This window comes from Odontesthes bonariensis, chromosome 11 (genome assembly GCF_027942865.1).
Source record: "Odontesthes bonariensis isolate fOdoBon6 chromosome 11, fOdoBon6.hap1, whole genome shotgun sequence".
NCBI lineage: Eukaryota > Metazoa > Chordata > Actinopteri > Atheriniformes > Atherinopsidae > Odontesthes > Odontesthes bonariensis.
The window spans coordinates 1,771,545-1,890,908 of NC_134516.1; the positions used below are offsets into that span (position 1 = coordinate 1,771,545).

Below are 119,364 nucleotides of genomic sequence, written 5' to 3' on the forward strand. Positions count from 1 at the left end.
ATTCTAGGCCTTAAGCCATCTTCCTCCTAACCCTAACCTTAATAATAATTTACAAATTCGACTCTATATTTAATAACCCAACCATTGTTCTGTCCTAACCCTAACATTACAGAGAGTGGCGGCCCTAACCTTGGCCCTAGCCCCAACCTAATCCTAACTCTAGCCCTAACCTAATCCTAGCCCTGACCCTAACCTAATCCTAGCCCTAGCCCTAACCCTAACCTAACCCTAATCCTAACCCTAACCTAATCCTAACCCTAGCCCTAACCCTAACCTAATCCTAGCCCTAACCCTAACCTAATCCTAATCCTAGCCCTAACCCTAACCTAATCCTAATCCTAGCCCTAACCCTAACCTACTCCTAGCCCCAACCTAATCCTAACTCTAGCCCTAACCTAATCCTAGCCCTAACCCTAACCTAATCCTGGCCCTAGCCCTAACCCTAACCTAATCTTAATCCTAGCCCTAACCCTAACCTAATCCTAACCCTAACCTAATCCTAACCCTAACCTAATCCTAACCCTAACCTAGCCCCAACCATATCCTAACCTTATACCTGGACCTGGCACTAACCCTAAACCTAACCCCACAGAGAGTAGCGGCCTTAACCCTAATTGGGACTATTATTAATGATTTAATAATTTAAAAAATTAAAAAACATTTAAAAATTTAAAAATTTAAAACTTAATAATTATGACATTAATCAAAACAGTGCTAAAACCAATTCAATTGAATAAAAACAATATTTGATGGGTTAAACCTCATTTATTAAAAATTAATGGATTAAAAACAATTAATGGGTTATAAATAGGAATTAAATTACATTACAAATTAAAGGAGGGTTGACTTAGTACATATTTAATTTAAAAACATTTTTTCTAAAAATTATAAATGGTGCAAAACAGGGGTTTAAAATTCATATTATTCGTCCCCTTGGTATACTGGAAGCCTTTTCCCGCCCAATAAGTAGGGGCGGAGTATAAAAGGAGGAGAGCAGGACATCTCCTTCATTCCAGCTCTGGCTTTCGAAGGGGAAACATCCCACAGCCACAGCGGAACCAACGTAACTTTCGTGCCCAGCCTGAGGAAGACCTATCAGAGGTCGAAACGTTGCGACGGGCACATTTTTATTTTATTTTATTTCAGTTTTAAAAAAATAAAAAGACCAAAAACATAATAAAAATTAAAAATACAAAAAAAACAAAAACTTGAAAAAGTAAAAAAACAAGTACGTTGAAAAACAACAAAACACTTTTTTTTGGGGGAAAACCTTTTATTGTTTCAGTTGGAAACCCTCCCTTGGTTATTTGTTTATTTTTAAATTTTACTGTTTCCCAGTTTTGGAAACCCTCCCTTGGTTGTTTGTTTTGTTTAATTTAAATCCCAATTTTGATTAAATTATCCCAAAAAAACAAAAAAAAGAATAAAAAAACAAAAAAGAATAAAAATAACAAACATGTATGATTGGACACCGGTCCACTACGGCAGGAGACGCAGGCGTCCCTGCCAACCATCATGGGACCAGGGTTGCGGGAGGTTCGAAGGGTCGCAGGACCGCGCACCTTCTTCCTCCCACGGGAGGATAGCTCCAGACCCACGCCCTAACCCTGACCCTAACCCTAACCCTAACCCTTACCCTAACCCTAACCCTAACCCTTACCCTAACCCTAACCCTAACCCCTCAACCTAACCCTAACCTCACCCTAACCCTAACCACAGACCAACCCCCTCATTAATATAGATCGTTTTTCTTTTACAACTCCACCCCTCACCAGTCAGAGGGGAGTGGTGATCCCGTCAGGGTCCACCCCTGACCTGTTTGCCAGGGGCGGGGACTCTCCTCGGAGAGTCGGACCCACTTAGGGATCAATCGGATCCTTAATATGATCCGAAATCACAGCATGCTTAACAATGCGGCTGGGAGATCTTATGCGTCACAGCGGTTAAGTTCTATCATGGTGCATGATAAATTTTCACAAAGTGTGTTAAAATTACACATGTGATATCATGCTTCGATCGTCGGACGTTCTAGTTCATGAATCTCTACTTTGTTCAGAAGAAATCACGTTCTGAACAATTTAAAATCTAAAAAGAGAAAACGAGACCATGATGCAATGCAAATTACTTCCGGGTTCGGTTAAAACGGACCAGTAATGCTTTGCATGATATATGGAAATGTTAATTTCCATTTTTCTCGGTCAATTTTGATCGCATCGACACATATAGCCACTTAAAACGATCGGACGAACGCCACGATTATTAATGTGGAACTTGTCAACTTGTAGAACCGAGAGATTAATTTTGACACTCGGAACCGTGACTAAGATCACGATCTCCGAACATGAGGTTCTGATGCTGAACCGTTGCTCGTCGGATCTTGACGGCCGGTCAGCATTCCCAAATAAGATCCAACATTTCCTGGGGTCGTGCGGTGTATGGGGCACAGGAAATGGATTCTTTTTAGCTGCATTTCCTGTAGTCGTGCGGTGTATGGGGCACAGGATATTGCTTTTTGGGTTGGGACGGGAGTCTCGGGGGTTCCAGGAGGCAATGCTTGCATGGCTGGCCTGGTTCCTTCCTTCTCCTGGGGTGACTGGGAAGGCAACGCATGGTCGTGGCTGGTCCTGGTCATTCCTGGGGGGGACTCTCTTTGGCACGTGCTGGTCGAGGTGTCCTGGGGAGCCTGGGGAGGCAGCGCTCTGTCGCGGCTGGCCCCGGGCTTCCCTCTGACCCCTTGGGAGGTCAGGAAGGCAACGCTCTGTCGGGGCTGGTCCTGTCTCTCCCTGGTGGGGATGCCTTTGACTCAGCGCGTGGATCCGGGGGGTTCTGGGGGCCTACGCTTAACGTGGCTTACCTGGTTTCCCCCTTTTCCTTGGGTTTTGGGAGAGGATCTCGGCTCTTCAGCCCCAATCGGCTGGACCAGGGTAACCATGCGGTGTTAACAAATGGTCCAGGCGGGTTGGGGGGTAAGTATGCGGCCCCCCTGGGTTCCGACTCTAGGAACAGCACGCAGGGTGTGGTGGTCTTGAGCGGCATGACCTTAATCGTGGCTCAGTTTTCTATGGGGATTAGCCCCGCCCACGCAGCAGCACATGCCGCACCACACACGCCTTATCTGACCTCTGGGACACTTTGGTTGTCTTGGGTCGTTTAAAGCTAACTCTAATGCTTAATTTAGTCCAATTACTTACCTTACAATTACTTACCTCAGTCTCCGTTTTTCATCTCGCGCCGTCTCAATTCCTTTATTTCCTACTTTGCACACAATTTCCGACTATCGACCACTTACCGCTCTTCAATTGACTTCCAATAGGGATTTACCTAATTGGGCGAGGGACACACAGCGGGACATGATCACTCCCGTCTGGGCCTCCCTCGGGGGAGGGTGTCTGGTGGTAATGGCCGAAACACCTGATGACCCTGAGGTCCACCACTGATGATGTGTCTCAAATTTAGCTAACTGACTAGGATCTCAAGTTGGACAACAGATCTGCTGACCTGTCTCCAATTTGAGAACAACTCTCTGACACCTGACTGACACCGACCTTGACTTATATGGTCAACTCTAATTCTCGTCTCAATATACACCGTCTAGGCGTATTAGCGTGACCCCTTAGACACCATGGAATATCCAGCCGTGATTAGCTTGGCTACCGCGAAGAGTTGAACTCTGTTGCTTTCCAGGTTCTCGGGGAGTCTCAACAAAACATTAGTATTGTTATTATTCTTAAAAACATATGCGTTCCGTATTGATGTAACAAATCGGATAACTGTTTCGACCCAAAAGAGTAATGCTAAGCGTGGAGGGGTCATCTAGTTGACAAGCGCCGGCCCGTGCCTTACCTTTAGTTCTCTATACCAAACCGTGAGTATCGTTGGATGCCTCGGGGGGAACTATCGAGACAGATTATTTACACCTAACCCTAACCCTAACCCTGAAACACCGCGAAATGTCCTGCCGTGGTCAGCTTGGCTGCCACGAAGAGTTGATCTCTGTTGCTCCGGTGGTTTCAGGTAAGTGGTCTTCACGAAGAGCACATTAGAATTTAGACTGCACGGCTAACCCCTGAAACACCGCGATATGTCCCGCCGTGGTCAGCTTGGCTGCTGCGAAGATTTGATCTCTGTTGCTCCGGTGTTTTCAGGTGAGTGGTCTTCACGAAGAGCAGATTAGAATTTAGATTATTTACACTTAGCTTTAGCCCTAGTCCTCCCCCCCTCCCTGCTTCCCTGTTGGGATTGTTGGGGAGGGGGGCGAGGTCGAGGTTATGCCTAACCAGGCAGGGTGCGAGTTGACGATGCAGTCCCATCTCCTTGCACTCACAGCCTCCCTCAAACCCCAAACCCTAACCCTAACCCTTACCCTTACCCTTACCCTAACCCTAACCCTAACCCCACCCTAACCCTAACCCTTCCCCCTCTCCCCCTCCCTGCTTCCCTGATGGGACTGTTGGGGAGGGGGAGAGGTAGAGGTTCTGCCTAATCAGGCAGAGTACGAGTCGAAAATGTAGTCACATTTCCTTGTACTTACAACCTTCCTCAAACCCTAAACCCTGGCCCCAACCCTTACCCTAACCCTAACCCTTTAATTCCACCCCTTAAAATCAATATAGGATTAAGAAAACGGGACCGAGAAGCGGTGAAAACTACTTCCGGGTTTCGAGAAATGGACCAGAATATATTGCAGAATATAAAGTAATTTAATTCTGTGATTAGACATTCAATTTTTATCGTAGAGTGACATATCATATATCGGAGCGATCGGCTGACCGCCACGGTTCCGAATATGTCACTCGATTTTACATCTGAACAAGTTGATGGTTTGTCATTCTCAAACCGCGACCGAGAAGGGTATGTTCGACGCATAAGGCGTTGAGGCTGAGCTGTTAATTTTCGGATCTTGACGGCCGGTCAGCGTTCAATGATAAGATCCTGCTGGAACTTTCAGCAACCTTTCCTGGGGTCGTGCGGTGTATGGGGCACAGGAAATGGAAAATTTTGTTTGCCTTTCCTGGGGTTGTGCGGTGTATGGAACACAGGAAAAGGCTTTGTGGTTGGCATGGGAGTCTTGGGGGCTCCAGGAGGCACTGCTTGCAGGGCTGGCCTGGTTCCTTCCTGCTCCTGGGGTGACTGGGAAGGCAACGCTCTGGCGGGGCTGGTCCTGGTCATTCCTGGGAGAGACTCTTGTTGGCACCCTAACCCCTGGAGTGGGTTAGCATGGGAGTCTTGAGGGTTCCGGGAGGCAATGCTTGCAGGGCTGGCCTGGTTCCTTCCTTCTCCTGGGGTGACTGGGAAGGCAACGCTCTGTCGGGGCTGGTCCTGGTCGCTCCTGGGGGGGACTCTTGTGGGTGCCCCTGCCCCCGCCCCCCTTGGAAGGGGAAACATCCCCCGGTCGGAACAACACATAAGGTAAGTTTAATTTATTTAAAGAACCTTTACAAAAACCTTAAACTTAGTCTCATTTAATATCAAACTTAATACTTAAACTTAATACTTACCTTAGGTTTGCTTACCTCGTGCTCTTCAAACAAACTTCCAATAGGGATAAATCCAATTGGGCGAGTGACACACAGCGGGACATGATCAATCCCGTCTGGGCTTCCCTCGGGTAGGGTGTCTGGTGGTAATGGCCGAAACACCCGAAGACCCAGGGGTCCACCACTGATGATGTGTCTCAAATTTTAGATTTAAACCACCCAACTAGGCTTTCAAATTAGACTTTAAATAGGTTGATCTGTCTCTGGTTTTAGAAGATTCTCGGAAAACCAGACTGACATGGTCGTCTTTAAAAACTTAGGCTTATTCAGGAGTGTTCTTCTTGGAAGTGTGATGCACAGCGAGGAGGGGTTCTAGTTGACAAGCGCCGGCCCGTGCCTTGCCTTTAGTTCTCTACACCAAACCGTGGTTATCGTCGGATGCCACGGGGGGAACTATCGAGATAGATTACTTACACCTAACCCTAACCCCAACCCTAGTTGGGATTAAAAATCATTAAGAAATTAATAATTTAAAAATTAATAATTTTAACATTAATTTAAACAGTGCTAAAAACAATTCAATTGATTAAAAACAATAATTGATGGGTCAAACCTCATTTATTAAGAATTAATGGGTTAAAAAACAATTAATGGGTTATAAATAGGAATTAAAATACATTATAAATTAAAGGACGGTCGACTGAATACAAATGTATTTAAAATACATTTTTTCTAAAATTCATAAATGGTGCAAAACAGGGGTTTAAAATTAATTTTATTCGTCCCTTTGTAATGGGTTAATAAACAATTAATGGATTAAAAATTGGAATAAAAATACATTATAAATTAGAGGACAGACTACTGAATACAAATGTAATAAAAAAAAAATTTTTTCTAAAAACCATAAATGGTGCAAAACAGGGGTTTAAAATTCACTTTATTCATCCCTTTGTGTATTGGAAGCCTTTTCCCGCCCAAAAAAAGGGGCAGGGTATAAAAGGAGGAGAACAGGACATCTCCTTCATTATGCGCTGGTCTTCGAAGGGGAAACATCTCCCAGCCACAACAGAACAAAAAACTTTTTTTCGTGCCTTGCCTAAAGAAGATCAAAAAAAAGATCGAAACGTCGCGACAGGCACATTTTTTATTTTACTTTTCAAAAAATTAAAAAACAAAAACATAATAAAAATTTAAAAGTTAAAAAAAATAAAAAAAAATTGAAAATACAAAAAACAAGAACGTTAAAAAAACAACACATTTTGGTTGAAAATTTGTTTATTGTTTCCCATTTGGAAACCCTCCCTTGTTTGTAAAAAATCATTTTATTTTCATTTAAAAATAATTCATTGTTTCCCAGTTTGGAAACCCTCCCTTAGTTGTTTGCTTAATTTAACTTAAAAACAAAATATCCATCCATCCATCCATCATCTTCCGCTGGTCCGGGGATCGGGTCGCGGGGGCAGCAGCTTGAGCAAAGAGACCCAGACGTCCCTGTCCCCGGCCACTTCCTCCAGCTCTTATGGGGGGACCCCGAGGCGTTACCAGGCCAGCCGAGAGACATAGGCTGTGTTCGAAACCTGCTACTTCTCCTACTATTCCTACTAGTCATACTTTTTTAAGTTCCCTGATGTACAGTAGATGCATACTAGATTCGCTGAAATGTTGAGTATTCATCATGAGGTTACTTGTCACACTCAAACTACCCAAGATGCAATGTAACGTGACGTTGCCCATCGCCATTTGAACGGTCAAATTCCGTTAACGGGACGAGAGCAGTCAAAACGGCATAACCGGAAGTGCGTTGCTCACTGCGGCTAGCTTTACTAGCGCCGAATTCGTGGGAACAAACTTGTAAATAGCCGGTATTTTGTCAGATTTTCAACACATTGGGGGTCTAAATAACTACTTTCTCGCCTGAAAATGTTTCAAATGTTGCTAAAGTTATATTTTTACAGAGTTTATAGCTTAAGCGAAATCAGTTTTTCAGGCCGGCTGATTTCATCTCGGGCAGGAGTGAAGTGCACTGTGCGTAAATGCTGTGCATGCTGTCCGATCAATGAGTATGCCGTTTTCAAGTATGTGGTATGTAGTAGGCGGTTTCGAACACAGCCATAGTCTCTCCAACGTGTCCTGGGTCTTCCCCAGGGCCTCCTCTCAGTGGGACGGGCCCGGAACACCTCACCGGGGAGGCGTCCAGGAGGCATTCTCACTAGATGCCCGAGCCACCTCATCTGACTCCTCTCGATGCGGAGGAGCAGCGGTTCTACTCCGAGCCCCTCCCGGATGACCGAGCTTCTCACCCTATCTCTAAGGGAGAGCCCAGACACCCTGCGGAGGAAACTCATTTCGGCCACTTGTATTCGCGATCTCGTTCTTTAGGTCACTACCCACAGCTCGTGGCCATAGGTGAGGGTAGGAACATAGATTGACCGGTAAATCGAGAGCTTCGCCTTCTGGCTCAGCTCCTTCTTCACCACGAGCCCGCATCACTGCAGACGCCGCACTGATCCGTCTGTCAATCTCCTGCTCCATTCGTCCCCCACTCGTGAACAAGACCCCGAGATACTTGAACTCCTCCACTTGGGGAAGGATCTCATTCCCGACCCGGAGAGGGCATTCCACCCTTTGGCAATGCGGACCAAACTCTGACACCGGTCATACAGAGACCGAACAGCCCATATCAAGGAGTCCGGCACTCCATACTCCCGGAGCACCCACAACAAGAGTCCCCGAGGGACACGGTCGAACGCCTTCTCCAAGTCCACAAAACACATGTAGAACGGTTGGGCGAACTCCCATGCTCCCTCCAGGATCCTGCCGAGGGTATAGAGCTGGTCCACTGTTCCACGGCCAGGACGAAAACCACACTGCACCTCCTGAATCCGAGATTCAACTATCCGGCGGATCATCCTCTCCAGTACCCCCGAATAGACCTTGCCAGGGAGGCTGAGGAGTGTGATCCCCCTATAGTTGGAACACACCCTCCGATCCCCCTTTTTAAAGAGGGGGACCACCACCCCGCCCCCGATATTCACGCGATGCTGCAGAGGCGTGTCAACTAAGACAGCCCCACAACATCCAGAGCCTTGAGGAACTCAGGACGGACCTCATCCACCCCCGGGGCCACCAGATGGTGGACCAGAATCTCCTCGAGGCCGTCCGGAAGTCATTCTCCATGGCCTTCCCGAACTCCTCCCAGAGCAATCAATGTTATCAAAACAATGAAATCCAAAGAAATGCTTTGGTGCAGGAACAGGAGGGGCTAAATTTAGGCAGACACTAACACAGGAGAGCATTCAATGTTATCAAAACAATGAAATTCAAAAGATGCCACGTGAAGTAAAGAAAAAGAGGGGCCACAAGTAATCGTGGAACTAAATATTGAACTGGAACGCACAATTGCATTTATTGAATGCCTTCACCCAAAACCGCTAACACAAGAAGACATCAGTAACACGTCTTACCTGTATTCGCCGCACTGTCACATGGAGTGGGCGTCTCAGACCGACCAGATGCGTCTGTGAAATGATAATTGCTTCACGTCAGTACTAGAACTAGTAAAATAATCAGAATATGAACTGACTGAACTAGCATGTGCGGGAAAAGGAACATGCATCAGCATTCAAAACAAACTGATGAACTTTAGCTCAACTCACCTGTTGTATATCGTCCTGATGCACGAGTGGATCTTCTTCTGGAGGTAGAAGGCTGAGGGGAAGTAGACCTGCTGCTAGCAGCAGATGACGGTAACCAATCATTGGTTGAATCTGGGTCAGCTTCGCTGAAATCCGATCCATCAGGGGAGGGACTCCGACGGGTGCTAGTGCTGGGAGGCGCACTGCCCAAACTTCTTGCCATGCTCTGCTCCAGCGGAAGCTGTTTGAAGTAGCTTGATGGCCGACCCTTACTGGCCGACCCTTACTGGCCGACCCTTACTGCACCGTCTTGCCATGGTGTCGGAGACGTTTCTCTGTTTATCGTTTCTTTATATAGACAACGCGTCTTATTCGCACACTTTCTCCAAACACGAAAACACAAAAACAAAAAAAGAAAACATACTGCCCCCTAGATTGTTGCAGATATCCTTGTGATTATAAGTAATTTTTTTTTACACAAAAAAGCCTTTTGTGTAACCATAAAAAAACGCAATTGACACAATAACGCGCCTTTGGCACTGTGCGTTACTATTGGAAAAAACGCGTTTGCACGTTCATGGCACTGAATGAGTTAATTTGGTGGTAGGAAGAGGGATGAGTAGAGCTTAATAAACCTTTTTTTCGGTTATTTATGCATCTTTACCCTGAGGGAAGGATGTAGAGCAGGCAAATAATTAACTACAAGTTCACTTACTTAAGTATTTTTGACTCAAGTGTTTTTCCATTTTTGCTAACCACTGTAAGGGGGGTGTTTGGGGCTCAGAGGAAGAGGACTCAAGATGCCACTTTTCTGTATTTATTTTCTGCAGAAGACATGAACAGAGATTATTAATCTTCTGTCTCTTCCAGCACCTCCACTCCTAAATATGCACATTTAGTGTTAACACTGCCAGGAGTTAGCAACCTGCAGTTAGCAAGCAGCTAGCAACCTCATGCTACATGCTACACGGCTGCATTTTCATTTCATTTCATTTAGTAGTTTATTTGACAGGGACAATACAATCGGACATAGCTACAAATCAAAGCTTGTAGCTGATGTGATGCATACAGAGTATACACAGCAAAAATGGCAGTGTGAAATTAACACCCAGGGTGTTAAATTTAACACCACTTTGGATTATATATGTGACCACCCTTTCCAGTGTTAAATTAACACTTTTGAAAGTGTTAATGTGTTAACACTCAGTTTTAGTTGATTTTACACTGGTTGTTGTTAAAAAGAGCCACCAAATAACACTTCAAAGTGTGCAATCCACACTACACCAGTGTTGATGTTAAATTACAGTGTTAAAAGTAACACTTTTCCCCTAACACCAACACCAGTGTAGTGTGGATTCCACACTTTGAAGTGTTATGTGATTCCTCTTTTTAACAACAAAGGGTGTCAAACCAACTAAAAGTTGGTGTTATTTTTTAACAATTAAGAGTGTTGAACCAACTAAAAGTCAGTGTTATTTTTAACAACAAAGAGTGCTGATCCAACTAAAAGTTGGTGTTATGAAGAAATGTGTGGTGCCACACCCTTCCACCCAGCCCAAATGAAAACACAACAAGCACAAAAATGTATATGCCAACCTTTGTATTGAATATATCATTTCTAAGCACAATTCATACAAAACAGCAGTATGGCACAATATAAATCATATCGTCCTTGGCAGATGAAAACTGACGATCATAGGGGCGAAAATAAGTCAGGTCAGACAAGCAAATAACAGCAAACTTATCCTCTACCTCCTCAATTCTAAACGCATGGAGGTGATCATCAAAATACACAGTATCAACATCTGTGGTGAGTAGAAATGCTTCATCATCCTTGATGATTATGTTGCCAATCTTTTTGAACACAGGCATTTCATTTTCTGTACTAGCACAGACAAACATTCCAGTATGGTACTCGGTTCCATAGTTTCTAACCCAGGAGGTAGTACAGACACTAGGTACATTCAGTGCTTGACAGGACAACAAGGCTTCATTGCCCTCCATATCACAACTTAACACATGCTTAATGGGGCCAAACTGAAATCTTTTAAAATAAAAACGTCCCCAATTAAAAGCTAACTGATGTTGGTGCTTATTTACAAGAGATTTTGTAATGTTTTTGAAGTTCTTCTCACACTTTTTAAAAAAATTGTGTTTACCTTCATATCTCATACACCAAGTATGTATCAGTGGCCCTATCTTCCGAATACATTTGGGTTAATGAATCATCAGATGATGCTTGGGGATCAGTCTCTTGTTTGCAAACACAGATGTAAAAAGTTTGTGATGGTCAGAAATCAATTTTTTCAAGTAATACGTCATACCTTCTGTAATAATTGGTGAGAATACAATATTCACTATCTGAATCAACAGCAGAATTACTTGCCAGTAACTGTTACCCTCCTCAACTATATCTCCAAAAATCAAAGGTGCATTACGCAGGAGGCACCATGATTGAATGGCACTGAGGCCAAGGTCATTACCACCACCATCCACTTTAACTGTACTGGGTCTGTTCTTTCGCTCACTGAATCCATAGTTAAAGCTGTGAATATGTTCTGAAAGTGTGAGCAACGATATAGAATCCCTGACTAAGAATTGGAAAAGAAGTTTTAACTCGTATTGTACAACGCCTTCTAAAAGATCATGCATGATATCAACAGCATAATTTTCAGAAGAATTGAAAAACTGTAGTTCATTTAGAGGACAGGGTCTTTTAACACCAAATGAATGGACCATAGAAGAATTCTGAGCCACAGCATTAGAGTGTTCCAAATTAAGCTCCCTGGTGCGTAAAACGATGCCGGGGTCGTCCTCAGAAAACACAGACTGCAAATTAGCCTTATCAGTTAAACAAAATCTGCAACAGTGGGTTGCACTGAACGACTCCACCATTCCAAAAAGGCCATGTATGGCTAAATTATCACCAGTAAACTGAATGACTGTCCCCCTAAGAGGATTGTCTGAAAAGGGCACTTTGATTCCCTCTGTCTCCAGAAACTTTAAGTCATTAAGAAGAGGTTGTAAAATTGGACCAAAACCATATTTCTTTAAATCCTCAGAATGAAACAGTGCAATAAGATGGATATTCATCAATACGGAATTGAGCTTGGGTGGCAAATTTCTCAACGTAAAGTAAATACAGCCAAGCTTGTGTATTCCTTTCTTAGCTCCCAAAGGATTAGCCGTTTCGAAATCATCGTAATAAAGTTGAATTTGAAGGGCATGTTCTTGTTGTGAGAATAATGGATGATTCCTAAAGGATGAACCATCAGTAATGTCTTTGTAAATTCCATCTTGACGAACTTTCACCTGCAGAAAACAGTTGCAGAGTTTCTGATTGGTGAACATAGACTCAAGAGTTCCTAAAATTGGCACATAAGTGAATTTATCATTGACTGGAATCTCACTGTATGTGCCTGTGGTTCTATCTCTACGTACATCGAATCGCACACCAAGAACATGCTCCACTGGTTTAACTATTTTCCATTTTTCTTGAAAATATCTTTCCATATTTTTTGTTTCCGTATTGAGTTGTGAGAACGGATTGTCGACATTTTGAAAACAGTCCTTTATTTTACTTATGGTTCCTTCATTAACCTCTGATGAAACAGATGCAAGAACAGCATTCTCTGCTTCACTATAGGCACCACTGACAATTTCTTCCATTGAGGAAACGAGAGACTGTACACTAGATTCAGGCAATCCAGATGCTTGTGCTTCAGCAATAAGAGAGCTACACATATCAACCAATAGCTTTCCTTTAGGGGGTGCCACAATATTGACTGCTGAACTACAACTAGGCAGTTCGTCAAAGCTACTCATGTTACTAGTGACATTAACAAAATCACCACAATGGACATACGGTGACATACGTTGCCCCCATGAGTTTTCAAAAAATGTCTTTTGTACCCACTGTATGAGTAAAAAACCGATGAACAGTCATGCTCTCCACATTTCAAACGTAAAGAACGACTTGGATAAAGAGCATGAGTAAACTTTAAATGCTTGAAAAGCGCAGAACAATCTTTGTGGGGTGTCTTGCAAATGTAACAGGTGAACATTCTAAATGCTGTCAATTCTGGCTCTAATTTCTTTTACCCTTGGGTTCTCCTTTGCGGTGGCGACATCAATGCCATAGACGGTAGTTTGGAGGAAGGTGTAGAAGTTGAACAATGCATCATCGTAGGCTACGGCAAAAACGAAGTGCGCCTTGAACAGTTCATCGAAGGCAGCCACAGCAGTGTGTACCATGCATGGCAATGCCTTCTGGTCCAGTACGATGTAATACTTCTGGATTTTGGACTTGTTTTCTCCAACGCAGAGCAGGAAGGGCTGGGTAGATGCAACATCCCGAAGGTAGGTCACCATGCTTGTCCCCACCTAAGATCGAGGGATGAAACATAATCTAGTCATTTTACTGGCTCAACAAGCGCCCATATTCTTGCTCAGATTACTACTACTTTTTTGTTGTTTGCAGTTGTTAATCGTCAAAACCTATTTTGCCAGTCAAACACACACTGACAGCTTTGCTAGGGACCAGGGACAAAGTCATTTGAAAGCCCCCCCTCCCAATACATACTATGCAATGAGAGACCAATTCTGGGGGCCCCCTCTCCCTGCGCCTGGGACAACTTACCCCTTTGTATCCCCCTTCCGGCTTCCCTGCGCGCGCGAACACACACACACACACACACACACACACAGTACACTTTGCTTTGACTCGGAGTAATAAGAAAAGCATACCTTCATGAACTTGATGACATGGGCAGCAGCGTTTATGGCACTGATTCTACCATGCCCTTTTCCTTTCGCGGTCGGAGGCAAGAGATGAAGCAGCAGGAGGATGGCTGCCAGGTCACTATCCCACCCTAGTATATACAACAACACAGAACATAAGTCATAAACACCTGCTTTAAAGGTGCACTGTGCAAGATGGTGGCCAGAGTAAGTAGTGCAACTATGCTGCTCATTGAAACTGTGCTGTCTACTGCCAAATTTGATCTTTTCATGAATATTTACTAAATAATGAACTAATATTTACTAGTATGACCAACGTATAGTAAGTTTTGCAGCTAAAAATGTCTATTTCTGGAAATTCAAAATGGCAGACAATGGAGAAGATGCCCCTTTTCATGTATGAAAAGTGCAATTTTCCGTCATAATGATTGCTTAGAATTTGATGGTGGTGGTGAGTATTCATGAAAAAGGTAACATTTGTGAATGGGCAGGATTCATTCTGGAAATAAACTACTAAAAATATTACACAGTGCACCATTAAAAAAAAAAAAAAGAAAGCTAATACAACCATCCAAGTTCACTTACCATCGTTAGAGGCCTCCTGAGCAGAAAGAAGGTCATCCAGATGAGGACCAGGGCGAAGGCCTTTGCAGATAGTGATGATCCGGGGCTTGTAGAATGTTGGCCATTGTTCCCCAAACAGCATTGTGAAGTCTTGGTCAACTTTAAAAACAAAGAAACATTTTATCAGGAACATGATATACCTACTTGTATACAACACTGTACATGGCAGTTCAGGTTGGTCGCAATTTATTACCAAGCCTGGTGTATCTAAGAAGCGTGGAAAGTGATCTAGGATCAGTGAGGATTGATCTGGATCATGCAGCAATTCTTGTCGACGATTGAATGTTGCCTTCATTTTCCCCTTAACAGTTGCTTGGTCTGTTGTATGCTTCATCATGGACATTGCTTCATTACATTCCTCCCCCAACAGCTGTTCAGATGATGAAGTCTCGCGTAGGCTCTTCGGGCCTCCTTGGTGACCAGACTTGGACCTCCTCTTGAAGTCACTTGAAGTAGTGCGTTGAACAGTTTTCAATCTGTAGGCCAGGTAACCCTGTCCACTGTTAAGATCGTAATAATGCTCCTAGCAGACAAGAAAAGTGAAAAGGAATATAGTGCACATCGATAATGAGTACATCTCTTCTGAAAAGTAACATTTTGAACAATATTTCAATAAACACATTATTTCTATTGAGCTTACAAAAGAAAGGTTAATAGTATAACTTAAATAACATACTGACTTATGGTCATGCAAAAGGGAATATAACCCATATGTTAAAATTCCATTGAGAGGATCATCTGCTTCAGTAGTCACAGTACATGCTGACATGCATGTTTCTTTTGGTGAAATTCAGCTTCCCAATGTTGACGGCATTCATGCAACCCCAAACCTACTTGGAGGTAACCAAGTAAGTAGTACAAAGAAAAAAGTGTCCCATGCTTACAATCAAGCATGGTAGTGGGACTGACATGGTTTTGGGCTGCATGAATGCAGTCAACATTGGAAAGCTAAATTTCACCAAAAGAAACATGCATGTGAACATGTACCATGACTACTGAAGCAGATCATAATCCGCTCTATGGGATTTTAAAATAGGGGTGTACTAATTTTGATTTCACAAAATACACATGTATTACAAACAGCCTAAAAACATAGAATCCAAACCTGTAACAAATAGGACATTCCGGCTACTCACATAGCCAGTTGGTGAAGCTTTATCTTTCAGATTGGGGAAAAGGGTGACAATTCCAAGAGCGTAAGTGATGCGGACATTAACTGGTGGTACTCTCCTATTTCATTTCAAGTCACATGGGGAGAAAAAAAGAGACAAAGGAAATGACATTTATTTGACATGTAGCTCAGAAAGGATTTATATGAACAGTGACTGAGGAAAGAGGATGTTTGAACTTCTCATTTCTTACTTACCCGTGACTCTCGATCATGTCTGCCACCAAGATATTGACAAGTTTTCTTCTTGATTGATCAGACAAGCCATTAGTCCGGTTATACTCCTTGATGACCTCTTCACCCCCAGGTTTCTGATGCAAAGCTACATACACCAACTGCAAGAGATCAAAACAGACATACAGTAAAAAGGTTACATGTCAAACTGTTGCATTTAGAAAACAGACTGACGTTGTATCTATAACCTAAAATAGCTCACGTCTTTTGCCACTTTGCTGTCGGGTGGTCCCTCAATCAGTTGCCTTCTCTGTGCTTTGGTGCTCTCTGTAATCATGGTGGAGGCTGTACTTATCGAGGAGCTTCCAGACCCAATTGATGACGTAGACTCAGGTGAAAACGATGTCCCCTCATCAGAGCAGAACGAGGCTTCAAACACCTCATTATCAGCTGAAGGTATGAGTGAAGGTGAAAGGCATTAAACAAAGCTGACATCTATACAAAACTGTAGTAAATCAGGCATTTCACGTTATCTTCACACGCCTCCTCACTGCCCCCTCTGCTCTCTACCATGGGGAGCAGAACTTTCAGTTGCTCTGCTCCCCAACTCTGACACTCTCTTCCCCCTGAACATCCTTAACATCAACTCTCTTCCCCTCTTTAAATCAAGACAGAAAACCCATCTGTTCCACTTAGCCTATTCTCTTTGATTGCAATGTTAATTCATTTTTTCCCCTCCTCTTTATTTACTTTTCTGTGCTTTTTCTTTTTTATGGGCTATTGTGTCTGCTTTTACTGATGATTTAATGTTAAGTGACCTTCAGTGTTTAGAAACGCTCTTCCAAATAAAATGTATCATTATTATGACGACGTACAAATGAAAACCTGCAAATGCCCTTGACAATGTATATGTTAAGATTTTTTTTTACCAGAGTTCTTCACGAATGCCTTGAAAGACACCGTAGCTGATCTCAGTAGCTCATCAAAGATATCATCCTCCACATCCACTCCGGAGGAGTCTTTCAGGTCCACATCAGACCCAAATGGCACGTTGAATTTAGCTGAAACTAAGGACCAAAAGACAAAAGTAAATTCCCCTGTAAATAGTTTGATGATAGAATTTATACAACAGATTTCCAATATTCCAAGTATGTAGTAATTGCATGAGACATACTACTTGAACCAAAAGTAATCATCAATCTTCTTAACCACGTTTTTGTTTTACCTCATAGCTTCGTACATAGTTGAAATAAGCATAATAATAGGCCAATGACATTTCTTCAACACAGGAAAATATAGCTGAAAAGCAAGGTCAATAATACTTAAATTTCTTTTTTGTGAAAAAAAAAAAAGTGAGCACACCCCTATGTTAAAATCCAATAGAGAAGATCATGATCTGCTAAAGTAGTCATGGTACATGTTGACATGTATGTTTCTTTTAGTGAAATTCAGCTTCCCAATGTTGACAGACTTTATGCAGCCCAAAACCATGTCAGTCCCAGTACCATGCTTAACTGTAATGTGTGGTGGTAACCAAGTGAGCAGTACAAAGACAAGTGTTTGGGGTTGCATTAATGCCGTCAACATTAGGAAGCTGAATTTCACCAGTAAAGGTAAAAGTAAAAAAAAAAAAAAAAAAACATTACCTTCTAACACAAGTAACTTATCTTGAGTACTTAACATAAGTATTAACCAGTAGAGTTGGGTTTTTACTTCCACCATGAATTTAACGTTTACTTTTCAATTCAATTCATTTTTATTTATATAGCGCCAAATACAACAAATGTAATCTCAAGGCACTTAGATAATAAAGTCCAATTCAAGCCAATTGGAATTCAATTAATTAATAATAATCATAATTCATAAAATAATCCAATTCGTTCATATAGAGCCAATTCAAAAACAATTTCCTAGCTAAGAAAACCAACAGATTGCACTGAAAACTTTTTGTTTTTCGGTCCAATCTCCCGGCCTGAGCGGCGTGCCTGAGGCGACTGTGGAGAGAAACGACTCCCTTTTAACAGGAAGAAACCTCTGGCAGAACCAGACTCAGGAAGGGTGGCCATCCGCCTCCACCAGCTGGGGTTTGAGAAGACAGAAAAAGGGGGGGGGGGGGGGGGGGATGGGGAGGGGGGCAGGGGGCCACCGCGACGGCGGCACTGTAACACCATTCAAAGGATATCTGTTGGAACAGGGAAACACGAGTTAATGACCACAATAATATCACATATACATAAAGAGAGTAAAGTGAGGAAAGGTGTGTCAGATGAGGCCCCCCAGCAGTCTAGGCCTATAGCAGCTTAACTATGGGATGTTTCAGGATCACATGAGCCATCCCTATTCAAGGTAAACACAAGAAACTTGTGCTAACGAAAAAATAAATAATAAAATAAAGGACCAGACTCAGTGAGTAATTCCCTATACTCCCTATATAGATCTGCTCCTCACACCACAACAACCATCTTTTTACAGCCACAAGCTACCTCAGCCTCTCACCAACTGCACACCAGTCACAGCGGGGTGGGGATGCAAACCCTGGTTCGGGTAGGGGGAGAAATAAAAGAGGTAAGAGAAGCGGGAATGGGATTCAAACCCTGGTTCGGGTAGGGGGTAATGAAAGTATAGAGGGTGCCAGAGGTGGAGGCAGAACAAGACACACTAGCAGACACACTATCAGATTCAACAGACCTAACTATAAGCTTTATAAAAAAGGAAAGTTTTAAGCCTGGTCTTAAAAGTGGAAAGGGTGTCTGCTTCCCGGACATTTACTGGCAGCTTATTCCACAATTGAGGGGCCTGATAACTGAAGGCTCTGCCTCCCATTCTACTTTTAGAAACTCTGGGAACCTCAAGTAAACCTGCAGTTTGGGAACGAAGTGCTCTGTTAGGAAAATATCTTACAATGAGATCTTTAAGATATGATGGAGCTCGGTCATTAAGAGCTTTATATGTAAGGAGAAGAATCTTAAATTCTATTCTGAATTTAACAGGGAGCCAATGAAGAGAAGCTAAAACTGGAGAAATATGATCTCTGCTGTTAGTTCTCATCAGAACTCTGGCTGCAGCATTTTGGATCAGCTGGAGGCTTTTCAGAGAATATGTGGGACAGCCCAATAATAAAGAATTACAGTAGTCCAATCTTGAAGTAACAAATGCATGAATTAGTTTTTCTGCATCACTCTGAGACAAGATGTTCCTGATTTTAACAATATTACGAAGATGAAAGAAGGCAGTCCTAGAAACCTGTTTTATATGCGAGTCAAATGATAAGTTCTGGTCAAAAATAACTCCAAGGTTCCTCACTGTAGAACTAGAAGCCAAGGAAATACCATCTAGAGTAACTATATAGCTAGACAATTTCTCCCTGAAACGCTCAGGTCCAAAGATAACGACTTCAGTTTTGTCTGAATTTAGCAGCAGACAGTTCTGAGTCATCCAGGTCTTTATGTCTTTAAGACATGCTTGTAGTCTGACCAACCTATTGGTTTCATCTGGTTTTATAGATAAGTACAGCTGAGTATCATCAGCATAGCAATGGAAATTTATGCCATGCTGTCTAATAATGTTACCTAATGGAAGCATGTATAAAGTAAAAAGAATCGGTCCAAGCACAGAACCCTGGGGAACTCCATGACTTACTCTGGTGTGTGAGGAAGATTCTTCATTTACAAGAACAAACTGAAATCTATCAGATAAATATGATTTAAACCAGCCTAATGCAGTTCCTTTAATCCCAATAACATGTTCAAGTCTGTGTAATAAGATACTGTGATCGACCGTATCAAATGCAGCACTGAGATCCAACAGGACAAGCACAGACACAAGTCCGCTATCAGAGGCTAAGAGGAGATCATTGGTAACTTTCAGCAGTGCTGTTTCTGTGCTATGATGCACTCTGAATCCTGACTGAAACTCTTCAAACAAATTATTTCTGTGTAAATGATCACAAAGCTGAGCTGCAACTATTTTTTCAAGAACTTTAGACATAAAAGGGAGATTGGATATAGGTCTATAATGAGCCAACACTTCTGAATCAAGAGTAGGTTTTTTAAGTAAAGGTTTAATTACAGCAACCTTAAAAGTCTGAGGTACATATCCTGTCAACAAAGACAGATTGATCAAATCCAATATGGAAGTGTCAATTAATGGGAAAACCTCCTTGAACAGTCTGGTTGGGATTGGGTCTAAAACACAAGTTGATGGTTTAGAAGAGACTATTGCTGTTGTTAGTTCAGAGAGATCAACTGGGCAGAAGCCGTCTAAATACAAATCAGGTTCTAAAGATACTTCTAAAGCTGCTGTACTTGATGATACATCACTAATAATAGTGGGAAGGACTCCATCAATCTTCTCTCTGATAGAAACAATTTTATTAATAAAGAAGCTCATGAAATCATCACTGCTGAGAGTTAAAGGAATAACTGGCTCAGCAGAGCTCGGACTCTTAGTCAGACTGGCTACAGTGCTGAAAAGAAACCTGGGATTATTCTTATTCTCTTCTATCAATGATGAATAATAAGCAGTTCTAGCTTTACGAAGGGCTTTCTTATACATTGTTAAACTATCTTTCCAGACTAACTGAGACTCTTCTAAATTAGAGGAACGCCAGCTTTCTTGCAGTCTGCTTTAAAGCACGCAGCTGTGAATTATACCAAGGAGCCAGCCTCTTCTGACTGATTACCTTCCTTTTCAGAGGGGCAACATTGTCCAGTGCTGTACGCATTGAAACTATAGTGCTGTCAACAAGAGAGTCAAGTGCTGCTGGAGTAAAGTTTATGTAGTCGTCCTCTGTCATATCTGCACATGGCAGTGAAGAAAAGGATGATGGAATTAATTCTTTAAATCTGGTTACAGCATCCTCTGATAGACACCTTCTATATGTAAATTTCTTCTCAGAAACTGTATAGTCAAGTAATGTAAACTCAAAGGTTATCAGAAAATGGTCAGATAAGACAGGGTTATGAGGGAACACTGTTAACTGTTCACTCTCAATGCCATAAGTCAGCACAAGATCAAGGGTGTGATTAAGGCAGTGAGTCGGTCTGAGAACACTCTGAGAAAATCCAATAGAGTCCAATATAGAATTAAAGTTCATATTCAGGCTGTCATTTTCAACATCTACATGAATATTAAAGTCACCCACTACAATGACTTTATCTGTACTCAGCACTAACTGGGATAAAAACTCTGAGAATTCAGACAGAAACTCAGAATAAGGGCCAGGTGGACGATACACAACAACAAACACAAGAGGTTTCTGGGATTTCCACTTTGCGTGGGAAAAACTGAGAATCAGATATTCAAAAGAGCTCAAACTAATCTTGGGTCTGGGACTGATGAGTAACCCTGATCTGAAAATAGCTGCCACTCCTCCTCCTCTGCCTGTGGTTCCAGGAACGTGAACATTTAAACAGTCAGAGGGAGTTGCTTCATCAATGCTAACATGATGCTAACATGATCCTCCTGCTGCAGCCAGGTTTCTGTAAGACTAAATATATCAATATGATGATCACAAATCAACTCATTCACTAACAGAGACTTGGAAAGGAGAGATCTGATACTCAGCAAACCACATTTAATAGTTTGATGTTTTTGTTCAGTTAAAGTTTTTGTTTTAATAATTTCTTTTTGCACAAGAGGATTTACTCCTTTTGTGTTAATTGATTGGGGGGGTAGCAGCAGGTGGGAAGCTGCAGAGAAGTGTGTAAGACTACAACTCTGCATCCTGGTCTGAGCCCTGGGTTGTCATGTTTTAGGGTGGCAAATAAATTCATCCATATTTCTAGAAATGAGAGCAGCTCCTTCCAAAGTGGGATGGATGCCGTCTCTCCTCATCAGACCAGGTTTTCTCCAGAAAGATTGCCAATTATCTATGTAGCCCACGTTGTTTGCTGGACACCATCTAGACAACCAGCGATTGTAAGACGACATGCGGCTAAACATGGCATCACTGGTCAGATTTGGCAGGGGTCCAGAGAAAACTACGGAGTCCGACATTGTTTTGGCAAAATTACACACCGATGCAACATTAATTTTAGTGACCTCCGATTGGCGTAACCGGGTGTCATTAACGCCGACGTGAATAACTATTTTACCATATTTACGTTTATCCTTAGCCAGCAGTTTTAAATAGGATTCTATGTCGCCCGCTCTGGCCCCTGGAATGCATTTGACTATGGCCGCTGGTGTCTCTAATGCCACGTTTCTGACTATAGAGCTGCCAATTACCAGGGTTTTGTCCTCAGCGGGTGTGTCGCTGAGTGGGGAAAATCTGTTAGAAGCGTGGACAGGTTGATGGTGAACAACGGGCTTGACTTTAGAGCTATGCCTCTTCCTGACAGTCACCCAGCCACGATTTAATCCTGGCTGCTCAGGTTCTGCCTGGGGGCGGCTAATGGAGCAAGCTACGCTAGGTGGCTCCACACTGGCTAAAGGGACCTGGCTCGCTATCGGTTGATTTTCAACAGTGCAGAGCCGAGCTTCCAATTCAGATAACCTCGCCTCCAAAACTACAAAAAGACTACATTTGTTACATGTACCATTATCGCTAAAGGAGGCAGAGGAGTAACTAAACATCTGACACACGGAGCAGGTGAAAGCAGGAGAAGGAGGAAGAGAACCGGTAGCCATGCTAAGCTAGAGAGCCAGACACACCGCTAAAAAGTGAGAATAAAGATTAAAGATCTGTAGGAGTGTGTTAGAACAGAACGGTAAGCTATAGAGTTTAACTATGCAAAATTGTGTAAGTTATAGATTGAAATAAAGTGATTATCAGTAGTCCAAGCGGAGCAAGAAATTTCACAGTGCACAAGCAAGGTAACAGGAAGTGATGCAACACGTCTTACCGCAAAGCGTCCAATGACTTGTGCCAACTTTTGAAACTCTGAAAGCAACAGCATACATTGCAAGCAATGTATACCTCAAATGATCCCATACCTATGAATCATAGACACGCATATGAATAACTTTTCAATTGTTGTGAGAAGGGTGCAGTAACATCCACAAATTCTCACTGAATGAGATCCACCGCCATCTCCTACGACAATAGTTTGAGTTTACAAGCTACACACCGTGCACGCTGTTTGTGAGAGAGAGAGAGAGAGAGGTGTGCGTGTCCTCCCCCTCTCCCCGACAGCAGGTTGCACGACCAAACAAAGTGCAATACTCTCACTCAACAGACTGATATCATACGTGCATTATTTCCCACTAGTGTATTCCGTGTGTTGGTACAACGCGTCGTCTACTCTTGTCGTCGCTTGCAAGGCAACCCGTTGGGGAAAAAAAGACCAACCTCGTGTGTAATAAAGTTCTTTGACGGTGTATGGTGTAAAGCAGCAGTTTTCATAACGACAATGATATGCTATGCCACCCTTTTTATTGATAAAACACCGCAGGTGAAAATGGCAAAAATGGGTCTAACTTACCCTCGTCAACGAATCCCCTGTAGTCGAAGCGATCATCATTCGTGGGGACACGTACCCACTTCGCTTTACCCTGGAACTCTACCTGGACGAGCATTCCCTAATGCGAAAATGGAACACAGTCAGGCAACAATAAACTCGCTTATAACGGCAACTGGATACCTACATGATATCCTGTTACGAATTGTTAAGTTACAGATAGCAAACAGAGACAAATATAACATTAGGTGGCCCAGGCCAAGTATAATAACCTACCGGAAGGTTAATGCTAGTTTCATACTCGCACCACGTGGCTAAAGAAGCAAGGCAAACAGCGAAGTAGCTGGAGGATGCCACCAACATTACACAATTCTTTTTTTTTTTTTTTTTTTTTTACGTGTGAAACAGCCCGATACTCAACCTATTTTGAAACGCAAACAATAATTCTGTTTCAATTTGTCAATATCTGTATCAGTCGTAAGAAACTATAATATGAAGTTAGCTTATGACCCCGGGTTAGCCCTATTACACCAGTATGGAATCTGACTAGCGGAGCTTGGTTTAAGACAACAGCAGAGTTTCAGATCAAGATAATACTAATGTATTCTCTGTACATAATTACATATAGTTTCACACGTTTCGTTTACCTTGTGCGGTGGTTTTGACAAAGGTCCTCCAAAAGTCCAGATTCAGAACGACCAACTTCTCCGGGTCTCGTGGAAAAACAAGATGGCGATTGCTGGCTTGGAAAATTTTCTTCAAATCCTTAAACATTCTAGAACTCTTGCGTAAGGACGTCAGGACGTGATTTCATCAACACCCATCCATTTTTTTTCAACACCAGTATCAACAACACCCTGATATAACACAATTAATTTCACAACAGCACCATGTGCAGTGTTGTTTTAAATCAATATGGTGTTAATACAACACCAACACTCTCTGTTTTAACACTGACACTGAATATTTAACACTCCCATATTTGCTGTGTAGCAACAAGTGCTAATTTACAACTCCCGTCCCTGGTTAGGCTTTTCTATGCTGACAAAAAATTAAAATAGACATTAAAATAAACCTAAAAATAAACCTAAAATAGACATTAATTTACATAAGAACATTAATCTATAAATACAACAGTGCAGTTCAAACTTTCATCTCATTCATTCACTCTCACATTTTTACAAGTGAGTACAGTTTTGGTTTGTTTTAAGCCAAAATTTAAGTTTAAAGGTGAACAATTTAAACTCACTGATGGACTTGATATCTGTGGGCAGTGAGTTCCAGAGTTTACAGCTTTTGTAAGAAAAGACCGACTGTCCAAACGATGTTCTGCACATAGGCATTGTACAGTTGTGGTTGGAGCTGCTGCTGTTTGGTCTCTTTATAAATTCCCTGAGTGGTTCTGGAGCCAAATTGGGATTTAGAAAATAATCTGAGAAAACACAAATTGCTAAAACTGTCAAAGCTCAACAACTTATGTTTGTGGAGGATTTGACAATGGTGATAACGGATTGTTTTTTTGTCCATAATTTTGAGTGCTTGATTGTAAAGTGAACCAATGCGCTTTGTGGCTGAGGGAGCTGCCTGGGCCCATGCTGTCATGCACTAGGAGATATGAGAAAATATCATCCCATGCACGTACAGCAGGGGCGCCTGGTTTGGAATGAAGAGCCTAATAAGTCTGAAGCAATTTATATTTCTTGTTTTGGATATTTTCTTTATGTGTGCATCAAATTTCAGTTGTGGGTCAAGAACCAATCCTAAATATTTCATTTCATTTACCTGTTGTATTTAGCAATTTTGGAAAAATATTTAAAAATTTTGATCTAATTTTTGTTTTTTTGATTGAAAAGCACATGGAGACTGTTTTTGTAAGATTAGGGACTAATTGATTTTTGAATGAAGAAATCGCGCCAAAAACGCGAAATTAAAAACATCCATAAAACTTATATTAACGGTAAAAAAGTAACATAAGACAGCTTGGTAACATTAAGTATGTAACAGAGAATAATGTACAACCAATATTTCAAAATAAATGACTACATTTTCGAAGAAAATAACACAATATTACCGCTGTATTTTCCACACAACTTACCCTCAGCAGAAGACAGCGGGATTGTGAGGGCAGAGGGGCGGGGCTACAGAAGCCCGGGGGCAACAAAAAGGGGCAGAAGGGTAATTAACTCAGGGGAAATGAATGCTCAATGAATATCAATTCAAAATCAAATCAAATTTATTTATATAGCACATTTCATGTGCAAACAATTCAAAGTGCTTCACATAAAATAAAAGCATTGCAGCAGGGAGTGGAAGAAGCATTAAATAACATAAAAGAATATAAAGAGAAACAAATAAAATCATTTAAATTAATTTAAAAACCAGCAACAGTCCAGATAAGTTCAAAGATATCGTGCAGATTTCATGCATAGACACATGAGAACAGAAATGTTTTTAACCTGGATTTAAAAATGTCTCCATTTGGTGAAAGTTTAATCTCCACTGGCAGTTTGTTCCACTTGTTTGCAGCATAACAGCTAAATGCTGCTTCTCCATGTTTAGTCTGGACTCTGGACTGGACCAGCTGACCTGAGTCCTTGGATCTAAGAGCTCTGCTGGCTTTATATTCTCTGAACACATCACAGATTGTAAACCATCAGCAGGCTTTTAAAATCTATTCTGTGACTGACTGGAAGCCAGAGTAAAGATTTTAAAGCTGCTGTGATGTGTTCAGATCTCTTAGTCCAGGTTAAAACTCCAGCAGCAGCGTTCTGGATGAGCTGCAGATGTTTAATGCTCTTTGTGGGAAGTCCAGTTAAAAGAGCATTACAGTGATGGAGTCTGCTGGAGATGAATGCATGGAGGAGTTTCTCCTGGAAACCTTTAATTCTGTTGATGTTTCTGAGGTGGTAAAAAGCTGCCTTGGTGACAGCTTTGATGTGGCTGCTGAAAGTCAGATCTGAGTCTATCAACACTCCGAGGTTACCAACTCGCTCAGTGATTGTAAGGTCCCGAGTCTCAAGATATTTACCAACGCTGACCCTCTTCTCTTTGCTACCAAACAGAATGATCTCAGTTTTGTCTTCATTTAATTGTAGAAAATTCTCTCTCATCCAGGTGTTTACTTCCTCCAGACACTGACACAGTACGTCTGCTGGGCTGCAGTCGCCATGGTGACAGAGACACATAAAGTTGTGTATCGTCTGCATAAACTGTGATAATTGATGTTAAAGTTCTGCAATATCTGACCCAAAGGGAGCATGTACAAGTTAAACAGAAGAGGTCCAAGAATTGACCCCTGGGGGACTCCACAAGTCATGGCCACTCGCTCAGATTCATAGCTGCCAATAGTAACAAAATAACTCCGGCCTTCTAAGTAGGACCTGAACCAGTTAAGAATAATAGAACTCAGAGATAAAATTCATAAATAAAAAATAGAAATAATAAATAATAAAATGCATTTTTAACTACGTTACACCACTTAAAGGATAAGTTTGTTTGCTGTTGGTTTTTTTGTTTTGTTCTTTTAAACCTGGACCTTATTTCTAGCATAAAATACGTTCATCTACTCACCGATAACAGTTTGGTGAAAGTCAGCGTCCTTCGAAAGATATTTAGATGTCTCGACATCCGCGTATATCGATATAACAGAGAGAACAGGGCAATACAGCCTCTAAATAAGGCATTATCTGTCCTTATTTCACCAATACTTTAAGACCAATGAATGACTGAATGAATGCGTACCATTGCACTGTTAGCTCAGAGCTGCCATGTTGTTGTTATCCGGGGCTATTGGGGGCTTATGGGGGGCTTTCTGTCAGGATCTGGAATTTAAGTTGTGTCTTGTACTTGGTTTGGTGTCTTTCTTCTGTACTTTGTGTTTTCGGTATTTAGATTTAGTCTTTGTTTCATTATAGTTCTGTTTATTCAGTATTCAGTTATGTTTTATTTTCTCCTTGTGTATTCCCTTAGTGTGCTCTCTCTCGCCCCTGTGTTCTGCCATCTCTCTCTCTCTCCTCTGTCTCTCTCCTGCTCTCATTCACTCACCTGCAACCCGTTTCCAATCAACCACCAGTTCCTACTCCAGTAATCACCTCCCCAGTATATATGTCTGTCTAGTTCAACCACTCCTTGCCGGATCCTCTTCATTACCTTCCCAACCTTGGTCTTCGATGCTTTTGTCTTGAGTCTTGTCATGTCCCCTGGTCTGGTTTTGTCCCCCCGATCTGTTATTCCTAGTCCGCGTTCCTTGTTTGTCCTTTTCTGGTAGTGTTTTGTTGTTTTCTAGTTTTATGTCCAGTTTAGTTTTTTGACATTCCAGCTTTGCTGCGCCTTTTGTTTATATTCATTTGTCAATAAACCCGTTAACTTTATTTTGCCTCCCGTCATGTCTGCACCTGGGTCCTCCCTTGAAACTCAACCTGACACTTTCTACACACGGACCTACTGGGATGACTTCATCGACGTGCACACACACACACACACACACACACACACAGAGTGAGGTTAGCAAAGTTCACAGCCATGTCGTTATTTTAATCAGGCAACAGTGTGAGATGAAAATAGAATCCCATAATGTGAACTCTTACAATCATAATATAGTGATGAACTGAAGTGTTTGAGGAAGATTCTTCATTCACAAGAACAAACTAAAATCTATCAGATAAATATGACTTAAACCAGCCTAATGCAGTTCCTTTAATCCCAATAACATGTTCAATTCAATTCAATTAATTTCATTTTTATTTATATAGCGCCAAATACAAACGCCAAATGTGATCTCAAGGCACTTAAATAGGGAGAAAAAAGGAAGATTGGATATACAGCGGGTGAAATAAGTGTTGAACACATCACCATTTTTCTTATATCTGGGATTGTTCTTATTCTCTTCTATCAATGATGAATAATAAGCATTTCTAGCTTTGCGAAGGGCTTTCTTATACGTTATATGTATCAGTGTTTGATGGAAACATGTTCCAACATGAACATAAACCCAGAATCTGTGGCAGAACCAGAGTTATTTCAGTTCTGAGCAGCTTTAAAGTGAATATCTGCTCTGAGCTCCTTTCTCCTCCAACACAGCCTGAACCCTCTCAGACGAGCTTTCTGTCCTTTCTTTAAGGAGTCTTCAGGAATAGTTCTCCAGGCTTCTTTAAGGACAGGGTGTGACGCTTTGCGGTAAGACGTATTGCATCACTTCTTGTTACCTTGTTTGTGTACTGTGGAATTTCTTGCTCCTCTTGAACTACTGATAATCCCTTTATTTCTATCTATAACTTACACATGGATTTAAATATAGATATTAAAATGTATTTTCATATGAAATAAATACACGTCTGTATGAGCAGGTGTGAACATTAATATGTGATCAATAACTTGAATATAAACAGCAGCAGCTGATTCAGAATCAGATTTTTAACCTTATCTAGTGTGTGTGTGTCCTCTCCATGTGTGTGTGTTGGGGGCGGAGCCTGTGGCAGCAGAAGGTTCATTGTCCTTGGGAGGGAGGGCTGAGCGAGCTCCACAAAGACTGCAGCTGTGTGAGAGAGAGACAAAGAGGGGGAGGTTGATTCTCTCTTTCTTTCTTGGTGTGGGGGAGGAGAGGGGGAGGATTAACCGGCTGATCTGCGACACGCGCTCACACACAGCACATGCACACATTTCATACGAAGGAAAACACGGCGGCAGAGTGAGGCTTCATCCTCAGCATCCTCATCATCATCAGTGAGAGACAAAGAGCGAGGAGGAGGAGGAGGAGGAGGAGGAGGCGGCCTTCATCAGCAGCGATGGCCGACCACATGTTCCTGCCGCTGTGAGTCTGAGGCTGCTGCTGCGGTGGGTGTGTTACATTTCATACGAAGGAAAACACGGCGGCAGAGTGAGGCTTCATCCTCAGCATCCTCATCATCAGCGAGAGACAAAGAGCGAGGAGGAGGAGGAGGAGGAGGAGGAGGCGGCCTTCATCAGCAGTGATGGCCGACCACATGTTCCTGCCGCTGAGTGTCTGAGGCTGCTGCTGTGGTGGGTGTGTTCCTGTGTTCCTGTGTGGCGCTCGCTCTTTGCTGTGTGTTCATCGTGGGTGTGCGTGAGATGGGGAACGCCGAAAGCATGGAGAGCCAGCTGGCCGTGATCCGGTCCAGAGCCCCCCCTGTCCGGCTGCCGATGCCTGACCCGGCCGAGCTGGAGGAGAGGTTCTCCATCGCACTGGTGAGTAGACAACGCACACCGAACAGATGTACACACCCACAGAGCATCAACACCCACAAAGCATCAGCACCCACAGAGCATCAGCACCCACAGAGCATCAGCATCCACAGAACATCAGCACCCACAGAGCATCAGCACACACAGAGCATCAGCATCCACAGAGCATCAGCACCCACAGAGCATCAGCACCCACAGAGCATCAGCACCCACAGAGCATCAGCACCCACAGAGCATCAGCACCCACAGAGCATCAACACCCACAGAGCATCAGCACCCACAGAACATCAACACCCACAGAGCATCAGCACCCACAGAGCATCAGCACCCACAGAGCATCAACAACCACAGAGCATCAACACCCACAGAGCATCAGCACCCACAGAGCATCAGCACCCACAGAGCATCAGCACCCACAGAGCATCAGCACCCACAGAGCATCAGCACCCACAGAGCATCAACAACCACAGAGCATCAACACCCACAGAGCATCAGCACCCACAGAGCATCAACAACCACAGAGCATCAGCACCCACAGAGCATCAGCACCCACAGAGCATCAACATATAATACAGGCCGCAGGGTTCTGTAGATGCTACAGTATTTACAGGTCCAAGACCGGCTGCAGGGTTCTGTAGATGCTACAGCATTTACAGGTCCAATACAGGCCGCAGGGTTCTGTAGATGCTACAGCATTTACAGGTCCAAGACCGGCTGCAGGGTTCTGTAGATGCTACAGCATTTACAGGTCCAATACAGGCTGCAGGGTTCTGTAGATGCTACAGTATTTACAGGTCCAATACAGGCCGCAGGGTTCTGTAGATGCTACAGCATTTACAGGTCTGATGGAGACCTCAGGGTTCAAGTGTTTCTTTGCTGTAGTTGTAGTTATGGTTTTTGATGTTGGAGGAACTCGTATAAAAACCAAACCGTCACATTTTCTGTCAGAGATCCAACGATGTGTTCGTCCCTGTTTCAGAATTCGATGAACCTGCCTCCTGACAAGGTGCGTCTGCTGCGTTCTTACGATAACGAGAAGAAGTGGGAGCTCATATGCGATCAGGTAAGTGTTTTTAATAAAGTTGGTAATTTTGAATCTTCTGAACAACTTCAGAAGACAACATTTAGTTTTTATTATACATTAGTGAAAGTGAATCCCATTGATTTAACCTTGTAGCACCCACAGTTGCAGATATGCAACAAGCTTTTTATTTATTTACATTATATTTTTATTTACATTACATTATTTGGTTTTTTAAATTTACATACATTATTTACATTCATGTGTAATATTTTTTTTACATTACATTTTATGTGCCGACAGTTGTCACAGCAATCGTTTTCTTGGGTCAGTGAATTACACTCTGCTTTGCGGTGATCTGTTCTAGTTGGTTCTGCTCTCGTTTGGTGTGGTCTGCTTTGTCCACCTTTCACAGCGCTAATGGGAGCTCAGCTCGCCAAATTGTATTATTACAAAATTCATCAGGAAAGTCCACAGTTGCAAATATGCAACATTGCCTAAAATGATCAAAAATAGCCCAATTCCAAAAATTTTGGTTTATTCCCACCCAAAAAGATGCAAGAAGAGCCAAAATCATTTTTTTCAATGATTATTCATATGCTTGGGTGCTACAAGGTTAAGGGATGAACCCCAGATCTGACCTCTACTTCAGAAACATTTGAACTAAAGCAGCAGCGTCTCTTAACCTTAATCTTCCAGTGACTGTCTGCTTGTACTTCTGAATGCATTTCACATCTCTGATAAATCAGTTTCCCATGGTGAGGAGCACCAAACATATTGAAACTTTAAATTATTCAATCGAGTTTCATTCATGTAGCACCAAATAACACTTCAAAGATACAGCCCAATTAATTGTAATACAATCATAATACAATCAAATTTATTCAATTTCAAATTAGTTCAATTCATGCAGAGTCGATTAAAAATAAGTTGCTTACCTTAGGAAATCAATAAAATGCATAAAAACATCTCTTTGGTTCAATCCTGAGCATGTGACAATAAATTAAATTAAATTCAATTAATTTTTATTTATATAGCGCCAAATACAACAAATGTCATCTCAAGGCACTTGGATAATAAAGTCCAATTCAAGCCAATTAGATTTCAATTAATTGTAATCATAATTATTCATAAAATAATCCAATTCGTTCATATAGAGCCAATTCTAAAACAATTTCCCAGCTAAGGAAACCAACAGATTGCACTGAAACTTTTTCTTAAAATAGGTCTGATAAAATAAAGAGAAGCTCCTCCTCCTCCTGCTGTTAGATCTCATCAGAACTCTAACCCAGAGTATTGGAGGGACAGCCCAATAATAAAGAATTACTGTTCTTACAATTTTCTCCTGGTTTGATGAGACAAAGATATTTTTCATCATCTGAATTTTGTTAAGACATGTTTTTATAATGCAATTTAGTTATAGACTATAATCATATATGTATAGAGAATTTACCTGCAGAGACTTTACAATTGAAACAATCCAATCACGCTATTTGCGTCTGTTTGTTTGAAGGAAAGATTTCAGGTGAAGAACCCTCCCCACACCTACATCCAAAAACTGAGAGGTTTCCTCGACCCGGCGGTCACACGCAAGGTGAGATGGGACAAATAGTAACCCTGAGCCTAAAGACAGGAAGTCTCTTTTTCTGATGGTGAAGGTTAAATATTGTTCATATTGTTGTCAATTAAACATGAGTCAAAAGTCAGAAATGTTCCTGTGGTTCTCTCTGCTACCTCCAGGGGGCATTGTAACACAGTTTAAGACAGAACGTCTCTCAGGAATTAACCTGTCTGTCTGTCAACAGAAGTTCAGAAGAAGAGTTCAGGAGTCAACGCAGATGCTCAGAGAGCTAGAAATTTCTCTTCGTACAAACCACATCGGGTAAGCTTCAGCCTCTCACCTGTCTCACCTAACCCCAACCCTAACCCACCTAACCCTAACCCTAACCCTAAGCCACCTAACCCTAACCCTCTCACCTATCCATCTCCCACATGTCTCTATCTTTGAAAACTTTAACCTGTCTCTCACCTTTCTGCAGGTGGGTCAGAGAATTTCTAAATGAGGAGAATCGAGGTCTGGATGTCCTGGTCGAGTATTTGTCATTTGCGCAGTACGCTGTCACGTGAGTCCCGGTGTGGTTTTATTCGTGTTCACAAGCCGTACGTCAGGTCTGTTGTGTGCAGGATAAACAGTGTAACCACATGGTTATTCAGGATAAACAGTGTAACCACATGGTTATTCAGGATAAACAGTGTAACCACATGGTTATTCAGGATAAACAGTGTAACCTCATGGTTATTATTCAGGATAAACAGTGTAACCACATGGTTATTATTCAGGATAAACAGTGAAACCACATGGTTATTATTCAGGATATACAGTGAAACCACATGGTTATTATTCAGGATAAACAGTGAAACCACATGGTTATTCAGGATAAACAGTGTAACCACATGGTTATTCAGGATAAACAGTGAAACCACATGGTTATTCAGGATAAACAGTGTAACCACATGGTTATTATTCAGGATATACAGTGTAACCACATGGTTATTCAGGATAAACAGTGTAACCACATGGTTATTATTCAGGATAAACAGTGAAACCACATGGTTATTCAGGATAAACAGTGTAACCTCATGGTTATTATTCAGGATATACAGTGAAACCACATGGTTATTCAGGATAAACAGTGTAACCTCATGGTTATTATTCAGGATAAACAGTGAAACCACATGGTTATTATTCAGGATAAACAGTGTAACCACATGGTTATTCAGGATAAACAGTGTAACCACATGGTTATTCAGGATAAACAGTGTAACCACATGGTTATTATTCAGGATAAACAGTGTAACCACATGGTTATTATTCAGGATAAACAGTGTAACCACATGGTTATTCAGGATAAACAGTGTAACCACATGGTTATTCAGGATAAACAGTGAAACCACATGGTTATTATTCAGGATAAACAGTGTAACCACATGGTTATTCAGGATAAACAGTGTAACCACATGGTTATTATTCAGGATAAACAGTGAAACCACATGGTTATTATTCAGGATATACAGTGAAACCACATGGTTATTCAGGATAAACAGTGTAACCACATGGTTATTCAGGATATACAGTGAAACCACATGGTTATTCAGGATAAACAGTGAAACCACATGGTTATTCAGGATATACAGTGAAACCACATGGTTATTATTCAGGATAAACAGTGTAACCACATGGTTATTCAGGATAAACAGTGTAACCACATGGTTATTCAGGATAAACAGTGAAACCACATGGTTATTCAGGATAAACAGTGTAACCACATGGTTATTATTCAGGATATACAGTGTAACCACATGGTTATTCAGGATAAACAGTGAAACCACATGGTTATTCAGGATAAATAGTGTGACCACATGGTTATTATTCAGGATATACAGTGTAACCAGATGGTTATTCAGGATAAACAGTGAAACCACATGGTTATTCAGGATAAACAGTGTAACCTCATGGTTATTATTCAGGATATACAGTGAAACCACATGGTTATTCAGGATAAACAGTGTAACCTCATGGTTATTATTCAGGATAAACAGTGTAACCACATGGTTATTATTCAGGATAAACAGTGAAACCACATGGTTATTATTCAGGATAAACAGTGAAACCACATGGTTATTATTCAGGATAAACAGTGAAACCACATGGTTATTATTCAGGATATACAGTGAAACCACATGGTTATTATTCAGGATAAACAGTGTAACCACATGGTTATTCAGGATAAACAGTGTAACCACATGGTTATTATTCAGGATAAACAGTGAAACCACATGGTTATTCAGGATAAACAGTGTAACCACATGGTTATTATTCAGGATAAACAGTGTAACCACATGGTTATTATTCAGGATAAACAGTGAAACCACATGGTTATTCAGGATAAACAGTGAAACCACATGGTTATTATTCAGGATATACAGTGAAACCACATGGTTATTATTCAGGATATACAGTGTAACCACATGGTTATTATTCAGGATAAACAGTGTAACCACATGGTTATTCAGGATAAACAGTGTAACCACATGGTTATTATTCAGGATATACAGTGTAACCACATGGTTATTATTCAGGATATACAGTGAAACCACATGGTTATTATTCAGGATAAACAGTGTAACCACATGGTTATTCAGGATAAACAGTGTAACCACATGGTTATTATTCAGGATAAACAGTGAAACCACATGGTTATTCAGGATAAACAGTGTAACCACATGGTTATTATTCAGGATAAACAGTGTAACCACATGGTTATTATTCAGGATAAACAGTGAAACCACATGGTTATTATTCAGGATAAACAGTGAAACCACATGGTTATTATTCAGGATAAACAGTGTAACCACATGGTTATTATTCAGGATAAACAGTGTAACCTCATGGTTATTATTCAGGATAAACAGTGAAACCACATGGTTATTATTCAGGATAAACAGTGTAACCTCATGGTTATTATTCAGGATATACAGTGAAACCACATGGTTATTATTCAGGATATACAGTGTAACCACATGGTTATTCAGGATATACAGTGAAACCACATGGTTATTATTCAGGATAAACAGTGTAACCACATGGTTATTATTCAGGATAAACAGTGAAACCACATGGTTATTATTCAGGATATACAGTGAAACCACATGGTTATTATTCAGGATAAACAGTGAAACCACATGGTTATTCAGGATAAACAGTGAAACCACATGGTTATTATTCAGGATATACAGTGAAACCACATGGTTATTCAGGATAAACAGTGAAACCACATGGTTATTATTCAGGATATACAGTGAAACCACATGGTTATTATTCAGGATAAACAGTGTAACCACATGGTTATTCAGGATAAACAGTGTAACCACATGGTTATTATTCAGGATAAACAGTGAAACCACATGGTTATTCAGGATAAACAGTGTAACCACATGGTTATTATTCAGGATAAACAGTGTAACCACATGGTTATTATTCAGGATAAACAGTGTAACCTCATGGTTATTATTCAGGATAAACAGTGTAACCACATGGTTATTATTCAGGATAAACAGTGTAACCTCATGGTTATTATTCAGGATATACAGTGAAACCACATGGTTATTCAGGATAAACAGTGAAACCACATGGTTATTCAGGATATACAGTGAAACCACATGGTTATTATTCAGGATATACAGTGTAACCACATGGTTATTCAGGATATACAGTGAAACCACATGGTTATTCAGGATAAACAGTGTAACCACATGGTTATTATTCAGGATAAACAGTGAAACCACATGGTTATTATTCAGGATAAACAGTGAAACCACATGGTTATTATTCAGGATATACAGTGAAACCACATGGTTATTCAGGATAAACAGTGAAACCACATGGTTATTCAGGATAAACAGTGTAACCACATGGTTATTCAGGATAAACAGTGAAACCACATGGTTATTATTCAGGATATACAGTGAAACCACATGGTTATTCAGGATAAACAGTGAAACCACATGGTTATTATTCAGGATATACAGTGAAACCACATGGTTATTATTCAGGATAAACAGTGTAACCACATGGTTATTCAGGATAAACAGTGTAACCACATGGTTATTATTCAGGATAAACAGTGAAACCACATGGTTATTCAGGATAAACAGTGTAACCACATGGTTATTATTCAGGATAAACAGTGTAACCACATGGTTATTATTCAGGATAAACAGTGTAACCTCATGGTTATTATTCAGGATAAACAGTGTAACCACATGGTTATTATTCAGGATAAACAGTGTAACCTCATGGTTATTATTCAGGATAAACAGTGTAACCACATGGTTATTATTCAGGATAAACAGTGTAACCACATGGTTATTATTCAGGATATACAGTGTAACCACATGGTTATTCAGGATATACAGTGAAACCACATGGTTATTATTCAGGATATACAGTGTAACCACATGGTTATTCAGGATATACAGTGAAACCACATGGTTATTCAGGATAAACAGTGTAACCACATGGTTATTCAGGATATACAGTGAAACCACATGGTTATTATTCAGGATATACAGTGAAACCACATGGTTATTCAGGATAAACAGTGAAACCACATGGTTATTCAGGATAAACAGTGTAACCACATGATTATTATTCAGGATAAACAGTGAAACCACATGGTTATTATTCAGGATATACAGTGAAACCACATGGTTATTATTCAGGATAAACAGTGAAACCACATGGTTATTATTCAGGATATACAGTGAAACCACATGGTTATTCAGGATAAACAGTGAAACCACATGGTTATTATTCAGGATAAACAGTGTAACCTCATGGTTATTATTCAGGATATACAGTGAAACCACATGGTTATTCAGGATAAACAGTGAAACCACATGGTTATTATTCAGGATATACAGTGAAACCACATGGTTATTCAGGATAAACAGTGAAACCACATGGTTATCATTCAGGATAAACAGTGTAACCACATGGTTATTCAGGATAAACAGTGAAACCACATGGTTATTATTCAGGATAAACAGTGAAACCACATGGTTATTATTCAGGATATACAGTGTAACCACATGGTTATTATTCAGGATAAACAGTGAAACCACATGGTTATTATTCAGGATATACAGTGAAACCACATGGTTATTCAGGATAAACAGTGAAACCACATGGTTATTATTCAGGATAAACAGTGTAACCACATGGTTATTCAGGATAAACAGTGAAACCACATGGTTATTATTCAGGATAAACAGTGTAACCACATGGTTATTATTCAGGATAAACAGTGAAACCACATGGTTATTATTCAGGATAAACAGTGTAACCACATGGTTATTCAGGATAAACAGTGAAACCACATGGTTATTATTCAGGATAAACAGTGAAACCACATGGTTATTCAGGATAAACAGTGAAACCACATGGTTATTATTCAGGATAAACAGTGTAACCACATGGTTATTCAGGATAAACAGTGTAACCACATGGTTATTCAGGATAAACAGTGAAACCACATGGTTATTATTCAGGATAAACAGTGTAACCACATGGTTATTATTCAGGATAAACAGTGTAACCACATGGTTATTATTCAGGATAAACAGTGAAACCACATGGTTATTCAGGATAAACAGTGTAACCACATGGTTATTCAGGATAAACAGTGAAACCACATGGTTATTATTCAGGATATACAGTGTAACCACATGGTTATTATTCAGGATAAACAGTGTAACCACATGGTTATTATTCAGGATAAACAGTGAAACCACATGGTTATTCAGGATAAACAGTGAAACCACATGGTTATTATTCAGGATATACAGTGAAACCACATGGTTATTCAGGATAAACAGTGAAACCACATGGTTATTCAGGATATACAGTGAAACCACATGGTTATTCAGGATAAACAGTGTAACCACATGGTTATTCAGGATAAACAGTGAAACCACATGGTTATTATTCAGGATAAACAGTGTAACCACATGGTTATTATTCAGGATAAACAGTGAAACCACATGGTTATTATTCAGGATAAACAGTGTAACCACATGGTTATTATTCAGGATAAACAGTGAAACCACATGGTTATTATTCAGGATATACAGTGAAACCACATGGTTATTCAGGATAAACAGTGAAACCACATGGTTATTCAGGATAAACAGTGAAACCACATGGTTGTTCAGCCTGAAACCCAACGTCATTCTCAGGTTTGACGGGGAGCAGTCGGAGTCTGGCAGCGAGGTGGCATCCATCGACTCTCCCTGGAGCCGGTCCATAGAGGATCTCCATGGCGACTGCAGTCTCCCGTCTCCGTCCTCGTCCGCTCCTCGCGCAGCTCGCCACTCCATCAGGTAGCATCCGTTGAATGGTGACAACTGAGTGACTCGTGGACGACTGATCTCACAGCAGCTTTCTGTTTGCAGCTCGACTCTGGTGACACGCTCTAACACGCTGCCGAGTCGCCGAACTCTGAAGAACTCTCGGCTCGTCTGTAAGAAAGATGACGTTCATGTCTGCGTCATGTGTCTAAGAGCCATCATGAACTACCAGGTAATGAACATGAAGATCACCCTGTTCAGCTGCTTTGTCCAGTCATGCTCAAACATCCTCCTCTTCCCTAGTACGGCTTCAACATGGTTATGTCTCATCCTCATGCCGTCAACGAAATCGCCCTGAGCCTCAACAACAGGAACCCCAGGTACTACGAGAAATGCTAACCTTAAACTAAACCTTAAACTCCATGAACCACCCTAACTCACCACTGCTGCTTGTTCTCAGGACGAAGGCTCTGGTTCTGGAGCTGCTGGCGGCAGTGTGTCTGGTCAGAGGAGGACATGAGATCATCCTGTCGGCCTTCGACAACTTTAAAACTGTAAAGAACACACAGAACGCTACATAACTGCACACAACAATCCAACAACCCTAACCCTAACCCTAACCCTAATACTAATCTTAACCCTAACCCCAACCCAACAATCCTAACCCTATCAATCAATCAATCAATCAATCTTTATTTATATAGCGCATTTCATACCACAGGCAACTCAATGTGCTAACCCTAACCCCAACCCCTAAACCAACAATCCTAACCCTAACCCTAACCCAACAATCTTAACCCTAACCCTGACTCACTGATCGGTTTGTTGCAGGTTTGCTCCGAGTCGATGCGCTTTGAAAAGCTGATGGAACATTTTAAGAACGAAGACGACAACATCGACTTCTTGGTAACTTGGTCTTGAAGAATTTGAAATCGTCCAGGGTGACATCACCACATTAACGGCATACCTTTTCTGTTACCAGGTGGCCTGTATGCAGTTTATCAACATTGTGGTTCACTCTGTGGAGGACATGAACTTCAGAGTCCACCTGCAATATGACTTCACCAAACTCAACCTGGACGAGCATCTGGAGGTAACACGTTAGCCAATCACAGGAGGGCAGACAGCACACCTGACACTATGTAGTCACATTGTACATATAGTCACATGACGGAATCACATGCTGGGTAAAGGCAACACTCAGTGGGTCTACATGATGAGATTAATTCCATTACAGCTACAGCTGGGTAATTCTCCTTGGATATATGGCGGTGAATGAATGGGATCAGAGGCACAAAGCGTGTCATACCCCGGTATGATAGGTGGCGCTGTACCCATTCCAACTGTTGCTAATAGAGCCACTTCCTGTTGACCTCACCACCAACAACAACAACAAACTCAGGCATTGGAGAAAGATGGAGAACGCAGAGCAAGATGAAGCTACGTCCCTCTACATTTGTCTGTGATGAGCTGCTTGTTGCACAAACTCGATGCCCAACGGAGCATTCTCCATCGCGTTGTTTGTTTTGTTTCTGACGGCGACAATAACAGGAATATCGTTTCTTTTGATTTCCGGGTCACGACCCCGGGAAAACATCTGGAGCATGTGCAGAACGCAAAGTCTGATTCACCACGTGCTTCAGCGTCTACAAGCAGGTTTAGAGTGACTTTCAACCCAGTTATCTCGGGGTCTGAATCCGATTAGATCCAACTCTTAGTCAGATTAAGGTGTCTACATGCACTTAATAACTCAATCTGATTGTAATTTAGCCAATAATCCGATCAGATCCAATTCTTAGTCAGATTAAGGTGTCTACATGCACTTAATAACTCATTCTGATTGTGATTTAGCCAATAATCCGATCCAATTCTTAGTCAGATTAAGGTGTCTACATGCACTGAATAACTCAGTCTGATTGTAATTTAGCGAATAATCCAATCCAATTCTTAGTCAGATTAAGATGTCTACATGCACTTAATAACTCAGTCTGATTGTAGTTTAGCCAATAATCCGATCCGATCCAATTCTTAGTCAGATTAAGGTGTCTACATGCACTTAATAACTCAGTCTGATTGTAATTTAGCCAATAATCCGATCCGATCCAATTCTTAGGCTGATTAAGGTGTCTACATGCACTTAATAACTCAGTCTTATAGTAATTTAGCCCTTAATCCGATCCTTTCAGTGCCATGTGACCCCACTGAGTGCCTCCACAGAAACCCATCACATTTGAACTTGTCCCATTACATTTGATAAACATATCATCTTGGTTTTCTCCCTTTAAACTGCTTAATAAGGTGAAAGCTCACCTCCATCTGACTCAGGGTGGATGTTAATCAGATGTCATCACCTAAAGGCTTTACAAATCGCAGCACCATCTGACAGGAAACGGCGTGCCTGAACTGGCCTCCAGTCCATTTCAGGGCCAGTTTAAAATTGTACTCGTTCTTAAGAGTCTGAAAGGCATGGCGCCACAATACTTGTTCAAAATTTTACAGTTTCACATTCTAGTAAAAGCTCTGAGGTCTATGAACCTGCCACACTTCTTTTTAGTGGTGTCCCATAGCTGCCCAGACTGTCAGCCATTTAAAACAGCTTAACACCTGTGTTTTTTATTACCTATTTCATATTTAAAGCTCTTGGTTATGTTTGTAAAACGTCTGCACAACTTTGAGAAAAAAGTTTAAAAAAGCATTTTTAACTTCTCTTGACATGTTTCCACACCCGTATCCATGCCTCTATCCACACCTGTCTCACACCTGTCTCACACCTGTCTCACACTTGTCTCCACACCTGTCTCCACACCTGTCTCACACCTGTCTCACACCTGTCTCACACCTGTCTCACACCTGTCTCCACACCTGTCTCCACACCTGTCTCACACCTGTCTCCACACCTCTATCCACACCTCTATCCACACCCGTATCCACACCTGTATCCACACCTGTCTCACACCTGTATCCCCACCTGTATCCACACCTTTCTCACACCTGTATCCACACCTGTCTCACACCCGTATCCACACCTCTATCCACACCCGTATCCACACCTGTATCCACACCTGTCTCACACCTGTATCCCCACCTGTATCCACACCTTTCTCACACCTGTATCCACACCTCTATCCACACCTGTCGCACACCTGTCTCACACCTGTATCCACACTTGTCTCCACACTTGTCTCCACACCTGTCTCACACCTGTCTCACACCTGTCTCACACCCGTGCCACACCTGTCTCACACCCGGATCCACACCTGTATCCACATCTGTCTCACACCCGTATCCACACCTGTCTCCACACCTGTCTCCACACCTGTCTCCACACCTGTCTCACACCCGTCTCACACCCGTATCGACACCTGTATCCACACGTCTCACACCTGTCTCCACACCTGTCTCCACACCTGTCTCCACACCTGTCTCACACCCGTCTCCACACCTGTCTCACACCTGTATCCACACCTGTCTCACACCCGTATCCACACCTGTCTCCACACCTGTATCCACACCTGTCTCCACACCTGTCTCCACACCTGCCTCACACCCGTCTCACACCCGTCTCACACCTGTATCCACACCTGTCTCCACACCTGTCTCACACCTATATCCACACCTGTCTCCACACCTGTCTCACACCTGTATCCACACCTGTCTCACACCTGTCCCACACCTGTCTCACACCCGGATCCACACCTGTCTCCACACCTGTCTCACACCCGTCTCCACACCTGTCTCACACCCGTATCCACACCTGTCTCCACACCTGTATCCACACCTGTCTCACACCTGTATCCACACCTGTCTCCACACCTGTCTCACACCTATATCCACACCTGTCTCCACACCTGTCTCACACCTGTATCCACACCTGTCTCACACCTGTATCCACACCTGTCTCCACACCTGTCTCACACCTCTATCCACACCTGTCTCACACCTATCTCCACACCTGTCTCACACCTGTCTCACTTCAGAGGCTGAAGCACACAGAGAGCGACAGGCTGCAGGTTCAGATTCAGGCCTACCTGGACAATGTGTTTGATGTTGGGACACTGCTGGAGGACGCTGAAACCAAAACTGCTGCTCTGGAGAGAGTTGAGGAACTGGAGGAGAGTTTGGCCACGGTAAGAAAACAGGATGCAGGTGATATTCTGACCCTTACCTGAGTTTTACCAAACAAAACAGTCGTAGATAGAACAGAGAAAGAACCCGTCTCTCTCTATCCTCAGATGTCGGAGCGTTTGCTGGATGTAGAGAACGAAGCGATGCTGAAGATTGTCGAACTAGAGAAACAGCTGATGCAGACTAACAAGGAACTGGACCAAATCCGGGTTAGTGCTGTTACCATGGAAACCACAGTGCTCGTCACCGTGGAGACAGACATGAAGCCACACTTCATCAGTCGGATGTTTAAGAAGTTGGAAATGTGTTGAAAAAACACGTTTTTCAACTTGTCCACCTGTACCACTGGGTTGGTGTCAGGTGGTGTTGTACACTACCTGACACCAACTCAGTGGTACAGGTGGTGTTGTACACTACCTGACACCAACTCAGTGGTACAGGTGGTGTTGTACACTACCTGACACCAACTCAGTGGTACAGGTGGTGTTGTACACTACCTGACACCAACTCAGTGGTACAGGTGGTGTTGTACACTACCTGACGCCAACCCAGTGGTACAGGTGGTGTTGTACACTACCTGACACCAACCCAGTGGTACAGCGGGTGTTGTACACTACCTGACACCAACCCAGTGGTACAGGTGGTGTTGTACACTACCTGACGCCAACCCAGTGGTACACCGGGTGTTGTACACTACCTGACTGGGCTGGTGTCAGGTAGTGGGCTGGTGTCAGGTTGTGTACAACACCACCTGGTACAGGTGGACAAGTGACTTCAACCCCTCACCTGTTGCCTGTGCAGGAGGTGTATGCAAGCGCCAACTCTCAGGTGCACACCTTGCGGCGGATGGTCCGGGATAAGGACCAGACGATCCGGCGGAGTCGTCTGGAGCGTCAGGCTCAGGAGGCCCAGCAGGCTGGAGGTCCAGGGGCTCCTCAGCCCCAGCGAGGAGAAGGGGATGGGGGAGTAGCTGACTCTGCTTCCCCCTCACCTCCACCCTGTCCTAACTTGTCCCCCAGGTAAGACACACGCCCTGCTGTAACATCTGGCAGTTCTCTTGATTAGTTTTGGATTGATTACTTCAATCAATCAATCTTTATTTATATAGCGCATTTCATACCACAGGCAACTCAATGTGCTTTACATAAAGACATACAGAAAAAATACAACACAGAAATACAGGTAAATAAAAACATCAATCAGGTAATTTTAGCTAACAGTAAGATTGGTATAACTATAACAGAGCAAAAGTAAATTTAGCTAATAGTAGGATTGGTATAACTATAACAGAGCAAAAGTAAATTTAGCTAATAGTAGGATTGGTATAACTATAACAGGTCATTTGAGTAAACTAACAAAAGCTAAAAATACAGGTAAATAAAAACATCAATCAGGTAATTTTAGCTAACAGTAAGATTGGTATAACTATAACAGAGCAAAAGTAAATTTAGCTAATAGTAGGATTGGTATAACTATAACAGAGCAAAAGTAAATTTAGCTAACAGTAAGATTGGTATAACTAACAAAGCAAAAGTAAATTTAGCTAACAGTAGGATTGGTATAACTATAACAGAGCAAAAGTAAATTTAGCTAACAGTAGGATTGGTATAACTATAACAGAGCAAAAGTAAATTTAGCTAACAGTAGGATTGGTATAACTATAACAGAGCAAAAGTAAATTTAGCTAACAGTAGGATTGGTATAACTATAACAGAGCAAAAGTAAATTTAGCTAACAGTAGGATTGGTATAACTATAACAGAGCAAAAGTAAATTTAGCTAATAGTAGGATTGGTATAACTATAACAGAGCAAAAGTAAATTTAGCTAATAGTAGGAGAACTATAACAGGTGATTTGAGTAAACTAACAAAAGCTAACAAACATGGATAAACTTTCCTCTAAGAGGAGGCATTTAAAAACATAGCTAATAACAGAACGGTTGATATAATGAATGATAGCAGATCTTCAATATATGCATATGACTAAGTTTTCCTCCTAGTGAAGCATTACTACTTGATTGATTCTGCAGCCCTGAGATGGTATCCTATCACAGCATGGGACCTGGTATGGGTGGAGCTCCAGGCATGCTGGCTCCGCCTCCGCCCCCCCCTCCTCCTCCTCCTCCTCCTCCCCCGATGCCAGGCACAGGTTAGTTTTATTTATTTTATTTCATTTATATGTTTGAGTACTGACTACAACAAGAACTGGGAAATGTCAGCATACTTCTTTCTCTCGTCTCCAGTTTCCAATGGGCCATACCCTGCACCTCCACCCCCTACCCCTCCCCCCCCTCCCCCTCCTCCTCCTCCCCCTCCCCCCTGTCGGACCAGCGAGCTCTCATCTGCCCCCCTGCCGCCCCCTCTGCCCCCTGTGGCCCCGCCTCTCCCAGGGTCAGGAGGGTCTCCTACCGTCATCTTTAACTCTGGACTCGCAGGTGAGGCTTCATCTGAGGGCCGTTGGCATCGCCATGTGATCGACCCTGTTGCTAACATGTTGTCTTTTCTCCTGGGCTGCTGTCAGAGGGTCCTCTCAAGTTATTCTGTATGTTTGTTTACTTGGTTATGTCATTACCCCCCTCGTTTAAATGTTACGTCAAACTCACACTCCTGCACATTTTAATGTCCTCTAAATACAATATAACAGCATGCTGTGGCAGCTTAACTCATCCAGAGTCTGAGCAGTATTAACTGTGTCTCTTACCCCTTAATCTTTGTCATCCAGCGGTGAAAATAAAGAAACCAATCCAGACTAAGTTCAGGATGCCAGTGTTGAACTGGGTTGCTCTGAAGCCAAGTCAGATCAACGGAACAGTCTTTAATGACATCAACGACGAGTCTATCCTGCAGGTAACAAACAGAGAACTCAACTTTCTTTGGGCAGAGGTGAAGTCTGAAAGTGTCCTTTCAAACCCTCTCAATGTTTATAAAACTTAACCCAAACACCACCTCCGTCTGTTTCTCAGGATCTGAATGTGGAAGAGTTTGAGGAGCTGTTCAAGACAAAGGCCCAGGGTCCAGCGGTGGATCTCACCCTGTCCAGGCAGAAGCTTCCTCAGAAAGTTCAATCCAAAGTTTCTCTGCTGGAAGCCAACAGATCCAAAAACCTGGCCATCACTCTGAGGAAGGCTGGCCAGGGGTCAGAGTTCATCTGTCGCGCCATTCAGATGTAGGTTGACCCTTCCCTGTAAATTTATACATAAAAACTTTAGTGACACCAGTAACCAGTACAGGTCATTGGCCACCTGTATGGACTGTAGGACCGAACATAAGTCAGATATAAGTGTCAGGTCATTGGCCACCTGTATGGACTGTAGGACCGAACGTAAGTCAGATATAAGTGTCAGGTCATTGGCCACCTGTATGGACTGTAGGACCGAACATAAGTCAGATATAAGTGTCAGGTCATTGGCCACCTGTATGGACTGTAGGACTGAACGTAAGTCAGATATGAGTGTCAGGTCATTGGCCACCTGTATGGACTGTAGGACTGAACATAAGTCAGATATAAGTGTCAGGTCATTGGCCACCTGTATGGACTGTAGGACTGAACATAAGTCAAATATAAGTGTCAGGTCATTGGTCACCTGTATGGACTGTAGGACTGAACGTAAGTCAGATATAAGTGTCAGGTCATTGGCCACCTGTATGGACTGTAGGACTGAACATAAGTCAGATCTGAATGAGTCCCTGTACTCAGCAGAACATATTGTTTGTTCAGGTTTGATCTTCGGACAGTTCGAGTAGACTTTGTGGAGTGTTTGATGCGTTTTCTGCCGACGGAGGTCGAAGTGAAGCTTCTACGGCAATACGAGAGGGACAGAAAACCTCTGGAAGCTCTGAGTGATGAAGATCGATTCATGATGCAGTTCAGCCGCATTGAGAGACTCAGTCAGCGCATGACCATCATGACCTTCATGGGCAACTTCACCGACAACGTCCAGATGTTAACTCCGGTAAGACAGCAGTCTGGCAGGTAAAACTTGACTTGTGTCTAAGGTGTTGTGAGAGGTCAGAACTCCAGTAACAACTTTATGGGCTCTGAGACTGAAGTTCTGCTTTCAGAGTCAGCAGTGGAATTACGGGACCTGCTAAAGCCAAGAAATGGGAAGTTATTACGAGTGCTGTTAATTCTGTGTCACCTGCAGTTCGTAATGTCACCGAAATAAAGAAGAAATGGTTTGATATGAAAAGATGTACCATGGGTGATAACCTGATGATAGCTTTGATGACCAAGGGGAGCGCACGACTCACAGAGGACTGGGACACCCCCGATCTGTCTCCAATCTCCCTCTGAAAGGTTCCAGTGCCCAAAATCCAAGGGTGGTGAGGACCTGGACGTGTGGTGGAATTGGGTTTGATCAGCGTGTTTGTCTCTGGAGTTGTGGCTCCAGCAAGCTGCATATATGCAGCAGCACAGTCCTTGGTGATCTAAATCAGGATGTCAGCCATTCGTCTGTCTCCGCAGGATATCTACACGGTCTCGGAACACACACTCTCTTCCAAGAGCCTGACGCGCTAAAGCATCCAAAAGCAGCAAGTCAGCTGCTGGTTACGCTTCCCATTTACCTTGTTATATACAGAGTCAGATTAACCTTAAATTAGTGCATAATTTAAGTCAAACAGAATAATGTCAGCATCATTATGGGGTATAATGTATATATTTATTTATGTTTGCTTCAAAGTAATTAAGTATACAATCCATTAGTCAAGCAAACTTGATTGGAATAACAGCGGACTACTTTAGGAAACTCCTACGACAGCTCTGGATCACTAAATTCTGTTCGTACCTGAAAGAAAACGTAAAAAACGAACAAATTGGTGAATGTTCTCTTATATCACTCGTACGCACGACTTAAGAACAAATCTGTGCATACGAACGGTTGTTGCATGAGGCCCACTGCGTCTATGTTTTGTCTCAATAATAGTTTTTGTTCAATAAATGATGACTTTATAACGTGTCGTTGTTCGTCTGAGGTTGTTGTTTGTTGTTCTTTGTCAGATGCTTTATGATGAACTAACAAATCAACAGGTGTGTCCCTTCTGACTGCGTTCTGTTTCCTCTTAGCAACTTCACGCCATCATTGCTGCGTCGGTGTCGATAAAATCATCTCAGAAGCTTAAAAAGATCCTGGAGGTCAGTGTGTGGAGGCGCAGCATTTCTACATCTGTGTACAAACAAGCTAACTGTGCTAACTGCGCTAACTGTGCTACCTGTGTTACCTGTGCTAACTGTGCTAACTGTGCATTTCTACATCTGTGTACAAACAAGCTAACTGCGCTAACTGTGCTAACTGCGCTAACTGCGCTACCTGTGCTAACTGCGTTACTGATGCAGATCATCTTGGCTCTCGGAAACTACATGAACAGCAGCAAGAGGGGAGCGGTGTACGGATTCAAACTGCAGAGTTTAGACCTGGTAACGCACGTGCACACGCACACACGACTGTCTTCACATGCACCTTTGTGCACACTCCTCACGCAGAAACAATGACTGTGTTTATGTGCACGCCCCTGGGATGGCAGGCTGTCAGACGATTGAACCGCAGCTTTTAAACGGAGTTACTGTTAACGTTGGCTGTGTTTGGATGTGTGTGCATGTGTGTGCATGTGTGTGTAGCTCCTGGAGACGAAGTCGACCGACAGGACGCAGACGCTGCTTCACTACATCGCCAATGTGGTGCGACAGAAGTATCCTGCGATGTGTCTGTTTTACAACGAGCTGCACTATGTGGACAAAGCCGCCGCAGGTGAGTCAGCCAGCGGTCACATGATCGCACGTGCACAGAGCATCGCACGTGCACAGAGCAGAGTGCCACTCACCTGTTTCTGTGCGCTGCCCAGTGAGTCTGGAGAACGTCCTGTGTGACGCTAAGGAGCTGCAGCGCGGCATGGAGCTCACCTGGAGGGAGTTCAGCGTGTCGCACAACTCTACGCTCAAAGACTTCATCAGCAGGAACGAGTCCCGCCTCAGCAAACTTCAGGAGGACGCACGCATCGCTCAGGTGAGGCACGCATCGCTCAGGTGAGGCTGACGCTCGGTACAGGTGTTAATATCCAACGGAATCAGATTAAAGGCAGTCTTCCTGCCGACAGCACAAACAGGAAGCAGACCCGTCTGATGATGTCACGCAGAGGTCATGACATCACTATTTTCTGTGACCATGTGTGTGTATGTGATTGGACCAAATCCAGGATGCTTTTGAAGATGTGGTGAAGTTTTTTGGAGAGAGCTCGAAGACGATGCCCCCATCCGTCTTCTTCCCCATCGTTGTCCGTTTCATCAAAGCCTACAAGGTGAGTGACACAACTCAGGCTCCGCCCACTGCAGAGCTGAAGGCCCTCCCACATGCTGAATAATGAGAACCATGGCACAGGTTGGGCATCCGGACTTCACTGGAAGTAAAAGGTGTTTCTGTGTACAGCTGGCCGAGGAGGAGAACGAGCAGAGGAGGCGCCAGGAGCAGATGCTGCTGGAGAAACTGGAGCAGGAGGAGCAGCAGGAAGAGGCCGAGACCAAGGTGAGACCCGTCAGAGACTCTAACATCACCGTCCCAACAGCTTCCGATCGGTCTGAACCATCCCAAAGGCCTCCGATTGGTCTGAACCGTCCCAAAGGCCTCGATTGGTCTGAACCGTCCCAAAGGCCTCGATTGGTCTGAACCGTCCCAAAGGCCTCCGATTGGTCTGAACCGTCCCAGTGGCCTCCGATTGGTCTGAACCGTCCCAGTGGCCTCCGATCGGTCTGAACCGTCCCAGTGGCCTCCGATTGGTCTGAACCGTCCCAGTGGCCTCCGATTGGTCTGAACCGTCCCAAAGGCCTCCGATCGGTCTGAACCGTCCCAGTGGCCTCCGATTGGTCTGAACAGTCCCAAAGGCCTCCGATTGGTCTGAACCGTCCCAGTGGCCTCCGATCGGTCTGAACCGTCCCAGTGGCCTCCGATCGGTCTGAACCATCCCAGTGGCCTCCGATTGGTCTGAACCGTCCCAAAGGCCTCCGATCGGTCTGAACTGTCCCAAAGGCCTCCGATCGGTCTGAACCGTCCCAAAGGCCTCCGATCGGTCTGAACCGTCCCAAAGGCCTCCGATCGGTCTGAACCATCCCAGCGGCCTCCGATTGGTCTGAACCGTCCCAACGGCCGCCGATTGGTCTGAACCAGGTCATAGCACCAGGACGGTGGTTAGGGACCTAACGGCCCCCCGACGGTTCCAAAGGACCCCATACTTGTACGACCTGGTACCTGACAACGCCGTAGCCGATGTACCCGACACGTACCTGTTTTAGTTATAAATACTTCAGTAAAGTCTAAAAGTCATCAGAAAAACGAGAACTCAAGCATAGATTCCTGGTCAGGACTGGACTAAAGGCCGTTTTTCTCTTATCCCCAGTCTCCATCTCACAAAGGGAAGCGGCAGCAGCAGGAGCTGATCACAGAGATCCGACGCCGACAGGGCAAAGACAGCCGCCATGTGTACGAGGGGAAGGACGGCGCCATCGAGGACATCATCACAGGTAACACAGTCCCCTAAGGGTTAGGGTTAACCCCTAACCCTAACAGGTATGTCAGTCCTTCCTTACACCTGATTGGCTCTCGTTTCATCTCACCTGCAGCTCTGAAGACGGTCCCCTTCACCGCCCGATCAGCCAAACGCAGCTCCCGCTTCTTTTGTGACCCCGCCCACACCGAGGAGCACTGCTGAGTCATCACAACCGACTGCACCCATTTTTAAACCGACGGGACCAATTAGCACTTTGAACTTTTCTGATCAATGTGAAGAGGTGACATCACGTTTTGTATGTTCTTTTATTGGTTGATACTTGTACAGAGCAGCTGGAGTCAGCTGACCCTTTTCTTCAGCTCGGATGGTGGATGATGTCATCCCAAACTCCATTTAAAAAAGTTTTTAATTTAAGTGTGTGTACACGCCTGCTCCAGGTGTGAAACACCAACAGTCAGCTGATCTGTTCAGCATGTCTCATGATCTTCTTCAGCAGAAACATTTCTCCAGGTGTTCAGATGTCCACATCACTTTAAGGACCGTGGACATCCGAACACCTGAGAGTCCAAACTGAACCTCTGAGGAAGGTAATGTGATCAAAGTGGAGCAGGAACCTCCTCAAACTCTTCCACCTGCACATATAGGCCTGCTATTTTAAAACTGAGCACCAAATCGGCTTCTTTCTGTTGGACACAAGCACCACACCGCCTCCATCAGAAACCTGAGTCCTGGTCCTGGGTCCCAGAACTGTTCTGGGGTCCTTAGGTCTGCGTCTTTAACTGAATCTGGTACAGGGTCCTGCTGCTTTCACAAGATGTGTTCTGCTGTCTTTACCAGCTTCACAGGATCCACAGAGTCTGGCAGCTCTAGTTTCAATCAGGTTAAAAACCAGAAACCAGAAATATTCAGATCCAGAGTTCTGTATCAAACATCTGGAACCCCTGGCTCAGGCTCTGCCGAACTCCGTCTCACATTCCTGTCGGCAGGTTTTCTCTGGACTGCAGACACTTAGGCAGATTTAGAAGGTGGAGTATCTACCCCCCCCCCCCCCCCATGCCCCCCCACTTCCTGTTTCATGGTTTTATGTGAAAACAGCACAAAGTTTTCTACGTGTACAGAGGTTTTCTAGAAGGCCGTGTAGCTCGTACTGTTTGTTCGTTGGTTGTTCTGAACTCGGTGTGTAAATAAAGAGCACCCTGTCTACATGACTACGATGTCTCATTAACTACATTACCCATCATGCTCATCCTTTATTTCCAACATCGGTACATAGATGAACTGTTTGGCTGATGATAGACATGATGCGGCTGTTCTACAGCTTCATTAACCAATGGCTGCAGTCCAACGAGGCCTCAGGAGTTCAGAGGTCAATCATGACTCCACACCTGCTGACACTCATCCAGAGAAGGAGTGTGATGGTCGACCTTTGACCCCCAGTCCCCTCACCTGCACACACAAACAGACACGCCTTCACCAGGTGTTTCTCACCCCCCGGTTCATGAGCAGGTGGGACGGCCCGTGCACTTACCCTGAAGGTGTTTCTCACCCCCCCGGTTCATGAGCAGGTGGGACGGCCCGTGCACTTACCCTGAAGGTGTTTCCTGCCAGCGGCTGCTGGCTGCGCTCTGATTGGCTGAGGTCCAGACAGCATGATGTCACATAAAGGTCAGAATAGTCTGGACCCCCGAAGCAGCAGGAGGTGGTCTTTGTGACCGGGAGCGAGATCGTCTGCAGCCGGACACCTGAGGGGGCAAGAGGGGCAGGTGAGATACACCTGAGGGGGGGGGGGGGGGGGGCGGCAGGTGAGTTACACCTGAGGGAGGTGGGGGCAGGTAAGATACACCTGAGGGGGCAAGAGGGGCAGGTGAGATACACCTGAGGGAGGGGGGCAGGTGAGATACACCTGAGGGAGGTGGGGGCAGGTAAGATACACCTGAGGGGGGCAGTTAACGAGTCTATCCAGTATCATTGATTATGCTGACCGGTGGTTGGGTCGATGTTGATGACCCGTCCTCCGTTGTAACATGCGACCCAGAGACGACCGTCACCGTCAAGTGTCATTCCATCAGGAAGCCCCTCCCCCTCCTCCATGCGGTACACCACACGGCGGTTACCTAGGCAACAGTAATGCACACAAATATGTAGCTTTATCATTTTACAAAGAAATTTATTTTTACTGAAAGTTCCTGTATCTCCATAGTTAGCGTGGACTAATGTGAGTACTGTAGTATTAGGACTCGGGTACTTTAGTATTAGAACTCGGGTACTTTAGTATTAGGACTCGGGTACTTTAGTATTAGGACTCGGGTACTGTTGTATTACGACTCGGGTACTGTAGTATTACGACTCGGGTACTGTAGTATTAGGACTCGGGTACTTTAGTATTAGGACTCGGGTACTGTTGTATTACGACTCGGGTAGTGTAGTATTACGACTCGGGTAGTGTAGTATTACGACTCGGGTACTGTAGTATTAGGACTCGGGTACTTTAGTATTAGGACTCGGGTACTGTAGTATTAGGACTCGGGTACTGTAGTATTAGGACTCGGGTACTGTTGTATTACGACTCGGGTAGTGTAGTATTACGACTCGGGTAGTGTAGTATTAGGACTCGGGTACTGTAGTATTAGGACTCGGGTACTTTAGTATTAGGACTCGGGTACTGTAGTATTAGGACTCGGGTACTGTAGTATTAGGACTCGGGTACTTTAGTATTAGGACTCGGGTACTGTTGTATTACGACTCGGGTAGTGTAGTATTACGATTCGGGTACTGTAGTATTAGGACTCGGGTACTTTAGTATTAGGACTCGGGTACTGTAGTATTAGGACTCGGGTACTGTTGTATTAGGACTCGGGTACTGTAGTATTAGGACTCGGGTACTGTAGTATTAGGACTCGGGTACTGTAGTATTAGGACTCGGGTACTGTAGTATTAGGAGTCGGGTATTGTTGGGTTAGTATTCGGGTATTGTTGTAGTAGTACTCGGGTACTGTAGTATTAGGACTCAGTTACCCATGTTTCCGGTGGTTATGTCGTAATCGAAGGCGTCCACGGTCAGAGCCAAAGTGTCAATGTAGAAGAACGTCTTCTCGTCCAGAGACCAGTCCAACCCGTTAGATATGTCCACCTGAGGGACACAGGTGAGCTCAGGCAGGTAACAGCTAACAGGTAACAGGTAACAGGTAACAGCTAACAGCTAACAGGTAACAGCTAACAGGCAACAGCTAACAGGTAACAGCTAACAGGCAACACCTAACAGGTAACAGCTAACAGCTAACAGGTAAACGCTGAACACTTTTAAAGCGTAACATACTGATGTGATGCTACCTGGCTCAGGTGTTTAGTCACTGCGAGGTCAGAGTTCACAGAGTAGAGAGATCCTTGCTTATGCTGCGCTTCCGTTTTCTCCATTGTACCTGAAATACATCAGCGTAACCATGGTAACACAAACAAAAAAGGGAGCGCAAAGGTAACTAGGTGAGCAGACTGACCTGCCAGGAGCCGTCCAATCGGATCCACTTTCCCATCGTTCAGCCGGTTGTTGGGTTTGTCTTCGTCAACATCCACCAATGATGTCATCATCCGAGTCGACCAATCAACAGCCACGATGCTGCGGCCCACACCTGCAACATAACCACCTGACCGGCGAGGAACTGCGAAGCTCACCGTGTCACCTGGAGAGAGAGAGAGAGACGGGTGAGACGGGGGAGATGGAGGAGACGGGTGAGATGGGTGAGACAGGGAAGACGGAGGAGACGGGGGAGACGGGGGGGACGGGGGAGACGGGGGAGACGGAGGAGACGGGGGGGAACGGGGGGAACGAGGGAGACGAGGGAGACGGGGGAGACGGAGGAGACGGAGGAGACGGAGGAGACGGGGGGACGGAGGAGACGGAGGAGACGGAGGAGACTGGGGGGACGGGGGAGACGGAGGAGACGGGGGAGACGGAGGAGACGGAGGAGACTGGGGGGACGGGGGAGACGGAGGAGACTGGGGGGACGGGGGAGACGGAGGAGACGGGGGGGACGGGTGAGACGGAGGAGACGGGGGAGACGGAGGAGACGGGTGCATGTACCTGTCTCCACAGACTGGATCTGATTGGTCATTGAACTCCAGCGGTGGATTTTCTGCCCGACGATGTCGACGAACAGCAGCGTCTGCTCTGACTCCTCCCACACGGGGCCTTCACCAATCAGAGTGCTCACTGCCACCACACTCTCCACCTTCACCGATGACATCATCAGCCGTCTGTCAGGACCAACCAATCACTGAATGCAACCTGTTAACGGCAGAACGGGCGCTTAGCAACACTCCTGTATACAGCCACCATTTTATTACCTCAGAGTCCCAGCAGATTTATCACCTCATGCAGGGTAAAACCTTGAACTTCTACCCCTAACCCGAGCAGATTTACCTCATTCAGGAACAGATTGCAGTTTGATAGACGGCATCAGAATCCAATCATCGTTAACGGTCTGTTCAGTATGATTGGATAGCGTTTTTTCTAGATTGTACGTTCTAGAGGCCACTAAAACTTTTCATTTTTGTGTCAAAACTTTTAATTAATTGGTTGCAATGGGGGTGTGAAGAGTATTTCAAGCAATATGTAAAAAAATGCTCCAGAAAAAGAACCCCTACCCCACCTTTAAGTCTGTTTAAAATCAGCCGACACTTTGAAGCTGGGGGAGAAACATTTTGGGAACTCAAACTCTTAGTTCCACATGGGCGGACAGCCAACACCCCCATCCAGTTCCAACATGCATCAGAACTTGTTCAAACATGAAAACCTCAGTCAAGAAAACTTGAAATCCAAGTTTCCGCCCAATAAATCTAGTCCCAGGCAACTGGGGACCAAAGGTCAAACAGGGTCAAAAACCCAGAGTTTGAATTCAGACCAGAGAACCAAATCAAAGTCTCAAAACACATAAAACGTAAGGTAACCCCCAACATAAGAACATCCATCAGTGATTCCTGAGGATCATCCATGAGGTCATTTCAGCTGGAAAAGAGTTCCACATGAAAACAATTCATTTTATTTTATTTTGTAAAAGCAGAAATAATCTGTGAAAATAATTCATTAGTTAGAAATAATAACATGATATTACAGACTGTAATCCCACTGAGAACTTTTGATCGTACAGAAACCCACAAACTGACTCCAAGCATTGATTTCACGTCAGCAGGTCACCATCAGAAGTTGTGGGCGATGTGGGGCGTTATACTGAAACTCTATGTGATGTAATAATACAGTTACCAGCATTATTATTAAATATTATGCTCTGTAAGATGGCGACAGAATTGCAATTAATCAAATGTATTGAAAAGGTTTTATTTTCTAATGATAATATGTTTATTGGTAACGATCTTAGCTCGAAGGCTAAGCTAAACTTGCTAACTTTCTGTTAGGTGAAATATTTGGTTAGGGTTAGTAAATATATATAAGGTGAAATATTTGGTTAGGGTTAGTAAATATTTATAAGGTGAAATATTTGGTTAGGGTTAGTAAATATATATAAGGTGAAATATTCATTCTGTGCCTTAAAACGTGATGCAATTGTCAATAAAAGCCTTTAAATGTCTGAAATGTGTTTTTCCTTCAGTTTACCAAAGAAACATCCGACAGAAAGTTCCTCCAAACTCCTGGCAGGCGTCACAGTTTATTTAAAGTTAAAGTTTAATCTGAGGATGACTCAGCGTTTTTTCTTCTCACCAAATTCCACAGAAACAGAAACCGTCTTTATTAAACCAGAATGTTAGGTTGCACACTATATACTGTAAAGTTATATTAATACTGTAAAGTTATATTAATACTGTAAAGTTACATTCATCTGAAAGAATCAGGAGTTTTACTTTTGGGTCGTCTTTAGCATTGTTATCATATCGATATATCGTATCGATATAATATATATATATTATATATATAATAATAATAATAATATATATATATAATATATTATATATATATATATATATAATGTTCTGAGTAGGCCAATCATGTTTTAACATCTAGTCTCCATTGATTATCTGGAGAATAATTAACCCGATAAGTGGCCCGAACCTCACAGTCTGCAGCAGACTCTCTGGTGCTGGTTCTGGTTCTGGTCACAGAGGAGCTGATTAGGGAGCCGTCTGTGTGCAGGATTACACAAACACCCACCGAACCGAACCCGGAACAGTCCACAGTCAGTTCTGGGTCGGAACTGTTTTCCTGCCCAAACTAATGTTACGGAGCCGCAGTTAAAGTTTCAGACCGAGCAGAGATCAGCTGTTTCACCCCGCGGGGGGTCCTAAAGCTCCGGGGTAACACGTGCAGGAGTTGCACGAGCTATAGTAGTGAGGCACCTACCTGCGGGGGTGGGGGGGGGGGGTCTCTGAACCTCTCCGGGGGTCTCAGGACAGTTTGTGGAACCCCGCGCGCAAACAATCCTGAAACTTTACTGCTGAGTCAGCGGCTGGTGCTGGTGCTGCGTTCAAGTGCTCCTCGGAAACTTCAGCGTTCACTGCCTGTTGCTCAGCCCGTTTATCCGCGTGTTCATCAGCCTCAGCCAGGGGGGGGGGGGGGGGGGGGGGGGGGGCAACATGATTTGGGAAATGTTGGGGGGTTTCTAAAATATTGGCAAAATGTGTTTTATTGATATTGAAATCGTGTGTAACGGGAACTATTTGCATATCCGAAGTGTTGTGTTTACATCAAAGATAAAATAAACAGACATGACAGACTGCATACTGCCAACACATTCTATTTCTAGGCCTGTTTGTGTGGTTGTCTCTTTCCCACGCGTTTTGATACAATGTATGTTGTGGGTGTGGCCGAAGTTTGAGAAAGTGTTTTTTTAATCATTCCATCTTCAGTCGGATCATGTAAGTGCAAGTGGTCAGCGTTAGCAATGGCTAAACGACAGCAAGGCACTCTTTCCAATTTTGGATTTTTTAAGAAAAGCAAAAGTTCCGAGGAACAACGAGATGTTCAGTCAGCAGTGGACAAGAGTCCGCAACCACCTGCACTGCTGGGAACGCCGGGCCCACGGTCAGCATGCAGCAGGCTGGAGCAGGCAGCGTGGAGCTATCTGCCGGTGAGTCCACGTCCATGGCCCTCTCTCAGCCGAGCTTCTGGACGAGCCAGCAGTGGACAGAGGGAAGTCTGGAAACCCCTGGCTGTTTACAAAGGATGGCAGGTTGGGATGCTCTGTCTGCCAGGACACAAAAACACTTTTTTTCGGAAATTGGAAGTGGCAAACACCTGTCTGAGGACTGGATATTATTGTATTGTATTGTATTGTATTATTATATTATTGTTGATGCGATGTTGTTTTAGAGCATGCCAACGGACATGATTTCCCCTGATGAGTTATGATTGCAGACGCGATGCGTGTGTGGAGGTGTGGAGCCTGTGTGCGCAATTGGCATAGTGAAGCACAAGAGCAAGCAACGCCCCCCCCCCCATATGATCTGGATATGAAGAAGCCTAGGAAACATTATTACAGTTGTCCCTCTGACTGTGTACCCTAGGACTCCTCCCTCTGACAGCTAAACTCAGGCCAGGATATGAAGAAGCCTAGGAAACATTATTACAGTTGTCCCTCTGACTGTGTACCCTAGGACTCCTCCCTCTGACAGCTAAACTCAGGCCAGGATATGAAGAAGCCTAGGAAACATTATTACAGTTGTCCCTCTGACTGTGTACCCTAGGACTCCTCCCTCTGACAGCTAAACTCAGGCCAGGATATGAAGAAGCCTAGGAAACATTATTACAGTTGTCCCTCTGACTGTGTACCCTAGGACTCCTCCCTCTGACAGCTAAACTCAGGCCAGGATATGAAGAAGCCTAGGAAACATTATTACAGTTGTCTCCCTGAGGAGACGTATCAGGAACAGCAGAGATTTATGAAAACAGGTTCTCTGATGATCGAGGTGTAGGTCATGGGGTTACCATGGGAACACTAACCCTAACCCATGTGACCAGGAGCCAGCTGGTGGGACACCTCACTGTGGAACATTTAAACAAACCAGGACAGAAAATGTTTGATTTTCAGGAAACACCAACATTTCTGGAGCTTTTTCAAAGTAAAACACGCTGTTGCTGGAAGGCTTTTATTCTGAAGTTTCGGGGGAAGGAAGTGATGTCACGGTGATGTCATAAAGTCAAACCGGGGCGTGGTGGGATGTTTGGGTTCAGAAACAAAACACAGAAGAAGAGAACTGGGTCAGCTGATCGATGATCAATGACAGTGGAGCCGGTTGCCATGGCTGCGCCTCGTACCAACCGCCACCGCGTCACTTTTTGACGGCGGTCACTCGGGCTCGGTTTAACCTTTCAATCAGCTGCCGGTCGGAGGCGGAGCATCTGGAAAGGACCGCCCCCATCTCCGTGTCGTTCCTGCGTTCAATGGCAGCGTCCGCCGCGCCCTCCAAGTCACTGAAAGGAAGAGAAGAAGAAGAGTCACAGGTGGTGTCACCGGCTGATGATGTCACAGGTGTGCTGATGATGTCACAGGTGTGTCGTCTTACCTCACCGCCAGGTGAGCTTTGACCTTCTGCTCAGGCATCACCTTGGAGACGTACTTCTTGGCTTCGTACCTGTTGTTGTACTTAATGCAGATCTCAACAAACGCCTGAAGAAGACACCAAGCAAAGACTGATGGGAAATGTAGTTCAGTTTAAATGATCCTGCTAATGAAGGGGCGGGGCTTCTACTCACCAAGTAACCAATGGGAGACTTCTTGCTTTTGGAAAACTTCTCCAATTCCTCCCACTCCTCCTTCTCTGCCAATGACTTCAGCTTCAGCCACCAATACCTGCACAGGTGGAAATATGGCCCACAGGTGGGAATATGGCCCACAGGTGGGAATATGGCACACAGGTGGGAATATGGCCCACAGGTGGGAATATGGCCCACAGGTGGGAATATGGCACACAGGTGGGAATATGGCACACAGGTGGGAATATGGCCCACAGGTGGGAATATGGCCCACAGGTGGGAATATGTCACACAGGTGGGAATATGGCCCACAGGTGGGAATATGTCACACAGGTGGGAATATGGCCCACAGGTGGGAATATGGCCCACAGGTGGGAATATGTCACACAGGTGGGAATATGGCCCACAGGTGGGAATATGTCACACAGGTGGGAATATGGCACACAGGTGGGAATATGACCCACAGGTGGGAATATGGCACACAGGTGGGAATATGGCACACAGGTGGGAATATGGCCCACAGGTGGGAATATGGCCCACAGGTGGGAATATGTCACACAGGTGGGAATATGGCCCACAGGTGGGAATATGGCCCACAGGTGGGAATATGTCACACAGGTGGGAATATGTCACACAGGTGGGAATATGGCCCACAGGTGGGAATATGGCACACAGGTGGGAATATGTCACACAGGTGGGAATATGGCCCACAGGTGGGAATATGTCACACAGGTGGGAATATGACCCACAGGTGGGAATATGGCACACAGGTGGGAATATGGCCCACAGGTGGGAATATGTCACACAGGTGGGAATATGACCCACAGGTGGGAATATGACCCACAGGTGGGAATATGGCCCACAGGTGGGAATATGACCCACAGGTGGGAATATGGCACACAGGTGGGAATATGACCCACAGGTGGGAATATGACCCACAGGTGGGAATATGGCCCACAGGTGGGAATATGACCCACAGGTGGGAATATGGTACACAGGTGGGAATATGGCCCACAGGTGGGAATATGACCCACAGGTGGGAATATGGTACACAGGTGGGAATATGACCCACAGGTGGGAATATGGCCCACAGGTGGGAATATGACCCACAGGTGGGAATATGGCCCACAGGTGGGAATATGACCCACAGGTGGGAATATGGTACACAGGTGGGAATATGGCCCACAGGTGGGAATATGACCCACAGGTGGGAATATGGTACACAGGTGGGAATATGGCCCACAGGTGGGAATATGGCCCACAGGTGGGAATATGACCCACAGGTGGGAATATGGCCCACAGGTGGGAATATGGCCCACAGGTGGGAATATGGCCCACAGGTGGGAATATGACCCACAGGTGGGGATATGGCACACAGGTGAAGGTGGCAGGTAAACAAACACGTTGCAGGAAGGGAACATTCAATATAAACACAAGAAACTTGTGCTAAAGAAAATAAAAATAAAATAAAATAAAATAAAGGACCAGACTCAGTGAATAATTCCCTACACTCCCTATTATATAGATCAGTGAGCAGTGCTGACCAACATATCATTGGGGTCATCAGGTGGGAACCTCCTTTCATCAGTGTTTCGTCTAGTTGGGCCCACGACACCTCCAGGAGGCTAGACAATGACCACTGGCGTCCCAGAGTCACCCCCCTAATGCCAGCCAACACTGCCCCTCACACCACAACAACCATAATCTACCTCAGCCTCTCACCAAATGCACACCAGTCACAGCGGGGTGGGGATGCAAACCCTGGCTCGGGTAGGGGGAGAAATAAAAGAGGTAAGAAAAGCAGGAATGGGATTCAAACCCTGGTTCGGGTAGGGGGTAATGGAAATATAGAGGGTGCCAGTGGTGGAGGAAGGACAAGACACACTATCAGATTCAGCAGACAAACTCACCTAAACAATCCTATAATCACTAAAATACCAGCAAAAACAAAGCCATACAACTCACTCTCACCAACTGCACACCAGTCACAGCGGGGTGGGGATGCAAACCCTGGCTCGAGTAGGGGGAGAAATAAAAGAGGTAAGAAAAGCAGGAATGGGATTCAAACCCTGGTTCGGGTAGGGGGTAATGGAAATATAGAGGGTGCCAGAGGTGGAGGCAGGACAAGACACACTAGCAGATTCAGCAGACAAACTCACCTAAACAATCCTATAATCACTAACAATGCCAGCAAAAACAAAGCCATACAACTCACTCTCACCAACTCACCCAAAATGGCCGCCTGGTTTCAAAAGGATCACATGTGCCAAACCCTCCACTTAAATAGTTTGAACTTCTTCTTTGCTTTTTCAAAAGTCTGTTTACCCTAAGTGCTCCCCCTGCTGAGCCCCCAGCTGCTATTGCATCTTCTAATCCAAATCCACTAACTGGACTTTACTGCCTCATCTGACACTTCCTTCACTATTTTCCTCACACTCTGTCCACTTACACCCAGCTCCCTCAACAATGAGACAACAGACTTTGCAACAAATCCTCTACATCCTACTTCCACTGGACAGATTCTAAGCTTCCATCCTCGCTGCTCTGCTTCTGCCCCCAACTCCACATATCTAAGCTTTTTCCTTTCATATGCTTCTGCTACTAGTTCCTCCCAAGGAACAGTCAGCTCTATGAAATAGACTCTCATTCTACTCCTAGACCACAAGACTATATCAGGCCTTAGATTTGTAGAGGCTATCTCCTGGGGAACAACAAGCTTATTTCCTAAATCTACCTGCATCTCCCAATCACAAGCATCCTCCAAGCTGCCGTGCCTCCTTATCGTCTTTTTAACTTTCTCCCCCTCTTGAACAAACTGAATTGCAACTCTCTTCACCTTGGACCCTCCTAAGTTTACCTGCCTTCGTTTATCTTCAATACCTGCAGCTAAGCTTCTTAATACTTGGTCATGTCGCCATGTATACCGGCCTTGGGACAGACTAACCTTACAACCTGATTTCTGCTCACCTTGTTGGGTTGGAGGCTTTGCTGACGCTGTGACGCTTTGCGGTAAGACGTGTTGCATCACTTCCTGTTACCTTGCTCGTGCACTGTGGAATTTCTTGCTCCGCTTGGAGTACTGATAATCACTTTATTTCGATCTATAACTTACACAATTTTGCATAGTTAAACTCTATAGCTTACCGTTCTGTTCTAACACACTCCTACAGATCTTTAATCTTTATTCTCACTTTTTAGCGGTGTGTCTGGTTCTCTAGCGTAGCATGGCTACCGGTTCTCTTTCTCTTCCTCCTTCTCCTGCTTTCACCTGCTCCGTGTGTCAGATGTTTAGTTACTCCTCTGCCTCCTTTAGCGATAATGGTACATGTAACAAATGTAGTCTTTTTGTAGTTTTGGAGGCGAGGTTATCTGAATTGGAAGCTCGGCTCTGCACTGTTGAAAATCAACCGATAGCGAGCCAGGCCCCTTTTGCCAGTGTGGAGCCACCTAGCGTAGCTAGCTCCATTAGCCGCCCCCAGGCAGAACCCGAGCAGCCGGGATTACATCGTGGCTGGGTGACTGTCAGGAAGAGGCATAGCTCTAAAGTCAAGCCCGTTGTTCACCATCGACCTGTCCACGCTTCTAACAGATTTTCCCCACTCAGCGACACACCCGCTGAGGACAAAACCCTGGTAATTGGCAGCTCTATAGTCAGAAACGTGGCATTAGAGGCACCAGCGGCCATAGTCAAATGCATTCCAGGGGCCAGAGCGGGCGACATAGAATCCTATTTAAAACTGCTGGCTAAGGATAAACGTAAATATGGTAAAATAGTTATTCACGTCGGCGTTAATGACACCCGGTTACGCCAATCGGAGGTCACTAAAATTAATGTTGCATCGGTGTGTGATTTTGCCAAAACAATGTCGGACTCCGTAGTTTTCTCTGGACCCCTGCCAAATCTGACCAGTGATGACATGTTTAGCCGCATGTCGTCTTACAATCGCTGGTTGTCTAGATGGTGTCCAGCAAACAACGTGGGCTACATAGATAATTGGCAATCTTTCTGGAGAAAACCTGGTCTGATGAGGAGAGACGGCATCCATCCCACTTTGGAAGGAGCTGCTCTCATTTCTAGAAATATGGATGAATTTATTTGCCACCCTAAAACATGACAACCCAGGGTTCAGACCAGGATGCAGAGTTGTAGTCTTACACACTTCTCTGCAGCTTCCCACCTACTGCTACCCACCCAATCAATTAACACAAAAGGAGCAAATCCTCTTGTGCAAAAAGAAATTATTAAAACAAAAACTTTAACTGAACAAAAACATCAAACTATTAAATGTGGTTTGCTGAATATCAGATCTCTCCTTTCGAAGTCTCTGTTAGTGAATGAGTTGATTTGTGATCATCATATTGATATATTTTGTCTTACAGAAACCTGGCTGCAGCAGGAGGATCATGTTAGCATTAATGAAGCAACTCCCTCTGACTGTTTAAATGTTCACGTTCCTCGAACCACAGGCAGAGGAGGAGGAGTGGCAGCTATTTTCAGATCAGGGTTACTCATCAGTCCCAGACCCAAGATTAGTTTGAGCTCTTTTGAATATCTGATTCTCAGTTTTTCCCACGCAAAGTGGAAATCCCAGAAACCTCTTGTGTTTGTTGTTGTGTATCGTCCACCTGGCCCTTATTCTGAGTTTCTGTCTGAATTCTCAGAGTTTTTATCCCAGTTAGTGCTGAGTACAGATAAAGTCATTGTAGTGGGTGACTTTAATATTCATGTAGATGTTGAAAATGACTGCCTGAATATGAACTTTAATTCTATATTAGACTCTATTGGATTTTCTCAGAGTGTTCACGGACCGACTCACTGCCTTAATCACACCCTTGATCTTGTTCTGACTTATGGCATTGAGAGTGAACAGTTAACAGTGTTCCCTCATAACCCTGTCTTATCTGACCATTTTCTGATAACCTTTGAGTTTACATTACTTGACTATACAGTTTCTGAGAAGAAATTTACATATAGAAGGTGTCTATCAGAGGATGCTGTAACCAGATTTAAAGAATTAATTCCATCATCCTTTTCTTCACTGCCATGTGCAGATATGACAGAGGACGACTACATAAACTTTACTCCAGCAGCATTTGACTCTCTTGTTGACAGCACTATAGTTTCAATGCGTACAGCACTGGACAATGTTGCCCCTCTGAAAAGGAAGGTAATCAGTCAGAAGAGGTTGGCTCCTTGGTATAATTCACAGCTGCGTGCTTTAAAGCAGACTGCAAGAAAGCTGGAGAGACAGTGGCGTTCCTCTAATTTAGAAGAGTCTCAGTTAGTCTGGAAAGATAGTTTAACAATGTATAAGAAAGCCCTTCGTAAAGCTAGAACTGCTTATTATTCATCATTGATAGAAGAGAATAAGAATAATCCCAGGTTTCTTTTCAGCACTGTAGCCAGTCTGACTAAGAGTCCGAGCTCTGCTGAGCCAGTTATTCCTTTAACTCTCAGCAGTGATGATTTCATGAGCTTCTTTATTAATAAAATTGTTTCTATCAGAGAGAAGATTGATGGAGTCCTTCCCACTATTATCAGTGATGTATCATCAAGTACAGCAGCTTTAGAAGTATCTTTAGAACCTGATTTGTATTTAGACGGCTTCTGCCCAGTTGATCTCTCTGAACTAACAACAGCAATAGTCTCTTCTAAACCATCAACTTGTGTTTTAGACCCAATCCCAACCAGACTGTTCAAGGAGGTTTTCCCATTAATTGACACTTCCATATTGGATTTGATCAATCTGTCTTTGTTGACAGGATATGTACCTCAGACTTTTAAGGTTGCTGTAATTAAACCTTTACTTAAAAAACCTACTCTTGATTCAGAAGTGTTGGCTCATTATAGACCTATATCCAATCTCCCTTTTATGTCTAAAGTTCTTGAAAAAATAGTTGCAGCTCAGCTTTGTGATCATTTACACAGAAATAATTTGTTTGAAGAGTTTCAGTCAGGATTCAGAGTGCATCATAGCACAGAAACAGCACTGCTGAAAGTTACCAATGATCTCCTCTTAGCCTCTGATAGCGGACTTGTGTCTGTGCTTGTCCTGTTGGATCTCAGTGCTGCATTTGATACGGTCGATCACAGTATCTTATTACAGAGACTTGAACATGTTATTGGGATTAAAGGAACTGCATTAGGCTGGTTTAAATCATATTTATCTGATAGATTTCAGTTTGTTCTTGTAAACGAAGAATCTTCCTCACACACCAGAGTAAGTCATGGAGTTCCCCAGGGTTCTGTGCTTGGACCGATTCTTTTTACTTTATACATGCTTCCATTAGGTAACATTATTAGACAGCATGGCATAAATTTCCATTGCTATGCTGATGATACTCAGCTGTACTTATCTATAAAACCAGATGAAACCAATAGGTTGGTCAGACTACAAGCATGTCTTACAGACATAAAGACCTGGATGACTCAGAACTGTCTGCTGCTAAATTCAGACAAAACTGAAGTCGTTATCTTTGGACCTGAGCGTTTCAGGGAGAAATTGTCTAGCTATATAGTTACTCTAGATGGTATTTCCTTGGCTTCTAGTTCTACAGTGAGGAACCTTGGAGTTATTTTTGACCAGAACTTATCATTTGACTCGCATATAAAACAGGTTTCTAGGACTGCCTTCTTTCACCTTCGTAATATTGTTAAAATCAGGAACATCTTGTCTCAGAGTGATGCAGAAAAACTGCTCCATGCATCTGTTACTTCAGGATTGGACTACTGTAATTCTTTATTATTGGGCTGTCCTACATATTCTCTGAAAAGCCTTCAGTTGATCCAAAATGCTGCAGCCAGAGTTTTGACGAGAACTAACAGCAGAGATCATATTTCTCCAGTTTTAGCTTCTCTTCATTGGCTCCCTGTTAAATTCAGAATAGAATTTAAGATTCTTCTCCTCACATATAAAGCTCTTAATGACCGAGCTCCATCATATCTTAAAGATCTCATTGTAAGATATTTTCCTAACAGAGCACTTCGTTCCCAAACTGCAGGTTTACTTGAGGTTCCCAGAGTTTCTAAAAGTAGAATGGGAGGCAGAGCCTTCAGTTATCAGGCCCCTCAATTGTGGAATAAGCTGCCAGTAAATGTCCGGGAAGCAGACACCCTTTCCACTTTTAAGACCAGGCTTAAAACTTTCCTTTTTGATAAAGCTTATAGTTAGGGATGGCTCAGGTGATCCTGAAACATCCCATAGTTAAGCTGCTATAGGCCTAGACTGCTGGGGGGCCTCATCTGACACACCTTTCCTCACTTTACTCTCTTTATGTATATGTGATATTATTGTGGTCATTAACTCGTGTTTCCCTGTTCCAACAGATATCCTTTGAATGGTGTTACAGTGCCGCCGTCGCGGTGGCCCCCTGCCCCCCCCCCCCCCCCCTTTTTCTGTCTTCTCAAACCCCAGCTGGTCGAGGCGGATGGCCACCCTTCCTGAGTCTGGTTCTGCCAGAGGTTTCTTCCTGTTAAAAGGGAGTCGTTTCTCTCCACAGTCGCCTCAGGCACGCCGCTCAGGCCGGGAGATTGGACCGAAAAACAAAAAGTTTTCAGTGCAGTCTGTTGGTTTTCTTAGCTAGGAAATTGTTTTTGAATTGGCTCTATATGAACGAATTGGATTATTTTATGAATTATGATTATTATTAATTAATTGAATTCCAATTGGCTTGAATTGGACTTACTATCTAAGTGCCTTGAGATGACATTTGTTGTATTTGGCGCTATATAAATAAAAATGAATTGAATTGAATTGAATTGACAAAATATGCCTTAGAGTTGCAGTACCTGAACATAACGAGCATAACGGGTCTCCATTTACCCAGAGTTTTAGGTTCTGGGGAGTTGGCAATACATCATATGTTGCCCATATCAAAATTGTAATACTCCTTTCCTCCATACTCCACAGTTCTTTCCAACTAAGCTTTTTCTTTTCTACACCTTCCCAATTCACCCACCGTCCCTGCTTAGCCTGAGCCACTCCCTTTGCACCCCTTAACATTTCCTCCTGTCTACGAACCTGCTCAACAACTAGCTTTCTCTTCTCCTTGGGACCTGCTCTACTCCACACTGGTTTGCCTGGGCCAAGCCCCAAGCCTCCCGGCCTATTTGCACATTACCCACAATCTCTGTATGTCTAAGAGTTGCTTCTGCCTCCTGAGCTGCCAATCTTGGTTTCCACTTCCTCCCCTTGGTTAGGTTTGGAACCACCTTACTAACTACCACATCTTTACTCCCAGCTAACAGGAGCTCTGTCCTAACTTTAGTACATTTAAACTCCTCTACTAGACTAAATACTGGGAGCTGGAGTATGCCTTTCCCATACAGTGCCACAGTACTTAAGCATCTAGGAACACCTAGCCACTTCCTAATATAAAAGCTTACTAATCTTTCCATTTTTTCTACAACAGATAATGGAATCTCATACACAGACAGTGGCCACATCAACCTAGGAAACAATCCAAACTGCAGACACCACAGCTTCAACTTTCCTGGAAGCTTTATCTATTCTATCCAGTCCCTCAGCAACATCTTTCCGAAACTGCACTGCCTGCTCTCCATCATTCATGTCTGCCTGGTACCACCTGCCTAAACTCTTTACTGCCTTTTCCCTTATTGGAATGCTTTCTTCATCTATTACAAACTTTCTACCACTTAATTTCCCTCTACTTATTGAGATACTTCTAGACTAAGTATGTTTGATTTTCATCCCAGCCCACTTTAGATTTTTATTAAGTCTCTCAAGTATTCTCTTCATACATGGCACTGTTGTAGTCACTAACGTCATATCATCCATGTATGCTCTAATTGGCGTAAGGCGCATGCCATCCTGACGTCTCTCTCCTCATACAACCCACTTGGAAGCTCTAATAATTATCTCCATGGCCATTGTAAATGCTAATGGAGAAATTGTACACCCTGCCATAATGCCTATTTCTAGCCTCTGCCAACCTATTGTGAAACCTGCTGTACTTAAGCACAGTCTAATTTCTTGAAAATATGCTCTTAGTAAGTTAACAACTATTACAGGCACTCTAAAATACTCAAATGCTTGCCAAATAAGGCTATGTGGCACTGAACCAAATGCATTTGCTAGATCCAGAAATATAACATGCAAGTCTTTTTTCTCAATCTTGGCTGTCTGAATCTGATGCCAAATCATGCTAGTGTGCTCTAAACACCCTGTGAAACCTGGTATTCCTGCCTTCTGCACAGTAGTATCTATTAAGCTATTCTTTTCTAAATAACTAGCTAATCTCTGTGCAACCAAACTAAAGAAAATCTTCCCCTCTACATTTAGGAGAGAGATCATCCGGAACTGACTCAGGTCCGAGGACTCTTTCTCCTTTGGAATAAGAACGCCTCCTGCCCTACGCCATGCTCTAGGAATAATCTGTTTCTCCCAAACTATTCTTAATTGCCTCCACAAAAATTTTAGGATATCAGATGCACTTTTATAAACCCGGTAGGGGACTCCATTTGGCCCTGGGGCCGACGAAGCCTTTGCACGCCTGACTACCTCCTCAACCTCCTTCCACCTAGGTGGTCTAACGTCCATCTTATGAGCTATCTCTCCTAATGGTGGCATGTCAGGTGGAAGGCCTACTACTCTACGCTGCTCAAGATCTGAATATGTATTTCTTAGATACTCTTCCACCTCTGACTTTGTTGCCTTAAGCTGCCCTCCCTTTTCCTGGTTAAACAATCCTTTAACAAACTTGAACGGGTCCCTATAAAATGCCGTCCTTACATGTTCTTTCTTCTTTCTCTTTTTCCTAAGACATTCAGCCCTTCTAAGTATTGCTGGCCTGCCTCTCAATTCTTCCTGCAAAACATTAATTCCCCCTCTCTCTTCTTCTGTAGCTTTTTTCCACTGCTTTCTTAAATTTCTTCTTTCCTTAACCAATTTCTCCATCTCTTTTTGCCGTCTAGACTTACCTAAATGTACTCTTTCAACCCTCTTTCTATCTTGCACCCCAAATCTCTACACCATAGGAATGAATTATATTTCCCATCTTCTCTAGCCTATCGCTTGCATTTCCTCCTAACCTACCCAATATTATTGACAAATCTTTATTGACTGCCTCCCATTCTTTGTAACTATTTGCCCTAGGCCACTTAATTCTATCTTTCTGCTCCATATTTCTCTCTCTAACTAGCCTGTTCACCTCAGTATCAGCTGCATCCCTCTTAGAACCTCCTCCTCCACCTCCATAGCTGTGTTATTGATATCCTTCGGACTGTGGTTTTCTACCTGCCGCTGGACTTCATCCGACTTACTCGATTGACTTCTTAAAAAGTACTGATCGATTCTGGTCAGTTCTTGCTCTAGAGAAGAGGTCCGTGCCCCACCTCTTAATCATGTTCGTTCCAGTGTCAGTTGCCATGTAGTCTGCCTGTGAGTCATCTTCCGCCCCTGCTCTCGCTGACTCTAGGGGTATTCTCCTTAATCTGTCTGTAGCTTATGCTGGTTGTAACAAAGCGGCTAGGCCTCGCTACCGCTACCATGGATTGCTAGTCCATGGCAGCACCTTTGGGGTCTTTGCCTCCTGTCAGCTGTCTTTCCAATCTGTCACATGGTCTTTCCCTTGTTGTCAGCTGCCCTGTTCACAACAGTCACTAGCTAGGCTAGAACACAGAATATTGAGATGCACCAATCACAGCACAGCACTTCATGACATCATTCAGTCTCACCTTTTGTCAGGTACTTTGAAGTCTCTGTAGAGCTGTTCTGCCTGTTTATGAAGTCCCAACGACAACAGCACCTCCATGGTCGCCTGGACAGGAAGTGACATCACGTTTATTTACAGCCCCAGAAGCCCCGCCCCTTTACCAACCTGCAGGGACAGCCCCAGAAGCCCCGCCCCTTTACCAACCTGCAGGGACAGCCCCAGAAGCCCCGCCCCCTTCTCATCATCCAGCTTCCGTTGAAAACGAAGGAGACGCATCTCGTCCTCTGTGGCCTGAAGACAGACACAAGAGAAGGACGTCTGAACACACAGACTCTGAACGCACGCTCTCCTTTTGTTCACTTCCTGTTACCTTTGCAGAAAAGTCGTTCTTCGCCTTGTTGTATTCATCCACAGCGCTCTGCAGCTGAGACAGGCGGCTCTCCAACCTCTGCAGACACACAGGTGAGACACACAGGTGAGACACACAGGTGAGACATTCGGGCTCAATGTCCCCCACCTCCCCCGGGACATGGTTGAAGCTCTGCCGGAGGTGGGAGTTGAAACTCCTCTTTACAGGGGATTCCGCAGCAGACCCTCACGTTACGTTTGGGCCTGCCAGGTCTGACCGGCTTCCTCCCCCACCAGCGGAGCCAACTCACCACCGGCTGGTGGATCAGTTGACAGCTCCGCCCCTCTCTTCACTCGAGTGTCCAGGACATACGGCCGCAAGTCCGACGATACGACCACAAAGTCGATCATCGAGCTGCGGCCTAGAGTGTCCTGGTGCCAAGTGCACATATGGACACCCTTATGCCTGAACATGGTGTTCATTATGGACAGTCCGTGACGAGCACAGAAGTCCAACAACAAAACACCACTCTGATTCAGATCGGGGGGGCCGTTCCTCCCAATCACGCCCCTCCAGGTCTCACTGTCATTGCCCACGTGAGCATTGAAGGGAGGGACTCCAAAAAGTGTGGGTACTCTGAACTGCTGTTCGGTGCATAAGCACAAACAACAGTCAGGACCCGTCCCCCCACCCTAAGGCGGAGGGAGGCTACCCTCTGGTCCACCGGGGTAAACCCCAATGTACAGGCGCACAGCCGGGGGGGCAACAAGTATGCCCACACCTGCTCTACTCACTCCAGAGTGGAAGAGAGTCCAACCCCTCTCGAGGAGGCTGGTTCCGGAGCCCAAGCTGTGCATCGAACCGCTCAGCCTCGCGCACCAGCTCAGGCTCCTTCCCCAGCAGAGAGGTGACGTTCCACGTCCCAAGAGCCAGCTTCAGTAGCCGAGGATCAGACCGCCAAGGTCCCTGCCTTCGGCTGCCGCCCAGCTCACACTGCACCCGACCCCCTTGGCCCCTCCCACGGCTGGTGAGCTCGTCGGAAGGGGGACCCAGGGGGGCCCGACCGAGCCCCAGGCGGTCGCTGCCGGGAAGTATGAAATGTCCTGAAGAAAACCAACTTTGTTTGTGTTTGTTTTGTTCAGCTGTGGGACAGACACCTCAGGTTACCTTGTTACAGGTGTGGCTGTTACCAGTAATGGTCCCTGGATAAGTGGGTATACCCCGTATACCCCGTACAGGGTTTCCGCTACATTCATTTCACTGCGGCGGGCCGCCGCACCTTCGTTGTTGCCCGCCGCACCTTCGTCGTTGCCTGCCGCACCTCGGATAAATTCGGAACCCTGTGTTATTGTGTAATTTTCCACATCAAAGCATTCGTCTGCCTTTCCCGCGCTTGATCAGCGTTCCCCCGCCCCGCCCTCTCCCATTTATGACACTGGCTCTCTGACTGGATAACGGGATGAGAGGTGACTTTTTGGAGCCCTCTTTTAATGTGCAAGTTGCCATAATAACTAGCAAAGCATTCGTCTGCCTTTCCCGCGCTTGACCAGCCTTCCACCGCCCTCTCTCATCTGACACCGGCCGGCTCTCTAACTGGATAACGGGATCAGAGGCATAGGCGCCGTCTGCATGGGAGCCCGGGCACCCACGGGGATTAATGAACATCCACGGAGAAATCTGAGCATTGAAGTGACACAATCAACCATTATATAGTATAGCTCGTCAGGTGTCTGGAAACTGCGCGCCGGCGCAATTGCGTTTTCCAACCGGCGGGGAATTTTTCTTGGTCGGGGCAAAACCGGGCTTTCCAAAGCCATGTCATCTGCTGCTGCTGTAGTGTTTTCCCAAAATTCACCGAATCCTTCCCGAATAGCCTTCAGATCGCCTCTCAGTGTGTCAATCATTTCTCTTGCGCTCTGTGTGTGTAGCTGGCGCTTTTGGAGAGCGGCGTTGACCGCCTCCACGCGAGAGAAGAAAGTGAGCATGAGCCGCAAAGAAAAAAAAGTTCCAAACTTCTGCAAGTGCACGAGCAGGCCACTGGCTTTACCCCCTGCATCACCTTTTTCATTTGCGCTCAAGTCCTCTAGAAAGTCCATCAAAGCACTGTAGTTTGCAGCAATGGATTGTAAAGAGGCCGCCTTCACAGTCCAGCGAGTGGGGCAGAGAGGTCTCAGCGATGGTGCGTCTGTACCCTGAAACTCCTTGAACCAAGCGAGTCGTTTTGGTGAATTTCTGATCAGTGTGATCAACTCGCGGATGAGGGACATGAAGTTTCTACATGCAGGGATGCTTTGGGCGACATCATGTACCATTAAATTCAGCAAATGTGCGGTGCAATGCACATACTGCGCCCGGGGCTCCTGCTCCAGCACGCGTGCATTTTAAGAAGACGTACTATGTATGACCAATAAAGAAGTATAAGAATCTGAGTGGATGCGGTCTCCGAGTCGTGAGTTTCAGTACTAGTTTCAGTTTGTATAAATATATTTTCAGTTCAATTCAGTGCATGTTGTGATTATGTCATCGGTTTTTAAGTCGCTTTGTAGAAAAGCGTTTGCCAACTGTAATGTAGGCCTAATTCCATTATCAATTTCAATTCAAATATAGGCTATTTTATTGTAAAATATTGATGTGACATCCGCAGGGAAAATAAATAGGATACATTTATTACAAATACAAATAAAGTGACCAACTCATGAAACGGTTATATTATTGGAAAGCAAGGTTTTATGCAAACGGGTCTTTCTGTGGGTCGCGACCCCCAGTTGGGAACCACGAGCACCCACCGGCATAAACATAAGTCAGCGCCCCTGATCAGAGGTACGTGACGTTGAATTGATGTTATTTCCCAATTATTATTTTATATTTGTGAACAAGTTGTTGAACATTGCTCACGGTTTATATCGGTCCTGGAGTTCCCTTATCAGAAGGCCTTAGAGCTGTTCTTCCAGAAACCCAGGAGAATAAAATGCTCTGAGCCAGCCTGCCAGATTTGCCATTGATCTGTCTCTCTCTCATGTCTGTTCGTGACAAACTTATTTTATCCATTAGCAAATGTTTGATTTAATATAATTTAACAACATTTTGTGTTGTCATTAGGCACACACTAAGTTTATCTGAAAAAGGAACAATAAAAAGATTAATTTTAAAGAAAGAAGAAGATACTTTTTGTAACACAACACTGTTTTACGTTATGGGCATTTCTGAGTGACAGTTGTAAATAAAGAGAATAACTGGAAACATGTGTAATTGTGTTATATCGTGATATCAGCGTGATATAAATTATTGGTTCCCAACCTGGGGGTCGGGGCCCCCAGGGGGTCTCCATGGTTGGCGGGGTCCTGCCACCGCACCTTCAAGGAAATCCTGCAGGAAACACTGCCGTATACCCCGGACTACACCACTGTTACCTTCTCTCTGTAGCTGGCAGTAACGTAGTAGTTGGCGAGCTCCTGATGGTCGTCGTCCTGGTTGTACAGATCCTTCAGAGTTTCTTGTTCCTGCAGCTTACAGAACTGAACACACAGATGCACACAGGTGAAAATGTTAAACGCCATCATCATCATCATGCCGTGGTCAGGGTCAGGGTCAGGGTCAAAGGTCAGGTGAACGCACCTGTCTGTAGAGGCTGAGGGCCACTGGCTGGTTTCTCAGAGTCAAGAAGAAGTCTCCTCGGTTCATTTCGTTCTTCAGGTACGTCACCACCGTGTACACTGACGACATAGAGACACCCATCAGTGACACTCACCTGACAGACAGGTGGAGGCGGGGCTTAAACACCCACCCGTATGCCAGTTGGGGGCGGGGCTTAAACACTCACCTGGCAGACAGGAGGAGGCGGGGCTTAAACACCCACCCGTATGCCAGTTGGGGGCGGGGCTTAAACACTCACCTGGCAGACAGGTGGGAGCGGGGATTAAACACTCACCTGTATGCCAGGTGGGGGCGGGGCTTAAACACTCACCTGGCAGACAGGTGGGAGCGGGGATTAAACACTCACCTGTATGCCAGGTGGGGGCGGGGCTTAAACACTCACCTGGCAGACAGGTGGAGGCGGGGCTTAAACACCCACCCGTATGCCAGTTGGGGGCGGGGCTTAAACACTCACCTGGCAGACAGGTGGAGGCGGGGCTTAAATACCCACCCGTATGCCAGTTGGGGGCGGGGCTTAAACACTCATCTGGCAGACAGGTGGGGGCGGGGCTTACACACTCAACTGTATGCCAGGTGGGGGCGGGGCTTACACACTCACCTGGCAGACAGGTGGAGGCGGGGCTTAAACACTCACCCGTATGCCAGGTGGGGGCGGGGCTTAAACACTCACCTGGCAGGCAGGTAGGGGCGGGGCTTAAACACTCACCCAGGTCAGTGTCTCCGCTCTCCACAGCTTTACTGAGAGCCAGCTGACTTCTCTTCATCTTCAACAGCAAAGGAACCTGCTCACCAGAGCGAGCCTCAAAGTCCAGCAGCTGCCCGGAGAAAAGTACCAGAGTACCACAGAGTACAGCATCAGAGTATCACAGAGTACATCATCAGAATACATCAGAGTACCACAGAGTACTCTGTATGAATGAATTGGATTTATTTTTAATTGAATTAATTGGATTTGATTGGATTATGATTACAATGAATTGGATTCTACTTGGCTTGAAGTGTACGGTATTATTGAGTCTCTTTTGTACATGTCTGTGTGTCACAGTGCTGAGCGTGAGTGAGATTCCCGTTTCCCTGAGGGAACCTCCCAAAGGGATTAATAAAGTTGATCCCCAGTAAAATCTTTCCATCTATTGAAGTGTCTCGAGATGTATTTGTACCTTGATGGCGAGCTCGGTGCGTCCACATTCGTAAGCTTTAGCAGCAATGTGCGAGTACGAAACTCCAGGTGAGTCTCCCACCTTTGCACACAAGGCCCGAGCTATAGCCTCATCTGATAGGTCCTTCTGCTGAACCTGAACACAGGTGAGGAACACAGGTGAGACAGATACAGGTGGGAAACTCAGGTGAGACAGATACAGGTGAGGAACTCTGGTGAGACAGATACAGGTGAGGAACTCTGGTGAGACCGATACAGGTGGGAAACTCTGGTGAGACAGATACAGGTGAGGAACACAGGTGAGGAACTCAGGTGAGACAGATACAGGTGAGGAACTCAGGTGAGACAGATACAGGTGAGGAACTCAGGTGAGACAGATACAGGTGAGGAACTCAGGTGAGACAGACACAGGTGGGAAACTCAGGTGAGACAGACACAGGTGGGAAACTCAGGTGAGACAGATACAGGTGAGGAACTCTGGTGAGACAGATACAGGTGAGGAACTCAGGTGAGAAAGACACAGGTGGGAAACTCAGGTGAGACAGATACAGGTGAGGAACTCAGGTGAGACAGATACAGGTGAGGAACTCTGGTGAGACAGATACAGGTGAGGAACTCTGGTGAGACCGATACAGGTGGGAAACTCTGGTGAGACAGATACAGGTGAGGAACACAGGTGAGGAACTCAGGTGAGACAGATACAAGTGAGGAACTCAGGTGAGACAGATACAGGTGAGGAACTCAGGTGAGACAGATACAGGTGAGGAACTCAGGTGAGACAGATACAGGTGAGGAACTCAGGTGAGACAGATACAGGTGAGGAACTCAGGTGAGACAGATACAGGTGAGGAACTCAGGTGAGACAGATACAGGTGAGGAACTCAGGTGAGACAGATACAACTCAGGTGAGACAGATACAGGTGAGGAACTCAGGTGAGACAGATACAGATGAGGAACTCAGGTGAGACAGATACAGGTGAGGAACTCAGGTGAGACAGATACAGGTGAGGAACTCAGGTGAGACAGATACAGGTGAGGAACTCAGGTGAGACAGATACAGGTGAGGAACTCAGGTGAGACAGATACAGGTGAAGAACTCAGGTGAGACAGACACAGGTGAGGAACTCAGGTGAGACAGATACAGGTGAGGAACTCAGGTGAGACAGATACAGGTGAGGAACTCAGGTGAGACAGATACAGGTGAGGAATTAAGCGAGTCCAGTTACCTTGCAGGAGGCCCAGTGTTTGAGGACTCTGCTGACGCCCTGGTAGTCTGGAATCTTCAGGTAGCGGCAGATTTCAATCGCTAACGGATAAAACTGTCGATATACCAACCTGAGAGACAGGTGAGACACAGGTAGGGTTAGGGTGAGACACGGGTAGGGTTAGGGTGAGACACAGGTAGGGTTAGGGTGAGACAGGTAGGGTTAGGGTGAGAGACAGGTAGGGTTAGGGTGAGACACAGGTAGGGTTACGGTGAGACACAGGTAGGGTTAGGGTGAGACACAGGTAGGGTTAGGGTGAGACACAGGTAGGGTTAGGGTGAGACACAGGTATGAGTGAGAGAGACACATGAGACAGACTCACCTGTCAGTCAGCACCTGTAGAGTCATCTGTTTGAATCTGACATCAAAGGTCAAGAATTATATCACCATGGAAACAGTATGAACGCATCTCCCTCGTACTATGACCACAGTGGTTGAGTCCACAAACCCTAAACACGACATCTCCCATGATGCACCTTAGCAACACGATAGGATACTGAGTGTACGTGAGCGGCATTCCCACGCCACTCTCTCTGACGGCGTTCAGCACACGCAGCTCTCTGCAGGTGGACACGAAGTGGTCCGCACTGAAGTCCGACAGGAAACACTTCCCAAAGGACGCCGCCTGGAGGACAAGATGCCACGTTACGCCCCCCTGAGGTCAGTTTAGAACCCGGGACATTCACATACTGAACAGCGTTCTCACCTTCATCAGGGACTTCTGGGTCCCCGGGTCGTACTCGTGACCTGCCGCCTCAACACACTGCCGGACAGCGTCTCCCAGCACGTTCTGCTCCTTGATCTCTCTCAGGTACTCGTCGGCCTTCTGGCTGGACTTCTGCACAAACAGGAACGAGACGTCACACCTGTGCAGACCTCCTACCTAACCCTAACCACGTACTCCTGGTGCAGGTTAGGGTAACCTAACTAACCCTAACCTCCAGCTGGGTAACCTAACTAACCCTAACCTCGTACTCTCGGTGCAGGTTAGGGTAACCTAACTAACCCTAACCTCCAGCTGGGTAACCTAACTAACCCTAACCTCGTACTCTCGGTGCAGGTTAGGGTAACCTAACTAACCCTAACCTCCAGCTGGGTAACCTAACTAACCCTAACCTCGTACTCTCGGTGCAGGTTAGGGTAACCTTACTAACCCCAACCCTAACTAACCTTAACCCTAACTAAACCTAACTAACCCTAACCTCCAGCTGGGTAACCCTAACCCTAACCTCGTACTCCCGGTGCAGGTTAGGGTAACCTAACTAACCCCAACCCTAACTAACCTTAACCCTAACTAAACCTACCTAACCCTAACCCTTAAGGGCGGTTTATGGTCGGAAACCAGGTCGTCTGCGTGTGTCGCAGTTAACGCAGACATGACCCCCCCTTACGCAGACACTCTGGTGCACCTCCCCAAAATTGTAACTCACCGCAGATAGTGCCGCAGATATCGTCGCAGGGAGGAGAGAAAGGAGCCCTCTGATTGGTCAACTCTACATCCGCTCTACACTTTGCGTATTTCCGGTTTGCTAACCGGCTAATGGTGACGCTAACCGTGCTAACCGTGACGATTCTTTCGCCTCTCTGCCAGCTCCAGCAGTAGCAATATTTCTTCTATTTCTAGATCGATCAGCTGCATCTCAATCAAAGTGCGCATTCGTCCAGTCGCCATTGTTGTTGAATGACCTCCGTAACCGGAAGAGAAACACGCCACCCACCACACCCACAATCCTAGCTTGTTCGTGATTGTCCCTCTTGCGTTGTGGCGTGGAATTAACATAGCGCAGACCGCGCTTCAAAATTGGGCATAAATCAAAAATAACTGCGTCATGTCTGCGACAAGCTCACTGCAACACACTGCAGCGAGAGTATACACGGCCCTTAACCTCGTACTCCCGGTGCGCCTCCAGCAGCAGAGCTCCAGGGGCCATGGAGGCGATCTTGAAGATGTCCTGACAGACCAGAGGAACCTCCTGCAGCAGGTCCTGGCTGCTGGAGCTGAGGATTCGAACTCCGTCCAGTTCTCCCACCAACACAGACTGATCCTCGATGGGGAACCTAAGGTCAGGGTCAAGGGTTTAACACGGGGCAGCTGAGGTGTACCCGGGGCAGCTTAGGTGTACCTGGACCACCTGGAGTTCACATCCCTGAAGATCTGAAGCTCCAGCAGAACCAGCTGAACCCGTTACTGGGTTAAAGGATACTGGATGGTGTCATTACAGGCTCCAGCCACCAGGAGTAACCGGTCCCACATCAGCACCACAGAGGGCTGCTGGCTCTTCGGTCTGCGGCACCTGAACAGATGGACCAGGTGAGTGAACAGACTGAAGGTGGACAGGTAAGCAGACAGGTAAGCAGACAGGTAAGCAGACAGGTAAGCAGACAGGTAAGCAGACAGGTAAGCAAGCAGGTAAGCAAGCAGGTAAGCAAGCAGGTAAGCAAGCAGGTAAGCAGACAGGTAAGCATACAGGTAAGCAAACAGGTAAGCAAACAGGTAAGCGAGCAGGTAAGCAGACAGGTAAGCAGACAGGTAAGCAGACAGGTAAGCAAACAGGTAAACAGGAAGGTAAGCAGACAGGTAAGCAGACAGGTAAGCAAACAGGTAAACAGGAAGGTAAACAGGAAGGTAAGCAGACAGGTAAGCGAGCAGGTAAGCAGACAGGTAAGCAGACAGGTAAGCAGACAGGTAAGCAAACAGGTAAACAGGAAGGTAAGCAGACAGGTAAGCAGACAGGTAAGCAGACAGGTAAACAGAAAGGTAAGCAGGGTGGGTTATACCTGGGGTTTGGATTTTTACTATAATTTAAGTTTAATTGTTTCTTTATATGCAATTGTACATAAGCATATGGTAAACCTACCAGACCATCTGTTTGGGCGGTGTTGACCTTTTGGTGTTGACTTCACTCAGTTTCTCCTGCAGACAGAAGGTTCACCTGTTCATCTTCCACACAGATCTAACCCACCCTCTCAGGTAACACAGGTGAGAGAAGAGTTTAGCTGCTCACCTGCAGGTTGGACGAGCCAGTCCACAGGTGTCCGTTGTCAGTGAAGAGAGCCACGTACTTGTAACTGAAAGACACCGACATGTGGACGATGCTGCCAGCCTGAGGACTGAGACCTGGAGGATACTGAGGACAGGTGAACAGGTGGTCAGACAGGTACCTGAGCTGATGTTTCAGCTGTCCACATGTGCGTCCGTCTCACCACTGCAGTGCAGGACGTGTTATCCAGGACAAAGAGTTCAGGTCCGTTGGACAGCAGAACCTTTGTCTGTCTGTCCTGAGTAAGGACGGCCCAGCAGGTGGGCTTCCCCTGCAGACCTGTGGAGGGCGGAGACAGGTGAGAGACAGGTGAGAAACAGGTGAGAGACAGGTGAGATAAAGGTCTGGACCCCAGGTGAGATAAAGGTCTGGACCCCAGGTGAGATACGGGACAGGTGAGATAAAGGTCTGAACCCCAGGTGAGATAAAGGTCTGGACCCCAGGTGAGATACGGGACAGGTGAGATAAAGGTCTGGACCCCAGGTGAGATAAAAGTCTGAACCCCAGGTGAGATACAGGACAGGTGAGATAAAGGTCTGAACCCCAGGTGAGATACAGGACAGGTGAGATACAGGTCTGAACCCCAGGTGAGATACAGGACAGGTGAGATACAGGTCTGAACCCCAGGTGAGATACAGGACAGGTGAGATACAGGTCTGAACCCCAGGTGAGATACAGGACAGGTGAGATACAGGTCTGAACCCCAGGTGAGATACGGGACAGGTGAGATACAGGACAGGTGAGATACAGGTCTGAACCCCAGGTGAGATAAAGGTCTGAACCCCCAGGTGAGATATGGGACAGGTGAGATAAAGGTCTTAACCCCAGGTGAGATACAGGACAGGTGAGATAAAGGTCTGAACCCCAGATGAGATACGGAACAGGTGAGATACGGGACAGGTGAGATACAGGACAGGTGAGATACAGGTCTGAACCCCAGGTGAGATAAAGGTCTGAACCCCAGGTGAGATATGGGACAGGTGAGATAAAGGTCTGAACCCCAGGTGAGATACAGGTCTGAACCCCAGGTGAGATAAAGGTCTGAACCCCAGGTGAGATATGGGACAGGTGAGATAAAGGTCTGAACCCCAGGTGAGATACAGGACAGGTGAGATACAGGACAGGTGAGATAAAGGTCTGAACCCCAGGTGAGATAAAGGTCTGGACCCCAGGTGAGATACGGGACAGGTGAGATAAAGCTCTGAACCCCAGGTGAGATACGGGACAGGTGAGATAAAGGTCTGAACCCCAGGTGAGATACGGGACAGGTGAGATACGGGACAGGTGAGATACAGGACAGGTGAGATACAGGTCTGAACCCCAGGTGAGATAAAGGTCTGAACCCCAGGTGAGATATGGGACAGGTGAGATAAAGGTCTGAACCCCAGGTGAGATACAGGTCTGAACCCCAGGTGAGATAAAGGTCTGAACCCCAGGTGAGATATGGGACAGGTGAGATAAAGGTCTGAACCCCAGGTGAGATACAGGACAGGTGAGATAAAGGTCTGAACCCCAGGTGAGATACGGGACAGGTGAGATACAGGACAGGTGAGATACAGGTCTGAACCCCAGGTGAGATAAAGGTCTGGACCCCAGGTGAGATACGGGACAGGTGAGATAAAGCTCTGAACCCCAGGTGAGATACGGGACAGGTGAGATAAAGGTCTGAACCCCAGGTGAGATACGGGACAGGTGAGATAAAGCTCTGAACCCCAGGTGAGATACAGGACAGGTGAGATAAAGGTCTGAACCCCAGGTGAGATACAGGACAGGTGAGATAAAGCTCTGAACCCCAGGTGAGATACAGGACAGGTGAGATAAAGGTCTGAACCCCAGGTGAGATAAAGCTCTGAACCCCAGGTGAGATAAAGCTCTGAACCCCAGGTGAGATACGGGACAGGTGAGATAAAGGTCTGAACCCCAGGTGAGATACGGGACAGGTGAGATAAAGCTCTGAACCCCAGGTGAGATACGGGACAGGTGAGATAAAGGTCTGAGCCCCAGGTGAGATACGGGACAGGTGAGATAAAGGTCTGGACCCCTGGTGAGATAAAGGTCTGAACCCCAGGTGAGATACAGGACAGGTGAGATAAAGCTCTGAACCCCAGGTGAGATACAGGACAGGTGAGATAAAGGTCTGAACCCCAGGTGAGATAAAGCTCTGAACCCCAGGTGAGATAAAGCTCTGAACCCCAGGTGAGATAAAGGTCTGGACCCCAGGTGAGATAAAGGTCTGGACCCCAGGTGAGATACAGGACAGGTGAGAAAAAGCTCTGAACCCCAGGTGAGAAAAAGCTCTGAACCCCAGGTGAGATACGGGACAGGTGAGATAAAGGTCTGAACCCCAAGTGAGATAAAGGTCTGGACCCCAGGTGAGATACAGGACAGGTGAGATAAAGGTCTGAACCCCAGGTGAGATATGGAACAGGTGAGATAAAGGTCTGAACCCCAGGTGAGATACAGGACAGGTGAGATAAAGCTCTGAACCCCAGGTGAGATATGGAACAGGTGAGATAAAGGTCTGGACCCCAGGTGAGATACGGGACAGGTGAGATAAAGGTCTGGACCCCAGGTTAGATACGGGACAGGTGAGATAAAGGTCTGGACCCCAGGTGAGATACGGGACAGGTGAGATAAAGGTCTGAACCCCAAGTGAGATAAAGGTCTGGACCCCAGGTGAGATACAGGACAGGTGAGATAAAGCTCTGAACCCCAGGTGAGATACGGGACAGGTGAGATAAAGGTCTGGACCCCAGGTGAGATACGGGACAGGTGAGATAAAGGTCTGGACCCCAGGTGAGATAAAGGTCTGAACCCCAGGTGAGATACAGGACAGGTGAGATAAAGCTCTGAACCCCAGGTGAGATACGGGACAGGTGAGATAAAGGTCTGGACCCCAGGTGAGATACGGGACAGGTGAGATAAAGGTCTGGACCCCAGGTGAGATAAAGGTCTGAACCCCAGGTGAGATATGGAACAGGTGAGATAAAGGTCTGAACCCCAGGTGAGATACAGGACAGGTGAGATAAAGCTCTGAACCCCAGGTGAGATACGGGACAGGTGAGGTAAAGGTCTGGACCCCAGGTGAGATACGGGACAGGTGAGATAAAGGTCTGAACCCCAAGTGAGATAAAGGTCTGGACCCCAGGTGAGATACAGGACAGGTGAGATAAAGCTCTGAACCCCAGGTGAGATACGGGACAGGTGAGATAAAGGTCTGGACCCCAGGTGAGATACGGGACAGGTGAGATAAAGGTCTGGACCCCAGGTGAGATACAGGACAGGTGAGATAAAGCTCTGAACCCCAGGTGAGATACGGGACAGGTGAGATAAAGGTCTGGACCCCAGGTGAGATACGGGACAGGTGAGATAAAGGTCTGGACCCCAGGTGAGATACGGGACAGGTGAGATAAAGGTCTGGACCCCAGGTGAGATAAAGGTCTGAACCCCAGGTGAGATACGGGACAGGTGAGGTAAAGGTCTGGACCCCAGGTGAGATACGGGACAGGTGAGATAAAGGTCTGAACCCCAAGTGAGATAAAGGTCTGGACCCCAGGTGAGATACAGGACAGGTGAGATAAAGCTCTGAACCCCAGGTGAGATACGAGACAGGTGAGATAAAGGTCTGGACCCCAGGTGAGATACGGGACAGGTGAGATAAAGGTCTGGACCCCAGGTGAGATACAGGACAGGTGAGATAAAGCTCTGAACCCCAGGTGAGATACGGGACAGGTGAGATAAAGGTCTGGACCCCAGGTGAGATACGGGACAGGTGAGATAAAGGTCTGGACCCCAGGTGAGATACGGGACAGGTGAGATAAAGGTCTGGACCCCTGGACCCAACAAAGCCAGTTTCTCTTTAATGTTTTGAATGAAACATCTAAATGCTCACTGACATTCTGACTCACCTGGAACCTCAGGTAACCTGCGAAGCTTCAGGTCCTCGATATTGGTTGCCAAGGTGAAGCGGGAGGATCCCGTTACTATGGCGATACCTGTTCCATAAGGAGAGTGGAACACCTTGGCCTCTAACACCTGACTCTGGACCACTTCCTGTTCAAACAACAACAACATGGTTGACATAGACCTGTCCTGTGCAGATGTAGTTAGTTAGGTAACTAGTTAACAGGCTGACCTGCCCCATGCTTAACTAGTTGACAGACTGACCTGTCCCATGCTTAACTAGTTAACAGACTGACCTGTCCCATGCTGAAGTGTCTCTTGTAGTCAACTAGTGTCTCTTGTAGTTAACTAGTGAACAGACTGACCTGTCCCATGTGAAGTGTCTCTTGTAGTCAACTAGTGTCTCTTGTAGTTAACTAGTTAACAGACTGACCTTTCCCATGCTGAAGTGTCTCTTGTAGTCAACTAGTGTCTCTTGTAGTTAACTAGTTAACAGACTAACCTGTCCCATGCTAAAGTGTCTCTTGTAGTTAACTAGTTAACAGACTAACCTGTCCCATGCTAAAGTGTCTCTTGTAGTTAACTAGTTAACAGACTGACCTGTTCCATGCTGAAGTGTCTCTCGTAGTTAACTAGTGAACAGACTGACCTGTCCCATGCTGAAGTGTCTCTTGTAGTCAACTAGTGTCTCTTGTAGTTAACTAGTTAACAGACTAACCTGTCCCATGCTAAAATGTCTCTTGTAGTTAACTAGTTAACAGACTAACCTGTCCCATGCTAAAGTGTCTCTTGTAGGTAACTAGTGTATCTAGTAGTTAACTAGTGTCTCTTGTAGTTAACTAGTTAACAGACTAACCTGTCTCGTGCTAACGTGTCTCTTGTAGTTAACTTAGTTAACAGACTAACCCATCCCATGCTAAAGTGTCTCTTGTAGGTAACTAGTGTCTCTTGTAGTTAACAAGTTAACAGGCTAACCTGTCCCATGCTAAAGTGTCTCTTGTAGTTAACTAGTGTCTCTTGTAGTTAACAGGCTAACCTGTCCCATGCTAAATTGTCTCTTGTAGGTATTTAGTGTCTGTTGTAGTTAACTAGTTAACAGGATAACCTGTCCCATGCTGAAGTGTCTCTTGTGGTTAACTAGTTAACAGACTAACCTGTCACATGCTAAAGTGTCTCTTGTACTTAACAGGCTAACCTGTCCCATGCTAAAGTGTCTCTTGTAGGTAACTAGTGTCTCTTGTTGTTAACTAGTTAACAGACTAACCTGTCCAATGCTGAAGTGTCTCTTGTAGTTAACTAGTTAACAGACTAACCTGTCCCATGCTGAAGTGTCTCTTGTAGTTAACTAGTTAACAGACTAACCTGTCCCATGCTGAAGTGTCTCTTGAAGGTTCCAAAGAGGTCATAGATCAGAACTGATCCGTCCTCCTGAACACACAGCAGCTCATCACTGACCGACCAACCCAGATGGACGACTGGACCGCTCTTCCACTGATGGAAGCAGATCAAAGCAAACTTTATTTATAAAGCACTTTTCATACATTAAAATGTAGCACAAAGTGCTATAAATGTTTAAAAGCAAATGAGAGAGATGCAGGTGAGACAGGTGAGACAGGTGAGACAGGTGAGAGGGAAACAGGTGAGAGGGAGGCAGGTGAGAGGGAGGCCGGCGTGTGCGTGTCCTTACGGGGAAGCTTGCGATGGAGACTCCGGAAGCAGAATAAATCTCTAACTGAGGACGGGAGCTGGGAGAACGTCTGACTGGTTCTCTGAGGAGAGCTGAGGCAGAAACACAGCGTTAGCACATTTAAATGTGAGGGTTCTGTTCAGGTTAGGGTTAGGTTAGGTTAGCCTATCCCTAACCCTAACCTAACCCTAACATGAACAACAACACACCTACTGGTCCTCCGTACGGAGCTGCAGCCACCAGGCTGTCTCTGAGTCCATCCCGCAGACTCCAGCACATTTCATACAGCTCCGTCTTCCTGTGAGGGTTTGGGTTAGAGAACACAGAAAAACAAATAAAAACATTATACACACGAAATAAAAACAAAGTATTTCACCTGGCTGAACTCTGGTTCTGATTGGCTCCACTCTTCTGCTTAATGTGACGTCAAAATGTTTTTAACGCCCCCCCACAGTGTCGGATGGAGGTGATTAAAGTAGAAAACCGGTTAATGGCTAAGCTAGCATCAGGCTAATGGGGCCTTAAAACAGCCTTAATGCACCTGAATAAAAGTATTATTTAAACAGGCTGCACCAGGCAGATGAACAGTCACCTGACTTCCGGTGTGCAGCTGACAGCTAAGGCTAAAAACAGAAGCTAACGCTAACAACAGAAGCTAGCAGCGGGAGGAGCGGAGCGGACTGACCGATAAAAAGCTTCTCCCAGCGGGTTCCAGTTGGCCGTGATGAACGCCATGCTGGAGGACCCTCAGTTTATGGGGATATGATGATGATGATGGTGGTCTGCTGCTGGCTGTGTGACTCGGTCAGCTGACTGCTTCTTCTTCTACGGTGCAATAAGCAGCAGGTTCTTCTTCTTCTTCTTCTTGTAATTTATTGGCTGTTAGCATCCGTAATGTTGCATTACCGCCACCAACGGTACAATTATGTAACTGCGGGTGTGGAGTGTCGATGAAGGAGTGACAAAATAAAACAAAATAAAATAAAATAAATAGACAAATAAATAAACAATTCACTAAATAAATAAAAAATTAAACGAAATCCTTTCAAAAAGTCCTGTAGTCTTTAAGAAATTAAACACAAATCTCCAAGCTGAGGGCAGAGAAAAGGAAAGTAGAGCCTGGCCTCACCCAGTTCTCTAACCTCCATCCAAGGCACTTTTATTTATAGAGCACAATTCGTACACAAGGGAATTCACAGTTCTTTACAGCTACATAAAATCACAAGAAGGCAATAAAATCATTAAAACAAAAACAAAACAAAAAAAAACATAAAAAATAATCATTAAATAATTAATTTAAAAGCAAAGAGTGCAGATAAAATACTTTCAGGTGTCATATGCACAGCTAAACAGAACTGTTTTCAGCCTGGATTTAAAAATTGTCAGAGTTGAGGCCTGTCTCACATCTTCTGGAAGGCTGTTCCAGATTTTAGGAGCATAAAACTGAAACGCAGCCTCACCTTGTTTAGTCCTGACTCTGGGCACCAGCAGGAGACCCCTCCCTGAAGGCTCTGCCTCCCAAACTGACAGCTGGTTCCTCAGAGAGGGGCCTGATAACTGGAGGCTCTGCCTCCCAAACTGGCAGCTGGTTCCACAGAGAGGGGCCTGATAACTGAAGGCTCTGCCTCCCAAACTGGCAGCTGGTTCCACAGAAATGGGCCTGATAACCGAAGGCTCTGCCTCCCAAACTGGCAGCTGGTTCCACAGAGAGGGGCCTGATAACTGAAGGCTCTGCCTCCCAAACTGGCAGCTGGTTCCACAGAAATGGGCCTGATAACCGAAGGCTCTGCCTCCCAAACTGGCAGCTGGTTCCACAGAGAGGGGCCTGATAACTGAAGGCTCTGCCTCCCAAACTGGCAGCTGGTTCCACAGAGAGGGGCCTGATAACTGAAGGCTCTGCCTCCCAGACTGGCAGCTGGTTCCACAGAGAGGGGCCTGATAACTGAAGGCTCTGCCTCCCAAACTGGCAGCTGGTTCCACAGAGAGGGGCCTGATAACTGAAGGCTCTGCCTCCCAGACTGGCAGCTGGTTCCAAAGAGAGGGGCCTGATAACTGAAGGCTCTGCCTCCCAAACTGGCAGCTGGTTCCACAGAGAGGGGCCTGATAACTGAAGGCCCTGCCTGGCAGCTGGTTCCAAAGAGAGGGGCCTGATAACTGAAGGCTCTGCCTCCCAAACTGGCAGCCGGTTCCACAGAGAGGGGCCTGATAACTGAAGGCCCTGCCTGGCAGCCGGTTCCACAGAGAGGGGCCTGATAACTGAAGGCTTTGCCTCCCAAACTGGCAGCTGGTTCCACAGAGAGGGGCCTGATAAGTGAAGGCTCTGCCTCCCAAACTGGCAGCTGGTTCCACAGAGAGGGGCCTGATAACTGAAGGCTCTGCCTCCCAAACTGGCAGCTGGTTCCACAGAGAGGGGCCTGATAACTGAAGGCTCTGCCTCCCAAACTGGCCGCTGGTTCCACAGAGAGGGGCCTGATAACTGAAGGCTCTGCCTCCCAAACTGGCAGCCGGTTCCACAGAGAGGGACCTGATAACTGAAGGCTCTGCCTCCCAAACTGGCAGCCGGTTCCACAGAGAGGGGCCTGATAACTGAAGGCTCTGCCTCCCAAACTGGCAGCCGGTTCCACGGAGAGGGGCCTGATAACTGAAGGCTCTGCCACCCAAACTGGCAGCCGGTTCCACGGAGAGGGGCCTGATAACTGAAGGCTCTGCCTCCCAAACTGGCAGCCGGTTCCACGGAGAGGGGCCTGATAACTGAAGGCTCTGCCTCCCAAACTGGCAGCTGGTTCCACAGAGAGGGGCCTGATAACTGAAGGCTCTGCCTCCCAAACTGGCAGCTGGTTCCACAGAGAGGGGCCTGATAACTGAAGGCTCTGCCTCCCAAACTGGCAGCTGGTTCCACAGAGAGGAACTCTAACTCTGGTGTTAAACTTTCCATGAAACACAGGAACAAACGGAGGAACAAACAGAGGAAAAGAGGGAGATTTCCTTCCAGATGACTTCATCTGAAAAACATGAGCTAGAGACATTCCCCCCCCCCCCCTCTCTCTCTCTCTCTCTCTCTCTCTCTCTCTCTCTCTCTCTCTCTCTTTTTCCAAACTCAGGCAGGCCTCCTGCCCCGTCGTCATGGTAACTGCCCCTTCCCCTTTGGGTGTGGTAAACAGAGCAAAGTTAACCCTTCAGCTCCTCGCAGCTGCTCATAGATCTGACTTTGGTTCCTTTTTAAAACATTTTATTTAGATTCTTTAGGTGATTTTTTTCTTTATCTCCCCCCTACCCCCAACCCCCCACCCCCCCCACCCTTCCTTTCTGCCGCAGGCTGCCCCCAGGCTGCCCCCCGTTAACATCCCAGCGAGGACAGGGCAGCAGGGAAGGGGTTAAAGGTGCAACTCCCTTTCAACAGTTAGGAAATAAGCTGGAAAGTTTTCCTGAGAGCCGACCAATCAGAGCGCAGCACACACAGAGAGGAAGGCGAGGACCAATCAGAGCGCAGCACACACAGAGAGGAAGGCGAGGCGACTCGAGCTTTTTCTGCTGCTACAGAGTTTATCAAGTTTTAGGTTCAACGGTGTAAACATGGTGACCACTGAAACCCACCAGAGCCAGGACCTGGTGGTCCCCCCTGAGAACCAGGACCAGCAGGACCAGCAGGACCAGCAGGACCACCAGGACCACCAGGACCAGCCGGAGGGGACCCCGGCCTCGCCCTCCTTTTCCACAGCAGCGCTGGACCTGGAAAAGATGAGTCAGGGTCCCGTCAACGCCATCACCGTCCTCACGCTGCTGGACAAACTGGTCAACATGCTGGACGCCGTTCAGGAGAACCAGCACAAAATGGAGGTGAGAGAAACCCCTGCAGATCCGGTCTCACCTGGTGTCCTGGCTGTCCAACAGGTGGAACCAGACTCCATTTAGAAAACATCTGATTTAAGGTGGAACCAGACTCCACATAAAAAACATCTGATTTAAGGTGGAACCAGACTCCACATAAAAAACATCTGATTTAAGGTGGAACCAGACTCCACTTAAAAAACATCTGATTTAAGGTGGAACCAGACTCCACATAAAAAACATCTGATTTAAGGTGGAACCAGACTCCACTTAAAAAAAAACATCTGATTTAAGGTGGAACCAGACTCCACATAAAAAACATCTGATTTAAGGTGGAACCAGACTCCATTTAAAAAAACATCTGATTTAAGGTGGAACCAGACTCCATTTAAAAAAACATCTGATTTAAGGTGGAACCAGACTCCATTTAAAAAACATCTGATTTAAGGTGGAACCAGACTCCACATAAAAAACATCTGATTTAAGGTGGAACCAGACTCCATTTAGAAAACATCTGATTTAAGGTGGAACCAGACTCCACATAAAAAACATCTGATTTAAGGTGGAACCAGACTCCACATAAAAAACATCTGATTTAAGGTTTATTTCTTGTTCTTTTCATGGTTTAAATTTGCTGCTCCCTCAGAGGTCACATGACTGTGGCTGCTGGTTAATGAGCTCCTGCCAGATGTGGAGCTGCTGTGTGAGTGGATTCCTCACGTGTTTAGGATACTGTTTATGGGATGGTTCTGGGATGGTTTTAGGGGTAAAAGCACCCGAACTGTGGCAGGTGTCTGAATAAATAGATTTGTCTGCATCAGTCGTCTCTGACTGAAAGTTTCCTGAGAAACACAAAGGCCGGGGCAGCAGAACGCTGCTTCCTGTTAGCGATGAGGTTAGCAGGCGTCAGAACGCTGCTTCCTGTTAGCGATGAGGTTAGCAGGCGTCAGAACGCTGCTTCCTGTTAGCGATGAGGTTAGCAGGTGTCAGAACGCTGCTTCCTGTTAGCAATGAGGTTAGCAGGTGTCAGAACGCTGCTTCCTGTTAGCGATGAGGTTAGCAGGCAGCAGAACGCTGCTTCCTGTTTGCGATGAGGTTAGCGGGCGTCAGAACGCTGCTTCCTGTTAGCGATGAGGTTATTAGGCGTCAGAACGCTGCTTCCTGTTTGCGATGAGGTTAGCAGGCGTCAGAATGCTGCTTCCTGTTAGCGATGAGGTTAGCAGGCGTCAGAATGCTGCTTCCTGTTAGCGATGAGGTTAGCAGGCGTCAGAACGCTGCTTCCTGTTAGCGATGAGGTTAGCAGGCGTCAGAATGCTGCTTCCTGTTAGCGATGAGGTTAGCAGGCAGCAGAATGCTGCTTCCTGTTAGCGATGAGGTTAGCAGGCGTCAGAACGCTGCTTCCTGTTAGCGATGAGGTTAGCAGGCGTCAGAACGCTGCTTCCTGTTAGCGATGAGGTTAGCAGGCAGCAGAACGCTGCTTCCTGTTAGCGATGAGGTTAGCAGGCGTCAGAATGCTGCTTCCTGTTAGCGATGAGGTTAGCAGGCAGCAGAATGCTGCTTCCTGTTAGCGATGAGGTTAGCAGGCGTCAGAACGCTGCTTCCTGTTAGCGATGAGGTTAGCAGGCGTCAGAACGCTGCTTCCTGTTAGCGATGAGGTTAGCAGGCAGCAGAACGCTGCTTCCTGTTAGCGATGAGGTTAGCAGGCGTCAGAATGCTGCTTCCTGTTAGCGATGAGGTTAGCAGGCAGCAGAACGCTGCTTCCTGTTAGCGATGAGGTTAGCAGGCAGCAGAACGCTGCTTCCTGTTAGCGATGAGGTTAGCAGGCAGCAGAATGCTGCTTCCTGTTAGCGATGAGGTTAGCAGGCAGCAGAATGCAGCCATTCACACATCAGGTGTGTTTGCAGGTCTATAAAAACATGTTGGAACAAGTTCTGTTTCTGTCAGTCCAGATAAACTGTACTGAGTCACTGAGATGAAACTGTCAGAGTTCAGAGAACATAAAATCCATAATCTAATATACCAGCCTGTATCTCTGATCAATACCCCTCTGTGATCAATAACCTGATGGAACTGGAACTGAACTTGATTCTACTGAAGGATCATCGGGATCCAGCTGCTGATTCCTTATTGATCTGTGATTGGTTGATGTGTTTCAGAGCCACCAGGTGGAGATGGAGGGCGTTGTCAGAGGGATCCAGGCTGACATGACCAAACTGTCCAAGAGCCACAGCCACACCTCCAACACCGTCAGCAAGCTGCTGGACAAGAGCCGCAAGCTGTCTGTGACCATGAAGGAGGTCAGTGAGCATCACACCTGTCAGAACCCACCTGTCACCTGTCAGAACCCACCTCTCACCTGTCAGAGCACACCTGTCACCTGTCAGAACCCACCTGACACTTCTCACCTGTCAGAGCCCACCTGTCACCTGTCAGAACCCACTTGACACCTGTCACCTGTCAGAACCCACCTGTCACCTTTCACCTGTCAGAGCACACCTGTCACCTTTCAGAGCCCAACTGACACCTGTTGGAACCCACCTGACACCTGTTGGAACCCAGCTGTCACCTGTCACCTGTCAGAGCCCACCTGTCAGAGCCCACCTGTCACCTGTCAGAACTCGCCTGTCACCTGTCAGAGCCCATCTGTCACCTGTCAGAACCCACCTTTCACCTGTCAGCCCACCTGTCAGAACCCACCTGTCAGAGCCCACCTATCACCTGTCACCTGTCAGAACCCACCTGTCAGAGCCAACCTGTCAGAACTCACCTGTCAGAGTCCACCTATCACCTGTCACCTGTCAGAACCCACCTGTCAGAACCCACCTGTCAGAGTCCACCTATCACCTGTCAGAACTCACCTGTCAGAACTCACCTGTCACCTGTCAGAGCCCACCTATCACCTGTCACCTGTCAGAACCCACCTCTCACCTGTCAGAACTCACCTGTCACCTGTCAGAGCCCACCTGTCACCTGTCAGAACCCACCTGTCACCTGTCAGAGCCCACCTGTCACCTGTCCGAACCCACCTGTCACCTTTCACCTGTCAGAACTCACCTGTCACCTGTCACCTGTCAGAACCCACCTGTCACCTGTCACCTGTCAGAACTCACCTGTCAGAGTCCACCTATCACCTGTCACCTGTCAGAACCCACCTGTCAGAACCCACCTGTCAGAGTCCACCTATCACCTGTCAGAACTCACCTGTCAGAGCCCACCTATCACCTGTCACCTGTCAGAACCCACCTGTCAGAGCCCACCTGTCAGAGTCCACCTATCACCTGTCAGAACTCACCTGTCACCTGTCAGAACCCACCTGTCAGAGCCCACCTATCACCTGTCACCTGTCAGAACCCACCTCTCACCTGTCAGAACTCACCTGTCACCTGTCAGAGCCCACCTGTCACCTGTCAGAGCCCACCTGTCACCTGTCCGAACCCACCTGTCACCTTTCACCTGTCAGAACTCACCTGTCACCTGTCACCTGTCAGAACCCACCTGTCACCTGTCACCTGTCAGAACACACCTGTCAGAACCCACCTGTCACCTGTCAGAACCCACCTGTCACCTGTCAGAACTCACCTGTCACCTGTCAGAGCCCACGTGTCACCTGTCACCTGTCAGAACCGACCTGCCACCTGTCAGAGCCCACCTGTCACCTTTCACCTGTCAGAATCCACCTGTCACCTGTCAGAACCCACCTGTCACCTGTCAGAGCCCACCTGTAACCTGTCCGAACCCAACTGTCACCTGTCACCTGTCAGAACTCACCTATCACCTGTCACCTGTCAGAACTCACCTGTCACCTGTCACCTGTCACCTGTCAGAACACAGCTGTCACCTGTCACCTGTCAGAACTCACCTGTCACCTGTCAGAGCCCACCTGTCACCTGTCAGAACCGACCTGTCACCTGTCAGAGCCCACCTGTCACCTTTCACCTGTCAGAATCCACCTGTCACCTGTCAGAACCCACCTGTCACCTGTCAGAGCCCACCTGTAACCTGTCCGAACCCAACTGTCACCTGTCACCTGTCAGAACTCACCTGTCACCTGTCACCTGTCAGAACTCACCTGTCACCTGTCACCTGTCAGAACCCACCTGTCACCTGTCAGAGCCCACCTGTCACCTGTCAGAACCCACCTGTCACCTGTCAGAGCCCACCTGTCACCTGTCCGAACCCACCTGTCACCTTTCACCTGTCAGAACCCACCTGTCACCTGTCAGAACCCACCTGTCACCTGTCAGAACCCACCTGTCACCTGTCACCTGTCAGAGCCCACCTGTCACCTGTCAGAACCCACCTGTCACCTGTCAGAACCGACCTGTCACCTGTCAGAGCCCACCTGTCACCTTTCACCTGTCAGAACCCACCTGTCACCTGTCAGAGCCCACCTGTCACCTGTCAGAACCCACCTTTCACCTGTCAGAGCCCACCTGTCAGAACCCACCTGTCAGAGCCCACCTATCACCTGTCACCAGTCAGAACCCACCTGTCAGAACCCACCTGTCAGAGCCCACCTATCACCTGTCAGAACTCACCTGTCACCTGTCAGAGCCCACCTGTCACCTGTCAGAGCCCACCTGTCACCTGTCCGAACCCACCTGTCACCTGTCACCTGTCAGAACTCACCTGTCACCTGTCAGAACCCACCTGTCACCTGTCACCTGTCAGAACACAGCTGTCAGAACCCACCTGTCACCTGTCAGAACCCACCTGTCACCTGTCAGAACCCACCTGTCACCTGTCAGAGCCCACCTGTCACCTGTCAGAACCCACCTGTCACCTCTCAGAGCCCACCTGTCACCTGTCCGAACCCACCTGTCACCTTTCACCTGTCAGAACTCACCTGTCACCTGTCACCTGTCAGAACCCACCTGTCACCTGTCACCTGTCAGAACAAACCTGTCAGAACCCACCTGTCACCTGTCAGAACCCACCTGTCACCTGTCAGAACTCACCTGTCACCTGTCAGAGCCCACCTGTCACCTTTCACCTGTCAGAACCCACCTGTCACCTGTCACCTGTCAGAACCCACCTGTCACCTGTCACCTGTCAGAGCCCACCTGTCACCTGTCAGAACCCACCTGTCACCTTTCACCTGTCAGAACCCACCTGTCACCTGTCACCTGTCAGGACCCACCTGTCACCTGTCACCTTTCACCTGTCAGAGCCCACCTGTCACCTGTCAGAACCCACCTGTCACCTTTCACCTGTCAGAACTCACCTGTCACCTGTCACCTGTCAGAACCCACCTGTCACCTGTCACCTGTCAGAACAAACCTGTCAGAACCCACCTGTCACCTGTCAGAACCCACCTGTCACCTGTCAGAACCCACCTGTCACCTGTCAGAACTCACCTGTCACCTGTCAGAGCCCACCTGTCACCTTTCACCTGTCAGAGCCCACCTGTTACCTGTTACCTGTCACCTGTCACCTGTCAGAGCCCACCTGTCACCTGTCCCCTGTCACCTTTCAGAACTCATCTGTCACCTGTCAGAGCCCACCTGTCCCCTGTCAGAACCCACCTGTCACCTGTCAGAGCCCAACTGACACCTGTTGGAACCCACCTGACACCTGTTGGAACCCACCTGTCACCTTTCAGAACTCACCTGTCACCTGCCAGAGCCCACCTGTCAGAGCCCACCTATCACCTGTCACCTGTCAGAGCCCACCTGTCAGAGCCCACCTATCACCTGTCACCTGTCAGAACTCACCTGTCACCTGCCAGAGCCCACCTGTCAGAGCCCACCTATCACATGTCACCTGTCAGAACCCACCTGTCACCTGTCAGAACTCACCTGTCCACTGTCACCTGTCAGAACTCACCTGTCACCTGTCAGAACCCACCTGTCACCTGTCAGAACCCACCTGTCCACTGTCCTGTCAGAACCCACCTGTAACCTGTCAGAACCCACCTGTCACCTGTCACCTGTCAGAACTCACCTGTCACCTGTGACAACCCACCTGTCACCTGTCAGAACCCACCTGTCACCTGTCAGAACCCATCTGTCCCCTGTCAGAACCCACCTGTCACCTGTCAGAACTCACCTGTCACCTGTCAGAACCCACTTGTCACCTGTCACCTGTCACAGCCCACCTGTCACCTATCACCTTTCACCTGTCAGAACCCACCTGTCACCTGTCACCTGTCAGAACCCACCTGTCACCTTTCACCTGTCAGAGCCCACCTGTCACCTGTCACCTGTCAGAACCCACCTGTCACCTGTCACCTGTCACCTGTCCCCTGTCAGAACCCACTTGTCCCCTGTCAGAACCCACCTGTCACCTGTCAGAACCCACCTGTCACCTGTCAGAACCCACCTGTCACCTGTCAGAACCCACCTGTCACCTGTCAGAACTCACCTGTCACCTGTGAGAACCCACCTGTCCCCTGTCAGAACCCACCTGTCAGAACCCACCTGTCACCTGTCAGAACCCACCTGTCACCTGTCAGAGCCCACCTGTCAGAGCCCACCTGTCACCTGTCACCTGTCAGAGCCCATCTGTCACCTGTCACCTGTCAGAACCTACCTGTCACCTGTCAGAACTCACCTGTCACCTGTCAGAACCCACCTGTCACCTGTCAGAACCCACCTGTCACCTGTCAGAACCCACCTGTCACCTGTCAGAACTCACCTGTCACCTGTGAGAACCCACCTGTCCCCTGTCAGAACCCACCTGTCACCTGTCAGAACCCACCTGTCACCTGTCAGAGCCCACCTGTCAGAGCCCACCTGTCACCTGTCACCTGTCAGAGCCCATCTGTCACCTGTAAGAACCTACCTGTCACCTGTCAGAGCCCACCTGTCACCTGTCAGAACCTACCTGTCACCTGTCAGAGCCCACCTGTCACCTGTCAGAACCCACCTGTCAGAACCCACCTGTCACCTGTCAGAACCCACCTGTCACCTGTCAGAACCCACCTGTCACCTGTCAGAACCCACCTGTCACCTGTCAGAACTCACCTGTCACCTGTGAGAACCCACCTGTCCCCTGTCAGAACCCACCTGTCGGAACCCACCTGTCACCTGTCAGAACCCACCTGTCACCTATCACCTTTCACCTGTCAGAACCCACCTGTCACCTGTCACCTGTCAGAACCCACCTGTCACCTTTCACCTGTCAGAGCCCACCTGTCACCTGTCACCTGTCAGAACCCACCTGTCACCTGTCAGAACCCACCTGTCACCTGTCACCTGTCAGAACCCACCTGTCCCCTGTCAGAACCCACCTGTCACCTGTCAGAACCCACTTGTCCCCTGTCAGAACCCACCTGTCAGAACTCACCTGTCACCTGTCAGAACCCACCTGTCACCTGTCAGAACCCACCTGTCACCTGTCAGAACTCACCTGTCACCTGTCAGAACCCACCTGTCCCCTGTCAGAACCCACCTGTCAGAACCCACCTGTCACCTGTCAGAACTCACCTGTCACCTGTGAGAACCCACCTGTCCCCTGTCAGAACCCACCTGTCAGAACCCACCTGTCACCTGTCAGAACCCACCTGTCAACTGTCAGAACCCACCTGTCAACTGTCAGAGCCCACCTGTTACCTGTCCCCTGTCACCTGTCAGAGCCCATCTGTCACCTGTCACCTGTCAGAACCTACCTGTCACCTGTCAGAGCCCACCTGTCACCTGTCAGAACCTACCTGTCACCTGTCAGAGCCCACCTGTCACCTGTCAGAACCCACCTGTCAGAACCCACCTGTCACCTGTCAGAACCTACCTGTCACCTGTCAGAACCCACCTGTCACCTGTCACCTGTCAGAACCCACCTGTCAGAGCCTACCTGTCACCTGTCAGTCACCACATCACCTATGCCTCGTGTTTTTGCAGGTCCGTGACAGGATGGAGCGTCAGGGCGCGCAGGTGAGGAAGCTGGAGGCGAACCACGCACACCTGATCAGCAGAAACAACTTCAGAGTGCTCATCTTCCAGGTGAGTTTCAGCCGGTCCAAGTGGGCCGAAGGTAAGAGGCAGAGGTGGTCCTGCGCTCATCTGGGTTTCAGTCCGTCACCATATTTGGTCATGAGCTGCTACAGGAAGTGAGCTGGAAAAAAGAGGTCAGGGAGGGCTGTGGTCACATGGTCTGGTTGTTATGGTAACAGGGTCAGGGAGGGCTGTGGTCACATGGTCTGGTTGTTATGGTAACAGAGTCAGGAAAATTAATCCCCTCATACTGCAGTAATAGTGTGTACACATGTGTTAGAAGTCCTGAGTAAATAAACTTTGTTTAGACTTTCCCTGGATTTGCCGGTCCAAATAAAGCCCCGTTAGAACCTCCAGGATGACTCAAATGGATCTTTAGAACCGGCAGGATTTTCTAAAGGATGTTCCTCAATGTTCCTGTATGTTCTGCTGCAGGAGGAGAACGAGATCCCTGCAACTGTCTTTGTAAAAGATCCTCCTCCGTTCCCTCGGGATGAGATTTTGGAGGAAGGTGAGGAATCTGCGCCGGGTGTTACCGAAGCCCACCAGGACGGGGGACTTCACACCATCGACCTGTCCTCCGATGAGGACGTCGGCCTGGAGGCGGAGCTGGAAGAAGAGGAGCTGTGGCCTCACGATCTGGACAACATGGAGAAATCCAGGGCTGAAAAGCTGAAACGATCCAGCCTGAAGAAGGTGAGAAGGACCGACAGGTGTGCAGCCGGCAGGTGTTCAGTGTTCAGGTGTAAACGTGTTTCTATCCGCAGGTGGACAGCCTAAAGAAGGCTTTCTCCAGGCAGAACATCGAGAAGAAGATGACCAAAATTGGAACAAAGATAGTTTCTGCGGAACAAAGAGAGAAGATCAAACAGAAAACTTCCAGTCTGAAGGTTTCACCTCTGACGTTCGGCATGAGGAAGGTACGGAAAGTTCTGCTTTGAGCTGATCCTGGGAATCATTCCTGGTTATTACAGCCATGACACGTCTCAGTTACACACTGAAGACACACAGTTCAAGAGTAGTGGACAACCTAACCCTAACCCAACGGTCCTTATGATACCCCACACATGAAAAACCTAACCCTAACCCAACGGTCCTTATGATACCCCACACATGAAAAACCTAACCCAACGGTCCTTATGATACCCCACACATGAAAAACCTAACCCTAACCCAACGGTGCTTATGATACCCCACACATGAAAAACCTAACCTAACCCAACGGTCCTTATGATACCCCACACATGAAAAACCTAACCCTAACCCAACGGTCCTTATGATACCCCACACATTAAAAACCTAACCCAACCCAACGGTGCTTATGATACCCCACACATGAAAAACCTAACCCTAACCCAACGGTCCGTATGATACCCAACACATGAAAAACCTAACCCTAACCCAACGGTCCTTATGATACCCCACACATGAAAAACCTAACCCTAACCCAACGGTGCTTATGATACCCCACACATGAAAAACCTAACCTAACCCAACGGTGCTTATGATACCCCACACATGAAAAATCTAACCTAACCCAACGGTGCTTATGATACCCCACACATGAAAAACCTAACCCTAACCCAACGGTCCTTGTCATACCCCACACATGAAAAACCTAACCCTAACCCAACGGTGCTTATGATACCCAACACATGAAAAACCTAACCCTAACCCAACGGTCCTTATGATACCCCACACATGAAAAACCTAACCCTAACCCAACGGTCCTTATGATACCCCACACATGAAAAACCTAACCCTAACCCAACGGTCCTTATGATACCCCACACATGAAAAACCTAACCCTAACCCAACGGTGCTTATGATACCCCACACATGAAAAACCTAACCCTAACCCAACGGTCCTTATGAAACCCCACACATGAAAAACCTAAAACTAACCCAACGGTCCTTATGATACCCCACACGTGAAAAACCTAACCCTAACCCAACGGTGCTTATGATACCCCACACATGAAAAACCTAACCCTAACCCAACGGTCCTTATGATACCCCACACATGAAAAACCTAAAACTAACCCAACGGTCCTTATGATACCCCACACGTGAAAAACCTAACCCTAACCCAACGATCCTTATGATACCCCACACATGAAAAACCTAAAACTAACCCAACGGTCCTTATGATACCCCACACATGAAAAACCTAACCCTAACCCAACGGTCCTTGTCATACCCCACACATGAAAAACCTAACCCTAACCCAACGGTGCTTATGATACCCCACACGTGAAAAACCTCACCCTAACCCAACGGTCCTTATGATACCCCACATGTGAAAAACCTAACCCTAACCCAATGGTCCTTATGATACCCCACACATGAAAAACCTAACCCTAACCCAGTGGTCCTTATGATACCCCACACACTGATTATTGCTGTACAGGAAAGTGAAGGGAACCCCCGGGATCAGCCAGTGACTCATACCAGTGGCACCAACAGCTCCTGTTCATTAAAGAAAGAAAAAGAAGCAACCGTTAGTAACCCAGGAGCCCCCCCACACAAACTAAAGGGGAAAAATGATTAAATGGCAACAAAAAGCAGCCCAGACAGAGGGCCCTGCACTATGTAGATGCCCGACTTCGGCAATTAAACCACCTTTAATTCAGCTGGAATACCATTCAAGGTAAAGTAAAGTACTAGGTAAAGTATCACTTTAAAGTAAAGTAAAAGAGACTTTACACACATTGAGTTACATTTCCTTTCATCACTGATGAGAGACCCACAGATATCATCAAAATGTTGATTTAGATGTAATATGAGGCAGGAAATAGCAGGAATATTGTCACTCCATGTTTTGAAAATTTGTCTGCAATTCTATCGAATTCTTTTTGAATTTTTTTCATTTCTCCTGATGTTCCACCTAGGATTGTTCCACCTAGGTTTGTTCCACCTAGGATTGTTCCACTTAGGATTGTTCCACCTAGGATTGTTCCACTTAGGATTGTTCCCCTGTGTTTGTGTCCTCAGCCTCGCAGCAGCTCAGACTCCCAGCCTCCAGAAGCCCTCGTTCAGACCAGGGAGTCGCTCACCACTGAGGCTGAAATCCAGCTCTGCCCACCGGGCACCACCGAGCAGGAGGTCCCTTTCACCGAGGTCCACGCCCAGCTGGCCCCGGCTGACCGGGAGATGGAGGGGGAAGAGGGGGTGGAGAAGGTGGAGGTGGAGGTGAAAGAAGAGATGGAGGAGGTGAAGGAGGAGGTGAAAGAAGAGATGGAGGAGGTGAAGGAGGAAGAAATGGAAGAGCTGAAGCAGGAGGGGTCAGTCGTGGTGGAGGCTGATGTGTCGGTGGTGTCTGAGGGAGTCGGTGAAGCGTACGCCTTGTCCTCCACCCTCCCTCAGGAGGAGAAAGCAGAGGAACCAGCAGAGGAACGTTCATCCTGAGTTAACATTCAGGAAAGGAGGTTCATAAACAAACCAAATCTGAGCTGTGACCAATCAGACTCTGTATTAAAGGAGCAGTTCAACATCTTGACTCTTGATTCTGTAGCATGAAGCCAGTTCCTCCATGTTCTGTCCCTAAAATGTTCTAAAAGGCTCCAGAACATCTCCAAAGGCCTTAAAGTTGCTCTGAGATTCTTCAACTGTCACCTGAGATTTCCCCACATGAGAGCAGGATGAGTTCCTTTACTTAGTTTGAAGCTCAGGTTTGTTTTGTTGTTGGTAAAAAGTCCTCCGCCCACATGTCGCCTCACTGCTTATGTCTGACATCTTTACTTTTATCTCTAAACACTAACGTCCTGGAGTCTTCGGCAGATGTTCAGGTTAAAGTCGTATGAAGCTGGAGAATCCTTTGTTACGTTCTTCTGCTGATCTAAAACCAACTCTCAGGTTCTCCGGATGTCTTTGTCAGCCACCTGAATCTTTGCATCAGGTTCAAAGATAACTCAAGAATTACTACAAGGTTCCACTGACATTCCTCCAAAGTTTCTGAGGAACTCTGCTTCAGATTCCCTTTTAATTTAGTTTAAATGTTCCCTCAGTGTTTCCCTTAAGTTGGCTTAGCTTCCTTTGTGGTTCTCCTAAGGTTCCACTGACATTCCTCCAAAGTTTCTGAGGAACTCTGCTTCAGATTCCCTTTTAATTTAGTTTAAATGTTCCCTCAGTGTTTCCCTTAAGTTGGCTTAGCTTCCTTTGTGGTTCTCCTAAGGTTCCTCTAAAAGTTTTCCTAACATTCCATGTCAGAAACCTTTTTTCTATGATTTCATCTCTGATGTTCCACTGAGGTTCGAATAAAGTTTTCCTTTAGATCCACTTCAGATTTCTTTCAGAATACCAAAACCCCCCAACGTTCCAACATACACACTTACAACAGCTTTTCCCAAAAGTTCCCCCAAAGAATCTTCCAGTGTTCTACAAAGACGAAATAAACTTTTTCTGTTATTTCTAAAAGTTTTCCATTGAAGAACCCTGCAGGGGTCCCGGTTCCCTGAATTTCCTCAAAGCAAACATTCCCCGGACATTGCCTTAAAGTTCCCCTTCTGTTCTCCCACCATCCCCCCGTTGTTCTCATGCTGTCCTGACGTTCCTCTGACGTTCCTCTGAGGTTCCTCTGAGGTTCCTCTGACATTCCTCTGACGTTCCTCTGACGTTCCTCTGAGGTTCCTCTGAGGTTCCTCTGAGGTTCCTCTGACATTCCTCTGACGTTCCTCTGACGTTCCTCTGACGTTCCTCTGAGGTTCCTCTGAGGTTCCTCTGACGTTCCTCTGAGGTTCCTCTGAGGGTCCTCTGAGGTTCCTCTGAGGTTCCTCTGACATTCCTCTGACGTTCCTCTGAGGTTCCTCTGACGTTCCTCTGAGGTTCCTCTGACGTTCCTCTGAGGTTCCTCTGAGGTTCCTCTGAGGTTCCTCTGACGTTCCTCTGACGTTCCTCTGAGGTTCCTCTGACGTTCCTCTGAGGTTCCTCTGACATTCCTCTGACGTTCCTCTGACGTTCCTCTGAGGTTCCTCTGACGTTCCTCTGAGGTTCCTCTGACGTTCCTCTGAGGTTCCTCTGAGGTTCCTCTGACGTTCCTCTGAGGTTCCTCTGAGGTTCCTCTGACATTCCTCTAACGTTCCTCTGAGGTTCCTCTGACATTCCTCTGACGTTCCTCTGAGGTTCCTCTGACGTTCCTCTGAGGTTCCTCTGAGGGTCCTCTGAGGGTCCTCTGAGGTTCCTCTGACATTCCTCTGACGTTCCTCTGAGGTTCCTCTGACGTTCCTCTGAGGTTCCTCTGAGGGTCCTCTGAGGTTCCTCTGACATTCCTCTGACGTTCCTCTGAGGTTCCTCTGACGTTCCTCTGAGGTTCCTCTGAGGTTCCTCTGACATTCCTCTGACGTTCCTCTGACGTTCCTCTGAGGTTCCTCTGACGTTCCTCTGAGGTTCCTCTGAGGGTCCTCTGAGGTTCCTCTGAGGTTCCTCTGACATTCCTCTGACGTTCCTCTGAGGTTCCTCTGACGTTCCTCTGAGGTTCCTCTGACATTCCTCTGACGTTCCTCTGACGTTCCTCTGAGGTTCCTCTGACGTTCCTCTGAGGTTCCTCTGAGGGTCCTCTGAGGTTCCTCTGACATTCCTCTGAGGTTCCTCTGACGTTCCTCTGAGGTTCCTCTGAGGGTCCTCTGAGGTTCCTCTGAGGTTCCTCTGACATTCCTCTGACGTTCCTCTGAGGTTCCTCTGAGGTTCCACTGAGGTTCCACTTATGGTCACATTTCTGATGTTCTGTCTGATCAATAATAAAAGCAGCTGACAGAAATCAATCTGTTGATCAATCGATCAGTTTGGTCTCTGTGTGTGAATGATCTTTACGGCTCTGCTGATCAATAACCAGCCTGATGTATGCCTGTTTATTTAGCTCCTTATGTTACAGTATTGATAACTGATCAGCAGACCTGATCAAACTAACTGTTTTGTGTTTGATTGGCTTAATATTTCCAGGTTTATTGTTGATGTTTTTCTTTTATCTCAAACGGTTTGCTGCCAAAGAATAGTTCCTGTTTTATTCGTGTCACCTGCTATTACTCACACAGGTGATGACATCACCGCACGTGTAATCAATAAAGTCTGTGACATCACATTTCAGCCTCCTGTCTCCAGTTTTTAATCTTCTGTCAGACCTCCTGTGTCTGAGCACGTTCAGACTAAAGCCGGGTCGGTTCAGTTCTTTCTCTCTTTGTGCACAGTGGGACCGTCACACAGCATTACTACAGTATTACTACAGCATTACTACAGTATTACTACAGTATTACTACAGCAATACTACAGTATTACAACAGCATTACTACAGCATTACTACAGCATTACTACAGCATTAATACAGCATTATTACAGCAATACTACAGCATTACTACAGCAATACTACAGCATTACTACAGCATTAATACAGCAATACTACAGCATTACTACAGCATTAATACAGCATTACTACAGCATTATTACAGCATTACTACAGCATTAATACAGCATTACTACAGCATTACTACAGCATTACTACAGCATTATTACAGTATTACAACAGCATTACTACAGCATTACTACAGCATTAATACAGCATTATTACAGCAATACTACAGCATTACTACAGCAATACTACAGCAATACTACAGCATTACTACAGCATTAATACAGCAATACTACAGCATTACTACAGCATTATTACAGCATTACTACAGCATTAATACAGCATTACTACAGCATTATTACAGCATTACTACAGCATTAATACAGCATTACTACAGCATTATTACAGCATTACTACAGCATTAATACAGCATTACTACAGCATTATTACAGCATTACTAAAGCATTACTACAGCATTACTACAGCATTATTACAGCATTACTACAGCATTACTACAGCATTACTACAGCATTATTACAGCATCACTACAGCATTACTACAGCATTATTACAGCATTACTACAGCATTAATACAGCAATACTACAGCATTATTACAGCATTACTACAGCATTATTACAGCATTACTACAGTATTACTACAGCATTACTACAGCATTACTACAGCATTATTACAGCATTACTACAGCAATACTACAGCATTACTACAGTATTACTACAGCATTATTACAGCATTACTACAGTATTACTACAGCATTATTACAGCATTACATCAGCATTACTACAGCATTCCTACAGTATTACTACAACAATACTACAGCAATACTACAGCATTACTACAGCATTACTACAGCATTAATACAGCATTACTACAGCATTACTACAGCATTATTACAGCAATACTACAGCATTACTACAGCATTACTACAGCATTACTACAGCATTACTACAGCGATACTACAGCAATACTACAGCATTACTACATCGATACTACAGCATTACTACAGCAATACTACAGCATTACTACAGCATTACTGCAGTATTACTACAGCATTACTACAGTGATACTACAGCATTATTACAGCGATACTACAGCATTACTACAGCATTACTACAGCATTACTACAGCATTACTACAGCATTACTACAGTATTACTACAGCATTACTACAGCGATACTACAGCATTATTACAGCGATACTACAGCATTACTACAGCATTACTACAGCGATACTACAGCATTACTACAGCAATACTACAGCATTACTACAGCATTACTACAGCGATACTACAGCATTACTACAGCATTACTACAGCATTACTACAGCATTACTTCAGCATTATTACAGCAATACTACAGCGATACTACAGCATTACTACAGTATTACTACAGCGATACTACAGCATTATTACAGCGATACTACAGCATTACTACAGCATTACTACAGCGATACTACAGCATTACTACAGCAATACTACAGCATTACTACAGCATTACTTCAGCATTATTACAGCAATACTACAGCGATACTACAGCATTACTAGAGCATTACTACAGCAATACTACAGCATTACTACAGCATTAATAGAGCATTACTACAGCGATACTACAGCATTACTACAGCATTACTACAGCATTACTACAGCGATACTACAGCGATACTACAGCATTACTACATCAATACTACAGCATTACTACAGCGATACTACAGCATTACTACAGTATTACTACAGCATTACTACAGTATTACTACAGCGATACTACAGTATTACTACAGTATTACTACAGCAATACTACAGTATTACAACAGCATTACTACAGCATTACTACAGCATTACTACAGCATTACTACAGCATTATTACAGCAATACTACAGCATTACTACAGCAATACTACAGCATTACTACAGCATTAATACAGCAATACTACAGCATTACTACAGCATTAATACAGCATTACTACAGCATTATTACAGCATTACTACAGCATTAATACAGCATTACTACAGCATTATTACAGCATTACTACAGCATTACTACAGCATTACTACAGCATTATTACAGTATTACAACAGCATTACTACAGCATTACTACAGCATTAATACAGCATTATTACAGCAATACTACAGCATTACTACAGCAATACTACAGCAATACTACAGCATTACTACAGCATTAATACAGCAATACTACAGCATTACTACAGCATTATTACAGCATTACTACAGCATTAATACAGCATTACTACAGCATTATTACAGCATTACTACAGCATTAATACAGCATTACTACAGCATTATTACAGCATTACTACAGCATTATTACAGCATTACTACAGTATTACTACAGCATTATTACAGCATTACATCAGCATTACTACAGCATTCCTACAGTATTACTACAACAATACTACAGCAATACTACAGCATTACTACAGCATTACTACAGCATTAATACAGCATTACTACAGCATTACTACAGCATTATTACAGCAATACTACAGCATTACTACAGCATTACTACAGCATTACTACAGCATTACTACAGCGATACTACAGCAATACTACAGCATTACTGCAGTATTACTACAGCATTACTACAGTGATACTACAGCATTATTACAGCGATACTACAGCATTACTACAGCATTACTACATCAATACTACAGCATTACTACAGCATTACTACAGCATTACTACAGCAATACTACAGCATTACTACAGCATTACTACAGCATTACTACAGCGATACTACAGCATTATTACAGCGATACTAAAACATTACTACAGCATTACTACAGCGATACTACAGCATTACTACAGCAATACTACAGCATTACTACAGCATTACTACAGCGATACTACAGCATTACTACAGCATTACTACATCGATACTACAGCATTACTACAGCAATACTACAGCAATACTACAGCGATACTACAGCATTACTACAGTATTACTACAGCGATACTACAGCATTATTACAGCGATACTACAGCATTACTACAGCATTACTACAGCAATACTACAGCATTACTACAGCATTACTACAGCATTACTACAGCAATACTACAGCATTACTACAGTATTACTACAGCATTACTACAGCGATACTACAGCATTATTACAGCGATACTACAGCATTACTACAGCATTACTACAGCGATACTACAGCATTACTACAGTATTACTACAGCGATACTACAGCATTATTACAGCGATACTACAGCATTACTACAGCGATACTACAGCATTACTACAGCAATACTACAGCATTACTACAGCATTACTTCAGCATTATTACAGCAATACTACAGCGATACTACAGCATTACTAGAGCATTACTACAGCAATACTACAGCATTACTACAGCATTAATAGAGCATTACTACAGCGATACTACAGCATTACTACAGCATTACTACAGCATTACTACAGCGATACTACAGCGATACTACAGCATTACTACATCAATACTACAGCATTACTACAGCGATACTACAGCATTACTACAGCGATACTACAGCATTACTACAGTATTACTACAGCATTACTACAGTATTACTACAGCGATACTACAGTATTACTACAGTATTACTACAGCAATACTACAGTATTACAACAGCATTACTACAGCATTACTACAGCATTACTACAGCATTACTACAGCATTATTACAGCAATACTACAGCATTACTACAGCAATACTACAGCATTACTACAGCATTAATACAGCAATACTACAGCATTACTACAGCATTAATACAGCATTACTACAGCATTATTACAGCATTACTACAGCATTAATACAGCATTACTACAGCATTATTACAGCATTACTACAGCATTACTACAGCATTACTACAGCATTATTACAGTATTACAACAGCATTACTACAGCATTACTACAGCATTAATACAGCATTATTACAGCAATACTACAGCATTACTACAGCAATACTACAGCAATACTACAGCATTACTACAGCATTAATACAGCAATACTACAGCATTACTACAGCATTATTACAGCATTACTACAGCATTAATACAGCATTACTACAGCATTATTACAGCATTACTACAGCATTAATACAGCATTACTACAGCATTATTACAGCATTACTACAGCATTATTACAGCATTACTACAGTATTACTACAGCATTATTACAGCATTACATCAGCATTACTACAGCATTCCTACAGTATTACTACAACAATACTACAGCAATACTACAGCATTACTACAGCATTACTACAGCATTAATACAGCATTACTACAGCATTACTACAGCATTATTACAGCAATACTACAGCATTACTACAGCATTACTACAGCATTACTACAGCATTACTACAGCGATACTACAGCAATACTACAGCATTACTGCAGTATTACTACAGCATTACTACAGTGATACTACAGCATTATTACAGCGATACTACAGCATTACTACAGCATTACTACATCAATACTACAGCATTACTACAGCATTACTACAGCATTACTACAGCAATACTACAGCATTACTACAGTATTACTACAGCATTACTACAGCGATACTACAGCATTATTACAGCGATACTAAAACATTACTACAGCATTACTACAGCGATACTACAGCATTACTACAGCAATACTACAGCATTACTACAGCATTACTACAGCGATACTACAGCATTACTACAGCATTACTACAGCATTACTACAGCATTACTTCAGCATTATTACAGCAATACTACAGCGATACTACAGCATTACTACAGTATTACTACAGCGATACTACAGCATTATTACAGCGATACTACAGCATTACTACAGCATTACTACAGCGATACTACAGCATTACTACAGCAATACTACAGCATTACTACAGCATTACTTCAGCATTATTACAGCAATACTACAGCGATACTACAGCATTACTAGAGCATTACTACAGCAATACTACAGCAATACTACAGCATTACTACAGCATTACTACAGCATTAATACAGCATTACTACAGCATTACTACAGCATTATTACAGCAATACTACAGCATTACTACAGCATTACTACATCGATACTACAGCATTACTACAGCAATACTACAGCATTACTACAGCATTACTGCAGTATTACTACAGCATTACTACAGTGATACTACAGCATTATTACAGCGATACTACAGCATTACTACAGCATTACTACATCAATACTACAGCATTACTACAGCATTACTACAGCATTACTACAGCAATACTACAGCATTACTACAGTATTACTACAGCATTACTACAGCGATACTACAGCATTATTACAGCGATATTACAGCATTACTACAGCATTACTACAGCGATACTACAGCATTACTACAGCAATACTACAGCATTACTACAGCATTACTACAGCGATACTACAGCATTACTACAGCATTACTACAGCATTACTACAGCATTACTTCAGCATTATTACAGCAATACTACAGCGATACTACAGCATTACTACAGTATTACTACAGCGATACTACAGCATTATTACAGCGATACTACAGCATTACTACAGCATTACTACAGCGATACTACAGCATTACTACAGCAATACTACAGCATTACTACAGCATTACTTCAGCATTATTACAGCAATACTACAGCGATACTACAGCATTACTAGAGCATTACTACAGCAATACTACAGCATTACTACAGCATTACTAGAGCATTACTACAGCGATACTAAAGCATTACTACAGCATTACTACAGCATTACTACAGCGATACTACAGCGATACTACAGCATTACTACATCAATACTACAGCATTACTACAGCGATACTACAGCATTACTACAGCGATACTACAGCATTACTACAGTATTACTACAGCATTACTACAGTATTACTACAGCGATACTACAGCATTACTACAGCATTACTACAGCATTACTACAGCATTACTACAGCAATACTACAGCATTATTACAGCATTACTACAGCATTACTACAGCATTACTACAGCATTATTACAGCAATACTACAGCATTACTACAGCATTACTACAGCATTACTACAGCGATACTACAGCAATACTACAGCATTACTACATCGATACTACAGCATTAATACAGCAATACTACAGCATTACTACAGCATTAATACAGCATTACTACAGCATTATTACAGCATTACTACAGCATTAATACAGCATTACTACAGCATTATTACAGCATTACTACAGCATTACTACAGCATTACTACAGCATTATTACAGTATTACAACAGCATTACTACAGCATTACTACAGCATTAATACAGCATTATTACAGCAATACTACAGCATTACTACAGCAATACTACAGCAATACTACAGCATTACTACAGCATTAATACAGCAATACTACAGCATTACTACAGCATTATTACAGCATTACTACAGCATTAATAGAGCATTACTACAGCATTATTACAGCATTACTACAGCATTAATACAGCATTACTACAGCATTATTACAGCATTACTACAGCATTATTACAGCATTATTACAGCATTATTACAGCATTACTACAGCATTACTACAGCATTACTACAGCATTACTACAGCATTATTACAGCATTATTACAGCATTACTACAGCATTATTACAGCATTACTACAGCATTATTACAGCATTATTACAGCATTACTACAGCATTACTACAGCATTACTACAGCATTACTACAGCATTATTACAGCATCACTACAGCATTACTACAGCATTATTACAGCATTACTACAGCATTAATACAGCAATACTACAGCATTATTACAGCATTACTACAGCATTATTACAGCATTACTACAGCATTATTACAGCATTACTACAGTATTACTACAGCATTATTACAGCATTACATCAGCATTACTACAGCATTCCTACAGTATTACTACAGCATTACTACAGCATTATTACAGCATTACTACAGTATTACTACAGCATTACTACAGCATTACTACAACAATACTACAGCAATACTACAGCATTACTACAGCATTACTACAGCATTAATACAGCATTACTACAGCATTACTACAGCATTATTACAGCAATACTACAGCATTACTACAGCATTACTACAGCATTACTACAGCATTACTACAGCGATACTACAGCAATACTACAGCATTACTACATCGATACTACAGCATTACTACAGCAATACTACAGCATTACTACAGCATTACTGCAGTATTACTACAGCATTACTACAGTGATACTACAGCATTATTACAGCGATACTACAGCATTACTACAGCATTACTACAGCAATACTACAGCATTACTACAGCATTACTACAGCATTACTACAGCGATACTACAGCATTACTACAGTATTACTACAGCATTACTACAGCGATACTACAGCATTATTAGAGCGATACTACAGCATTACTACAGCATTACTACAGCGATACTACAGCATTACTACAGCAATACTACAGCATTACTACAGCATTACTACAGCGACACTACAGCATTACTACAGCAATACTACAGCATTACTACAGCATTACTTCAGCATTATTACAGCGATACTACAGCGATACTACAGCATTACTACAGCATTACTACAGCGATACTACAGCATTATTACAGCGATACTACAGCATTACTACAGCATTACTACAGCGATACTACAGCATTACTACAGCAATACTACAGCATTACTACAGCATTACTTCAGCATTATTACAGCAATACTACAGCGATACTACAGCATTACTAGAGCATTACTACAGCAATACTACAGCATTACTACAGCATTACTAGAGCATTACTACAGCGATACTACAGCATTACTACAGCATTACTACAGCATTACTACAGCGATACTACAGCATTACTACATCGATACTACAGCATTACTACAGCGATACTACAGCATTACTACAGCGATACTACAGCATTACTACAGTATTACTACAGCATTACTACAGTATTACTACAGCGATACTACAGCATTACTACAGCATTACTACAGCATTACTACAGCAATACTACAGCATTATTACAGCATTACTACAGCATTACTACAGCATTACTACAGCATTATTACAGCAATACTACAGCATTACTACAGCATTACTACAGCATTACTACAGCGATACTACAGCAATACTACAGCATTACTACATCGATACTACAGCATTACTACAGCAATACTACAGCATTACTACAGCATTACTACAGTATTACTACAGCATTACTACAGCGATACTACAGCATTATTACAGCGATACTACAGCATTACTACAGCATTACTACAGCATTACTACAGCATTACTACAGCAATACTACAGCATTACTACAGTATTACTACAGCATTACTACAGCGATACTACAGCATTATTACAGCGATACTACAGCATTACTACAGCATTACTACAGCATTACTACAGCAATACTACAGCATTACTACAGTATTACTACAGCATTACTACAGCGATACTACAGCATTATTACAGCGATACTACAGCATTACTACAGCAATACTACAGCATTACTACAGCATTACTACAGCATTATTACAGCAATACTACAGCGATACTACAGCATTACTAGAGCATTACTACAGCAATACTACAGCATTACTACAGCATTACTACAGCATTACTACAGCATTACTACAGCGATACTACAGCGATACTACAGCATTACTACATCGATACTACAGCATTACTACAGCGATACTACAGCATTACTACAGCGATACTACAGCATTACTACAGTATTACTACAGCATTACTACAGTATTACTACAGCGATACTACAGCATTGCTACAGCAATACTACAGCATTACTACAGCATTACTACAGCATTGCTACAGCAATACTACAGCATTACTACAGCATTACTACAGCATTGCTACAGCAATACTACAGCATTACTACAGTATTACTACAGCATTACTACAGCGATACTACAGCATTATTACAGCGATACTACAGCATTACTACAGCATTACTACAGCAATACTACAGCATTACTACAGCAATACTACAGCATTACTACAGCATTACTACAGCATTACTACAGCGATACTACAGCGATACTACAGCATTACTACATCGATACTACAGCATTACTACAGCGATACTACAGCATTACTACAGCATTACTACAGCAATACTACAGCATTACTACAGCAATACTACAGCATTACTACAGCAATACTACAGCATTACTACAGCATTACTACAGCATTACTACAGCGATACTACAGCGATACTACAGCATTACTACAGCGATACTACAGCATTATTACAGCGATACTACAGCATTACTACAGCATTACTACAGCAATACTACAGCATTACTACAGCAATACTACAGCATTACTACAGCATTACTACAGCATTACTACAGCGATACTACAGCGATACTACAGCATTACTACATCGATACTACAGCATTACTACAGCGATACTACAGCATTACTACAGTATTACTACAGCATTACTACAGTATTACTACAGCGATACTACAGCATTACTACAGCGATACTACAGCATTACTACAGCATTACTACAGCGATACTACAGCATTACTACAGCAATACTACAGCGATACTACAGCATTATTACAGCAATACTACAGCGATACTACAGCATTACTACAGCATTACTACAGCAATACTACAGCGATACTACAGCATTACTACAGCATTACTACAGCAATACTACAGCATTACTACAGCATTACTACAGCAATACTACAGCATTACTACAGCATTACTACAGCATTACTACAGCATTACTACAGCAATACTACAGCATTACTACAGCATTATTACAGCAATACTACAGCATTACTACAGCAATACTACAGCATTACTACAGCATTACTACAGTATTACTACAGCATTACTACAGCAATACTACAGCATTACTACAGCAATACTACAGCATTACTACAGCAATACTACAGCATTACTACAGCATTACTACAGCATTACTACAGCATTACTACAGCATTATTACAGCATTACTACAGTATTACTACAGCAATACTACAGCATTACTACAGCAATATTACAGCATTACTACAGTATTACTACAGCATTACTACAGCAATACTACAGCATAACAACAGTAATACTACAGCATTACTACAGTAATACTATAGCATAACAACAGTAATACTACAGTATTACTACAGCATTATTACAGCATTACTACAGTATTACTACAGCATTATTACAGCAATACTACAGCATTACTACAGCATTACTACAGCATTATTACAGCATTACTACAGCATTACTACAGCATTACTACAGCAATACTACAGCATAACAACAGTAATACTACAGCATTACTACAGTAATACTATAGCATAACAACAGTAATACTACAGTATTACTACAGCATTATTACAGCATTACTACAGCATTATTACAGCATTACTACAGTATTACTACAGTAATACTACAATATTACTACAGCATTACTACAGCATTTGTAGAAGCCAAGCCAATGCTTTAAGCCACTGAGGTGTTTCGCTTGTTAAAACCTAATTGACGCGCTTGGACCAAACCATCACGGATGAATGAGTACCCTGTTGCCTTTGAGTTTATACAAACAACTCCGTTTATTTGCCTCTCATGGTCCACGTCTCATGATTACATCCGTACGGAGCATAACATGTTGCTGCACAGCGGTCAAAAACTGTTTTGTTGTCCGGAAACACCTGACGAGCCCCCAACATACATACAATATATATAGGCTGACCCGCCAATCACAATTCGACAACAATTAGACAACAATTAACAGATCTGCTCTTACACTCCGGCCCCTAATTGTCATGGCCGGCAGACATGGCAATTCAATACAGACAATATTAATAAGAGCACGATATGAAGTATTTTAAATTTACACTTCCTGTACCAGGCAAAGTTTGGTCACAGGTCTCTCAGTGACACTATTTTTAGTCTGTAGCTTGACAGAACGCACCATGCCCTTTGAATCAGGAAAAATCTCCAACCCTTTCCCAGGAAGCCAGAAACCACGAGGGGCTGAGGAATCCATAATGACAACAACATCTCCAACAGTCAGACTCTGTTTCCTCTGATTCCACTTCTGTCTTTCTTGCAGTAGGGGCAGATATTCCCGGATCCAACGCTTCCAAAACAAATCCGAGATGTATTGAGCTTGCCTCCAGCGTCGCTTCACATACATATCAGAAGATCTGAAAAGTCCCGGTGGCAAGGCTGGTTTTCCCTTCAGAAGAAGAAGATGGTTGGGAGTGAGCGCTTCCAAATCATTTGGGTCGTCAGACAGCTGTGTAATAGGACGATCATTCAAAATAGCTTCAAACTCGCACTTGACCGTGTGAAACCCGCCATCATCAAGTGTCTGCTGGTGTAAAACTGAGTTAAGAACACGCCTGACTATGTGTTTCATGCGTTCCCAAACTCCGCCATGATGAGACCCGGCCGGAGGATTGAAGCTCCATTTAACTCCGGCTGAAATCAAAGCTCCTTGAATGTGCTCATGGTTTAGCTCACCAACAGCCTCACGTAGTTCTCTCTCAGCTCCAATAAAATTTGTTCCATTGTCCGATCTGATATGAAGGACCTGACCTCTCCTGCTGATAAAGCGTCGTATTGCATTAATGCAAGCATCCGTTTCCAACGAGTTTGCCACTTCTAGATGAACTGCCCGGCTGGCCATACAGGTAAATAACACTCCATACCTCCTGCAAGTCGCTCTCCCTCTTTTTATCCCCACAGGTCCAAAATAGTCAACTCCAACGTTTGTGAACGGAGGCAGATCTGGAACAATTCTCTCCTTAGGAAGATCCGCCATCTTCTGCTCCATGGCCCTGCCATTAAGGCTAGCTTGTAAATGGAACTTTGTCTGCATACTGTGTGCTTCTCAGACAACAGTGAGGAAATTTCAGGTGCAAACCTTTGCTGCTGACAGTTGCTGATGACAGCTAGTTCAGCCTTCTCCAAATCCTTTGGTGCAAGCACGCTGCTCTGCTTTTTGACAGTAGCTCTTTTTTCTCCTTTCGCTGATGACTAAGCTCCAACAGAGGACCTCTCAACTTCAGGAACCAAGCCACTGCCACTTTAAGTCTTCTCCAACATGAAAAGTAAGTTATACGATGATCAGTGGGATTCACATAAGCCTCCTTCCTGACCTCTGGATCATCAGAATCCATTTTGACATCATGATCACTTACTGGCCAATCTGCCTCATGCTGCCAGAGAGAACTGGGTCCTTCCAGCCAGCCTTGATTTTTTAGAAACTCTGACACTTTCATCCCCCTTGATGCAGCATCAGCTGGATTGTCTTTAGTTTCAATGTGCCTCCATTGAGCAGGGCTTGAGATTTCTCGTATGGCTGAGATCCTAATTGCCACAAACGTATGGAACCTCCTATCTTCATTATTGATGTATTTCAATACTGACGTGCTGTCCGTCCAAAACATAGACTCATCCAGCTGGATTTGAAGCTCAGCCGTTAGCATGGCATCCACTCTGGCCGCTAGTACGGCAGCAGTCAGTTCCAATCTTGGGATTGTTACAGCCTTTAAAGGTGTGACTCTGGCTTTGCCCAAAAGGAATGTAACATGAACCTCACCTCTGGAGTTCTTCAGCCTGATGTAACTTACAGTACCATAGCCATCTTTGCTGGCGTCTGCAAAGTGATGCAATTGGCTACATATGGGGTCAAAGTTTTCTGGCTGTAAACAGCGTTCAGCTTTGAATGACAACAATAGCTTGACCTCCTGTAACCACACTTCCCATTTCTGTAAGATGTCTGGTGGTATTGCATCATCCCATCCACAATTTCTTCTGCAGAGCTCCTGTTGTAGCATCTTAGCAGAGAGAGTGACTGGCGACAGAAATCCCAGAGGATCATATACAGCACTGGTTGTAGACAACATCCCCCGTCTGGTTAGAGACTGCGGTTTGACTTCTATCTTGAACTTAAATGAGTCTGACTCTACGCACCAGAGCAGACCCAAAGCTCTCTCAATGGGAAGTTTGTCTCTATCCAGATCAAGCTCTTTTAGATCCTTCGCCCTCTGATCTTCAGCAATGCTCTGCAGCACTGAACGACTGTTACTCATCAACTTTTCCAAGACAAACCCACCTCTCTTACAGAGAGCACTGAGCTCTTTGACTCGTTGCTTTGCTGCCTCTTCTGTGCTCAAACTGAGCAAACAGTCATCCACATAAAAGTTTTGTTGAACAGCTTGAACAGTTTCGGCAGAAAAATCAGAGCTATTATCATCAGCAGTTTTCCTTAGTATATAGCTAGCGCAACTTGGTGAGGACACGGCCCCAAACATGTGCACCGTCATCCTGTAGACTGCTAGTTCTTTGCTGAGGTCTCCCTCCGGCCACCAGAGAAAGCGCAGAAAGTCTCTGTCTTCTTCTGCCACCTTCACCTGATAAAACATTGCTTGGATGTCACCCATACATGCCACAGGTTCCTGTCTGAAACGAATGAGGACTCCAAGCAATGAACTGGTCAGATTTGGCCCTTGCAATAGTTCGCTGTTCAATGACGTGCCTTGATACGTGGCTCCACCATCAAACACCACTCGAAGAGAACCCTTTTTGGGATGATGGACACCGTGGTGGGGTATATACCACACTTTTCCTGGTTTGCCTTGCAACTGTTCCAGAGGCACCTTTTCTGCATAACCCTTTTCAATGACATCATTTAGACAACTTGAATATTCTCTGTGAAATTCTGGGTTGCTCATAAACCTTTTCCTGAGTCCAAGTATCCTTTGCTTTACTACTTTAAAGCTGTTTGGCAGGTGAGCATCCTGTCTCTTGAAGGGCAACTTAAGGCAGTATCTCTCTTCCTGTAGTGTTGCAGAGGATTCCATAATCTCCATAAACTTTATGTCTTCTCTAGACATCTCTTTGTTCTCTGAAGGCCATTCATTAAAATCATGCTTATACTGATTGTTCAGCATGAGCTCCAAATTAGTCACTGAAATTCGATTCACCACAACAGAGGAAAGCTTCCTTTCATCATTACTGCAGTTTCCATTTAAAGGCCCATTGATAACCCAGCCCAACACTGTTCTTGTAGCATATGGACCGTTTTCACAACTGTTCACCTCTTCCCATGGTTCCAGTAACCTGGGAGCATTGGTTCCTATCAGTAGGTGCACTTTGGCCTTTATTGAGGAGATGTGAACCTTGGACAAATAAGGCCACCTTTCCAAATCAGCAGCAGTGATCATGTTGTCTGGAGTGACTGGCATCTCTCTCTGTGTGAGAACTTCAGGCAAAGGGTAAAAACTTTTTCCTGCAAGATCAGCGACCTCCATTCCAGACACAGCAAAAGTGGGAACAACCCTTTCCTGTCCCATAGTTTTCAAAAGGAAATTTGTTCTTTTTCCTGTGATGCTCAATCGCTGCATAAGGTGTTCAGAGCAAAATGTAGCTGTGCTCCCAGGATCCAAAAATGCATACGTCTGAATCACTTCATTTCCTTTTGTAGATTTGACCTGCACTGGGACAATGGAGAGAATGCAACGGTCAGTACCGGCCCCTGTGCGTCCACATAGCTGGGACGAAGTTGATGGATTTCCTTCGGGTGGCTCCCATGTGCGTTGCAACTCAACATTAGTCTTTGGAATATGAAGGGCAGTGGGATGCTGTTGATCACAAACCTCACAGACCAGACGTTTACCACAGTCACGGCTCATGTGTCCAACCTTTAAACAACCAAAGCACATTCCCTTTTCCTTCAGGAACCGGATTTTTTCTCTGTGTTTTTTACGTTGGAACTGTTGGCATTTCTCCAAGAGATGAGTACATGTACACCAAGAACAATACAAAACGTCCTGTCTCTTTGCATTGCTTGTGTGAGCATTTTCTTCAGATGAGTTGACAGGCATTACTGTAGTGGCAGAACTACTTCCTTTCCCTCTGAATGACTTTGTTGGCATTTTGAACGTGTTACAGGGTTTTGAAGCAGTTACATTCTGTGGTACAGGTAGTTCAATATTTCCAAAAATTGGATCAGAAAGGATCCTCACTTGTTTCTCCAAGAATGCAACAACATCAACAAAATGTGCCCTTCGATTGTAGTTTTCCATTATATCATGGGCAACAGCTCTCCACCTGTCACGATATTTATGGCAATTTACAAATCACTGTTTTCATATTGCTTGGCATGTCTATTTCCTGCATATGGGGAAGCTCCTCCATCACATTACAGCACCCACGTAGAAACAAACCATAGGCTTGCAAAGATTTAACATCCTCTGACTTTATTGCTGGCCAGGTTAAAGCCTTTTCAATTAATGCATTAGCAATCTTGTAGTCATTACCGAAATGTTCCTGGAGCAAAGCTTTGGCTACAATGAAGCCACGTTCAGGATCCATGTGTTGACAACTTTGCACTAGTTCGCTTGGTTGCCCTCTGGTGAACTGTTCCAAGTAATACAAGCAGTCAGCCTTACTTGCTTTGTCCTCCACACCTTGTTCAAATGATTTTGTGAAGGCTCTGTATTGGAACGGATCTCCCTCAAAGACAGGTATGTCACGTGGTGGCAGAGAAAGCAGGCGTTGTTGGTTCACCAAAGAGGCTGTGATTTCATTTTGTTTGCACATAATACTAACAATATCACCAAGTTGAGTCTGATCGTTTTGTCCATGATTCAATGGTTGTCTCCTGGTTTGTGTCACCCAAGCAGTCGTTTGATCATGCAGCAACCTTTGTGATGTTTCCACAGATGACAATTTTTTATTGTTGTTTGTTTGCATATCCGTTGAGTGCCTTTGATTTTGCGGCATTGACCAATCCACTTGCTTTTGTGTTTTACAGGCTGCAGGCTCATACTCCTTGGCCATTGCATTGAGTATTTGTGGTGCCAGTTTCCTTCTTTCATTTTCAAGATAAGAGTTCATACCATCTGTTGGTGCCTGAGAGAGCCTTTGTCCATCCATAGCTTGCAAAACTGCCAACATAGCATCAGATGCAGCAAGTTCCATCTCCAATTCGAGCTGTTCCTTTCTCTTTTTTATTCTTTGTTCTTGTTCCTCCAGTACATGTCGTTCCTTTAAGGCTGCCATACGAGCCATGACTGCAGCCTTTTCTGCTGCTGCTTTATTTTTACAGAGGAAGCAGTGCTTGACCTGTGGCTTGTGACACTTTTGGTTGTGGCTTTACCCACATTAGAGACACTGTCATTTGGATTTATATTATCATTTTCAACACATTTATCACCATTATTCTCAGTTTCAGACACCTGGTTTTCATTTGATTTCACCCACATTTCAACTTCATCAATAAATTAATCATTAAACATCATTTTAGCCTTGAACCATGTTCCATGCCTTTCTTTTTCCTCCTGGGGCAACAAAATCATCAAAGAATCATGCACACATCTTATTTCATCACACAGTTCAATAAAGCCATGTAGAGATTTTTTTACCTCAGATATTTTAATACTTTGCATAGACCCTTGTATCGATTTCTTTAAAGCACTTGCTTTGTTTAGCTTTATCTTTCTAACATTTTGTAGTCGGTCGAGCTTGTCTGCGAGCCCTTTAACGGAAAGTTTGACTCGTTGGCTTGTCCGTGTGTCGCTACTGCCGGCGGCCACAGAGTCCGGTTTGCCAGCAGCAACTGGCGCACAAAGACCCGAAGATGTGTCCACATTAATCCCCAAGTCCTCCATTCAAAGTCCGACAGTCACAATATGTTAATCAAACAGTCAAATGTTTTTCCACTTCAGCAACCAATGCACTGGAATTACGCCCCTACGTGTGCACACTTTTTAGATTTAGATGGCCATCTTTATGAGTGGTAGCGCTACCTTACCTATTCTGATAGTTGTGG

General features: G+C 44.9%; 4 protein-coding genes across 13 annotated transcripts; 2 read left to right on the top strand and 2 right to left on the bottom strand.

Annotated features, from left to right (window-relative positions):
* The first annotated feature begins 28,743 nt into the window (after positions 1 to 28,743).
* fmnl2b (formin-like 2b) lies at positions 28,744 to 51,177 on the top strand. 2 transcript variants are annotated; one of them, XM_075477222.1, is made up of 28 exons: positions 28,744 to 29,422; positions 30,399 to 30,482; positions 31,954 to 32,034; positions 32,246 to 32,322; positions 32,480 to 32,563; positions 38,238 to 38,381; positions 38,454 to 38,580; positions 38,652 to 38,728; positions 38,809 to 38,902; positions 39,180 to 39,254; positions 39,331 to 39,441; positions 42,326 to 42,475; positions 42,581 to 42,682; positions 43,275 to 43,492; positions 44,503 to 44,621; positions 44,716 to 44,907; positions 44,994 to 45,014; positions 45,195 to 45,319; positions 45,436 to 45,638; positions 46,191 to 46,425; positions 47,538 to 47,606; positions 47,808 to 47,888; positions 48,090 to 48,219; positions 48,314 to 48,474; positions 48,665 to 48,766; positions 48,895 to 48,990; positions 49,859 to 49,982; positions 50,082 to 51,177. In XM_075477222.1, the coding sequence occupies exons 1-28, from the start codon at positions 29,306 to 29,308 to the stop codon at positions 50,168 to 50,170; spliced, it is 3,288 nt and encodes a 1,095-aa protein (XP_075333337.1). In that variant the 5' UTR covers positions 28,744 to 29,305; the 3' UTR covers positions 50,171 to 51,177. The 2 variants fall into 2 exon arrangements, with proteins under 2 accessions (XP_075333337.1, XP_075333338.1); XM_075477223.1 differs by lacking the exon at positions 44,994 to 45,014.
* Positions 51,178 to 51,206: 29 nt separating this feature from the next.
* rgn (regucalcin) lies at positions 51,207 to 56,438 on the bottom strand. The gene is made up of 8 exons (XM_075477224.1): positions 56,319 to 56,438; positions 54,048 to 54,251; positions 53,464 to 53,646; positions 53,300 to 53,388; positions 52,985 to 53,099; positions 51,952 to 52,083; positions 51,557 to 51,711; positions 51,207 to 51,415 (listed from the first exon to the last, which is right to left on the bottom strand). The coding sequence occupies exons 2-8, from the start codon at positions 54,211 to 54,213 to the stop codon at positions 51,365 to 51,367; spliced, it is 891 nt and encodes a 296-aa protein (XP_075333339.1). The 5' UTR covers positions 54,214 to 54,251; positions 56,319 to 56,438; the 3' UTR covers positions 51,207 to 51,364.
* A 1,611-nt stretch (positions 56,439 to 58,049) lies between these two features.
* vps16 (VPS16 core subunit of CORVET and HOPS complexes) lies at positions 58,050 to 88,278 on the bottom strand. 3 transcript variants are annotated; one of them, XM_075477226.1, is made up of 24 exons: positions 87,997 to 88,278; positions 84,612 to 84,700; positions 84,403 to 84,494; positions 84,078 to 84,206; positions 82,721 to 82,865; positions 78,976 to 79,091; positions 78,777 to 78,899; positions 78,630 to 78,685; positions 77,976 to 78,065; positions 77,658 to 77,829; positions 76,478 to 76,609; positions 76,269 to 76,396; positions 76,094 to 76,129; positions 75,733 to 75,841; positions 74,508 to 74,642; positions 74,054 to 74,162; positions 73,309 to 73,406; positions 73,104 to 73,208; positions 69,715 to 69,792; positions 69,549 to 69,635; positions 69,367 to 69,449; positions 58,671 to 58,767; positions 58,481 to 58,584; positions 58,050 to 58,388 (listed from the first exon to the last, which is right to left on the bottom strand). In XM_075477226.1, exons 2-24 carry the CDS (start codon positions 84,679 to 84,681, stop codon positions 58,247 to 58,249), a joined length of 2,436 nt encoding a protein of 811 aa, XP_075333341.1. In that variant the 5' UTR covers positions 84,682 to 84,700; positions 87,997 to 88,278; the 3' UTR covers positions 58,050 to 58,246. The 3 variants fall into 3 exon arrangements, with proteins under 3 accessions (XP_075333341.1, XP_075333340.1, XP_075333342.1); XM_075477225.1 differs by lacking the exon at positions 87,997 to 88,278 and adding an exon at positions 85,088 to 85,284; XM_075477227.1 differs by lacking the exons at positions 84,078 to 84,206; positions 84,403 to 84,494; positions 84,612 to 84,700; positions 87,997 to 88,278 and adding an exon at positions 83,012 to 83,050.
* Positions 87,870 to 102,237, top strand: cavin2b (caveolae associated protein 2b). 7 transcript variants are annotated; one of them, XM_075477235.1, is made up of 8 exons: positions 87,870 to 88,239; positions 90,387 to 90,527; positions 96,069 to 96,170; positions 96,597 to 96,857; positions 96,929 to 97,081; positions 99,156 to 101,105; positions 101,183 to 101,721; positions 101,766 to 102,237. In XM_075477235.1, the coding sequence occupies exons 1-6, from the start codon at positions 87,976 to 87,978 to the stop codon at positions 99,567 to 99,569; spliced, it is 1,335 nt and encodes a 444-aa protein (XP_075333350.1). In that variant the 5' UTR covers positions 87,870 to 87,975; the 3' UTR covers positions 99,570 to 101,105; positions 101,183 to 101,721; positions 101,766 to 102,237. The 7 variants fall into 7 exon arrangements, with proteins under 7 accessions (XP_075333350.1, XP_075333345.1, XP_075333346.1 ...); XM_075477230.1 differs by having other exon boundaries at positions 101,183 to 101,611; positions 101,678 to 102,237; XM_075477231.1 differs by having other exon boundaries at positions 101,183 to 101,391; positions 101,447 to 102,237.
* Positions 102,238 to 119,364: the final 17,127 nt, after the last annotated feature.

What these genes read in the sequence shown, in the direction of transcription:
- fmnl2b (XM_075477222.1), top strand. Translation starts at nt 29,306, where the DNA reads ATGGGGAACGCCGAAAGCATGGAGAGCCAGCTGGCCGTGATCCGGTCC. An exon ending in CTTTAACTCTGGACTCGCAG is followed by an intron (nt 44,908 to 44,993) that starts GTGAGGCTTCAT and finishes GGCTGCTGTCAG; the next exon opens with AGGGTCCTCTCAAGTTATTC. An exon ending in TGTGGACAAAGCCGCCGCAG is followed by an intron (nt 48,220 to 48,313) that starts GTGAGTCAGCCA and finishes TGCGCTGCCCAG; the next exon opens with TGAGTCTGGAGAACGTCCTG.
- rgn (XM_075477224.1), bottom strand. Translation starts at nt 54,213, where the DNA reads ATGATGTCATCGGTGAAGGTGGAGAGTGTGGTGGCAGTGAGCACTCTG. An exon ending in GATTGGACGGCTCCTGGCAG is followed by an intron (nt 53,389 to 53,463) that starts GTCAGTCTGCTC and finishes GATGTATTTCAG; the next exon opens with GTACAATGGAGAAAACGGAA. An exon ending in CATAACCACCGGAAACATGG is followed by an intron (nt 52,084 to 52,984) that starts GTAACTGAGTCC and finishes ACTGTTGCCTAG; the next exon opens with GTAACCGCCGTGTGGTGTAC.
- vps16 (XM_075477225.1), bottom strand. Translation starts at nt 85,137, where the DNA reads ATGGCGTTCATCACGGCCAACTGGAACCCGCTGGGAGAAGCTTTTTAT. An exon ending in AACACTGGGCCTCCTGCAAG is followed by an intron (nt 74,643 to 75,732) that starts GTAACTGGACTC and finishes ACCTGTGTTCAG; the next exon opens with GTTCAGCAGAAGGACCTATC. An exon ending in GAGCGGAGACACTGACCTGG is followed by an intron (nt 73,407 to 74,053) that starts GTGAGTGTTTAA and finishes CTATGTCGTCAG; the next exon opens with TGTACACGGTGGTGACGTAC.
- cavin2b (XM_075477229.1), top strand. Translation starts at nt 87,976, where the DNA reads ATGGTGACCACTGAAACCCACCAGAGCCAGGACCTGGTGGTCCCCCCT. An exon ending in TCAGAGTGCTCATCTTCCAG is followed by an intron (nt 96,171 to 96,596) that starts GTGAGTTTCAGC and finishes GTTCTGCTGCAG; the next exon opens with GAGGAGAACGAGATCCCTGC. An exon ending in AACGATCCAGCCTGAAGAAG is followed by an intron (nt 96,858 to 96,928) that starts GTGAGAAGGACC and finishes TTCTATCCGCAG; the next exon opens with GTGGACAGCCTAAAGAAGGC.